At 41.9% G+C, this 108,268-nt stretch overlaps 1 protein-coding gene across 1 annotated transcript; it reads left to right on the top strand.

Moving 5' to 3' along the window:
* Positions 1–12,229: 12,229 nt before the first annotated feature.
* LOC149311105 (syntaxin-7-like) lies at positions 12,230–75,081 on the top strand. Its single transcript, XM_089530353.1, has 10 exons — positions 12,230–12,470; positions 21,994–22,133; positions 52,313–52,379; positions 55,774–55,864; positions 56,639–56,776; positions 57,905–57,957; positions 61,479–61,569; positions 62,637–62,709; positions 67,538–67,620; positions 73,078–75,081. Exons 2-10 carry the CDS (start codon positions 22,049–22,051, stop codon positions 73,174–73,176), a joined length of 780 nt encoding a protein of 259 aa, XP_089386479.1. The 5' UTR covers positions 12,230–12,470; positions 21,994–22,048; the 3' UTR covers positions 73,177–75,081.
* Positions 75,082–108,268: the final 33,187 nt, after the last annotated feature.

Raw genomic sequence — 108,268 nt, forward strand, 5'->3', positions numbered from 1 at the left:
TACCCCCCACAATAGCCAAGCAGTATATTAAAAACCCCAAAATCCAAAATCCACCCAACCCCAGTTGGTGCCAAAACTAATACACCCCCCAATTTCCACAGCCTATTCCCCCCCACAGAAACCAACCCCCCTTCTAAACTTGCTCACCAACGCTATCTCTTCTAGCCCCAGACATTTCCACCTACAGTACCAGACACTGACGCATCCCCTTCACACACATTCCATAACTATCGTTCTCAAAACTAACCTAGCCAGCTGCACTCGTCCCAGCCTCTCTATGCCAACTAAATACTTGCTATCCCCTATGCCACAACAACTATCAGTCTACTTATCAGCCCCAATAACAAGCAAGCACATAAGTTTATTATTTGAAGACCAACCCCATCTCCCTCCATCAATCACATATTCAGACCCCTGACAGAAACCATGCTTTCATAGTTCTGACAACCTATCACAGGGTTTTCTTGGCAAGCTTTGTTCAGAGGAGATTTGCCATTACATTTCCCTGAGGCTAAGAGAGTGTGACTCACTTAAGGTCACCCAGTGAGTTTCATGGCCAAGCTGGGAATTTAACTCAAGTCTCCAGAGTTGTAGTCCAACATTCAAACCACTGCACCACGGTGGCTCTCTGAAGGCACACTTGCCTGAGTTTAAAAAATTATTTGGTGTGTTAATACTATTCTAACATATGGAAAAAATAAAATTTTAAACTGAATTTCTTCTAACAGAGTTTTTTTTTCCCTTTAAGCCATATAAGCATCATTAAATTTTCTAGAAAGGGTTCATATGAAAGTTTGGGATGCATGGCAATATATTTAAAAACAGTTTATCAACTATCTTTCATCCAGTTGAAAAGTTCTTGAAACAGGCAAAAGACTTTTCTATGTGGTTTAAACAATGTGTGCATACAAGATGTTTTTTTTCCCTATAGTAAAAAAAAAATTAGACATCACTAGATGTCTAATGTGACTGTTGATATCTATGACTTTATCTACAGCCTAATTATTGCAAGTTGTTTCTTAAGAATTATTGTTCATTTTATTTCATCATTCTCCTGCATGCAAATGTGAATGTCACTGGAAATAGATAATATTCTCCCTCTCTTGCCTGAAAAAAAATGTAAATAATAGGAATCTGTTAATGTTATAATTACATGAGCAGGAAAAGCTGAATCTTTCTTCTTCCATTTATTTGTTTGTTCAAAGTACAGTTTGTTAATTCACATCTACTCAGGGCCGGCTCGTCCATATAGGCGAACTAGGCAGCTGCCTAGGGCGCCAACCTCTAGGGGGCGCCAGAGAGAGAGAAAGAAAGAGTGGCTTTAACCTGAGGATCATAGAATCAGCCAAACAGAGCAGCCAGCAGCACTGCCAGCCTCCAAGTAGCAGCAAGAGAGAGCTGCTTGCTGAGGCTGAAAGGAGGGAAGAAATTTGTTGTGCTCTGCAACTCCTGGGCTGCATCCACATTGGAGAATTAACCCGGTTTGGCACTGCTTTAACTCTTTCTGGCTCAAGGCTATGGAATTCTGGGAGCTGGAGTTTGTTGTGGAGTGCAGAGTGCATCCCTTCTCCTTCCTTCCTTCCTTCCTTCCTTCCTTCCTTCCTTCCTTCCCTCTATCTTCTTTCCTTCCCCTTCTTTCCTTCCTTCTCTCCTTTTCCTTCCTTCCTTCCTTCCCTCCCTCCCCCTTCCTTCTTGCCTTCTTTCCATCCATCCTTCCTTCCTTCCTTCCTTCCCTCCCTCCCTCTTTCTTTCCTCCTGTCCCTCCCTCTCTCCCCTTCCTTCCTTCTTTCCTTCCTTCTTTCCTACCTTCCCCCTTTTTCCCCTTCCTTCCTTCCTTCCTTCCTTCCTTCCTTCCTTCCTTCTTTCCCTCCCTCCTTCTTCTCTTTCTTCCTTCCTCTCTCCCTCTCTCTCTTGCCAAGAGAGAGACTTGTTCAGTAAAGGCTTGCCATGGCCTTCCTCTGAGGCTGAGAGAGTGTGACTCCCCCAAAGCCACCTAGTGGGTTTCCATTGCCCCATTTCTTCCCCCCCCCCCCCCGCCAATAACTCCTTCTCCTTCCCAGACTTTGACCCTATTCCTGGACAGAAGGTTGGAATGGAGGACATGTCCTGGAAGAGGAGGAGGTCTGCCCTGCCCTGAGCCAAACCTATCATGGGGTTTTCTTGGTAATATGAGTTCAGAGAAGCTTATGTTCCTTATGGGCATGGGAACATTTCCTTCCTTTCTTGTCAAGTGCGAAATCCCTTCCACCATAATTTGCAAATAAATTCTTTCCAAATCAAGACAAAGTGATTGTCTGGATTTGTTTTCTCATTTTGTCTCTCATAGTTGAGGTCTACCTATGATGTCAATTACAGGCCCCTCTCATCTTTTTAAGTGGGAGAACTTGCACAATTGGTGGCTGACTAAATACTTTTTTGCCCCACTGTATATCAAGGGTTCATACTTTCTTTCACCAAAGTGGAAAGTGTAAGCAAGTGAATTTGTGAGTATTTAGCCTATTGATTTAAAAAAAAAAAAAAACAAATAAAAATAAAATACCAATTATAATAGGAAACCTGCAGTAATCTGATATGCTATAAAATTGCAAATGTTTAGAATTTAAGAGATCCTTGTCTTGCATGCCCCAGAGAGCATTATATTGCTTTTAAATTCATGATATTTGGCTCCCACGTGTGGCTGACTCAGATTCTGCATACAGTCTCTGCTTTATCACCTATTACTTAATTACACCATGCTTTCTAAGAGCTGCTTTAGTTCTCACCATTACAGGTATACCACATTTAAGCGGATATGTTCCCAGGCGTTATTTTTTAACAGAAATTTGGTGCCTGAGGCAGAAATAGCACACACAGAATAGGGATAAGTTCCTACACCACCAAAAAAAGTCCAGTTTTAAAGGAATTTGTAAAATGGAGCTTCACTGTCATAGGAATTATTAATCAAGTTGTCCCTGTATTAGTTTGCCAGCTGTTTTTCATTATATTCATGTGCAAGAAAATATCCTTGTATACCCCATGCAGAATTATGACATGTTGGCATTCCGTCTTTTTCATGAATGCACTTTAACACACATAAAACACTTTACCACCTGATAAATGGGCTAGATCCAGAATCAGGCTGGAATCCTGTTGACTTTTGCTGGAGTTAAACTAGTGGATCTACTTTTTACAAAGCATAAGGAAACATGAAAGAAGTTTGTTTAGCAAAGCATCCAGACTCTGCCATCACTGTTTGGCTATGGCAGGTGCAGCAGGAAACCTTCCTCATATCATTGCTGGACCGGCTATCTCCATCCTCCCTCCTCAGCAGCTCAGACTTCACACAAGTATGTTGGAAGAACTTTATAATCTGCCATATCTATATAGGATCTCAGCCTTATACTTAAGAGAAGACACAATGAAACAAGAGGTCTCTTTCAAACTGAACAACACTTTAGCTGCCATGGCTCCATCCTACAGAGTCTTGGATTAGTACTGATAAACATTTAAAATTTTCCGCCAGAGAACTTTAATGCCTCACCAAACTGTAAATCCCAGGATTCTGCAGGATTCAGTAATGGCAGTCAAAGTAGCATTAAAGTGTTATAGTTGTGTAATGTAAAAGAGACCTTAGTCATGACCTAAACTAGTTGATCTAGCCTAAATTTAACTAGGTCTGGATCCCACACTATATACCTACAACATAATTCATGTTAAACAATTCTGTTTTGTGCTTGCCTTTAGGCGAAAATGGCCCCTAGGGTAGTGTTATTATATAACTGAAAATTATTATAAGGAGGAAAGGTTTATGCCTCTCTCCCAGCATAAAATACTCCTAATATGGATTGGATTCTCACACAGCTGCTTCATCATGGTCAGTATCTGTCAGGAAAAGAAAAGTGTTGGGGAGTTTAACATAATGTAATATGGCACTCATGAGTAGTAGACAGATTCCACAGTCATAGGCAGGGGCTTCATTACAGGGTGCGGAGGGTTCTGACTGCACTAGGTGACATCTCTGAAGGTGGAGAACACTCAGCGGGGTGGCCATTTACTGTCCGTCCCAAGATTTCCTTCCCCAGCTTCCCCCTCGGCCAACCAGGAAACCTGGTACTGCTGCCAGCCAGCAACACCTTCAGGCAGGGCTGCTGGCTAGGCTTTAAAATGGGGGGGGGGGGGGGGCTGGGTGGCAGCAGTGGTGGCCACTGACTCCTCTCCTCCCTGTGTTTTAACATATTTTTTTTTAAAAAAATGATACTGTATAGACTCGACTGCAAGTCGACCTCATGTATAAGTCAAGTGCAAGTTTCAAATATCAAGACAGAAAGTTCCCCATCCCGGGTTAAGTGTCAGAACTGAAAAAGTTCCCCCTCAGACCATCACAACTATATTCCCATCCTCCAGCCCCCCCTTTCCAACCCCTATTGTTCCCCTTTGATCCAGATCAAAGAGCCCTTCATGTTTACCTCCTTCCCATCCTGTGTTATTATTTCATCTCTCTTCAGGAAGAAGATTATCCCTGTTTCACAGCTCAGATCCATGGCAGAAAGATTGGGGTCATAAAACTACAACTCCTTTCTGCTGCTGGCCATCTGTTCCCCCCTCCCCCCCAAATTTGCTTCCCAGACTTGGGTTTAACATAACTGATATCCCCTTCTCAATAGCCAACATACTATACAGTCAGCCCTTCTTATACACGGATTTTTTATACACGGATTTAAGCATACACGGTTTGAAAATGTTCCAAAAAAGTATAAATTTACCTTGATGTTCCATTTTTTATTAGGGACACCATTTTGCTATGTCATTATACTTAATGGGACTTGAGCATACACGGATTTTGTTATACACGGGGGATCTTGGAACCAAACCCCAGCGTATAACAAGGATCCACTGTACAACGTAAAATCACCATATCACCATGCCTTCATACCTGCACCCCCTAATATCATCATATGATCATGTCAACATGACAGAACCATGCATATGAATTCTGACATTATTCACATTCTTCAAAGCCTGATTTCTCTTGGAACTCTTTTGAGGGGAAGCACCAAAGAGCTTCCACTGCTGCTATTTTCCTGCCCAGACATTCAAAAAGACCACAGCAAAGGGGTTGGCAGTCTGGGATGTTAGTGCTTCTTTTGTTTTAACTTTATTGTCTCAACAAGTTTGTGTTCCTAAATATATGTTGTCTATGTGTATGTGTGCATGTGCCTTCAACTCACCTGTCAATTTAGGAGACCTCATAGATTTCATAGGGTTTTCTTAGGCAAGGAATACTCAAAGGTGGTTTTGCCAGTTCCTTCCTCTGAAATACAGCCTATAGCCCCTGGCATTCATATATTCTTTAGAAGTATGCTTTCCTGTGTATTACAGTGGACCCTTGTTATATGCTGGAGTTTGGTTCCAGGATTCCCCGTGGATAACAAAATCTGTAGGTGCTTAAATCCCATTAAATATAATGACATAGCAAAATGGTGTCCCTTATAAAAAATGGAAAATCAAGGTTTTATATTTGAAATTTAAACTTTTTTTGAACTTTTTCAAACCATGGATGCTTGAATCCATGTATTAAAAATTGGTGTATAAGAAGGGCTGACTGTACCTGTATGGTCTGAAAAAAGTATGCTTTTCTAAAAACCCATTCTCTACAAGTAAAAACTGCATGTCTAAATTACAAATATTTATATCTTTTTTAAACTTGAGAACTACATAAAAATGTAGGAATCTGAAGGAAAACCATTTCCTTATCCACTAAAAGATGTAGACACATCATTTTGTATCAGAATTTGCAAGGAACTGATTACTCTATGATCTCTAGTCATAACTTCATTATGCTCTGCATTCTGCTCCATCTAAAATACAGTTTAATTCCAATTTCTAAACTGATGAAAAGATAGAAACTTAGGCTCGTTCCGGATGGGCGTATAGTACGTCCCCAGGACGTACTAGGGTTAGGAAGGGGCGTCACTTCCTGACGCCCCTAACCCTACTACGTACTGGGTCCATACAAAATGGCGGCGCCCGTTCTACATGGGCGCCACCATTTTGACGTCACAGACGCATAGTGTCCGGACGTCGTGTGGCAGAAGTGATGGCATGAGTGCGCGACTAGCGCCTTGTGGCGCCACTTCCAAGGCGCAAAAATAAGCGCCATTTTGGCGCTTCTTTTTTGCTGCGCCCAGGAACCAATCGGTTTGGCCGCTGCGCTTCCTGGACACAGCAACTGGCGGCGGCGGCAGACCACCGCTTTTAGGTGGTTTGTAACTCGCCTTAGCTTCTTTTGTAAAAAAAGATTGGGAATGTCTTTTCCCCCTCATAAAAGCAAATGCAGTTAGTTTTTTTTGTCTTTGTAAAATTTCCACTTTAAAAACCTCTGTGAACTGGAATGTGTATAGAATAGCTAAAGGTGGTACAATTTGTGTTAATATATATTCCCTGACACACTTTATGCCTCACTCACAAAGTATTTTCCTTTTCCTATATCCTTCTGCTATCAGAGTAAAACATGCAAAGACCACTCTATCAGCTTTCCACATTAAGGTAAATTCTCAGAGGTAGAGGTTAAGTCCTTACCTAGAAATATTTAACTGAATATCCTGAGAACTGCTTAAAGGCATGTTCAATGTAATGCTTGACAGTTTATCACCTGGTTTGCACCAGAGGTTAGTGAGGTCTTCCATTCGAAACAAGGAACGCTGGCAAAAAATTTAATTCTGGAAGTCCAGTCCATGGTATGATTTACTGCAGAAGTAGGAATTGTGTGGCTCTCCAGAGGTTGTTAGACTGCAACTTCCAGCAGCCTAGCCAACATAGCCAATGATGAGGAATGCTGGAAGTTGCAGTTCAGCAACATATTGGACAGTCACACAATTCCCACAATGCCTGTCTTGGCCCTGCTTCATGCTAGATGCTACCAAACTGCCAGACAAGCATGAACCAGAGGCTTGTTACAGACTGCCAAAATAAAGCTGCTTCGGGTCTCTTTGGAGGTATGCTATTTAAATGATGCATGGGTCCTAAGAGTCCAGAGGTCGCACCAAAGCCACACTACATTCCTAAGCACTGGAGTGCAGCTTTGGTGCAGCTTCCGGATTCTTAGGATGCATGCATCATTTAAACAGCATACCTCCAAAGAGACCCGAAGCAGCTTTATTTTGGCAGTCTGTAACAGGCCAGAGCAAGCACTGTATCCTGGGACCCACCTGCAGGTCAGTTATAGGCTCAACAGGTTGTGTGTTTCCCAGGAGGTCCTCAGAGATGACTTCTGCTCTGTCCAAGGAAGCTGTTATTCACAAGGATCCCTCTCTTGCAGGTTAGGTCTTTACTGAGTCACCTCAGAACCAGTGTGTTATAGTGGTTTGACCATTGGACTACAACACTGGCCATTCTGCTTGGCCATGAAAACATACTGGCTGAATTTGGGCAAGTCACACACTCTCGGTGTCAGAAAATCCCATGATAGTTTTACCTTAGGATCATCATCAGCTGGAAACTACTTGAAGGCACACAACAACAACAACAACAACAACAACCTCCTACCCTCCCCATCTCCTCTATCTTCACTCATGCTGTCAACTGTGGATAGCTCTCTTGAGTTGGAACAAAGCCTTGCCTCATCATCATGTCTCAGGAACTGGACTCCCTGTTTCTCCAGTAGTGAAACTTGACACTTTCTCCCCTGAGGGTCCAAGATCTCTAGTGATTGTCTGATACTTGGTACCACCTTATTACCCCTGAAGTTCTGAAGAGGATCCCTCCATAAAAAAAATCAGATCACAGGTGGCCCGACTTAAGAAACATGCAAAGTTTCAGGAGGAAAAGTGTAGGTGCTAGATAATTATGATGCATGAGAACAGTCAAGGTATTTCTTGTACTTTGCTCAGCTTCTCAAAGTCACAGAAAGTGCAAAAAGACTAATGATGGGTGCAGGCACCCAGTGGCAGAGGCAGAACATCCAGCATTTTTCAGGCAAGCAGCCAGTACTGTACTCACTCAGGTTCTGCAGCCTCCACCAAAACATTTTTATTCTTGGGACAGAGAACTAGCCAAAAACATCCAGTATTGGATGATTCCTGTGGCATATTATTTCAACATCCCTCCTGAAAAGCATACCAAAGGTTGGACAACCCAGGTGATCAGTGCATCAAAAATAATGTTATTGATGTGCCATCTGCTGGCTGATCTCAGTATTTTGAATTTTTCTTTACATATGTATGTATGAGCCTTCAAATTGCCTGTTGTCTTACAGCAACCCCAGGCTTTCTTAGGCAAGGAATACTCAGAGGTGGTTTAGCCAGTTCCTTCCTCTGAAATATAGCCTACACTACTTGGCATTTGTTGACAGTCTCCCATCCAAGTACTAAGCAGGGCTGAACCTGCTTAACTTCCAAGATTAGGTGGGCTCTGGTGCCTTAGGGTATTTAGGGTCCTGTCCAGATGGGCCACAAAGCACGTACTGAGTACGTGCTAGGGTTGCCTGGGAGCATTCTTTTCAGACGCTCCCTAACCCTAGTACATACTCAGTACGTCAAAATGGCGGCGCCTTGTCTACACGGGCACCGCCATTTTGACATTTGCGCACTCAGGCGACGCAAGCACGACACAAAAAGAACCTGCTTTTTGAAGGTTCTTTTTCCGCCGCCGGGAAGCCTCGCCGTTTGGCAGGTGAGGCTTCCCGCCGACGGAAATGGAGGAGGCGGCAGACCGCCCTTTTTGGGTGGTCTGTATCCCGCCTAGATTCTTTACCCCCTCATTAAAGTGCTTACTTGCTTAGTAAAGATATATTTTTTTAAAAAGATATGCTTTTATTTATTTATTTTTCAAAACATTTATTTGCTCAAGCACTCTCCAGCTGTAACAATCCCTCCATTTTAATTGAGATTGAAAGAAACAAGATAACAAGAAAGCAGTCAAATGAAAGATAATACATAGCTGAAATAACTAGAACAGAATTTGCCAATAGTATAAAAGCCTGCATTTTTTTAAAAAAAATCTGAAATGACAGAAAAACCAGCGTAATTTCACAACCACTGCACTGCCATGTGAAAAGCTCCTCTTCCAACTGCCTTTCATTCAAAGGAGGACTTCAAAGGACAACCTTAACAGACAGGTTTATGTGGGAATAGAGTAGGTAGTTCCTTAGAGATAACCGGAGAAGCTGTAAAGTTTTAAACCCATCATTTTGAAAAGACTGGCAGTCAAGGAAGTTAAAAAAGACTGGCAAGATCCATCCTGTTCTCTATAGTTGGATGATCTAAAGGCTCCAGCTGAAATTCCTGCCCAAAACCCAGCCTCATATGCAAACATATTGCAAAAATCCAAACTGAATTTTATAGGACACAGCAATGGCCCAGCCATCTTTTGCCAGGAGGGGTTGTTTGGTCATCCATTACTAAGGTTGGGTCTTTTTGAAAGAAAGAAAGAAAGAAAGAAAGAAAGAAAGAAAGAAAGAAAATTTATTAATTTTTCTATTCTCACTCAAAGAAATAATTAAAGCCACCCCTCAAAAACAAACAAACAAAGAATAATCCCAAACCGTGGCTTTACAAGCACTGCATTTCTCCTACTTTTCATTTAATTGTGCTAAATGATTACTTTCATTATACTCAGACCACACTCTATTCAAAATTTCAACTATAGACTTAAAAGTTATCTATTTTTTGTATAGTTGATATAAAAGGCTCAATACTCACTGTCAAGAAATAAATGTGTGTGTACTCAGGGGAAGTGTCATCCATTGAAGCCAGCCTATCTCTGGGAAGGGAGACCAGAGGGTCATTGGGTATGGCTGGGTTTCCATGTCCCCCGACCCCATGGCTACAGGTCTGATAAATCAAAAAGACTAGAAAATATAATTCATATATAGTAAAACTGAGGATGCCATTAAGACAAGTCGTCACAGAATTAACATTCAAACAGAATGCATAGAGTAACCAAGCATCTCCAAATAGATTTTTCTAGACCTCTGCACCAGTGGGACCCACCAATGTGCCAAAGCTCTCACATCATATATACTCTGTGTGTGTGTGTGTGTGTGTGTGTCACTCACTCTCACACACACAAAGGTGAGATTTTTGACCCAGTCAGGTGGGAAAAGTATACCAGCCAAAATACCTGAGAATTCTGAGAACTATGTTCCAAAAACCATTTTTTTCCTGACTTTGGATTTGTAAGCATCTACTTGGGCATGTAAATCCTTGGCCCCATACAGACAGGCCAAAATAAAGCTGCTTCAGGTCACTTTGGAGGTATGCTATTTAAATGATGCATGCATCCTAAGAGTCCAGAAGCCACACCAAAGCCACAATCCAGTCCTAAGGAATGGAGCACAGCTTTGGCACAGCTTCCAGCCTCTTAGGACACATGCATAATTTAAACAGCATACCTCCAAAGTGACCCGAAGCAGCTTTATTTTGGCCTGTCTGTATGGGGCCCTTGTCTTTCTGCTATAATCGACAGAGCATTTTACTGCAAGGTGGAACTACAGTACATTTTTAGATTCCGCACAGAAATCTCTAAGGGTACAGTAGTCTCATTTGTGGCTGAAGGAGCAGTCAGGGGATGATGGGATAGGTCGCCGGGGGTCATTGGGCCAGGATCGGGCTGAAGAAGCAGGCCTGGGGTAGGTCGCAGGGGGTGAAGGAGGAGGAGGGGGATGAAGGAGCCTGCCCCAAACCGGGAAAGTCCCGCCCCCTGGCGGGATATGGCAAGCCTAGTGATACAGTGTGTTAATCTGCTTACTTTGTTTTATTGTACAGTGGTCCCCCGGGTTACGAAATTAATTCGTTCCGCGGTTAATTTCGTAACCCGAAAAACCTTCGTAAGCCGAATTCCCATAGGCGGTAATGGAAAAAAAGCCGCGGCTCCGCCGCGGCTCCATTTAAAACAGCGCCGGGGTTTTTTCGTAACCCGAAAAAACCTTCGTAACCCGAAACAATAAATCCCTATGGGATTTATTCGTATCCCGAAAAATTCGTACCCCGGGTAATTCGTATCCCGGGGTACCACTGTATTCCAGTTAGTATTATTGTAGAGATATTTTAATCATGTTATGTTGTTTTCGATTGTACGCCGCGTGGCAGTACAATCTTTATTCTTATTTGACCATTACTATGTAAAGTGCTGTGCAAACTTTACAGCGCTCTATAAATAAATGTTAACAATAATAATAATAATAATAATACTGTCTGAAGGAACTAGAAAAATCCCTCTGAAGTCCCTACACCACATCTTCAAGGCAGGCGGGATGACCAGATATCCTCACCGCAAAGGAGGACAAGTCACCGCAAGATGTAGGACCCTCAAGGAAAATGGAGGACACCCCCCCCCAAATAGCTATGAACACTCATAAAAAATATAAATTCATGCTTCTCAGTCACTCAAAATGGAGGCCATTTTGAAATGCCTCCTGGACACTAGGTCATGAGATGGAGGCTGTGCCCTGGAAAAGGAGGGCCTCTGGTCACTCTGTTTAATCCACATTAACTGTTAAGGCTGCCTCCTGTGGAATTCTGGGAGTTGTAGTTCAGGGAGGCCTAAGCACTCTCTAGCTGAGGATTGCAAAAGCAAGTCCCTGAACTGCAAATCCCAGGATTCCACAGGAGGCAATTACAGCAGTACAAGTGGACCTGAGGCCCTTTTTCCCCAGGACATGGCCTACATCCCAACCTTCAAGAGAAATATCAAAATGTCCTCTATCTGGAGCCTTAGTGAGGAGGAGGAAAAGGAGGAATTTACATGAGTGTTTTGAGCTTTGGTTGGGCCCTGTCCTCCATTCTTTCTTGAAGGCTCCTCCATTTTTTCAGCGCCTTGTCCTCTTTTGCGGGTGACGAACACATTGATCCACACTGGAGACATAACCCGGTTTAACACTTTGTCTGGCTGAATGCTATGGAATCCTGAGACTCTTTGGCTGAATGCTATGGAATTCTGTTGTGGGCCCAGGGCCCAGAGAACAAACTCCAACCCCCAGAATCCCATAGCATTCAGCCAGACAAAAAGTTAAAGCGGTATAAAACTGGGTTATGTCTCCAGTGTGGATGCAGCCCGGTAATCACCCTGGATGACGAGGCATTCGTGTTGTTCATAGGGCTATCATTCCACTTTAACGGCTGCGGAATTCTGGGAATCGTAGTTTAGGAAGGCCCATACCTCCTCTGGCCGAGGGCTGTAAAGGCCCCGCCCTGAACTACAAATCCCAGGGTTCCCCAGGAGGAGGAGGAGGAGGAGGAGGAGGAGGCCTTAACCGTCCTTACAGTGGAACAAGAGCCCTGCTATATAGAATGTAGGGCGATATTACTGTCTGAAAGGACCACAAGATCCCTAACAGTGTCGCCCCGCCTCCGCCGGGCCTGGCTCATCCAGGAAGCCGGCCCTCGCTCCCTCCCTCCCTCCCCTTCTTCCTGGGCGGAGAGGAGGAGTGGCAGAGCAGCAGCTGAGCGGAGGCGGCGGCGCCGGCGGTGGCAGGGAAGAGAGACCCGAGAGGGGTAAGGAACCGGCCCCAGAGCCCCTGCCCTTCTTCCCACCAACCCCCCACCCAGCCCCACCGCCCCTGGGCCTCCGCCTTGGCACGGCAGCCCTCTCCCCGGGAGGAAGCTGGAGGAAGGCCGAGAACGCTCCGGGAAGCGCCTCTCCCACCCCACCCCCCTCCCCACTTATTAGTATTATTATTATTTCTTGATTCACTGTGTATTTCTCTCGGGTCCCTCTCCTCCCCCCCCCTGTCATGGCGCACATGCCTGGCTGTCGAGGAGTGGGAGAGGGGAGAGGACCCAGCCCTCCTCCCTCTCCTTCCCTTCCCTCCTTCCTTCATTCCTCCTTCCCTTCCTTCTTCCCTTCTCCCTTCCTCCCGTTTACTTCCTTCTATTCTTCTTCCTTTCCCTTCCTCCTTCCCTTCCTCTCTCCTCCTCTCCCTTCCTTTTCCCCCTTCCCTTTTCCCATTACTTTCCCTTCCTTCCTTCCTTCCCTTCTTCCTTCCCTCCCTCCCTCCCCTTTACTTCCTTCCACCCCTCTTCCTTTCCCTTCTTCCCTTCCACCCTTCCTTTGCTTCCTCTTCCCTCCCTCCCTCCCTCCTTCCTTCCTTCCCTTCCCATCCTTCCTCCCTTTCCCTTCCTCCTTCTCTTCCTTCCTCCCCCTTCCTTTGCTTCCCCTTCCCTTCTTCCTTCCTTCCTTCCTTCCTTCCTTCCTTCCTTCCTTCCTTCCCTTCCCTTCCCTTCTTTCCTTTTCCTTCCTCCCCCTCCCTCTCCCCAGTGCTGAGATGTTTTCCCCAGCAGGCCCAGCTGGTTGTGTGCGAATGGTGGAGCCTGTCCTTGTGGGCCAGAGAGACGTGAGGGTGGCACATGATGCCAGCCTGGGATGGAAAACAAGCCTTCCTTTCTGGCTGCTCAGGCATGTCCTTCCTTCCTTCCTTCCTTCCCTCCTTCTTTTGGGTGGAGCAATCATGTGATAGTGATAAGGACTCACAGGTTCTCCACACACAGGCACTTCACAATCTAAACAACACAAGGGTCTGCAGCTGATTAAGGAAAAAGGCATTAGGCTGAAATGAATGTGTGTGCATGTGTGTCTGCATGCATGACCCATGTAAGCCCGCATCAGAGCAAAGCAGCCAGGATGTGGGAGGAGTGGTGTCTTGGCAGCCGCTGCCTCCTCAATGCATTCCTTGTGGTGGAAGTCTAAGGAGGATGTTTTCAGCTCCTCCTCCTTTTCTGTGTCTTGTGATTCTCACTCTTTGTAGCTGCTATATCCCAATGACAGATGCAGTATGGATTAGGAAGACTGACGTCTCTTCTATATTTTTATTATTACTGGTAAATCATACAATCATGGAATCATAGAATCGTAGAGTTGGAAGAGACCGCAAGGGCCATCCAGTCCAACCCCCTGCCATGCAGGAAATCCAAATCAAAGCATCCCTGACAGATGGCCATCCAGCCTCTTTTTAAAGACCTCCAAGGAAGGAGACTCTATCACCTTCTGAGGGAGTGCATTTCACTGTCAAATAGCCCTTACTGTCAGGAAGTTCTTCCTAATGTTCAGGTGGAATCTCTTTTCCTGTAGCTTGCATCCATTGTTCCGGGTCCTGTTCTCTGGAGCAGCAGAAAACAAGCTTGCTCCCTCTTCAACATGACATCCTTTCAAATATTTAAACAGGGCTATCATATCACCTCTTAACCTTCTTTTCTCCAGGCTAAACATCCCCAGCTCCCTAAGTCGTTCCTCATAGGACATGGTTTCCAGACCCTTCACCATTTTTGTCGCCCTCCTTTGGATACGCTCCAGTTTCTCAATGTCCTTTCTGAATTGTGGCGCCCAGAACTGGACACAATATTCTAGGTGGGGCCTGACCAAAGCAGAATACAGTGGCACTATTACTTCTCTTGATCTAGACACTATACTTTTATTGATGCAGCCTAAAATTGCATTGGCATTTTTAGCTGCCGCATCACACTGTTCACTCATGTTCAACTTGTGGTCTACTTGGACTCCTAGATCCCTTTCATTCAGCCAGGTGTCCCCAATCCTATATTTGTGCATTTTATTTTTCTGCCCTAAGTGCAGTGCCTTACATTTCTCCGTGTTGAATTTCATTTTGTTAGCTTTGGCCCAGCTTTCTAGTCTATTCAGGTCATTTTGAACCTTGATCCTGTTCTCTGGGGTATTAGCTATTCCCCCTAATTTGGTGTCATCTGCAAATTTGATAAGTATGCTCCCAAATATTGACAGAAAGTCTGTATTTTCCCCATTCTTACGACAAGAGAAAAGGTTGAGGCATGATTACTGAAGACAGATGATGAGTGAAGTACTTCTTCACACAGGACAAAGTTCAACTATGGAATTTGCTACTTCAGGGTGTAGTGATGGCAGCTTCTAGAAGGCCATTGGACAAAGGGAAGATAGATAAGCTGGCAGTGGGTAGGATATATGTTCCGTCAGTACTGTGATGGGGAGCTGTGGGAACACAGTATAATTAGTAGGGTGCTATTGTACTCGGGACTATCCTGAGGGCCTCCCATAGGCAATTGGTTGTCTGTGTTGTTGTCTGTGTTGTTGTCTGTGTTGTTGTGTGCCTTCAAGATGTTTCTGACTTATGCCAACCCTAAGGTGAACTTATCATAGGGGTTTCTTGGCAAGATTTTTCAGAGGAGGTTTGCCATTGCCATCCTTTGAGGCTGAGAGCATGTGACTTGCCCCAGGTCACCCAGTGGGTTTCATGGCTGAGCTGGGAATCAAACCCTGGTCTCCAGAGTTGTAGTCCTGCACTTAAACCACTATGCCATGCTGACTCTGTCCGTTTTGTATATAGGCTGTATCTTTTTAAGTTTGAGAGAAGAGAAAACAAAAGTAATCACCTCTTTCCTCTGCAGTTACCCTTTCAAACTGGTAATCTCCTGCGGCTTTGTTTGGTTTTCAAAAACAAACTTAAAGATGTCTCCCCTGGTAAAGAGGAGCTACATGTGTCGTTTCAACTTCCTATTTTATGAAAATGTGTGAAGTTTTTGAAGATGCAGTAGACCCTTGTTATATGCTGGGGTTTGGTTCCAAGATCCCCCGTGTATAACAAAATCCGTGTATGCTCAATTCCCATTAAATATAATGACATAGCAAAATGGTGTCCCTTATAAAAAATGGAAAATCAAGGTTTGATATTTGAAATTTATACTTTTTGAGAACATTTTCAAACCGTGGATGCTTGAATCCTTGTATTAAAAATCGGTGTATAAGAAGGGCCGACTGTATGTGCAGGTGCTTGCAGGAAGGGGAGTATAGGCCATCATTAGCACCAACCTGTTGTCTGAACAAAATGACATCAGATTGGTTGAAAACTGGTATCGTTCAAAACATAGTTGTCACGATTACTTTAATTTTGGTTGTTAAAATATTTATATCCTGCCCTTTATTGTGGGGGTTTAAGGGTGACATACAAGGTAAAATAAAGAGTTCCAGATTAAACCAATAAAATTGCTTAAACGGGATGAAAGCATGCTAACCATTTAATGTTAAAACAGTTTAAATTGCTACAACAATTAAAAATTACATATAAATTTAAAGTAAATTAAGTCCACAAACACTTCAGTCAAAAGCTATGTCTTGACTTGGTGCTTGAAGGTAACCAATATTAGCATCAACTGGGTCACCAAAGTGGAGTCATTCTATGTTCTCTCCCATCCTATTAATTAATGCAGTCTCTCTCCATTACATATCAAGTTAATATTAATTACATGGTTTCTGTACTGAAACCAGATCTAATTTGGGAGCCATTTCTCAGGAAGACTTGATACTTAAAAGAATTTATGCATATGTTCGCTGACTTTGAAGCAATAGTTTTAGAGTTTGCCGCAAAGGAGTCTGAAACAATTGGTGGGAATTGCACTGCTGCTGAAGAAAGGGTTGGCTATTTTCAATTATTATTCCTCCTTTCCATTATAGGCCCACAAAGAGCTGCCATAGAGGGTTGGGGCATCTTCTGGCATGGCATGGCAAGTTGCATGTGGGATGCAGAAGTGATTGACCAACATTGTGAGATCCCAATTCCTTCTATGAATGAAAGGAATCTTTCCTGGAACCAACCCAGTATAGTTTTTTGTGGGTTTTTAGGGCTATGTGGCCATGTTCTATAAGAGTTTATTCCTGATGTTTCGCCAGCATCTGTGGCTGGCATCTTCAGATGAAGATATCAGCCACAGATGCTGGCAAAACGTCAGGAATAAACTCTTATAGAACATGGCCACATACCCTGAAACACCCACAAAAAACTATGGATGCCGGCCATGAAAGTCTGTGGCTTCACAACCCAGTATATTTGACCATTCAGTTATGGGTGCTTCCTGCCCTCCCCCAAATTAAAAAAATGCTGGTATTTTTCTCTGTGTTAAAAGATTCTTCTAAAGCTCTCAATGTGAATAGTCTTTAACTTAGATCACTGCATTATTTTGATTCAGGCATAAGAGGGAGGCAATGGCATAGTACCTATGAGTATTCCTTCTCTAAGAAAACCCTATGAAATTCATGGGGTAACCATAAGTTGGCATGTGACTTGAAGGCACAAACGTACCATCAAGAAAAGATCATGGGGTCTGCCTAGTGAAATGTCCTCTTGCCTGCCAAAATACAGTCAAGTCTTGATGATAATCTTGGGATAATTTACTGTAAACTAAGGGCTGAGTGGGCTGAATGTGAGCAATCTCTGGATGTTTTCCGGAATGTATATTTCCTGCTTGCTGATGCTGATGGGAGATGAAATCAAATACATCTGGAGAGTTACAGGTGCTTATCCCTTGGGTAAGCCAACCTACGGAAATTTTGCAACGATAGAGTTTATCCCTTTTTCAACTAATGCTTCAGTGACAATATGGGGCTAAGAATTCTGAAAACTTGTGCTGCACCAACAACTGTTACTAACATGAGCTTGTGAAGACTAGTTCAGATTTGCTTCTTTTATGTTGCCCTTATTATCATGCTGAAAAGGTTGCTAATAAGTTTTTTTTATAGCGAACTTCAAATTGGGAAGTTTTTTAGAGGGAAAACATACCTGCATATAAGAACTCTAGCAGGCTTTCTTCTGAGGACTGTACATTGTACTGCTCCACAGTATCAATGATCTACTGAAAGTAAGATAGTGTGGTGCTGCAGGTGCTTAAAAATATTAGCCCTGCAAAACTTATCATAGATTGAAACTAGGGGAAAGAGGAAGCACCACCCAATGTAAAAGTTGACTTTACAGTTACAGGAATTGAAAGAAGGTTTTAAAATAGCACTAAAATGTGTAGCTTGAAAAATGAAAACAGCTCTACTGAAGGTGACCAGGTTTGTTGCCTCACTGTGGCTATATGTGAGGGCTCCTACTCTCATTTCTATTGGATTTATTGACACTCTATATCTGAGTGGATAATTACATAAGATATTTGTTCAAGTTGTTTGTTTAGGCCAGTATAGCCAATAAGCATTCAGCCAGGTTGCATATGTTTTTGGCAGTCTTGGATTTCCAGAAGTAGATATTTTTCTCTAGAAAAGAAGAATATGCTTCCATGCCTTGTGTCCCCTTCTAGAAAATTTGCTTTACTAGCTTTCATGTAGTTTGTACTGGGACCATGCTGTTTACCCCACCCTCAACATGCAGTTGTCCACATTGTCTGTGAATTTCTGCCTGGCTAGGGAGAGCCTACACACAGAGAAAGAGACCGTTATAGGAGCTTGAACCCTAGACTCCAGTTCTCTGGGCTCCAGTTCTGCCAAAGTCTGAGATCATAGAGTTCTCTAGACATGTTTCCCTTCTGTAGACTTTCATGCTGAATGCACAGACATCATCAGAAAGCTCTGTGGCTTCCAGAACAATGTCCTGAAGAAGGGCCCACCCCCCATTGCATCTGCCATCGCAATGGCCTCAGAGGGAGAGAAGAACTGCTGGACTGGATCCTCTTCACCACTGCCATCCTCTTTTCCTTTTGTGTCATGTCTTTTTAGATTGTAAACCTGAGGGCAGGGAACTATCTAATTAAGACACTTAATTACTAACTCAGAACATTTCTAAAGAGCAGGGCATAAATACAATTATTGTTAATAATAATAATTCCTCTTTATCATCTAGAGCCCCTTTGCATATTTAACATGTGAAAGGAGTAACAAGCTGGGCCTGTCTTGCCTCAGTGATAGGCAGAAACCATTCACTCTTGAAGCTCCCATCCACCTTCATTCTACTCTCCCAGACCAAACTGGAGAGTAAAAACAGTAGTCAGCTGTCTGGGCTAGTTTCTGTGGTGCTTTTCTTTCCACAACCATCTGGCCTGATGCCCATAATATTTTTGAGTTTGATCCAGGAGCTGAATGACAGTCAACCGACTCCATATTACAATATTACACTCTTGATTTGGAAGCTACGATGAAGGCTGCTACACACTTTGGATCTAATTCCCCCTGAATGTGATGGGACTTCCTCCCAAACACATGGTGGTTGGTTTGGGCTACCATTAAATTGCACTTGAAGCTTTGATGTATCCTGTATACCAATCTTGCAGAGGCTTTGAACTAAAAACCCTGGAGTTCTTCAACATACAGTAGTTGCTGAGGCTGCTAGGACTTGAAGCCTAAAACGTGGAGAGCACCTGCTTAGGGAAGGCTGTTGTACTCTATGAAAATGTAGATCCTATTTGGCATGGAAATTACAAGTGAAGCAGATAGCTTGGGGATGGAGTACTAGACCCTGGTGCCTTTTCACACTACACAGTTATAGCACTGTGATTCCACTTTAAATGCCATGATTGTGTCCTGTGCAATCCTGGGATTTGCTGTGGACAGGGGATAGCTTGAATTCTAGTTCCTCAGCAAACTAAGATTCAGGATTTGATAGAATGCAGCCATGGCAATAATTGCACTGTCAAAGGACCCTAGTATGCTGACTCTTTCACATCTGTTACATCTTCTTTTCCCCATCCATTCCCCAATTGGAGGGAGGAGCTGCTATAATGTAGAGCCTCCCAAACATGTGTGAATTAGAACCTTGATAATTCCAAACCAGGACATTGTATGAGTACCACAGGCTCATTGCTACAAAAGTTGCCCACATATTGCAAGGAAGACTGTAGACCTGACTACTGTAGTGTGAAGAATAGACTGGCCTAAGAAGCGCATGCCTAATCTATGTATGTTGTTGTTGTTATCTGTCCTCAAGTAGATTTCGACTCATGGTGACCCTTGTGGACAAGATACCTCCAAGAACTCCTATCTTCCATGTCTCTACTTACCTGTAGTACCTGCAAGCCCATCCCCATTTCCCTCCTGATTGAGTCCATCCATCTGGCATATGGTCTTCCTCTCCTCCTTCTACCCTCTACGTTTCCTAGCATCATTTCCCATTCCAGTGATCTTTTCCTTCTCATTATATGGCCAAAGTACATCGGCCTCAATTGCATCATTAAAGTGGGCTCCAAGCTCCACTCAGCCTTCCATCCTTTTGTAGGTCGGTAAAATGAGTATGCAGCTTGTTGGGGGCAATTAGCTTACAGATTGTAAACTGCTTAGGGAGTGCTGAGTGAACAGATAAGTGGTATAGAAATATACATGCTATTGCTATTGCTATCATCTTGGCTTCTAAGACTTGATCTGCTCCAAGACCCATCTGTTTGTCCTTTTGGCTGTCTGTGGTATCCTAAGCACTCTTTTCCAACACCACATCTCAAATGAGTTGATTTTTCCTCTCTCTTCATCCTTTACTGTGCAGCTCTTGCTGATTCATGGTGATGGGGAATATGATGCCTTGGACGAATCTCTGCATACTTCTCTACTTCAGCATTGTATTGAGGCTGCCCTCTATCTTTTTTGTGGCTCCCAAGCAAATCTAACGCAGCGCTGGAAAGTTCCATCATTTAAAACTAGGAGAATCGTGCTCTTGGAAGCCTTCAGAAGCAGCAGTGCATGGTCCTGCTTTAGTGGGTGCCTTTTTAGAACTTAAGTTTTAAAAAATACTTTGGTCTTTTTTCAATTTTTTTAACATTAAAACCTCACACTTTTTGGCAGGGACTATGGAAGGTTCCTGGGAGCCAAATTGACTTTTGAACCTGCTGAAATGCTATGCATGTTTATTGAAAAGTAAGCTCCATAGAGCTCAATGAAACTTGCTAGTGGATATGCATGTATCAGTTTGCAGCCTTAACAGTGAAGGTGGTGAACAAGGCAGTGTCATCACCTTACTTTCTGTTTCCAATGGCTCTTGCTGTAACCTCCAAATCTACTCATAACTCCCAAATTTATACAGTGGGCCCTTGTTATATGCTGGGGTTTGGTTCCAGAATCCCCCGTGGATAACAAAATCTGTGTGTGCTCATGTCCCATTAAATATAATGACATAGCAAAATGGTGTCCCTTATAAAAAATGGAAAATAAAGGTTTGATATTTGAAATTTATACTTTTTTTTAAACATTTTCAAACCGTGTATGCTTGAATTCATGTATAAAAAAATCTGAGTATAAGAAGGGCCGACTGTATTACTTATTACCTAAACTACATTTCTTAAAGGAGCTCACCTATCTTACTTCATATTATCCTTGCCAAATCTCTGAAAATGATTAGGCACAGAGATAATGACAGGTCCTTAATCTGTTCAACACATTAGTCATTCTGCTACTGGAGAAGTAACATCTGCTTCACTTGTAGGAAATGTTTGCTTGTTCGTGTATGCCTGTATGTGGCAAAAATTCTGTGTGTAAACATCCAGTGTTGCCTCCCCCACTCACTTCCCTTATTTATCATCATTACTAATTCAGTTATAGAAAGAACCCAGCATAAGTTTTTAATTGCTTTCATAACTACCTTTTGCCAAAGTGTTTCTTTTGCGACCCAATATAGTTAAATTTTTTCTAAAGTTGGAAAGAACTATAATTTGGTGCATTCTTTTTTTAAAAAAAATCAAGAGGCTAAGGCTAGTGAAGAAAGTAAAATCTACATAGAGTGTACCCGCACCATGCATGGACACAGTTTACACGGCTTCCAGCTTACGCGGAAGCCTCTTGGGGAGGGAAATAATGGTGCGCACACACCTGCCACATACACACGCCCCATTATTTCCTGCGGGGCTTGAGCATAAGCAGATTTTCCATTACGCGGGGGGATCCGGAACAGATCCCCCATGTAAGGAGGGGGCCAACTATAATGCCATTTTTAAAAAATGTTTTTATAGGCAGTATGATGAAAGCCTTAACTTACCGACATTTTTTTTATTATGAAATCCTAACTCTCCCAAAATCCAGACTGATACAGTACAGCCTCCCCAAAACTGATTTTTTCTTTATATTTTGGACTACAGCCCACATCAGTCTTGATGATTGACCAAGCTGGCTGAGGATGGTGTGTATTAAAGGTTAAAGCATCTGAAGTTGCCACATAGGGAAAGTGTAAAGGTGCCACACTATCAGGAGAAATAGTTGGTTTATTACTGACTTTTCATATTTGTGACTTTGGAGTGCAGTTCTCCATGATGTAAATGTTCTTAATTATTTGTCATCCTCTGTTTTCAGGTGGTGTTACTTGTGATCCTTCTGCTTATGACCTTGGTGGGCATTATAATCAGCAATGGCGTACAATGCAGGAACCGCTGTGGATCCTAACCAGTTAGCACAGCGCATAACAGCTAATATCCAGAAAATCACACAATGCAGTAAGTTACTTAAACTGTTCACATTAACAGTGTGTTTCTACCTTTTACTTTTGTTGAGACAGGTTTAGTAGGCGTGTTCAAAAGAGACAATGGTCCAAAACACACTGCAGAAATAATCTAGTTTGAGACAGCTTTAATTGCCCTGGCTCAGTGCTAGGAAATTCTGGGAACTATAGCCTTCCCTGACAGAGAGCTCTGGTGTCACAATAAACTACAATTCCCAGGATTCCCTAGCACTGAGCCAGGGTAGTTAAGTTGGTCTCAAACAGGATTATTTCTGCAGTGTGTTTTGGATCAGTATTTCAAGGGAATGTGCAAACAGCAATTTGATGTCAGTTTGGCCATTCTTGCCTCTGGTAGCAAAATATCAACGTTATGTTTCAATGTTAGACTATTCTGGTGAGGTTTGGGCAGTTAGCCACAAATTATGTTGCTTGACAATCTTATCTGAAATATGTGTTCTGGGAGATGAAGGCCCAAGTTAAGAATGCTGCCCTTACCTTGTGAAGTTCTTTTGTATTAGAAACTAATTGTCTCTGATTGTCAGTTGTGGAAAGATAAGCCCCCAAAACTAAGAAGATTGCTTTGTGGGCCACCTACCTTGTACACATGGTTTTCAGATGTCATTTGCAAATTCTGCCTGCTGTGGGGGTACTTTGAAAAATGGTTTATACACATGTGATTGTAAGGAACTCATTCAAGAGTTGGTCGTATTTTAGGAGAAAAGAACCCAGTTCTGTAGCACCTCTGAAAAGTGTAATGGGTGCACATCCTCCCCCCCCCCCCCCAATATGGTAGGAAATCTATTACTCTAAGATCTGTACCCACCCATACTAGAAATAATTAGCAATGCACCATTTGCACGTGCATATTGTAACTCAGTTTTATCTGTTAAATATGTTTGTGGTTAGGATGTCCTTATCAATGCAAACCAATTTATTCTTTATTCTTCAAGGACAAACAAGCATTTCTGGATTCAACTGTGGATACTGGGATTCATAGGTACTTGGGTTGGTGGGCTTGAGAAACTTAACTGTTTTGACATTTATATTGCATTTCTTTTCTTTTGGGGCTTCTTCAGATGTAATATTTTTTCTGAGTTTAAATTCTGTTTACTATTAAGTGATCATATTTGGCCTAAGTGCTGTTCTGTCATTAAATTTGTGAGCCACAAAATCTGGGCAGTGTGTCTGAATGGAAGCAAACAAAAACAGTTTCAGTTCAGAATCTGGTGATTGCTAATTATATAGCTTCAGATGAGGAAAGAGGAACAAAAATTGATGTCTTTCAACTGACTTCAATTTTTCAGTGTTCATGTATCAAGTTAGACATCGGTATGCAGCTTGTAATTAAAACATACCCATTTATATGTAATTTTTAATTTCAAAACTTGGATATCAGGAACCTCTGGCTTGTAACCTTGTATCTGAAATCCTAATATAATAATAATAATAATAATAATAATAATAATAATAATAAATTTTTATTTATATACCGCCCTGTGGCAAACCAATCCGGGCGGTTTACAACATTAAAATAACATACAGCATAAAAACAATATATTTCCCTCCCCCCTTAAAAAGTTATTAAACTACATATCTAATTTAAAATGACAATAACTAGTTAAAATAACAATAAATTAAACAAAATAATACCAACCAACAAACCACTGCAACCAGTTCTAAAGAAAAGAAAAGGGGCTTTGGAGACATTACTGAGGAGGGGGGAGATCCTGAAATCCTGAGGCCGGGATATTTCAGTCTGGGAAGGCCTGCCTGAAGAGATCCGTCTTGACAGCCTTTTTGAAGTTGTCCAAAGATGTTAATTGACGGATCTCGTCTGGCAGGTCGTTCCAGGGCCTGGGGGCGACAACAGAAAAAGCCCTCCGGGAGGTCGCCGCAAGCCTCGATTTTTGAGGCTGCAACAAGTTCCTCCCAGAGGACCGGAGAGCGCAGGGAGGATTGTATGGGAAGAGGCGGTCTCTGAGATAGCTTGGACCCAAGCCATTTAGGGCTTTAAAGGTAATAACCAACACCTTGTACTGGGCCCGGAAACCAATAGGCAGCCAGTGGAGGGACCTCAGAACCGGGGTGATATGGTCCCTTCTAGATGTTCCTGACACAAGCCTGGCTGCCATGTTTTGAACCAGCTGTAGTTTCCGAACCAGGCACAAGGGTAGCCCCATGTAGAGCGCATTACAGAAGTCAAGGCATGAGGTTACCAGCGCGTGCACAACAGTCTCGAGATCTCTTACTTCCAGAAAAGGGCGCAGCTGGCGTATCAGCCGAAGCTGATAACAGGCGCTCCTGACAGTCGCATTCACCTGATTTGTCATCAGGAGCGACGAGTCAAGGAGCACCCCCAGACTGTGAACACAGTCACTGGAGGAGAGTGTGATACCATCCAGGACTGGTGGTTGCAACCCAATTCTTGGTTTCAGGGCCACTACCATGAGCACCTCCGTCTTGTTCAGATTCAGCTTCAATCTGTTTTTCTTCATCCAGCCCATTACCGCCCGAAGACATTCATTGTGAGAAGAGATGCCATTAGAATTCGAGGCTGACGAACGAGACATGGAGAAACAGATTTGGGTGTCATCAGCGTACTGATAGCACCCAGCACCATAACTCCGTATAATCTCACCCAGCGGCTTCATATAGACGTTAAACAACATTGGGGACAAAATATATCCCTGAGGGACCCCACAAAGGAGCTCCCTCTTTCTTGAGCTACTGTCCCCGAGCAGCACCCTCTGGGACCTGCCCAAGAGGAAGGACCGGAACCACTGCAATGCAGTGCCTCCGATACCTAATCCCCCCAAGCAGTCCAGGAGGATCCTGAATACTAATTATAAATTCATCATACAAGTGTAGATCCTTATGTAGTGGAATACTCTGTACCAGGATCGTGATTGTGGGCTTCTTTCTCAAGGGAAAACAGTGGCTAGTTAAAACTGTAATTGTTCTATGTGATCTTTGGCCTTTAAAATGGTATTATTTTTTAAAAAAACATTTTAATTTAATAAAATGTAAATTATTTAAATTTATTTTTTATTATTACATTTAAATTTAATATAAATCTCTTTTTAAATATTGCTCATATATATTTTGTTATGCATCACTTTGTGGACTTGGTGGATGAAAAATGATAAATTCTTTTAATAAAATTTAATAAATGCATGCACTGTCCATGGTCAAGGGAATAGTATTAAGAGACGTACAAGCAGTTAGTGGAGGAAGGGAATCTGAAGAGTAGAAAAGCTTTGGTGACCATGGAAATTGCTTTATTAAAAAAAAATGGGGGAGGGGGGAGAGAACAAGGTCAATAGATGTTGTTTATCAGTGTCTGGAATAATTACCTCCATGATATTGTGCAACCATTTTTCCCTGTCTGTTGTATTTTATAATATTCTCTTTTTTCTTCAAGTTAATTTCCTTTTTTCAAAATATATGATTGCTAGTTATTTCCTTCTGTTTTATAAAATAATAATTTAAAGAGTCTTAATTATTAATCCTCTCACTATCCACAGTAGGCAACCTGATCAGTTAATGGGCTAATATAATAATTGGGAATTGCTGGTTTAGAACACAGTTTATATAAGTTCTTCTTTGGACTGCAGCTGGCTGAAAGATCTTGGGAACTGTACTTCAAAAAAAGCAACTTTTCCAGACTCTAGAGTGTGTATCTGGGGGTGTCTTTCTCCTAATACTGCTTGATTTGTGTTTTGTATCTGATGTCTTGAAACAGGGTCCATTTGGAGTTTCCTTATTCTTGCAGTCTATTGTTTCTATCCCTAACTGACAATGTTACACTGTTTAGTACCACCTTGATTGATTTCTGTTACCACCACCTCTAGTAAGGGCCTTGATGTTCCTTTGCTGCCTTATCACAAATTGTTCTTTTATCTCCATTTCCAATTTTTGTGTATGATTGTCAAAGCTGGATAGTGGAGAAAGCTGACAGGAAGAAAATCAACTAATTTGAAATATGATGGAGAAGTGTTCTTGGATATCATGCACTGCTAAAAACAAATAAATGGATATTAGACCAAATCAAGTCTGAACTCACCCTAGAAGTCAGGATGGCTAAACTGAGACTCTCATACTTTGGACTTATCATGAGAAGACCTGACTTACTAAAGAGCCGCCTTGAGTCCCTGTACCAGGAGGCAGGCAGGATATATCATAGAATCACAGAATCATAGAGTTGGAAGAGACCGCACGGGCCATCCAGTCCAAACCCCTGCCATGCAGGAAATCCAATCAAAGCATCCCCAATAGATGGCCATCTAGCCTCTGCTTAAAGACCTCCAAAGAAGGAGACTCCACTACACTCCGAGGGAGTTTGTTCAACTGTCGAACAGCCCTTACTGTTAGGAAGTTCTTTCTAATGTTGAGGTGGAATCTCTTTTCCTGTAGCTTGCATCCATTGTTCCGGGTCCTGTTCTCTGGAGCAGCAGAAAACAAGCTTGCTCCCTCCTCAATATGACATCCCTTCAAATATTTAAACAGGGCTATCATATCACCTCTTAACCTTTTCTTCTCCAGGGTAAACATCCCCAGCTCCCTGAGTCATTCCTCATAGGGCAAGGTTTCCAGACCCTTCACCCTTTTAGTCGCCCTCCTTTGGACACGCTCCAGTTTCTCAGTGTCCTTTTTGAATTGTGGTGCCCAGAATTGGACACAGTATTCCAGGTGGGGCCTGACCGGAGCAGAATACAGTGGCACTATTACTTCTCTTGATCTAGACACTATACTTTTATTGATGCAGCCTAAACTTGCATTGGCCTTTTTAGCTGCCGCATCGCACTGTTGACTCATGTTCAACTTGTGGTCTACTTGGACTCCCAGATCCCTTTCACATGTAGTTTCATTCAGCCAGGTGTCCCCCATTCTATATCTGTGCATTTCATTTTTCTGTCCTAAGTGCATTACCTTACATTTCTCTGTGTTGAATTTCATTTTGTTAGCTTTGGCCCAGCTTTCTAGTCTATTCAGATCATTTTGAATTTTGATCCTGTCCTCTGGGGTATTAGCTATTCCTCCTAATTTGGTGTCATCTGCAAATTTGATAAGTATGCTCCCAATTCTGTCATCCAGGTCATTGATAAAGATATTGAACAACACTGGGCCCAGGACAGAGCCTTGTGGGACCCCACTGGTCACTTCTCTCCGGGCTGAAAAAGAGCCATTGTTGAACACCCTTTGGGTTCGGCCGGTCAACCAATTACAAATCCATGTAACAGTTACTTTGTCTAGCCCACATTTTACAAACTTGTTTGCAAGAATGTCATGGGAAACCTTGTCAAAGGCCTTACTGAAATCAAGATATACTATATCCACAGCATTCCCTTCATCTACCAAGCTCGTAATTTTATCAAAGAAAGAGATCAGATTTGTCTGGCATGACCTGTTTCTCTGAAACCCATGTTGACTTTTTGTGATTATGGCATTGCCTTCTAGATGTTCACAAACATCTAAAACAACAGTAAATAAAATACAATAATGCATGGGAAGGTAGAAGGCAGCGTAAATGCCCTAAAGGCACCAGATCCCATCTGTTTTTGAAGGCTAAGAAGGGTCAGCTCTGGATGGGAGACCACCAACAAATACCAGATGTAGATAGGCTCTCAGAGAAAAAACTAGCAAACCCACCTCTGAGCATTCCTTCCCTAAGAAAACCCTATAAAATTCTTGAGTTCCGCATAAGTTGACAGGTGACTTGAAGGCACATACACAACATGGTAGAAGGCAATAGATGAAGGAAGAGACTGCACTAGACTGCAGGAGATGGATGGACTCAGTGAAAGAAGCAACACTCCTGAATCTGCAAGACCTGAGCAAGGCTGTTGATAACAGAGTGACTTGGGGGTCTCTCATTCATACAGTTGGTACAACTGACTTGACAGCAGTTAATAACAGCTCTAAGCCTTGCAGAATTAGCTCTAACTATCCACAGCAGATTTCCTAGCAAACCTGCTGTAGAGAGGATTCTTTAGGTCTGGAAGGCAAAATAATACAGCTGGCCCTCCATATTCGCACCTTTGACACTCGCAGTTTGGATTATTCATGAGGTCAAGCCCGCTAGCACAGGCATTTCTCCTCCCTTTCCCTCCTGGGCTTTTCCTCTCAGGAGAAAAAGCCCAGGAGCCAACTCCATATTTTCCCCGGCCGGCCAGACAGTGATCCGGCCTGTAAAAGGAGGAGGAGCCTCCATTCCCCCAAGTCCCTTTGCTTGCCCTATTGCTGCCTGGGCTGTCCAGGGGGTGATGGAGCTGGCAAAGGGAGGAGAAGCCTCTATCCCCGCAAGTTCCTTTGCTTGCCCTATTGCTGCCTGGGCTGTCCAGGGGGCGATGGGGCTGGCAAAGGGAGGAGTAGCCTCCCTCCCCCCAAGTCCATTTGCCTGCCCCATTGCTCCCTGGCTGTCCAGGGGATGATGGAGCAGCCAAAGGGAGGAGGAGCCTCCTTTCTCCAGGACCCTTTGCCCTCCCCATCGCTCCCTAGGCTGTCCGGAAGGTGAAGGGGCCTGGCAAAGGGAGGAGGAGCCTCCTCCCCCAGGACCCTTTGCCTGCCCCATCATTCCCTGGGCTGTCCAGGGGGCAATGGGGCTGGCAAATGGAGGTGAATCCTCCATCCCGCCCCCCCCCCCCCCATCAAGGACTCCTGCCCAGCCAGATTGCTGTGTGAGCAGCAGCCCAGGTAGCAATCCGACTGGGAAAGGGAATGGGGGGGGGGATGGAGGCTCCTCTTCCCTTTCCCTGTCCAATCACCCCCTGGGAAAGGAAGTGATTGGGCTAGGAAAGAGGCAGGGAGCCAATTAAAGGGATGGGAGGGAGGGAGAAATGGAGCATGGGCCCCTGCTTCTCTACCCTCACCCATCCCTCCCTTTAACTGGCTTTTGAGTTGGGAGTGGAGTTATTCACGATTTTTCCATATTCATATGGGCCTTGTTCCCCTGACCACAAATAGGGAGGAACTACTATATTACTTTAGGTGTGGAAGGGAAACTAAGGGCACTTCTATAGTTGCTGGGCTGCTATTTCGTAGGTATAAGAACCTGCCTTGAATATTCAGTTTCTGCTGTATTTATTATAGACTTTCTTGTATGTGTGTTTGGGGAGGTATATTCCAGTGTAACACTCTATGATGCTCTTAATCTTTTTCTTTCTTTTTTTAGTAGACTAGAAATGGAGACTGGCCCCAAAGCTTGGCATCCACTTCTCTTATTAACAGATTAATGGAACATGCAAATTTTTCCAGGGATGTGTTTGCAGGATTGGAACATGGAACCTTTTGATTAGCTGAGGGTATTGGTGCCATCGGGTTTTGCAGTTGACTCTGAGCTTAGCCCCAATCCGTACATTAGGTTCAGATGAAGTGAATTGTCCAGACAACAATATATTGTAGTAAATCATCTCTGTTATTTTGCAGTGTATTTCAATATGGGTTATTGGGGTCCACTAGCTTTATGACATGCATGATCCTGATGGAGCAAAAAATGACTAATACTGGTTGTTGGTACGAATTAACAGAACAGCCTGTCTTTCTGGACAGTCTGTTTCTTCAGGAGAATGGCTGTAAGCAATGTCATGATGATCACCTTCCCTTCAGAATTTATCTCTGTACTGCTAAATACTGTATTCTCTGGCGTATAAAACTATTTTTTACTCCAGAAAATCTTCTCAAAAGTTGGGGGTTGTCTTATATGCCGGGTGTCGTCTTATAGGGTGGGTGCTGAAACTTCCAGCTGAACTGGAGAATCTGTGTTTGCCAAAAATGGTGGGGGGAGCTCAAAAACGGTTGCGGCCGCATCCCTGCCATATGTGGGGACCGTATGAAAGCAGCAAGGGCAGCGCTATACAAGTATGGTTGAAGAAAATCCATTCACCAGGATTTGTGGGGAAAAGTGATAATGCGTTCCCAATGACGAGGTGAGGGAGCGCCTCACCGGGAAGGTGTAAGTCAAGGCAGAACAAGCTGCAGGTGTCCAGGGCGCCCAGGGTATGGAAAAAAGAGCTGTGTTTGCACTACCACTCTGATAGTCTTGGAGATAGGGAGGGCTGGGCAGGCAGGGAGAGCTGACCAATCCAAGCAGGCTTCGTATACAAGTTTCCTGCTAAGTACCTGCATGTCATAAGCATTTGAATTAAAATCACCATATTGAAATCAAATCTGATTTTTTTAAAAAATTTTATTTGGTGTGCAGTGGAAGAGAGGTAGTCTTATACGGCGAGTATATCCCAAACCCTATATTTTAACTGGAAAAGTTGGGGGTCGTCTTATATGCCCAGTTGTCTTCTATGCTGGAAAATACGGGTGTGTCTGCAGCTGAGTGGGCATGCTTCCCTCCATGTGTTTCTTTCAGTTCAGTTGTTCATGTGTGTTAGAGACTGAAAATGGCCAAGCATCTTCTCTTGGTGTTTTCCTCAGCTGTTTTTCACCTCTCACCACTTGAATCCTGCCCCTTCCATCTGCAGAACTCTTGAAACTGGAAGAGTCCTTGGCTGAAGAGTCATGACTGGGTGACTGCTAGAAAGGTGGAGGCCTCTTAAACTCTATCAACGCTGTAATCTATCTGACCTTGGAAGCCTAATCAGCATCAGGGTGAAAGATTCCAGGTTGAACTAAATTCATACTGGCATTCTTTGTGGGAGTTTCCCTTGAGAAAATCAACCCACGTTGGTGATGCAATCACTGATGTAGTACCCATAGTACACCAGTAATGCGTTGTCTCATTAATATTTATGACCAAACAAGACAGACTTGTTTCCTTTTAATGGGACAATAGTTTTATGCATCTAATATATCAAGCCTTTGAGATGGGTAAAGGGATTCAGTACTGTATAAATCAAGACGTATTTTTAGAGAAGCAAATGCAAAGGTTATGCATTTTGGGATGTGCAAGGGATACAGTTGTACAGTACTACAAATGTCACAGTCCCTGTATGTTCCTATTCTTTATCTTACCTTTATCTTTAATCTTAAATACATTGGTTTGGATGGAGAAAGAATGAATGGAACACCATGCTTGCATATTATTCCATCAATGCCATAAAGCTTGACCTGGGAAAGAATGGAATTCTACTGTACCTGGTTCTATGGAAGCTGTGTGTGCCTGCCTAGAACAAGACAAAATAAACAGTAGCTGCCTCCAGAGTCCCTTGCCGAGGATACGTGGACACAAAGCAGAGAGGAAGAGGGGGGAAACAGATTAGGCAGCAATACCTGCTTTTCTCAGCATGTAAAAATGGCATTTATAATTTGTTCACCATAGTGGAAATCATAAAAATGGTGGAGGCTGGGGGAAGAAAAAGTCATCCCTTGAAGGCTCTAGAGCAGTGGTTCCCAACCTTTGCCTCACCCACTGGCCCCCCTGATTGGCTGGGAGGCCAGGAAGGGAAGGGACTTCCGGCCGCTTCCAAGTCCTAGTGGCCTTTGTGGCTGGAAGTCCCGCCCCTTCCCATCCCCCTGATTGGTTGGGAGGCCAGGAAGGGGTGGGACTTCTGGCTGCCTACAAGTCCCCAAAGCCTTTATGGCTGGAAGTCCCGCCTCTTCCCAGCCTCCCAACCAATCAGGGAGGCCGCCGGCCAGAAGAAGAGGTGGGACTTCCAGTTGCAAAAGCCAGTGGAAGCTCCTCCTCCCCCTCCCCCTCCAGCACTGCCCAGGCCTCCTCTGGCCTGCCACTGCCGCAATAGCAGTGGTGCTGCTGGTGGCGGCAGCAGCAGCTGCCATGTGGGAGAGGAGGAGAAGGGGAGGAGGCGGTAGCGGCAGCCCCAGCCCTGTGTGATGGCAGTGGCAGCCGCAAGGAGGAGGAGGCGGTGGTGATGGTGGCAGGCCAGAGAGGCCTGGCCAGTTGGAGGAGAGGGGGAGGGGGAGGGGCGAGTCCCAACCTGGCGACCCCCAAGGAAGGGTGGATCCCCTGCTCTAGAGAGCCTTCAAGTGCTCTCTAGAAACTTCCTTTAGAGTGCAAGGCATGCCTCAGCTGGCCGTTTCATATTGTTAATTTTGAAATTTAAAATTGCAGAAATATGTTGAACTTTTCTTTTTTGTAACATAGAAACATATCCCTATTCTTTCCGTGTCAATTCTATCTCTATTGTCATATTTTCTGTTAAAGCAGTATTATCCAGGGGCACATCTACTTTTATTAAATGAGGTATACTAGTGCTGTTCATTATGGGACAGAAACCAACACACTCTTTATAACCTCCTAGGATTATCAAATAATTGGGACCATTGTCTTTTATAAGGAGGCTAACGTATCATGAGATGGAAGAATAATAGGTTTTCAGTTTAATTAGATAATTAAGAGTTGATGACACAGAAGTGCTTTAGCTGCTTGGTTGCAGTGGCTCCTCTTGTATGCAGCTCAAGGATAAAATGGTGATAAACCTTGATTCTGTGAGTTTGGTGACCCTGAATCTGAAAAACTTTGAAATATGTCTCCTTTCTGTTGAGGCTACACAGTTGAAAAGCAGTAGTGATCTTGCATTTTTAATGTGGCAATGGATACCAAGGCATGGCTTGAAAAGCAGTATGTACTTCTTATTAACACCAAGTGTGTGTGTGTGTATTATAACAGACATTGGGGCCACAGGAGTCTAGCCAAGGAAAGTTCCACCTGCTTGCCATTTCAGTTTAAAAAGTTGAAAAGCATTTTTGGGGGTAAGAGTTTTCACGTTGACTGTAACACAAAGTGTTGTTGAGACCAGTAAAATTGTCTAGAATATAGCTTCTTAGCACAAGGTTATATTTGGTACTGTTTTCTCTACTAACCAGGTATATTCTCTTTCTCTCTCTCTCTCTCTCTGTGTGTGTGTGTGTGTGTGTGTGTGTGTAAAATATCAAACAAGTAGTCTTGATACCCCAAAGACAGTAGATCCTGCCGTCTAAGCAGCATCAGGCCTCATTAGTACTTGGATGGGGGACTGCCAAGAAATACTGGGTGCTGAAGGCTATTTTTCAGAGGAAGAAATTGGCAAAACACCTCTGAGTTTTCCTTTCCTGAGAAAATCCTATGAAATTCATAAGATCACCATAAATTGACAAGCAACTTGAGGGTGCACATGTGCATGCGTGGACACATGTACACACTCATTAAAACAGGGTATTCTTAAGCAGGCAATACCAGAGCTCTGCTAAACCTGCTGAACTAGAAAAGGGCTGAGGGCAGTTCCCTTTACAAGCCAGATAATTGTCCTATACTTCCTGTAACATCTCTTTTCTTTTGGTTTGACTTACTATATATACTTATGTATAAGTCTAGAAATTTTAGTAAAAAAAATTGACCCCAAATATCTGAGTGGACTTATCCATGGGTCAATGTATGTATGGTACTTTAACTCATTAAAAAAGGAACCATTCCCTGGTGAAAGGGAAGAGCATAATCTGCCCCGGAAGCACTGACCTCGCTTCAACTCTTTCATCCATCCTTTAGTGCAGTGTTTCCCAACCTATGGGTCGGGACCCCTTTGGGGGTCGCCTAAGACCATTGGAAAACACCTATTTAATTACAGCTATGAAGTAGCAACGAAAATAATTTCATGGGTTTGGGTCACCACAACATGAGGAACTGTATTAAAGGATCACGGCATTAGGAAGGTTGGGAACCACTGCTTTAATGTGAGCACAAAAAGTTATGCCTGCTGGAATTTTATAAGTTCTTTGGCACCATTTTCTTTAGCTCCATCCTTTAGAGCCTGTGCTATAAGCCCCTATTTTACCCACAACGTACCCATGGGTCATATCAAAATCCATAATTTTTGACCCAAATCTTGCCTCAGCCTATATATGAGGGCGACATAGTCGAGTATATATGGTAATATGTCTTGGTCAGCTACTGGTCTGGTTAACACCTGATGTCTCTTCAGAAGGTACATTTCTGAGCTGTTTGATTAAAGCCTAGTAATTAAATTAGGAATTGCTCCTTATACTGTTGTATAATGCCAACATTTGAAGAATGTGGGCTGATTAGATAGTAAACAGTGCTTAAATAACTGTTCATCCTTGGTGAACAGGGGGAATGCTCCAAATAAGACAGTGTTTGTACATTGAAGGAGTAGTCCTGTCTCTTCACCCAAAATGACTAACACAAGCATGTGTAGATATAAGGCCAGCCTACAGTTGGGTAGAGCGAGCTGCCACCTCAGACAACATCTACACGTCTACCCTCATTCTGAGCTGCTGGTTTGTTGTTGTTAACTGCCTTCGAGTCAGGCCCATCTCATGACGACCCTGTGGATGAGACATCTCTAAGACTCCCTATTCCCCACTGATCTGCTTAGGTCCTGCAAATTCATACCCATGAATTTGTTCAGCTGTCTGATCTATTAAGCTCATTTTGAATGTTGCTCTTTTTCCGTATTTTCTGGCATATAAGACAACTGGGCGTATAAGACGACCCCCAGCTTTTCCAGTTAAAATATAGAGTTTGGGATATACTCAGGGTATAAGACTACCCCTCTTCCAATGCACACCAAATAAAAATAAAAAAAACCATCAGATTTGATTTCTTTTTTTTTTAATATATATATAAGCTTTATTGCACATTCAAACAAACATACACCTTTCACATATAAACATATAAACATACATACATCATTACAACATCATGGCATAAATGTTAACCGTAAATACATAGACATTTATTCCTTTAAAACAACCTTACACCCCCCTTTACCCTATCTTCTAACTTCTCATTTTATCTTCCCTTCCATACAATTCCTTCCTTTCCTTTCCCTTCTTCCTTCAAGTATTTCACTCATCCTAACCTGTTCTTCCTACATCTCTCCTTACTTCATCTCCTCTTCCATATCTCCACCTGCTTATTTCTACTCCACTAACCTTCCTACATACTCTAACCTTCTACAACATACTAAAGCCTTCTTTCTTCTATCCATTCATGCAACTTCCTCCTCCCCCTTCTTGCTAGTTGTTTTATCTTGTCTAAAATCTAGACTTTCATTTTATTTTCTCTTCGAGCCAGCACTTACTTCTTGAAGACTTAAAAGAAATTCAACTATTTTGTGGAAATTGTACAAATCAGATCCTGCTTGCTAAGACCTATTTAGTTTCCATTATTTCTCCCTCGCGATACCTAACTCCATTACAGTTCATATATTTATGGATATCTGTTTTATAGGTTTGTTATGTGTTCCCAACCTCTTTAAGGTAATCAAGTACTTTCCCCCATGTTTGGTCTACTTCGTTTAATGTCTCTCCTCTTAGAATTAAAGTCAACCTGTCCATTTCGACTGCATCGTACAAACTCTCTAACCATTCACTTCTTTCAGGAATTTTTTCAGTCTTCCACCATCTTGCCAGGGATATCCTTGCTAGAGTAGTTGCGTAAAAAAGAATTTTACCATATTTCTTCTCTAACTCATCATCCATTATATTCAACAGGTATAATTCTGGAAGTTTTTGTAATGTAATATTCAGCATTTCTGACAACGTTTTATTTACCATATCCCAAAACTTCCCTATTTTTTCACATGACCACCAGCAGTGGAAGAAGGTGCCCTGTTCTTTTTTACATTTCCAACAGATGGGAGAACTGTTCTTATATATTTTCAAAATTTTTTCAGGTGTTAGATACCAACGGAAATATACTTTATAATAATTTTCTCGCATCCTTTGTGAAGCCGAGTATTTGGGAACATTACACCATATTTTTACCCATTTTGCTAACTCCAAATTATGTCCTACATTTTTAGCCCATCTAACCATGACATCTTTAACCACCTCAGTTTCTAAATTCTCTTGTAATAACAAATTGTATAATTTTCCAATGGTACCCTTTGAATATGATGTAATAATTTTAAATACTTCAGGTTCATTGTTTTTATTTAGGTTCAGGTTTGATTTCAATATGGTACTTTTAATTCAAATGCTTATGACATGCAGGTACATAGCAGGAAAACTTGTATACAAAGGCTGCTTGGATTGGTCAGCTCTCCATACCTGCCCAGCCCTCCCTGTTTCCAAGACTATCAGAGCGGTAGCGCAAACATGGCTCTTTTTTCCATACCCCAGGCATCCCAGACGCCTGCAGCTTGCTCCGCCCTTCACTTACACCCCTCCTCACCTCATCATCGGGACCGCATTAAGTCACTTCTTTCCACGAATCCTGGTGATTGGATTTTCTTCTACCGTACTTGTACAGCGCCGCCCTTGCTGCTTTCATACGGTCGCCGCATATTGTGGGGATGTGGCCGTAGCCATTTTTGAGCTCCCCCCATCATATACGGTGACCGCAGATTCTCCAGTCCTGCTTGGAAGTTTCAGCACCTGCCCTATAAGATGACATCCGGTGTATAAGACGACCCCTGACTTTTGAGATGATTTTTCCTGGGTTAAAAAGTAGTCTTATACGCCAGAAAATATAGTAATATGTTGTCATTTGCAAATTTCATAAGTGTGCCCTCTATTCCATCATCCAAATCATTGATAAAGATGTTCAATAGCACTGGGCCCAGAACAGAGCTCTGTGGCACCCTGGTAGTCACCTCTTTCCAGGATGAAGAGGCAGCATTTTTGTGCACCCTTTCATTTTGCCAGTCAGCCAATCCCACCTAACAGTAGCATTGCAAGAATATCATGGCCTTGTCAAAGGCCTTATTGAAATCAAGATAAGTTACATCCACAGCAAAGAGAGGAAAGAAAAAAGGTGTACACAGATGTAAGGCGAACTCAACACATGCCACTAACAATGCCAGCCAGTGTGTCCTGGGACCCCTAGATTGCTGCTCTGGGAGTAGTTGAGGATACTGTCCCATTACTAGTGTTGAAGTAAGATTCAGCTGCCAGTTCATGTGGCTTCTGTAAATGATGTGGGGTAGGGGTGATACTTGGTCCTTTTCTGAGGTAGCAGAATGTCTTCAGACCACCGTTTGGGGTCAGAGCTTGTAATACCACATTTGCTTCTTTAGAGTAGGGGTACAGAAAGTGCAGGCCATGAGCTGCATATGGCCCCAGTGCCATTTAAGACCCAAGCAGCTTTCCAATCTTTTTGCAAAAATGAACCTGGGAAATTTGACCATGTTCTCCGGCTGCCCTTGCTGTTTTAGACCAGGGGGAGGCCCTTTTAACAACTAGAATTCAGTCAGAACTTAGCAATGGGAAGCCAACCTGGAGATCTCACTTGGACCAATAATAATAATAACAATAACAATAATAATTTATTTATAGCCCACCCAATCACTGGTTACAACAGTAGAAGAACACAAAATAATACAATACAAATCAAGCAAAATTCAGAAGAAAAAAAAGTACATTACAATTCAAATAATACTAATAATCCCTTCCCAACCCCTGACATGACTCAAAACAAAGCAATGTTAAATAAAATGATTTGATGGTCGCCAAAAACACGTGGCAAAGTGGGTGGACATTTTGAACCAAAATAATTTTTAAAAATTGAAGGGGTTGGGGGTAGGAATGAAGAGGTTGCCCATGGAGGGCCAATGTGTTCCCCTCCAATGCCTGGTAGTTGCCTACCCTGATTTAGAGGGAAGCCTGTGGAAGATGGTGTGGTTTAGCAATAGGGTGCTAACCGGAAAGGGATGTACAGTATTAAGGAAAAGATAAGAGAGCAGTTTGCTTGAAGGGAAAGGCATGTTGTGCAATATGAACAGGAGGAAGATTGTTGTACAATTGCATTTCCTAGCAAAGATCAACAAGGGCATAGCTGATCCCAGACTGGCTTCCACACATTACATGTTCTGAATCATACAGTTTTGATGTTTGGAAACACTGATATCCAGACTGCAGGCAGAGTTTTCAAACTGAAGGCTAAAAGATGTAGCTCAGCAGGCAGAAGAGGCTCAGAACTTGCATATTCTTTTTTTTTATTAAGGGATAAAGAATTAATTATACTTGTTTTATATTTTCCTTTATCTTGAGTGTATGAGAAAGAAAGGTGATATGTACAATTGTGCAGGCGTGTTCTTCTCACAGTACACTTTAGAAGAAAACATGGGCAGGGAAAATGTAACAGACTTGCAGTTGCACAGTGTAACCCTCAAATGGCATTGTTAACTAACCTTTCTATTTTATGGAGACATTGCAAACAAAACAAGACTATAAAGCTGGCATTTTTGTTGTGTTTTGTGGTCATTTGCCATCAGCATGGTGACCTTATGGAGAACTCTTAAGAGCCGTGGTCATCAGCTGCCCTGGTCAGGTATTACACACTCAGGGCTGTGACTTTCTTGATTGGGTCAATTCATCTCTGATGCAGTTTTTTTCTTTTTCTACAGCCTTCTGCTTTGCTGAACATTACACTCGGGCCCCTACATTTGCTGCTTTGACACTCGTGGTTTTGATTATTCACGAGGTCAAGGCCGCTGTGCCTCTCACTCTTCCTCCTTCCTCCTCCTGGGCTTTTCCCCTGGGAGGGAAGCCCAGGAGGGAGAAACCGGGAAGGGTGCACGCGCCAATCCTGCCCCTTTCCTGGCCGGATTGCTGCCTTGGCCAGGCACCCATCTGTCCAGGAAAAGGGCTGGAAGGGGGAAGGGATCCATCCCTCCCAGCCCCTTTTCCAGAAGAATAGCTGTTTGGCTTGGCCAGCCAGCCATCTGCTCAGGAAAGGGACTGGGAGGGATGGATCCCTCTCCCCTTCCAGCCCTTTTCCCAGTTAGATGGGTGCCCGGCTAAGGCAGACACCCATCCCCCCCCGAGAAAGTGGCTGGGAGGGATCTCTCCTTGCTCCCAGCCCTTTTTGTATGTGGACCGGTCCCTGGCCAACCCATCTGGGAAAGGGGCAGGGAGCAAGTTAAAGAGAAAAGAGGAAAGGAGGCGTTCATGCACCTGCTCCTCTTTTCCCACCCACCCCTCACTTTAAGTGGCTTCTGCGAGGGGTGGGAATTATTCATGATTTTCCCACATTCATGGGAAAATCTCAGGGAGAGCTCAGGCCTGATTTCCTTTAGGACAGTGATTTCCAAAGTGGGTGGTAGCGCCTCCCTGAAGGGGTTGAGAAGCTCCAGGGGGGGCGCCAAGAAAAAAAAGAGCAGCAGGGGGGCAGTGAGGAAAAAGTGGGGCAGCAGGGAATTGTGAGAGTGACGGTTGTATGAAACTTCTTTCTTGCACTATTCTGGGACAGGACATTCTTGGTCTGTCTGTCCAGGATACCAAGCAAGAGACCCAGCATGGCTCATCCAGCTTTGCTTCCCCCTAGAGCAGAGCAAATGGGCTGTGTCCTTCCCCTTGGTCCCTTCCCTCTCTGGGTATCACCCCCACCTTTTTGCAGAAACTGCTTGGTTTCCCCCTGCAAGGAGCCCAAGTAGGAACACCTCTTCAGGTAAGAAAGACACAGGCTGATTCTGAGGCAAAAGGAAGGAAGGGGGCAGACACACAAGCTCTCCTCCTTTCCCCCTTGCCTTGGTTAGCTAGCTCAGGCCAGCTAGCTAAGGCAAAGAGGAATGGCGGGGGGGGGGGGGGGGACCGGTGCACAAGTTCTACTCCATTTCCTCTGGCTTTGGTTAGCTAGCATATGGGGTGGAGGCGGCCGCTAGGGTTGTAACCCAGGATAAAAGGGGGTGTTAGCCTGAAAACGTTTAGGGACCACTGCTCTAGGACCATTTATGTATCTTTTCAGCTCTACACAGTATCCAAATAATTTTCTTCCAGCACCACATTTCAAATGTAGTGATTTTCTTCCTGTCTGTTAACTTCACTGTCCATCTTTCACACCAATACATAGAAATCTGAAAAACCATGACACAGATTAATCTTAGTATTTAATGATATATCTTTATCCTTGAGAATCTTATCTAGTTCCTTCATGTCTGCCTTTCCAAATCTTCTTCTGATTTCCTAACTATAGTTTCCATTTTGATTAATGTCTGAGACAGGAAATCTTTAACTGTTTCAGTATCTAAGAGGCTGTGCAGACTGCCCCTAAGGGGCAGCCGGCAGCTGCCTCCATCTGCACCAGATCAAGGACGCAGCAATCGCATGCTGCAGCCCCACTCTGGCCTTTCCAGGGCGCAAAAGGAGCAGCAAAAAGTGGCTTTTTGCACCTTGGTGAAATAGCTGCGGTGCTGCAGCTTTAAGGCTCTCCTTTGGTGCTGTGTCATGTAAACGCAGCACCAGAGGAGTGCCGTGATGCCATGTGGAGCAGCGCATGGCATCAAGCCGTCATGGAGGTGGAGGCAGGGTGTGCATCATATGGATGCCATGCCCCAACTCCTCCCCCAGGCAGGCCTTAATGGCTGGTCTGCACAGGCCCTTAGTTACCTTCCTTATATAAATCATCTGTTGTCTTTATTTTTATCTTCCTAATGTGTAGATATAACCCTGCTTTTGCACTTCAGTAGTTCTTCCAATTCTTTGTTACTTTCCTCAAGTAATATCACATCATCTGCATATTGTAAATTGGTGATATGCCTTCCCCCAATTTACTTGTCTGTTTTCTCAGAGTCCAATACTGCTTTACATAGGGTATGTTCAGCATACAAGTTAAACAGATTGGGTGATAAAATGCAGACTTATCTGATCCCCTTTTACAGCCGCTAGAACCACTAGGGAAGACTTTTTGGTGGTAGCTCCACCCACCCTATATATACCCCTAGCGTTCCCACTCTTTTCCCTCAGTTCCTTTTTGTCTACTGCGCTAGCAGCAGCGAAAGAAGTCATTATTAGAATTTCTCTATGGTTCAATTTAAAGCACTCTGATCTTAGTTTTGGCTTTGGATTTTGGCTTTTCTATCAGATTTTAGCATTGACATAAAGTTTTACTGGCTTTGACTTGGTTTGAGCTCAACTACTCTCTGTCTTGTGATTTCGACATTGTTTGATCTGCAACGGACTGACTTTGGATTGGTAATATGGCTTCACAGTCTATGTCACTTAAGCAGTGTGAGGAATATGGCGTGAAAATCCCATGGCAAGACAAACACACTCATTGTTTGCTGTGCCTGGGTGAGGGGTACCTCTCAGGCCAGAAAGAATTGGCTCTCCTGCCTGCAGTCGTTACATGAAAGGATCTTGAAGCCTCACGTGCCCCCAACTGCAACTTTCAGTTTCTCCACCTCATGGAATATGCCTGGCAGGCTGATGTTCCTCACTTGATTTCTCTGAGGTTGAGCCATGAGCCATCATCAGCAAAGTGACGACCCAAATCTGAACATTGACGCTCGACCAAGGCTGCTGAACCCGAGGATCCACCCACAAAAAAGCAGAAATCCTTGTCAACTGTGACCAAGTCTACCTCTAAGCCTTCTAAAAAGGCATCTGAGAAGGGAGAGAAAACGGATAAGAAGAAGAAGCATAAACATTCCTCATCCCACTCCTCTTCTAAGAGCCCTGGTGGCGCAGTGGTTAAATGCCATTACTGCAGCTAATCACTCACAAACCACAAGGTTGTGAGTTCAATTCCAGCCAGGGGCTCAGGGTCGAGTCAGCCTAGCACCCTTCTGAAGCCACTAAAATGAGCACCCAGCTCGTTGGGGGCAATTAACTTAAACATTGTAAAAGCCCTTCTCCAAGTCCCTTGAAAACTGCTTAGAGAGTGCCTAAGTGCACTGATAAGTGGTATAGAAATGTACTTGCTATTGCTATATTGCTATTGCTAAAATGACTAGATTGGATGAGCAGCCTGTGGAGAAGTCTGCACCCCTGGTACCATCTACCCAGTTGGTTGAGGCCCAGGTTGCTTCGGTATCTGAAGACTTTTTCACATAGGGAAAATTGGAAGGTTAAAGTGTTGCCAATGCAGGGTCATCCAGGGCATTAGGGACAAATTCACAGCACGCAATCAGTACAGACTCCAGACAGAAAGTGAGGTGAATCAAGAAATAAGTAAATTCGCAAAACTACTGTATTTGCATTTCCATTTTACTTGAAAATTTACTTTCACATAATGGCAGCCGTCTGAAAACCAAGCCTCCAGATGCCTCCTGTTCTCATATTTCCCAGGGTCCCTTGCTGTCCCCAGGAGAGGGAGAATGCTTTCTTCTTAAAGGGATACACACACACACCTTGTTCCCTCTTTCTGTCCTTTGTCCTGCAGCCTCTAATTTAGGGATCAGGTGGTGAGAGAAGACAGAGGGAGAGGACGTTTTGGAATTCCTCCTGAAGAGAAATGGAGGACATGTCCTGGAAAAGGAGGGCATCTGGGAATATCAGCCCTCACTGGAATCAGGCAGGTTTATGGAGCAGCCCCCTCATCTTTCTTTCTCTAGTGTGTGTGTGGTTTTAAGAGACTTTGTAAAGGGAAGCCTCAGCCTGCCTTCAACAGCTTCTGGGGCAAAGAATATTTTTTCTCCCGGTTTCCCCTCCCTGTGAAGCCACTGATCATTTCCTCCCCAACTAAGAGTTTGTGTTTTGTCTCCTGGGCAGGGAATCACAGACTTGTGTTTGTGTGCACTTGTGGAAATGACCGTTTGGAGCATTCCCAGAAAAGGTATTTCTAAGCTAGAAATGGGCATTTGTCCTCACCCGTTTGATAACCAAATTTGCATTGGACCCTAAGTAATGTGCTTTTAACCCCTTGTTGTGCTCTGTGTGTGATAACCACTAGCAAATTGGCTTGCTTTTCTGGGATGCCAGCATTTTAACCATTTTTGGAATGGAAGCACATAGGTCCCCGTGTGAAAAAATCCTGAGGGAAAATTAATCAATTCTCCAGTGCATCAGTCCCCTTCTCCAAGGCTCTTGTTGTCTCTCTTGGCCACTAGATCTCTCTCTTTCTCCCCAGGATCAAGTCCACGTTTGCCTTTTGGCTTCTTTGGTCTACCATCCCAAAGCAGATTTTTGCCTCGGTACTGACCGTCGATGTGAATTGAATCCCTGATCCTGTGCTGGTACTGACATTGACCAGCCACATGTACAGAGCCTTAAAAGTTTTCTACATGACTGTCTGTTTGACCATGAGACTGGACTTTATTAAATGCTGGTTGACCCAGAGTATCATCTCCAGCAATATGTCTACGATGTGCCTAAAGGTCCCCAGGGTTCTCCTACAGGTTCGGTGATCTTTCAGTTAGCCCCTTGTTCAAAGCTCCAACGATAGGGTTCTGCACAGACGGAACATCAAGCACTACCGTACTGTGAATCCTTGGTCGACAGACCTCTACCGGCACTTCCACACTCACCAAGTGCTGTCTCTCCTGCTTTGAATACCTCCTTGACTCGAATTGGTGCTCGATCACTTTCACATACTTTTGTGATACATGAGTCTGCCTCTCCAACTGATGATGTTTGTTCCTTTTTGGAACAAGTTATTAGAATGGCCAATACACTAGACTTGGAAGCAGTACACCACAATGCTGAACCTCTGGATTCCATCTACGAATGGATTCAATCCAAGTTTCCTACCCCTGTTTCCATCGGGCTTCTTCCATCAATGGCCCATATTGTCAAGTGTTCCTAGACTGCTCTGGCTACCATCCCTTGCACCTTGAAGAAGATCAACAACCTCTACAGGTTGACTCCTTCAGGCTCTTCTTGGCTTGTCGAGCATCTGAGGTCAAATTAATCTATTGTTAAAGTCTCCCAGTTGAAGCCAATCCTTTGTACATCCTGAATAGCTGTGGACGAGGAGGGCAGGAAATTGGATGTTATGGTTCGAAAGCTGTACTCGGCAGAGGCCTTGGGTCTCCATGTAGCCAACTACTCTGCTTGCCTGGACGCTTTACAGCACCATCTTTGGGAGAGAATGATTCTCCTCCTTGATAAGCTCCCAGACAAGGACTACCCCTTCACCCAGGCTCTACAGGCCGAAGCTCACTCTCCTGGGGCCCAATAAATCAACTCTGCCTGCCATTCAGCGGTTTGCATCTCGAAGGTCTTGTCGGGTTTAATAATAATAATAAATAAAAGCTTTATTTCTAGCCCGCCTTTCCAAAGATCAAGGCAGGTTACAGTGGTGGACTTTCCAGTCCAGCAACACACAAATTACAATAAAAACATTATCAAAAAATGACAATTACATTATATAAAACAATAACAGTAAAATAACAATTCCAGGCTAGCAACGATGTAATAACGGTTATAACAACTGTGAGGGGGAGAGGAATCACAACAGGGCTATTAGGAGTATGCCTGTTTGAAAAGATACATGTTCAGCCCTTTTTTAAATTGGGCTAGGGAGGGGGTCGAGCGGAGCTCGTCGGGGATCGAGTTCCAGAACTTAGGGGCCGAGGTGGAAAAGGCCCTTTGTGTATTAATAACTCGTCTAGCATCTGGAACTCTTAAAAGATGTTTATCACCCGATCTGAGAGTGCTGGGCGGATTATATGGAGAGAGGCGGTCCTCTAAGTACCCTGGGCCCAAGCCATTTAGGGCTTTATAGGTAATAACCAACACCTTGTATTGCGCCCGGAAGCGAATAGGCAGCCAATGCAGATCTTTAAGTACTGGTGTTATATGGCTGGCCCTGGAAGATCCAGTGACCAGCCTTGCTGCCATATTCTGAACCAGTTGAAGCTTCCGGGTTTGGTACAAGGGTTGCCCCATGTAAAGCGCATTACAGAAATCCAATCGAGAGGTTACCAGAGCATGTACCACTGTTTCAAGATCCCCCCCGGCCCAGGTAGGGTCGCAGCTGGCGTATCAACCGAAGCTGATAACAGGTACTCCTGACCGTCGCATCCACCTGAGATGTAAGGTGAAGCGACAAGTCCAGGAGCACCCCCAGACTGCAAACAGAGTCCTTCAGGGGAAGCGTTACCCCATCTAGGACAGGTGGACAAATCTCCAAACTCGGACCTGGGGAACCTATCACTAGTACTTCCGTTTTCTCTGGATTCAGTCTGAGTCTGTTTTCAGTCTGAGTCTGTTTTCCCTCATCCAAACCATTACCGAGTTTGATTGCCCTCCATCTCCATTTTTGGCTTCAAGCATCAGATCTCCCTCATCAGGCCTGGACTATGATAGAGGATATGTCCTTCAATGTCTCTGGCCTCTTTAACAAAGAGACGGATGAGAAGTTGGACCATGATTATACGACGAAGACTACTGCCAGGAAATATGGTATGTCTTCCTCCTCACCAGCTTTTGTTCTGCGTTGACGATGGGGTTGGCAATGACCATCCTACACCTAGTTGTGTCTTTACAGTTGTTTGGGATCGAGGAGGCAGAGGTTCCCATAGCAATCTTCATTCTCCAGCAGGCATAATACCAGCCAGCCTCTTTACTATCCATCTTTCAAGAAGGACAACCGAGGTAAAAAGCTCCTGTGACTTTTTCCTTGTGTGCGCTTCCTTCTCCGATTCACCTTTGGTCATAGACTTTCTGAGTATCTTCAGGTTTGGTCTTCAATAACAGATGATTTGTGGGTACTTACCATAATTGCTGAAGGCTATGCCCTCAGATTCAAAGAACTACCCTCTACGGTGGCCCTCCCCAGCCACGCCACTCGACGAAGTGTGCACTCTGCTCTCTAAAGGCACTATCGAACCCATGCCTATGTCTTGGGTTTGACACTGCTCTCCATCTACTGGGCAAGGAGAACAGACTGGCAGATCAACTCAGCCAATCCTTGAATTCATGCCACAAATGGATGCTTGATCCAGAGGTGACATAGAAACTGTTCTGTTGTTGGGGTACTCCCTGATTCAATCTCTTTTTGACCTACCTGAACCGTCAGTGCCCACAGTTTTGCTCAAGGTACAAAGCTTGAGGCTCGCGAGGAGATGCTTTCTATTCGAGTGGACAGGTTACCAACTGTATCCCTTCCCTTAGTTTCCATTCATCATCAGAGTTATGGTGAAGTTGAGGCAGGACAGATCACTTGCCATCCTGATCACCCCTTGGTGGACATGGCAACTGTGGTTTGTGCCTCTCCTACATCTGGCCCATGGGAATTACCTTTAACTGCCTTTGCATCCTGATTCCTCACCATGTATGACAGTCAGGTTCGACACCCGGACCTTAAGACACTTTGCCTCGTCGCTTGGCAGATTCAATATGACAGCATTGCCCGAATTTGAGCAGACTGTTATATAAGCAGCTCACAGGCCATTGACACAGAAGCCTTACAGTTTGAAATGTACTAAATTTCTGATATTTTTGACAGACAAAAATCTGTCCCCCTCTCAAGTTCTAGCTCCTCAAGTTTTGGAATTCCTAATGTTTTTAGTGGAAGCTGGACTCTCCATTTTTTCCCTTAAAGTGTTGCCTGGCTGCTGTCAGTGCTCAATGGACTCCCATCCTTCTTTCAAGATCCCATAATTTAAAAGTTCTTCAAAGAATTCATTAATCTCGATCCTCCATCGTCAGTACCGATACCAGCTTGGAGTCTCAAGTTGGTCCTTGTGCAAATTTCCAAGCACCCCTTTGAACCCATGGCTACAGCTGATCGCAGACTTCTCACTTGGAAGACTGTCTTTCTTGTTGCCATCACTTCAGCACACTGTGCACGTGAACTTTGAGCACTGGGAGTCGACCAGCCGCACCTTCATTTCCATAAGGACAAAGTTGTTCTCCATCCAGACATCATCTTCTTGCCCAAGGTGGTGTCTTCCTTTCATTAGAGCCAGGATATTGTTCTACCAACCTTGGCTCTGAATCTGACCTCTGGTACTGGATGCGTCCTACATTCACTTGATGTTCAAAGAGCACTCGCATTTTTTGTCCACCGTACTTTAGATTTGAGATGATCTGAGAGACTATTGGTCATCCCTAGTAATTCTAGAAGGTTCCGAATGTCTCTGCGTTGGTGCAGGAAGCCCATTTATTCAGAGATGACCATTTGAAGAACTACAGTTACAGGTAAGCAACCTGTCCTCCATATTGTGTACAGCGGAGCCTTGCCTTATGTAGGGATCCATTCTGGACCACCACCACCACCCCCTCATAAGGCAAATACTGCATAAGCTCAAGCCCATGGGGCTTGTGTTTGCGGCAGTGCAGTATGCTTGCGCCGCAGGTGCACGCGTCATTCAATGTACAGCAGCACAGCTGCCACGTAAACTGGAAGCCTCATATGGCGCACCCGCATATGGAGCAGGTGCATTGTACTAACAGTGATGTCTTGTCCAGAGCAGAGGTTATGCATCAGGAACTCCCATTACTTTTAAAGTGTTACATTACCCAATATATGTTTGTAATGTGATCCCTTTCTTTTTCCTGTCTCCAGTTTGGTAATCTGGCATTTCTCCTACATGGCAGGGGATTGTACTGGATGGTCTTGGTAGTCCCGTCCAACTTTATGATACTTTTATTCTTTCTTCATATATTGTAAAAGGCTTTCTTGTTTAATTTTGAGCATCATTTTGCTTGCATTGGAAATTAGTGCAATAGTCCAGTAGTTACTACAACTCCTGATGGTCCCTTTCTTGGAGACTGGCATATATACTGAATATTGTCAGTCTGCAGGGGGCATTGCTTTATTTTGCATATTTTTGGCAGCATTTTTGTTAGAATTTTGATGGATTCCATATCTACAATTTGAAATAGCACTATGGATAAGATATCTGTTTGTGGCGATTTATTCCTCCTGAGTGCTTTGAAGGCCTTTTCCGTTTCACTTTCTAAAACTGTGGGTTCATCTTCAAATGGTTCTTTCTTGAAGAAATCTGTAATCATTTCATCCACATTCGCTGGTGTTAGAGGCACAGGTCCTCTGTGAATGTGGAAAAACCACAAATAACAAAAACACTATGTTTTTACCTGAGAGAACACTTCTTAGGAATTTCTAGGTCCTACAGTGTGACTCTGTGGTCAACACCAGCCAGACATTGACCATAGACTTGTGCTAGAGGAGCAACTCTCTAGGGTCCTTCAGTGCGACTTTTGGTTAAAGTTGACCATAGAGTTGCTCTGGCAGACCTAAATATTCCTAGAGAGAATATATTAATAAAATTGATGAATAATCAAATCCGCAAAAGTCAAAGCCACAAATGTGGAAGGACAAGTGTTGGTAATGTAGGGTGTTCCCCTGCTGGTAGTATAGCATCACCATATTGCTGTAATTTTTCAAATCTTGTCGAAGAGGTCTCTTATTCTGTCTTTGTTATTGTCGCCTTCTATTTGTGTACATTAATACTTATAAGAGTTCTTTTTGTCCCAGCACACAGTTCACTGAACAGTTGCATTCAAGATTCTCAATATTTTTCTGTCCTTTTTTATTTCAGCTTTTTGTTTGCCCTTAACTGCCTGAAGAGTTTTGTCTGACATCCACTCAACCTCCTCCGCCTTTTTGGTTACAGATAGTGTCTTTCTGATTTCCTCCCTAACAATGGCTGCTTCTGCACCTCAGAAATAATCCAATTTGACACTTCTTTAACTGCCATGGCTCAATGGTATGGAATTCTGGGATTTGTAGTTCCGTGAGATATTTAGCCTACTCTGTCAGAGAGCTCTGGTGCCACAACAAACTACAATTCCCAGAATCCCATAGCATTGAGTCATGGCAGTTAAAGCTTACTTGCTAATTAGCTTACTTGCTGTTCACCGCTATGATCTTTGGAATAGCGGTATATAAATAAAACAAATTATTAAATTATTATTATTATTAAAGTGGTGTCAAACTGGATTGTTTCCGTAGAGTGAATGCAGCCAGTATTTCTGGCTGCAATCCAGAGTTCTTCACTACAGAAGAACTATACTAGAGAAACAAGCCGGTTTGACCCTTGACTTAATAGTGCAAATCTGTTAACTTGCTTTGCATTGAAAGATAATACAGTCGGCCCTTCTTATATACAGATTCAAGCATCCACGGTTTGAAAATGTTCAAAAAAGTATAAATTTCAAATATCAAACCTTGATTTTCCATTTTTTATAAGGGACACCATTTTGTTATGTCATTATATTTAATGGGACTTGAGCATACATGGATTTTGTTATCCACGGGAGATCTTGGAACCAAACGCCAGCGTATAACAAGGGTCCACTGTAGTCCCAAAATTAACTTCACTCATCTAGTCTTCCTTAACTAACCCAGTCTTTCCTCTGTTAATATTACACATATGGCCTAAATCTAATTGTTAGGTCCAATTGAAGTACATCCACTGAATGAATGAGAACTTGATATGTCAGATTTAACGTAAGTTGCATTCAACCACTGGGCCTACTTAAGTTGGAACTACAATTTCATGAAGACCTATAACTGTTAAATCAGTTTATAGCATGCACTAAGAGCTAACTGAACAATAAAGTATCTAAAGGGAATAAGTTTCACGTTACTTAAAATAACTTTTAAATGTATGTAGACTCTGGAGTGTTGCTGAATTCCCATTGTTGCCAGGATCGTATGTTGCAATGAGGGGAGGAAAGCGCACTATTTGGGTCATTCTATGTCCTCCAGCCCTTAGCATGTATTATAAAGAGAGCCACAAGGGGGAGATAGTTTTGTGGTTTGATGTATTTTTGCTGGTTTGCTTCTGTCAAGATGGCCAGTAGGTGGCATTCATGCAGAAGAAGTGCTAGTGATGTCCATACCTGTGTTTAATTTTAACACAGCCCTCACTGTGATTTTATTCTAAGTACTGTAAATAGTTCAGATCAGAAATACTTATTTATATATGGCCTCTCCATATTAAATAGATTGTAGATTGTAGATCTTGCCAACATTTCAAGACATCTTTTCCATCTGTTACATTTGAGTCTCTAAAAAATAAAACTCTGTGTAATTTTTCTTTTTAGAAATTATGCAGTCCCAGTAATTTGGTTTTGGGAATTCACTAATTACCCCCCCCCCCCCCCTTGCTTCAGGGTAAAAAAACCCATGCTGTTCGATAGATAAAAGTGGACAAAATGGAGTACTTAGAAAAGCCTAAATTTTGTGCAGCCTCTAAAATCTCCATTGAAAGTGAACTTTAACAACAGTAATGTAAACTCCAGAGAACAAAACTCCAGAGAACCAAGTCCTTGGATTTAGACTTGTTTTTTCTTGTATAAGAAATGGATCCTGAAAGTCAAGTATTTTATGCCTTAGCATCATTCTTTGAATCTTACTGTATTATTTCTTTGCACCAGAATGATACAGTGGTTTGAGGGTTGGGCTACAACTCTGGAGATTAGGGTTCAATTCCCTGCTCAACTATGGAAACTCACTGGGTAAATTTGGACAAGTCACACTCTCAGCCCCACAAAAAACCCTTAGGGTTGCCATAAGTCTGAAACAATTTGAAGGTACACAACAACAGCAAATAGTCCCTAAACTAACTCCTGAGTTCCTGTGCTGCCTTCCCTCATCCGGTTCCTTCTTGATATCTTGAAATACAAGCTTGTGTCATTCCTAATCATCATGGCCAATAGGGAAAGCTGTACTAATATAATAGTCAGAACATAAGAAACCTGTATTGAAATCTCACTCAGCTTTCTTGCTTAAACACCAATTGATGACTAGATAAACTGAAACAAAATCATATATTTTACAGGTATTTTGTAAGAGAAGGTGGCCAAATTGGAGGTTTAGAGAATTTTCTTTGTGTTCTTTACTTGTTTCCTGGAACCAGTTGTGAACCAGTGAATCGGGCAAGTGGATATATGCTAAAACTGAAGGAGGATATTCAGTCCCCCCTCCCCTCCCCCCCCCCCCCCCAGTAATCTGAATTGGGGAGGGAGAGCTTTGTAGTTGCTGGTCTTTGCTGGTCTTGTTATGCAAGTGTTTTGTGATTCTCAGTTCTCTGTTTAGTGCAAATCTTCCAAATGGATATTCATATATATTAAGTTAACATGGGCACTTTTTCACTAGTATTGTTATGGGTTGTGTCACTTGCCACCTAGTTTATTTTTGTCTCTTTCTCACTGAAAGTGCAAAGAAGTTCAAAATGTCTTTTAAATGCTTGTTTGTTGTGTGCTGAGGTTTTGGATAGCATTAATATACAGACATGCTTCAGTTAACAAAGCTTCTGAGACAGAAGTTTCATTTTCAAAATCTTTTAAGTTCTGCCCAGCCAACAATTTCCTCTTTGTCTTCTGTTTAGCAAGAATTTTTTTTAGCAGCATTAGTATTGTGAGGATGGTGAAGGAAGGCTGGGGGAAAACTTTATCGCTGGGTTGCAAAGGCATGTCTGTAGTAAACATCAAAATAAAGCTTGAACAGGGAAGGGCCAAGTTCTAGCCGGTCCAACTGTAGCTGTGTATGCCTCCTTAGAACAGGGACAACATTTTGAAATCCCTTACTGAGCATGCATGAACAACAAAACAGAGAAAAGGAGAGAGCAGATAATCCACATTAGCTACCCCCAGTGTGTTTTAAGAGCATAGATCTATACATCTGGGCAAGAGCCAGTGTGGTGTAATGGTTTGAATGTTGGACTATGACTGTGGAAACCAGGTTCAATTCCAGCTCGGCCATGAAACCCACTGGGTGACCTTGGGCAAGTCACATGCTCTCAACTTCAGGGGAAGACAATGACAAACCTTTGAGCAAATCTTGCCAAGAAAACCCCATGATAGATCAGCCTTAAGGTTGCCATAAGTGATAAAACAATTTGAAGGCACACAACAGGAACAACAAGAAGTTTGGCCACCAACATGGAAATTATTTTAAAATTGGAAGCTGGTGAAATTAAAAAAAAAACACCCTAGCTTGAAGTGGTCTCCAGGGTTTGCCTATACGATTAAAATACTCCTCATTCAGTTTGAATAGACTAAGATTCAGAGGATATTCAGGCTGGGGGGGGGGATTCATGAAATGAGCAGAAAAGAAGATTCCAAATGCTTTTGTTTACTTATGTGAGGCTTACCAGACCTGGTTATTTTATTTCACATGTGCATATCTTTTATGTATTCTTTAGCAGCATTGGTTATGGGAAGATGGTGACGGAAGGCTGGAGAAACACAAGCTTATAAAAAAAAAATGCTAAAACACACACACATTTGCTAAAAACATGTTCAAGCTTCTCTTCTTTTTTGTGGTGACAAAACAATCTCTATTCTAGCCAAGTTATTTCTGCCTCTGCTACCAAAGTTTCTGTTAAAGGAGTCATGCCTAGGAACACATCTACTTTGTTCAATGAGGTATACTTATATACCCTAAGCACATTGGCAGTTATTTGTGCAACATTTATATTACAATAAATGTTTTAAGATGTGATCTGAAAGGCCCCAGCTTTCAACAGTTCAGCTTGTACTGTGATTTACTTTGATAGTTGTGGTGAATTTGACCTACCACAGCTCTTGTCAACTGATATAGGTTTCTGAATTGTCAATTAGAAATGCATGAAATTGTGGAGGAAATGTATCATTTACAAAAGCTCTCTCTTCCTCTTTTTTTGTGAACAGCTGCAGAAATACAAAGAGTACTGAATCAACTGGGAACACAAGACACGCATGAATTGCGGCAACAGCTGTAAGTGCTTCATGAGATGACCTTTGATTTGACTACATTGAGGATATCTTCTCAATATGTGTTCCTGCGTTACCAAACTGCTCAGCAACTTTAAAACATTTGCCAACAAAAAGATAAAGTGTGTGGGACCAAGTTATGTTTATATGTTGATGTTAATTCGTCAAGTTATGTTATTGGCACTATTAAACACCCAGATGGTATTGGAAACAGCAACATACAAAGCTAACTAAAGCTACTGAAAGCTCAGCCCATTTTCATATTTGCTGCCTTTAGCATCTTGGAAATTGTTATCATCAGGTTTGTTTCATGGTACAGTCGGCTGATTTTGATGAGTGATATAAATGTGTAATATAGCATGGCATAAAAAGGAGGAGTGTACTCCAAAATATTACAGTGACTGCTGGGGATGGGGGCATTGCAGTAAAAATGTGTTACTTCTGCTTTGTGGTGTTTATAGCAATAGCAAGTGCATTTCTATACTGCTTCTTGATGTACTAAAACCTGGAATGACCTGCTGGAAGAGATTCATCAATTATCCTCACTCGAGGATTTTAAAAAGGCGACAAAAGCCTTTCTCTTCCGGCAGGCCTTCCCCGATTGATAATGTCCAGAACCATTTGAATCCCCCTCCTTTTATTATTTTCCTTTTATTATTTTTATTATTTGCGGTTTGTTTTTGTTTTTTGTTTTAATTTTGATGTATTGTTATGTGCTTTTTAACCACGTTTTACTGTTTAATTTTATAGTTAGAAGGGAGGGTTGGGCCGGGGTCTTGTGGGGCTTGTTATTTTTATTATTGTGTATTGTATGAACTTTGTTGTTACCCGCCTCGATCCTCAAAGCGGAAGAGGCGGGATATAAATAAATATTATATTATTATTATTATTATTATTATTATTATTATTTTACTATGCGGTTTACAAAGTGTAAGCTAATTGCTCCCAACAAGCTGCATACTCATTTTAGTGACCTACAGAAGGATACCAGACTGAGACAACCCAGAGCCCCAGGCTGGTATTGAACACACAAATAGGTATCAGTGGTGCATCTGGAGTCTAAGTAGATAATAAAATTTAAGATTCATTTCAGCAGAAACTTTAAAAATGTTGTTGCATATAACTATGCAGCCATAGTTTTCTGTTGATGGTTATCAATAGTACTCAATCCCTTTTTGTGTCCTGTTCATATAGCAGAGATAGTATAAACTGCATCATATATCAGAGATAGTATAAACTGTATCGTGAAAGAACAGACTTACCATAACTGTTTGTATCACTCTGCTGTGTCATATATTCCCTCCACCAACTTTGACCTGGGCCTGATTGCCAGGACCTGACCAGAGCGATTGGAAAATCAGCGCCTGGTATTTAAAGTAGAAAATTTGCATGATGGCATCATTCTCTAGGGAGACTTTTCTCTGTAATGCATAGGGGGGAAAAGATGGTAGATTAGGAGTGAACAGCCCTATATATCTAATAATTGGTAAATTTAATAGTTCTTTTAATGGAACCTTGTGGGCCACTTGAAAATAGTGCCTTGAATGGGTTGAAAATCATACATTTAGAATTAATAACATATAAGCACATAATTATCCCAGGTTGGTTTTTTTTACCAAATGCAGAAACTGAAGATGTGTTCATTTCTTTTCCTGGCTATTCCTTAGCTTAGCCATCTTTACAAAGCCAAATTTAGGAGTGGGAAAATTTTTTGGTTTTTTATTGTTGTTGTTAAACAACAAAGATAGTGTCCATACAAACCAAAATAAATGTTATTGTCCCACTCCCTCACTGATCTGTTTAGATGATGCACGGGGTCTAAACAGGTAAAACACGGGCCCAATGCACACCCCAGGATGATTCTCCAGAGTAAAACGAACCTATTTTGTCCAAATCGGGGTGGAAACTCTAGAGCAGTATTACCCAAACTTTGATCCTCCAGGTGTTGTGGACTTCGTTTGCCAGAAATCCTAAACACCTTGGTCCACAGTCAGGAATTCTGGAAGATGAAATGCAAAACCATCTGGAGTACCAAAGTTTGAGAACCACTGCTCTAGTGAATACCTTTAATGTGAAGACTGCATACTAATATGGGGATAGGGAGGGGGCAATGGCAGACAGGTGAGCTGTTTGCCTCTTCTTGCCCAGAACTCCAGCTCCCCACCATTGCTTTCACATTCAAGTTCACATAGTTCCTCTGGTACCATTACTTTTTCAGATGTGGAGATTGATTGCACAAGGGCACATTAGCCCAACAATACCATTAATATAGTGTACAGATAGAATGGCTATTGCCATTTCACAAGCCATGGGAAAAGAAGGAGAGGGGTCTCTTGGGGAGTGTGCTGACAGTGCTACTGGTATTGGTCTATTGTGTGTGCCAATTGTGTGGGCAGCTGTTCCTCCCCATGGATCTGAATGCCCCAATGGTAAGCCAGGTTTTCCTCTCAATGCAGATCTGGCTAAAGAATCTGAATCTCTTAGGGATTTAGTGGATTTCACCCAGTGATCTGCCAAGTGGATCCTGGTCTTCCTGTCCATGTAATAGTTCAAGGCAAGCTCACAGTTGTCAGCCACAATATGCTTTGATTCCACAATAGAACATGCTGTTCTCTTTAGAATTAATAGGTATTTTTATTCTTATTCTTCAAAAGCAGAATCTGTTATCCTCCTTAAATAGTGAATTTTTATATACAGTTGGAACATTTTGACCATTACATTACTTCTTCTTTCTTACCCCACTGATGAATATTTACATATAAAAATATTGACTATGCCTTTCATGACTTTTTTTAGCAATCTTCATTGAATAACTAATCACATTTGAAAACAAAATCTGATCCTTTACAATTCTTTGCCCTTGGTTTCCATAGAACTGTAGACAGTAGACATTTGACAAATGTCCAGTGTTCTAAATCCTAGCCTGAAGATTTCTTTCTGACAAGATTGGTCAACAGTACTGATAATATACCATATATACTTGACTATAAGTTGACCTCATATATAAGTCGAGGGCAGGTTTTGGGGCCAAAATTATGGATTTTGATTTGACTCTTGGATAAGTTGAGGATAAAACTTAGGGAAATACAACAAAAGATCTAAATGAAGAAGCAAAGGAAAACAATGCCAAAGAACCTACAAAATTCTGGCAGGCATAAAAGTCTTGGCTCAAACTAAGGGCTGGGTGGAAGAGAGGAGGTCAGTGCTTTTGGGACAGATGTACTCTTGCCTTTCACCAGGGGATGATTCCCTTTTTAATATGAATTAAAGTAGTATTTACATTGACCCGTAGATACATCGACCTAGGTTTTTGGGGTCAATTTTTTTCACTAAAACTTCTAGACTTATACATGAGTATATACAGTAATCCAGTACCTGACTGTAACTTTCTGTTTTAGGCAGCAGAAGCAGCAGTATACAAACCAACTTGCCAAAGAGACAGACAAATACATTAAAGAGTTTGGATCTCTGCCTTCAATAACTGAACAGGTATAAAATATGAAAACCACTTTTGTGTATTTTTTTCATTTACATTTTCTCCTGATGTATATCAAAACACAAAGCATTGACAGAACTTCATAGTATTTGATGTAATTAAAAGGCCAAGTGTTTCTGAACTACTAGGATTATAGGATTTATTCTGGTGCAGGCACTTAGATTATGATTATTTTAATCACATTGACTACAGTCTTGTGCACAACTAGGCTGCTTAAATCTTGTTGATATTAAGCAGCCTAAATACATGCAGCATTGTAACTTCTCTGTTTACACTGTGCATGTGCATTACACCCAAAATAGAACTAAGGTGCCTTTTCAGCAAACCCTCTTAGAGATGACTGCTCAATCTCCAGCTCTCTGTTTTTGTGTGTAAAAAGAAAATAATCAATTTATTATCAATAAATCCAGAGTGGGGTAACTTTGGCAGGCCGAAGGGCCAATTCTCTGATAAGTACCACCTGGAGGATGCATGGACCAAAACACAGGGAAGCAACCCTAGAAGTGGCTGGAGACTTGCAGGAGGAGCAATTCAACTTTCTTATTGCCAAAAAGAGGCCAATTATGGAGCACCAGGTAGGGGGAATTAAGGTCTGCTTAAATAGTTCTGGGAGCTACATCTGAAATCAAGGCCACACTTTACTCACACCTGGTGTAGATGTTTGTCAGGTTCTTGCTTTGAACCAAAAAAGGACAGTGCTCTACAGAGGTTCAACTGGTCGGCTGAAGAAATGCCTTGCTTTGTTAATTACCTTTCTCTTCTTTCAGCGTCAAAGAAAAATACAAAAGGACCGACTTGTGAATGAGTTCACTACAGCCCTTACAAACTTCCAACGAGTCCAAAGACAAGCTGCTGAGAAAGAGAGAGAACTTGTAGCAAGAGTGCGATCTAGCTCGAGGGTGTCGGTAAGTACATACAGTGGGCCCTTGGCACCCTCCCCTCCGGAGTATGGAAAAAAATGTGTATGCTTAAGTCCCATTCTGGCAGCTCACTCCCATGCATGGTGGGTCACATATGCCTGCGCCAGACACCATTTTGCCCTCTGGGGCTTGCCGTACATGTAAGCTCAAAGCCGCAACGTATGGTGCAGGCAGACTGTATTAACCTATGTATTAATAGTAATAGAAGAAAATACAATTTTTCCCGTTTGGTGGCCCACAGAAAGCCTTTATGGAAAGTTAGATGACCTTAGCAATGGGCTCAAGCAGATGGGACAGTAGGAGAGGCCTGCAGCTCCTGCCCTGGTTGCCCCAGGACTACCCTGGGACCATGGCAACCAGACACTGTGGTCCCAAGGGAACCTGCTGCCGCAGTCCTCAACAGGCCGTGAAAAAGAGCGGTAAGAAATCGTTCCTTTCATGGCCAGTTTTGGGCTGCATTTGGCAACCCAGGTACAGCCTGTGTGTGGCATTTGAGCAATTCAGGGGCATATGTCATGTGCATGCCCTGCCCTCAGATCAGCCTGACAATGGCCCTTTTGGGCCATCTGTTTGAAATGATACACAGGGTGGCTGATGAGGGGGAAGGTGGGTTCATGCCTAAAATTGTACCCCCCTGCATTCCATCCCACATTGTTTTGGGGACAGGATTTTTCATGCATAAAATACTGTACATTTAATCTGTGGATGTAAATTATTCAGTTATTTCATTTTTGAAAATGAAGATGAATAATTTCTGCAGTTTTCTTTCTGCTACAGACGTTCACACAGTCTGCACTTGGTATTAATTTATCCTGAAGTGTTTGGAGAAATTATAGTGCAAAAGCCACTGTTTCCAGATAACCACTTGTCCAAGATTTTTTTCACAAAACAAGTTTGTTGTTGTACACAGAACTACATCACTTTCTTTGTAAAACACTACATGAATTCTGTAAAATATTACCACCTCTGTGTTATTCTTCCTGACCAGATTTCCTTGGTCGGGAAAGCAATTTTTCAGTTGGTAAAAAAATAACAATGATTATACTTTCCATCTTGATTGAGTAATCCTGATTTAATTGTTTGATGCATTTTTTTCCTGTACAAACTTCACAGGGTGGAGCCACAGAGGAAAGCTACAGAGAAGGAACACTTGTCTCCTGGGACAGGTAAGAAGGGCTATAACACCTGATAAATATGTCATTTATTGAACATAAATGAAAACACAATTCCTTTGGGTTAGTAACCCATTAATCCTACCTACATTTTCTTTTTCTTTGCTTCCACTGTGTAAAATTTTTTCCATTTTTTGTCACTCTTCTTTTACTTCCACCTAAATACTTGCTCAGCCTGTAGCTAGGGTAGGAACCTGTTCTTTTTTTACTCTGCTGGACTATTGTTCCTCCTCTCCTCCCCCCCCCCCCCCATTTTTTCTTTTGTTGACCTTTCTCTTCCCTTACCACAGTACTTGTTCAGCCTTTATTTGTCCTAAATCAGTTCCCCATCCTTACTAGGCACCAGAGGTTGTCAGATTCAAGTTCCAGGTGTGTACATATTATGCAAATTACTTTTATTCAGATCATGTGCTGTGTTTCAAAAGGTCTGAGTAGGAGAACTAACAGATTGTATGGGTACATACTCAAAAATACTCCTTTCAAAAATGGTTTTAAAATAAAGGACAGAAGGGTGGCTATTCCTAGTTTGTTTGCATATAATGGAAGAACATTTGGTGAGGGATATTCCTTGCCATTCACTATGACAAGGTCAATTACCTATCCTATCCCCGTGTGGTTTGCTGCACATTCAGAACACTTTTTGGGAAAATGGATCTTTCTAGTGACCGGGGGAGAGGGTACAGTCAGCCCTCCATATCCATGGATTCTGCATCCATGGAATCAACCATCCACAGCTTGAAAATGTCCCCTCTCAAAAAAAACAAATCCAAAAAACAAATCTTGATTTTGTCAATTTATATAAGGGAGACCATTTTGCTAAGCCACTGTATATAATGGGACTTGAGCATCCATTGATTCTAGTATCCACAGTAGCTCTTGGAACCAAATTCCAGCAGATACCAAGGGCCCACTGACTTGTCATTGGCAACCAGATTTGTGTACCGTGATAGATCCTTTCTCTGCCACAGAGGTATCAGTGGCAGTCACAAACAAAGCCAAAAAGTTGAAACCTCATTGATAATCATTTAAAAAACAACAACAATATTGCTATTCCAGCATTCTAATTTATAAATCTCTTATGTTGTGAAAAAGGTAACCATGGGGCAGGAGAGGGTTAATTATTGGACACCAAAAGTGGCGTGGCAACTAGAACACTTTTGCACTTTGACTCATTTGTTCAAATTTGCATATATGCAGCTGACATGATGGCTGAGTTCTGTATGATTTTTATATCCTATTCATGCTGTATAGTGTTTACACATTTGTTGTTCATGTGTGCCTTCAAGCCATTTCCAGTTTATGGTGCCCCTAAGGTGAACCTATATGGGATTTTCTTGGCAAGATTTGTTCAGAAGGGGTTTGCCTTTGCCTTCTTCTGAGACTGTGAGAGTGTGACTTGCTCAAGGTCCATGGCCGGGCGGAGATTTGAAGTCTGATCTCCAGAGTTGCAGTCCAAAGCTCAAACCACTACACCACATTGACTATTTTTAGGCAATTACATATTATTTATTCATTGTATGTTTTTTATTTTCCCTACCAAAGTTAAAGTAGGTTACATTTCAATCAATATCTAGTAAACAAACAACGGTCTCAAATATTAAGAACTGTGTGTGAAACAAATTAAATCCAACATCAGCTAAAAGTCCAGAGGGCATACAAATGAAAGCTGGTTAGGATGTTATTTTAGATTGCTTGTCAAACAATGGTATAGAGGCACCACTGGAAGATGGACAGTGCTAAGCAGGAAAATCCTATAGCTGAGCTACAGTGACAGATCTTAGCAATTACCTTTTGCTTATGTGATGGTTACTGCTGCTGCCTGTTGGAATTCCTGTTGGGAATGCATAATATTGGACAAAGCCAATATTACCCAAAATAATGTTTGAAATTAGGAATGGGTAACCTTTGGCCCTACAGATGTTGTCTAGCTGCACCTCCTTCTCATCCCTCCCCATTATCTATGCTGTTTAAGGCCAGTGGGGCTTGCAATTCTACAATGTGTGAAGGGTCACAGGCACCTATCACTGTTTAAAATATTGAAACTATCATTTTGACTTCTGCTACCAACCTTGATTCTTAGGTTCAGCTATAGTGGGATGAAATACTATATTGAAGGAATCTATTCACGATAAATTGAGCAATATGTGCAGTCTGTTGTGTGTATGTTTCACCTAGAAGTTTGGGGAGGTGGGAGAAAGAATTGTACAGTTGCTCTTCCTTCATGCTTTTTCATCATCACTGTAGCTGACAGTACAGTCTTGTGTGTGTGTTTTTACTCAGAAATAGGCCTCACTGGGATCAGTGGAGCATATTCCCAGATACATATGAATACGGTTGTAGCCTAGATATATGAAAGTGGACCAGGAGCCAGGCTGCCATATTTTGAAACTTCCCAGCTTACTTTAAATGAACCTTTCTATACACAAACATTCACTTTAAAAAAATATATTTACAAACAAAACATGACAAAGAGTATACTAAAACAACAACAAATGAAAATAATGTCAGAGATGATAAACCCTCAAATGTGGTTATTTCACTGAAAAAGCAGAAATTAAACCATAACCCAAAATAATGCCCTAGAAATTATAGACAAATGGTGCGTACAGAGATCCTGGAAGACTTCTTTCCATAAAAAAATTACATATTATTGGGGGATGTCTAGAAACCAAGTATCTCTGGATATATTCAGTAAATGGATGCCAAATCGTGTGGAAAGTCAATCCAAGGTGTAAGCCTCTTGCCCTGTTATTACTGTCTGCAATTTTCTCCATTAAACACAGGTCCCAAACTCTAGTCCAAATATTCACTTAAGTCTTCTCTCTCTCTTCTCTCTTCTCTCTCACAGCCTCCCAAGAGTTGGGAGGCCTCTCTAGTGGAGAAGTTCCCAAGGTGGCACACAAAATGAATCAATAAAACTCAGAAATGAAAATGTAAAAACAATTAAAATCATTACTTTAAAACAGGGTAAATTATTTTAAAGGCCTACAAAAGTGTTTGTTTGTGTATACATATTAGTGTGTGTGTGTGTGTGTGTGTGTGTGTGTGTGTGTGTGTGTGTGTGTGTGTTGTGTGCCTTCAAGCTTATGGAGACCCTGAGGTGAACCTACCATGGGGTTTCTTGCAAGTTTCTTCAGAATAGGTTTTCCATTGCCATCTTCTGAGGCTGGGAGATTGTGACCTGCCCAAGGTCACCCAGTGAGTTTCGACGGCTGAGCAGGGATTCAAACTCTGATCTGGCCAGATACATATCTTGAGATATTTATTTCTCAGACACCTCAACTAGAAGCCTTTCTGTGAATCATTACATATTAAAAGCCTGCTTAAACAAAAAAGTCTATGTTTGCCTTTTCTTTGTTGTCACCAAGCAAGCCTGTGACAGTCGTAGGACCAAGTGAAAGCTCTCCTCTGTGGATCTTAAGATTCTGGCAAGTTCACATAGGGAGATGTTCAGTTGGACACAGATTTAATTAATTTAAACACTTTGGGCATTCTCCATTTACTTTTATTTACAGCCAACCTCAGACTCAAGTACTAGATGAAGAAATCACAGAAGATGACCTTCGTCTTATTGAGGAGAGAGAGTCTGCCATCAGGCAGCTTGAGGTAAGCATTTTTGGGGAAAACTTTAAAGTACACCTTCAAGGTGTTTTGGACTATAGTCCCCATGATCCCTGACCAGTGGCCATGCCAGCTGGATCTTATGGGTGATATAGTCCAAAACATCCAAAGGGTACAAGAGTGCTCACTTCTGATTTAAGATCAAGAACAGCACATTTGTTGAGAGGTCCTTGTCATATGCAGACTGTTCAGTTATGGATTCTGACATGATTCATTTACCTGGTGGCGCAGTGGTTAAATGCCTGTACTGCAGCCACTCACTCACAAACCATAAGTTTGTGAATTCAATACCAGTAAAAGGGCTCAAGCTTGACTCAGGCTTGCATCCTTACGAGGTCACTAAAATGAATACCCAGGTTATTGGGGGCAATTAGCTTACACTTTGTAAACCGCTTAGGGAGTGCTTAAGTGCACTGATAAGCGGTATAGAAATGTACTTGCCATTGCTCTTTACCTGTAGATCACATTTGGGACAGCATATGGCATTGTCCTATTTTGCAAAACGTATGAATTGTTTCTTGAGTTATCTCTACTTTGTCTGGTGTTACTTCACTAACCCGCTCAGTCAAGACAGAGCTCAACTGTGATTCCTGGCCAAACCTGGCAAGATAATACCCCCTGTTCCCACCTTTTATCTTCTCTGTGTTGTATTGATGGATGAAAACTGGAGATTGACATTTCTGTAATTGTAAAAGAAACTAAAGCAGGAGCACAAAGACTAGATGTAAGCTAGTACTTTTGAACAATAGGATACTAAATATCTATACGTTGGAACTTAAGGACTCTGTTAGGCTTGTCCTTTAGCTCACTGAAATTAATAAATTTTATTATAAATAAAGGCATAAGGTCTTAGAAGGATAATTATTGGGGTTAGATGCAGAAGTAATATAATGAAATAGGCAGTGTGTTTTAAACATTATTTTCTATGATTTTGTAATCAAATCACTCTTTGCCATTTGTTCTCTCTCTTTTTTCTGCCCCAGCTGTTGAAGACATATGCCTGCAATTGTACTCATAACAGGTTGTATAAATGCAAATTTCTGTATTTATAGGCAGATATTATGGACATCAATGAAATATTTAAAGATCTGGGGATGATGATTCATGAACAAGGAGATGTAATAGGTAAGCAGACATCAAGGTTTTTAAATAACGTCTTGAAAATTTGTATTTTAATCATGTTTGGACACAATAGTTACAGTACTTTAGTTTGTGTTAATCCTGCAAATCTAGAATTAGTTGCTTTCCACTAATCTGACAAGTTGTAAAACAGGAGAAAATCTAGAGTTAGTTGCTTCCCACCAATCTGAAAAATTGAAATACTGTTAAACAATCATCAGAATATCATTATTCACATCCTAGAAAGTTTTGAAGTTATAGTTGTGTATTATAACTTGAGACTGTTCATGATTATGTTTTGGAGCTCTGTCCACCTAAGTGTTACATTGTAGTACAAGAGTTAATAAAGTTAAACTGTTTTTCTTTTTTAAAAAATTAAAATCTTCTGTGAAGTTCAAAAAGCTGATTTAAAATTAGAAACCATTTTTAAAGGACCATGCATGTTTATACATATTGGTAAACAGTGTAATATTTAGGGATTATCATAGCACTCTTATTGTTGTCCCCTTGTGTAGTTATAGCCCATTTTGACAGATGGTTACAGTCTTTTATTTCCACCTTTGCTGTCTGCATTTTTGGATGAAGGATACTAATTGTGAAGGAAAGTAATGCCTGAAATGCTACACGTGTTTATGAGAGATAATGTATAATTATTTTGTTGTTAACTGCCTTCAAGTCGATCTCGACTCTTGGCTACCCTATGGATGAAACATCCTCAAGATTCTCTGTCCTCCACTGCTCTGCTTAATTCCTGCAACCCCAGACTCGTGACCACCTTAATAGTCCATCCATCTAGCATGTGGCCTTCCTCTCTTCCTACTTCCCTCCACCTTTCCCAATATTATTGTATTTTCCAATGAGGCCTTCCTTCTCATGATGTGTCCAAAGTACAGCAGCCTCAGTTTGATCATCTTGGCTTCCAGGGAGGTTTCCGGATTGATCTGCTCTAGGATCCATTTGTTTGTTCTTTTGGTTGTCCATGGAATCCTCAGCACTCTTGTCCAGCACCACATCTCAAATGAATGGATTTTCTTCCTATCTTCTTTCTTAACTGTCCAGCTCTCACATCCATACATGGTAATAGGGAATACAATGGCTTGTATTGTTGATATTCCTTCCTCCTATTTTCACTCCTCTTTCTTCTGTGTCCAAGCCTGCTTTTCTTATAATATGTTCTGCATACAAGTTGAACAGATAGGGTAAAAGGATACAGCCTTGTCTGACACATTTGCCAATTGGGAACCATTCTGTTTCTCCATATTCTGTTCTGACAGCAGCCTTTTGTCCTGAGTACAGCTTCCTCATTAGGACTATCTGATGTGTTGGTGCTCCCATGCCTTTAAGGGCATTCCATAGCCTTTTATGATCTATGCAGTCAAAGGCTTTGCTATAGTCTATAAAGCACATGCTGATTTTCTTTTCGAATTCCCTGGTGTGCTCCATTAGCCATCGTATATTTTCATTATGGTCCCTAGAGTCTCTACCTTTCCTGAATCCCACTTGAGCCTCTGGGACAGGGGTAGGCAACCTTTTTGAGCCGGGGGCCGGGTTGCTGTCCCTCAGACAACTGGGGGGCCGAAGCCAAAAAATAAATAATTAATTTAATTTAAAAAAAAAATATATATATATATATATATATATATATATATATACACACACACACACACACACACACACACACACATACACACACATACACACCAGGACAAATGTAGGACAAAATTTTCAAATGGAAGACACTTTTTTTAAAAAAATGGAGGACACGCAAAAAAATTTGCTGATTTTTAAAAAAATGTTAATATAAATGCATGTTTCTGAGGCTTCTATAGACAATTGTCCCCCAAAGGCCCTGGCGGCAATCGGCAGCAGGACTGGGCTGGGGCCGGTCCCAAGGCCTCGCCAGGCTGCATCCGGCCCGCGGGCCGCAGGTTGCCTACCCCTGCTCTGGGATTTCTCTCTCCATGTATGATTGGAGTTGTATGTTGCAGAATTTTTATCATGATTTTGGTTGCAAGGGAGATCAGTGCTATTTTCTTATAATTGCTGCAGTCTCTTGTGTCTTCCTTTTAGTGGATGGGGATGTATATTGATCACTTCCAATCTGTTGGCCATCATTTTGTTTTCCATACTGTTGACATATATTGGTTAGCACTAGAGCTGACTCTGTCAGTGTGGACTGCAGCATTTCAGTTGGAATATCATCTGTTCCCAGTGATTTGTTTTTCTTTATTTGCTTGTAGTGTGTGTTTTTTTCTGTCATCTCTGGGTTTTTCTCTTGCTTTTTGTTTATTGAAAGCATCTGTCTGCATTCTTCTTTTATTGTGTCCCTGGCTTCAGACCATAATTCCTCTGGTTCTCAGTCTATTATATTTAGTAGTGTGAATCTGTTTCTTACATTGTCAGTAAATTCTGTTGAGATATTATTTAGATTATATTTGGATATAACCACTGCTTTTGTTTTCTTCTTGAGTCATGGCTTGGGTCCTGACTTCTTGTGGGAACGCCTTCTCCCATATCATCCTCCCGGCACTCTTCGTTCTGCTGGGAAGAACCTGCTACAACCAAAGAGGACTAGACTTTCAGCAGTGACCCAGCGTTCCTTTTCAGCAGTAGCAACTAGACTCTGGAACGACCTGCCGGATGAGATCCGTCAGATTTCCACCTTGGAAACCTTTAAGAAGGCTATTAAAACAGATCTTTTCTGGCAGGCCTTTCCAGACTAGGTCCACCTCTATTTTCCTGCCTCCCCCCCCCCTCCACTTCCCTCCCCTTTTCTCCATCCCTTTTTCCATCCTATCTGGTCCCCACTATACATTTCTTTTTTACAAATCTTCCATTGATTTTAACTGTGATTTTATACTACTGTTTTAATATCTGTCTGGTTTAATCTCTTTTTAGTATTACTATCTTTTTATACTGGGGGGAGGGATAGAGGCTTTAGAATTTTAACGGTATCGTCTTTTATTGTTGTAATCTGCTTGGATTCCAAGTGATTAAGCAGAACATAAATTATTATTATTATTATTATTATTATTATTATTATTATTATTACTCTTATTTTTGATATGAGTAATTTGTGATCTGTGCCACAGTCGGCACCCTGTCTAGTCTTGGCCACCAGTATAGAGTTCTGCCATCTTTTACTTCCAATTATATAATCTATTTAATTTTGTATTGACTGTCTGGTGATGTCCATGTACAGTATATAGCCGCCTTTCTAGTTGTATGAAAAATGTGTTTGCAATGAATAAGTTGTTGGCTTCACAAAAATCTATCAAATGTTCACTTGCTTCATTTCTTTTGCCTAATCCAAATCTTCCTACTGTTTTTTATTCTTCTTTGCATCCAACTTTTGCATTCCAATCTCCAATGATCAGCTTGACATCCAGTGTTGGTGTGCTATCAATTTCTTCCTGTGCTCCTTCATAGAATCTATCAATTTCTTGTGGTTGGTGCATATACTTGAATTGTGGTGATATTCATAAGTTTACCCTGGAGCCTTATTGAAATGATTCAGTCTGATTTTGTATTGTATTCTATGACTGCTTTTGCCACATCTTTTCTTTGTATGAAAGCCACCCCGTTTCTTCTTGTCTTTTCATTCCCTGAACACTGTGTGCCTGCCTGATTCAAAGTGTCCCATTCCTGTTCATTGAAACACACTAACCCTGAGTACTGCAATGTTCACATGTTCCATTTCCATTTTTACTATGTCCAGCTTCAATTTGCTCCTGCTTCTCACATTCAGCATCCCTATTTTATGTGTAATGCTGCTTTGGATGCCATGTGCCTTCCTAAGGGTGTCTGCTATTTGTCTTGGCATCTTTCTTGTGCCCTTGGCTAATTTTGAAAATGTAATATCCCTTTATCTCTCTCTCCTTCCTTTTCTGTTAATGCTCTGTTCTTGCTTGTGTCTCACTTGAGGTGTCTCGTCATAGAATTTACTAGATGATAGGGTTACACAAGGAGGGCCACCTACACCTCTCTGTGCACAGTGCCAACCAAGCTGCGGGGTGGAGACTCAGTTGGTATTTACATTTTTAAAAATCCCAGAAGGGCTGCCACTGAAAATGACAATCCTACATGATGATGATGATTTCTTACCCACTGCTCTCCATGTGTTGAGTCAGGGAACAACAGAATGAAATATAGCACAGATCAGTTAAAACATATAAACATCAGTTAGAGCACATAAAGTTATGGAGCCTTCCCATTTTTGCCAGTCCAGCATCTAATTCAACTTTAGCTTGTGTCCTGATGTCAGCATGCGATTAGAAAAATGATTTTTTTTGGACTATAGTGTCACTCAAGCAGCCAAACCATAGCCATGCTGACTGTAAAATTTTGGGAAATTGTAGCTCCAAAAAGTAACTTTTTAAAGTTTTGACCTCTTATTAACTGTGACTGGATTGAACAGACAATGGTCTTTATAATAGCATCAGAGCGGCCAACAAAGAGTGTCATTGTTAAGGTAATGTAACATGACTCCCACTTCAAATGCTTTAGGCTACACCTGGCATCATCCCTAACCATGCTGGCTGAAGATGCTGGGAATTGTAATCTAGAATTTTTGAACAAAAACTGTTTGAACAAGAGCAAATTAAACATTTTTCAGTAGTAGCCCCATGTTATTTGAAACCTGTAATTGGCTGTATGTTGGATTGTTTTTAATTTTGAACTCTTCAGATGTGTTAGAAATGTGTTTGAAAGTTTCCCTATGTCATGGTAACAGAACAGATCTAAATACATGAGGGTCCAGAACCATAGGTGTGCTGCTAAGGATTACACTCTGGTTTCAAATGAATATTTTAATTTTTATTCTTTCATCCCAAAGACAGCATAGAAGCGAATGTAGAAACAGCTGAGGTCCATGTTCAGCAAGCAAATCAGCAGTTGTCTAGAGCAGCGGATTACCAGGTAAATAATATCACAAATAAAAATGTGCTGTTGGAAATCTTTATTTATTTATTTATTTATTTATTTATTTATTTGAATAGAATGTAAACTTGCATTCGATCAGCAACTAGAAAAGTGAGTTTACAGGGCTTTAGGCCATGTGTTTGATTATTGTTTTTATTTTAATAACTTCTACAATCATAGTCATATTTAAAAACAATAAACCAAGCATTCCAGTAAGAGAAATAGCACCCGGGGGGGGGGGGGGGAAGCAGAGAAGAACTAAAGCACAACTGGAGAAATCATGCAGTTTGACAACACTTTAAAAGCTGTAGCTCCTGTGAAATCATAGCATTTGTAATTTTACAAGGTCTTTAGCCTTCTCTGCCAAAGAGAAACTGAAAATCCAGGATTCTGAAAGCTGGAGCTGTGACAGTTAAAAGTGGCGTCAAACTGCATTATTTCCACAATGTTGATGCACCCTAGATAGCATCTAAAACCTTACTCAAATGGGAAGATTTTAGGGGTCGTTCCCACTTACCTATAAAGCGAGTCATGATCCGAATTTAGGGTGCATCGTTCCCACAGAAGCCCGAATTAAATCTCCCTTACCCCTCATTCGTTCCCACTGCGTTTCGAATCAGAATCAAATTAAAATGTTTAAACCAGATTATCAGCCTATAATTCGGTTTAAAAAAATAGTAGGTTCTAACGTGGGTTATTTTTGAAAGCGGGGTACAATTCGCTGTATCCGAATGGGAACGAAAGGGTGTCTAATTCGGGAACCTGGAGATGGGAGGAGCAGCGCTCAAGGAGCTGGCCTGGGGGTGTCACCCTCTGGTCTCTTTCTGCATCGCCAGCGCCATTTTCTTCAATTCGCATAGACTTTCCCCCAGTGAATTGCAACCTCCCCTCTGCTCCTCATTCATAGACCGATGTGTGAGGAGAGCCATTGAACACCATTTTAAACTATTTTTTTCTTTTTTCACCTCTGCCTGAGCAGCAGATGGGCTTTGCAGTACATGCCTGTTTGATCGCCCCACAGACAGCCCAGTGAGCAATGGGGGACGCAAACCAATTTGGGAAAAGGAGGCTCCTTCCTTTCATTGGCTGCCCCCCCCGCCCAAAAAAGCCCCCAAGACTTGTGACGTCTGAAGCCTACGCGCTTGATTGACAGCTTGTGGACACAAATGAGAACGGGGAGCAAGATAATCCGCTTTAAAATAAAGCGATTTAAAATAAATGGGAATGAAAACAGGGTCTAAATGAATCGAGGTAATTTGCCCCTTTTGGTAATGGAAATGAAAGAAAAAATTCAAATTATTCCCGGAACATAATCCAAATCAGAATCGCGCCAATATAATCCGTTTGATCTGCCAAGTGGGAACGCCCCCTTAGTGTAACAATAAAGCCAAGTACTCAAAGTAACAAGCACACCTCTTGTGCAGCTTGAGAGGAGTTTAGCTGCCTGCCCTCAGAAAGTGGTATGGGTATAGGGAGCACCAATACGGATATTAAGTGAATAGGTAGGTTCTCATATGTCAGAACATGGTCATTCAGATACTCTGGAGCCAGATCATTTAGGGAATGAACATATGAGAATAGTTATGAACATATGAGAAGTCAACAGACATTTTGCAGAATCATTCACTGCAAGAAAAAATAATTAATTGCATTCAGTTCTGCTGCTAACGTTCTTCTGCCTTATTCTGTTCTAGCTGAAGTTACTCCTTTAGAGTCATTGTTGTGCACAGTGAATTTCAGTATGCTAATTTTATCATGACTGAAAAATTGATAAATGTAGTGAAAATGTTGACATTCCAGCTGGACGTTTTCTTGGCTAATCAAATTATTAAAATGTGCCGAGATCTATATATAGATGTCACTTGGGTCTCCAAAGAAAAGCCAAAATATCAGATCTTAAAAGGTTTCCCAGTCTTTGAACCTGTAAGATAGCAACTAAACCAAAAGAAAATGACAGCCGTCCCCTATAGAGTTTAACACCTCTAAATAATTGCACCTCTGTTTTGCCAAGTTGGATTTTCAGTTTATAAGCCTTGTTACCTATGCAGACACAGTGTGGCTGCTGCTGTTTCTGATCCTGAAGGAGAAGTAGATGTAGATATTGTTCACATATTGCTGACACTTCAACCAAATCTCCAAGTTAAAGAAAAGAAAAGTAGAACGGGAGATAAAGTAGAACTCGGTCAAGACGTAGACCTAAATGTGAAAAGATATTCCAGAAGATATTGAGCAAATAAGAGCATAGAATTGGCTTTCTTTTAGTAATGCTACTTCACTAAATGTTTTCATTATTTAAGATAACATTACTTGCTCTCCACCCAGTTTGTATTTTTATTGTCAATAATTAGTTTAATCTAAAAAGACTCTCTTGGTATGTTGAGGTTTTGACATATTTTGAAACTCTAAGTTGACATTGTTTGCTTGCTTGCCATGATAATTTCATAATAGGCTATCTCTGTCTTTCTTGTGAAAGAAAAAATGGTGCTGTAGTTGATAAATGAATAATGCCTTTACACCAGTTAAACAAACAAACAGCTTTATTTATATACCGCTTCCTACTGAACTAACATTGTCTAAGCAGTTTTTAACTGTAAGCTAATTGTCTCCAACAACCTGGGTACTCATTTTAGCAACCTCAGAAGGATGCCAGCCTGAGTTGAGCTTGAGCCCTTTTGCTGGTATTGAACTCATAACCTTATGGTTTTGAGTGAGTGGCTGCAGTACAGGCATTTAACCCCTGCACCACCAGGGCTCCTACTTAACTGATGAAAACTGCTGCATCTCAGGCACAAAACATATTGCTGAAAAGAAGCCATCACTGGCCTGATAATAATAGTAGCTCTAAAGATTGTAGACATTCTGTTTCACTCTGAGTGTCAGTTTCCTTACAGAGTAGTTGCAATCCCTTTAGAAAGGTGAAATATAAAAACTGCCGTAGGCCCTGTACAGACAGGCCAAAATAAAGCTGCTTCGAGTCACTTTGGAGGTATGCTGTTTAAATGATGTATGCGTACTAAGAGTCTGGAGGTTGCACCAAAGCTGCACTCCAGTCCTTAGGACAGGTTTGTGGCTTTGGTGCGGCTTCTGTCCTCTTAGGACACATACATCATTTAAACAGCATACTTCCAAAGTGACCCGAAGCAGCTTTATTTTGGCCTGTCTGTATGGGGCCTAAGCCAACTAATGCAGTTACTGAAGGCACTAGGAGCATTGGATTGGGACTTATCTAGAAGCTCCCTTTGACTTTTTTGGAACTTTACTGTGTTGGAACAATGGATTTGAAAAGAGGCTAACTGAGACAAGGTACTATAAAAGGCTTTATATAAACACTTAAAAAGGGTAACAAAGAACATATATAACAAAATCATACAAAACCCATATATACAAAGGATACAAAATAAACCATAGTAGTAATGGCAAACATAGTAATAACAAGTAGCAAATAATAATACAAACTATATAATACAATCAAATAATACAAGTATAATGCAACAGAAAAGAAGGCTGAAAATGGAGTGAGCAAAAGAGGGAGCAAGAAAGCTCACTACAAAGCTAACCTTGGCCCGTTACAGACGGGCCTTTGCTCCGCCCCCAGTACGTGCTAGGTGTTGACCGAGGACGCAGCGTCCAATCAGGCCTCACCCCTAGTACATACTGGTGGCGTAAAAATGGTGGCGCCCTATACACATGGGCGCCGCCATTTTGATGTGATGGACATTTAGCGTCCGCGCAGCGCAGTTGTGGTGCCGCAAGTGCGCCATTGGCGCCTTGCGACGTCACAACTGCGCCGCAAGAAGAACCTGCTTTTTGCGTGTTCTTTTTGCTGTGCGGGGGAGTTGCGTGATTTGTCCACTGTGGCTCCCTCGCGCAGCAAACACGGGCGCCGAAAGAGCGCCCTTTTTGGGCGCTCTGTAAAGCACCCTTATTAAGGCTCAAAAGTTGATTAGCGCTATGCATATACAGCTGTAGGTCATCTGTGGTCCCAGTAGCTCTCCATTAACCCTGTAATGGTTATTGGCCCTATAATGGCTCAAGTGTAGAGCTTGTTACTATTCCAACATACTGTAGGTGTGATTGGGAGCCAGATGCATTCTGGGGACAGTAAAAATACTTAGCATTTGGAGTGTGCAAAAACAGAGAATCATGGATTTGGAAGGAACTAGAAGGACCATCTAGGGTAACCCCCTGCCATGCAGGAATGCACAGCTAAAGCTCTCTCGAATGATGGTCTATCCAACCTGTTTAAAGATGCAGCAGCCTATTCCACATGCACCACAGTCATGGCCATGAACCTGTTTAATCCATGGGATTGGAAGGAAAGGAAATTGTTTTTAAGAGGCAATCTCTTAGGTTAGTAGATAAACAGTTTCACCACATATATCATGTCACTAATAGTGATATGGTCTTAATTTTGTCTGTTCTATTCTCTTTTGTAACTTAAGCATTAAAAAGCCATGGCGAACTTTTAAAAGTCCCCATTAGTAGCAATATTACAGGTCTTCAAGGGAAGTTTTCAGTTTCCCTGTCAATCTGATTTGAGCTGAGCTGATTTGTGAAGACAAGGCTTTCTTGATGTGGAGGCCAGTATTTTTGTGCATGTTGAGTAGTGCTGTGGCCTGTTAATGTTTTACACCTATTCCTTCTTCAACTTCTTCAGTTGCAGACACTCTGTACTATCTCTTGTCTTGTCAAATTGGTAATAGTGAACTTCCAGGCCATCAGTTGTAGGGACTGCGTTCAGTGCATGCATCTCCTTGCATAGACACTTATCTTCAGCAGTTATCACTGCTATAGACTTGAAGCCCCTGAGACTCAGTCAAATGACAGCGAATCAGTATATACCATTTTGTTTGGAACAATAGAAATACAGTGCAGAAATGGTGGCAGTAGTAGCATCAGGTCATTTGTTAAACACGCTGTATTTGAAAGAATGTTAGTAAGGTGATATCTATGGTGGTGGTTCTTATGTCATTGTTGCACACTTAATGAGATAGACCTGGTTCTTACAAATGACAGATGGCTAGGCTAAGGAATTATAATGTGGGAATTACGTTTAAGTGCGACTCCCACCATTCCTCACCATTTAGGTTAAGGTTGCTGGAATTTAAAGTCCAGCAGTGCCTAGGAGGTTGCAAGGTTCCTTCCCCTAGCCTAGGCTGTATCATGCCAGTGTGGGCTCACATAACTGAAGATTTTTTTCATGCACCCCATCTCTATTCATGGAAAACCAGCATGTTCTTCAGTAGAACCTCTTCTCCTAGCAGCATCCAACTGTCTTAAGTGGAAGGAATCTGTGCCATGTTGAAGAAGGATAGGAGCAACTTAATCTGATGTTTGCCAGCACAGGTTTATTATGCCCAGTCTGAAAATGAGGCAGTCTTATTCAGTGCATAAATGTTTCCAGCTTTGGAATTTGCATAGTAACCATCTCCTCTTTCTGTGCTTCTTTTGCAGCGCAAGTCTCGTAAGAAAATGTGTATCCTCATTGTTGTGCTGGTTCTGGGAGCAACCATCCTTGGCTTAATCATATGGGGAGTGTCAAAATCACACTGATGTGCTAAACGGTGCAGAAGGAATTCCAGTCATGTCTCATTGTGAAATCTGTTCAGTAAATGAAATATCAACTTTTGTCACTACTTCTTTGTCACAAAATGCATTTTTAATCCAAGAGAGGACTTTCCTCAGCTTGTGCAATAGAATTAATTTGATGTAACTTGCCAGGACTTAATCCAGGAGTAGACAACTTCTGCTTATGTGGTGCCTGTCTGTCTTCTCCTATCCTCTCCTCTCCCCCCCTCTCTTTTTTTCCTTTTTTTTAAAAAAAATATCCAGGTCAAGTTACATTGGCTCTTGGGCACAAGGCTGATTTGTGATATGGTGCAATAATTTCCTATTGATAGAGCGGGCCAAGCTTTTGCACGCGCACACACACAGTCTTGTAAGGTCATTCAGCTGCACCCCTTCAAGGCCCCACAGGGAGGGACTTGTGAGTGGGTTCCAGGCTTTTAAAATTCAATTCAATCTGTCAATCTGCAGCTTTATAGGTGCAGTTTAAGTTATTACAAGTCATGTATCACTTTCAGAGACTGTTCCTCTCTCAGAATCCCTGGTCAAAGTGAAATTTTACATAACTTCTTTTCTTTAATAATCCATACACACTGTCTTGGTGGTTTCTTTTCATAAACCTATGGAAGTGTCTGTTCATTATTTGCATAGATCAAATTTAATAGTTTGGTTACTGGAGGTTGAAGTCTTACTCTGTCATAATCTTTCCAAAACATTTGGGTTAATTTTGCTGTTTCTTGTTTGCTTAAGAATCCCCCCTCGGGCAAATATTTTGAAATATAAACATGATACTGGGTATCAGCAAACTTGGCAAATCCTCATCTAACACAAAGAGTTTGATCATGTAAACTGTAGGTGTTTATGTAGTAGTTTTAATAAGACTTTGGGGCACACTTAAAATTAGCCACAATTTGCACAATTTATGCACTTGCCAGGTATTTGAATTTTAAAGTGTATAGATAGTGTTAATGTTGGTATAGTTGCTTAACTGCAAACCTGGCTCTGAAGACCTCTTTGATCTGAATTCCCAATGATATACATATACCTTACTGTAAAGCTGTTCCTGGTACTGTTGTGGGGTATAGTGTGATGAGACAGTAGGGAGATCCATGATTAGGTTGGGTCATTGATCTTAATAACTGTTGGTTCCTGTGTGTGTTCCCTGCATGGTCCCAAAGCTGCTCAGGATGGGAAAGTCATCGAGACTGGGAATATGGCACAAGGGAAATAATGTACTTGCCCCCATTTCTTGGCCATATTCTGCAGAGGGAAGAGCACCTAATCATTTATCCTTGAGTGTGTGTGCAAAATTAGATGATCCAGTTGTGGATCCCCTACTGTCCTGTCTCATTTGGCTCCTAGAATTTTTGAATATGGTGGTGATCACTAAAAATTCTGAATTTAGTTCTCTTAAATTTCAGTGCACCCTGAACAATATGAAAAGCAAGTGCGGCAACTAATTTTTAACAAAAGAATTAATAGTCTTTTCCTCAGTGTGTAAATACTTAGCGTCCTGAACAGGGTTTTTTGAAAGTATTGCGTTGCAAATAATTAAATTCAATTACTTTACTTTACTCAAAATTAAAGATTTTTTTAATAGTTTTTTTGGTGCCATTTTGAGGTAACACTGAGTTAAAAAGTAAATTAATGTTACTTGCCTGCTAATCAATTTTGCTTTTAAAAAAAAATGAAAGAAAGAAGGTTCATTATTGAATTTGTAAAATGTACTGAATGAATATTATCTTTGTCTTATACATGTTTTGTACAGTGGTTTGACAGAGAAGTAGCATTTACATGATGAGCTCTTGAGACTTGTGATGGGGGAGAACTAAAAGTATTTAAATGCCAAACTTTGATTGTACCATCTTAAATAAAGGTAGTTTTGAAAGTGAATGTGTTATGGGTTGTCTGTTGCCATTTAACTTCCATTGCTGTATCTTACTGATAAATTAAAAGCTAAGCTTTTTTTTAAAGGGCTAATCCTAGGCTCTCTTTAATCTTAGTTTGAAGCATAATCCCCTAGAAGGAAAACACAGACTGCAAACCTGTACCCTGTGAACTTACTGGGAAGGTTCAGGTTCTGTTTCTGATGCATCTTCTAGACCACTTTCCCCTAAGTATAAAGCCATGGAAGGTGGCAGAAAGGCTGTATATAGCCCTGATTTATCTTTTTTATCAATCTGTGGCCAAAAGGCCTGTCCCCCCCCCCCCCCCCCCAATTCTGGCACCATCCTGTTCACTCAAACCCCGGTTTTGATGTGGGTAGTCTTGATGAGCATGTCCCTCACCAGAATTGGGGCATAACAAAATTAAACCACACTTGTAAAATTTACCTGTTGATCTGGATCTTCTGAGAAGATTCTGAACTTTCTGTTTCCACACTGCAACACCTATGTGCACAGACGTCCTGCTGGGTTGCCATTGTGACAGGTCCCTCATTCTGAGAGGCGTCCAGCACGTGACCCTTGTTGGCTGTCTTGTTCTGATCTCAGAAACTAGTGACGGATGCCCATGCAGACAGCTATGGCAGCGTAATGGGGGCAGAACACTGTAGACAAGACCAGTGCTTCCGGTTGTTTATACTGTGAACTGTCCCCCCACACCAGTAACTTCTTTTTTCAAGATGTTGTTGGAAATCCATTGGCAGAATAATAGAACTCATCAGAACCAGGGGGCAATTCACCACCACCACCACATCATATGCCCCAAAAAAGCAATTTCTAGAGGACTGGGATATCCCTCAGTGCTTTTTTTTGAGGGGAGGGGAAAGAAATTTAGTTGTAACCCCCCTCATTAGATGTTTGTTGAAATATTCTTTTGTCTTCTGTAGGGATGATGACTGCTGTAATTACTGGTAGCCATAACTGAGACTTTACATCAAAAATTATTCTTAAATTGAACAGGGATTTCATGCAGTATTTCTTCCTATTATTGCTGAAGAAACAGAATGCTTTACCTTAAGCTTATTATAAATGAGCCAAATTTAGGAATGGCCAGTTTTGAGTTACTTGTTCCTATATGCCAGCTTTTAGCTGAAATGGCTGAACGAAACATGTTGACATTAATTCCTCTACTATTTCTCTGACCTGAGAGCATATCAAGTAATAGACAATGTTCTGTTGCTGGGATTTTTTTAAAAATCCATTTGATAAAGGTTAACTGAGTAGCTGCAGACCTGCTCTTTTGCTGACCTGCTTAATGTGTGGGTTTGTTATTACAGTGTCCTACTCATTGCAATCAATATTCCTTTCTCCACATATGGAAAAGTGGCCTGTGCAGAAAAAAAGAAGCATGCCTTTCACGCAGTTCTTGCAGTGACCTGTGCAGTTCAAGGAGGACTGTTGTCAGTATGATGCATCGTAATATATACTAAAGGCTTGTGAAGACCTGGTATTGTGATTATTGCTCCTTCCCTTTGGTAAATGTTGTTTACGCACCTTTCATTCATTTCAGAAAGTAATATTCTTTGTATCTCTGTGTGTTGGGTGTATGTAGACCTTTTCCTGTCATATGACAAGTAAACAGGAATGAAAATTTCATAAGGGGCTATGGCTTTTCATACTTGTACCTTTTATTTTCAGGAAGCTTTCTCTCTAAGCAGAAGACTGAACCTCAATATGCTTAGTCTAAATCCAGCACTAACCAGTTCATCATATTAAATGTGTTTTTAAAAATGTATCATGCAAAGTATACCTTCCAAGGATCTGTGATTTTTACTTCTAAATCATTTCTGAACGTGTTGTTATCTTCCCTTTGCATGTATATGACGAGGATATCAACTGCCTGATTGTTTTATCTTCTGTTTCAAAGCCAGAATTTGCTTGACTAGTTTGTCTTATGCATATTTGGAGTTCAAAGGATTTTTGTGAAAAGATCTGTTTAATTCAAGCAGAGTAAAAGTAAACTTGACACATTTCAACTAATTTATTTCCCACAGTTCTATACATGTTTGTTGTTAACTGATGTCAAGTCAACTTTGACTTACAGTGACCCTGTGAATGAGAAACACCCAAGTCACTCTATCATCAACAGCCCTGCTCAGGTCTTACAGAATCAGGGCCATGGCTTTCTCGATTGAGTCCATTCATCTGGAATGCAATCATCCTCTTTTTCCTATTACCTTCTACCTTACCCAAAGCACAACATTCTCAGTTTAGTCATCTTGCTTTCTAGGGAGAGTTCACACTTGATTTGCTCTAAGACCCATTTATTTGTCTTTTTAGCAACCCATAGTATTCTCACAGGCCTGGAACAACTAATAAGGAAGATCAAGGAAGAAACTACAAGGCAGGCTTACTGTTGAACATAAAACAGAAAGAATAACCATGGAGAATATACATAAATTCAACCTAGATAATGAAGAAATGGAAATAGTAAACGTGTTCTCATACCTTGGTTCAAACATTGATAAGAATGGGGACTGAAGCCAGGAAATCAGAAAGTTAAGAACGGGGAGGGTGGCTATGAAAGAACTAGAAAAGATCCTAAAATGCAAAGATATACAACTGAGCACAAAAGTTAGGATCATACAAGCCATTGTATTCCCTATTATCATGTATGGATGTCAGAGTTGGACAGTTAAGGAAGGAGATCGGAAGAAAATAAATTCATTTGAGATGTGGTGCTGGAGAAGAGTGCTGAGGATTTTGGGGACAGCCAAAAAGACAAATAAATGGATCCTACAGCAGATCAAGCCAGAAATCTCTCTGGAAGGCAAGATGTCAAAACAGGCTGTCGTACTTCAGACATATAAGACGGGAGGACTTATTGGAAAAAAACAATAATGTGATTGTATGTATGTTCGTAGTGGGGTTTTTCCCCCCTTTTTTCTTGATGTATTTTTTAAACTTAATAAAATATTTAATACAAAAAAAAAGAAAGAAAATGTAAAAAGAAAAAAGAAGATAAAATAGATAAATAATATTATTTTATTATATAATCATAGAATCATAGAGTTGGAAGAGACCACAAGGGCCATCCAGTCCCACCCCTGCCATGCAGGAACTCTCAATCAAAGCATCCGCAACAGATGACCCCCAAAGAAAGAGACTCCACTCCACTCTGAGGGAGTTTGTTCCACTGTTGAACAGCCTTTATTGTCAGGAAGTTCCTCCTAATGTTGAGGTGGAATCTCTTTTCCTGTAGTTTTGCATCCATTGTTCTGGGTCCTGTTCTCTGGAGCAGCAGAAAACAAGCTTGCTCCCTCCTCAATATAACATCCCTTCAAATATTTAAATTTTTGACTAAAATTTCTAGACTTATACACGAGTATATACAGTAATCCATTTATTTGTTGTCAGTGCTTCTATATGGGTCTAGATTTGAGCAAACAATGTTCTTGCAACTGTTGCCAGATATCGGAGTAATAGTTCATATTTACTATTCAGTTCTTTATCCATAATATCCAACAGAAACATGTCTGACATTGTAAAATCTACCTTTAGAAGTTTTTAAATTAAGATGTAAATCTTAGACCAGTAACTTTTTGCTTTTTTACAAGTCTACCACATATGGAAAAAAGATCCCTCCTTCTCTTGACAACCCCAACATTGATTTGAAACATTGTTACACATTTTCAGCAATTTATTTGAAGTTAAATACTATCTGCACATCATTCTATACATATTTTGTTTTCAATTACCACACAAAATAAATGTTGTATCCTTAGTCTACAATTTCATTCATAAATCCATCTGAACCTTATGCCCAAAATTTTGGCCCATCTTATATAATCTTTTGTCAGTTCATCTTCTGTGTTTGATTTCAAAAGGTATTTATACACTTTTAAAATTACATCACCATCATCCACAATTCTAAGTAAACAACATTTTCTCTATCATATCTGGGTAGGTCTCTCTTACCTTGATTAAATTTCTCTTTAAGTTGATAAAAAAAACCAACTGAACACTTTACCTTCTTAAAAAGCAACTTTTTTAAATTTAAGATCCCAGTTATCCTGTTCAAAATACAAATAATCATCAGCTAACCATCTTGCAACCTGCTTTGCACTTTCTTCCTTGACTTTCTTCAATAATCCTTCCAGGATAATCTTTCTTATTTTCTGCGAATAGTAAGGTGTCATCTGCATATTCTAAATTGTTGACGTTCCTTCCTTCAATTTTGTCATTCCCCAAGAGTCTAATACTGCTTTATGTATAATACATTCAGCATACAAATTGGAAACCATTCTGTTTCTCTGTATTCTGTCCTGACAGTAGCCTCTTGTCCTGAGTACATCAAGACAAATGTTGTGGAACATATATTTCTTTAAGAGTGATCCATGGGTTTTCATGATCTATACAGTCAAAGACTTTAATCTATAAGCACAGGCTGACTTTCTTCTGAAATTCTTTTTCGCTCCATATCCAACGTATGTTTGTATATGATCCCTAGTGCCTCTTCATCTCCTTAACCCATATGGCATTTCGCATTAGGCCATATTAGACATATAGCATTTCTCACTCCATACATGGTAAAAAGTGTTTGTAGAATTTTGAGCATCATTTTGCTTGCATTGGAAATTAATACAATGGCCTTGTAGTTACTGCAATCCCTGGTGTCCCCTTTCTTGCGGATTGGAATGTATACTGAGCATTTCTAAACTGTGTGCTGTTCTTTTGTTTTCCATATTTGTTGTTCAAATATAGAACCGATTAGATTCCCTCTCTGTAACCTGAAACAACTTTATTGGTATGTCACCTGTTCCTTTGCTTTTTCAGATTTTGTGGAAAATACAAAATTCAGCAATTAAAATAGACACATCAAAAACTTGCTCTAGACTAGTTAGATGGAGTGGGGCCATTAAGGATAGAGATGGCTATCTTTCTCCAGGAGGTCATTTGGGGGAGGCCCGCAGGAAGAGATCCCTCTTGACAGTTTTCTTGAATGCATCTAGAGCGGTAATAATGTTTTAGATTTCATATTTTTTCAGAATTTGGAATATTTCTGTATACATAATGAGATATCTTGGAAATGGGATCCAGATCTAAAAATTAAATTCATTTATGTTTTGTATACATCTTATATACATAGCCTGAAGGTAATTTCATACATAGTATTTTTAATAATGTTGTGCATGAAACATAGTTTGAACCATCAAAAAGCAAAGAGGTCAATAACTCAGGTGCGATACATACCGGCAAAATGTAATGTGGCGGCAGCGGCAGTAGGGTTAGGGAGCGCACACCATTCAGACGCTCCCTAAGCCTAGTACTACTAAGGTTAGCCTAGTACATACTGGCGGCAGCAAAATGGCGGGGCCCTGTCTACATGGGTGTCACCATTGTGACGTGATGGACGCATAGCGTCCTGCACGTCACATCACGCTTGTGACATCACGAGTGCGCCATTTGTGCACTCGGGCATCGCAAGCGCAACAAAAAAGAACCCGCTTTTTGCAGGTTCTTTTTGCTCCGTGGGGAAGCCCCATGGTCTGGAGTCTGCAGCTTCCCCGCGGGGCAAACCAGGGCGGCGGGAGACCACCCTTTTTGGGTGGTCTGTATCCCGCCTCAGCCATCCATGTGGACAATTTTTGATTTTGGAGTATTTTGGAATTCCAGATAAAGAATGTTCTGTCTGTATCAGTCTGCTAAATCCAATATAGGGCCCTCGGCCTCTAACATCAGAATGTGGGAGCAGGTCTATTGGTTAGTATCACGCATTTATTTTGTACGAAATAAAAGATGGAGGTTTTTTTTTCTATTTTAGACTGCTCCCCCTAAAAGAGAGAGCAAAAAGTCTCCAGTGATCTGTAGCCTTAAAACTCCTCCTTTAGTACATGCTTTCATGCTTGCTTGGAGATACTTTGAGTTTTAGATGAAACGATGATGTTAATGGTATTGACTGGCTTTAAGAGAAGTCAGAACATCTAATGCACTGGGTGCACTAATGACACAGGCTGCTATCGGTGTGTGCAGGGAAAGAACCACACATTGGCTGATGTGTTCTTTGGACTGCAAAGCAAGTCATTTTGCAGTTGGACATGATGTGTGTTTCCTCTCTTGCAGTAGTAATTTGCTGAAGCAAAAACATCTTAATGAAAGCTGCATGTGCCAGCCTCACCTCACCTGTGCATACACAAAGCTTCCTTGTCTGATGGCTGGGGTGGAGTTAAGAGAAAATTTCTAAAACAAGCCTGGACTGCTCTTTTTTTTTTAATGTAACACATTGCTAGTCAAATCCCAAAAAGCTACTCACGTCAAGGTGAAGATAAGAAGGAAATGCCGACTCTTCACATTCGTCATCACAATATGTGGATGGCCCAGCCCCCACCTGAAATCAGGGCACAACTGTTTGAAGCAGAGTTTAGGGTTGTGACTGGAACACATCAACAATGAAATAAGCTGCCTCCCAACATTACAGCTGCTGCTTCCCTGGAAGTTTTCAAGGTGCACAGTCAAAAGTCTAGCTGTAGGGATATAATTATGGCAAATAACTGGCCTAGATAACCCAGCTGTCCAAATCCGCTAAAATTGCAATTCTGACTTTTTCCAGATCTACAGATAGTGTCCTAGTTTCATGCCCTGCTTCTCACCTGGGACCAGGGCCAACCAAAGACATTTTGCTGCCTGAGGCAGAATAGGAAATGGGAAAAACCACCCAAGTCAGAGATGGGGTGGAGTACTCTAAGCCAGCCAAGGTATTTTGGCAAAGTTGGCAGATAATCGCTCGAGCATTGTTCTCTCCATCTCTAGCAGTAAAAATTCAACAATAACAAATTACTTAACAATTTATGCCCTTTCATAATACCCAAACCTGAGGCAACTGATTCATTTAGACACAGGGGTGGCAATTGTGCAGTCCCCCAAGTGTTGTTAAGCTTTAAACCCATCAGCTTTTAACCCATCACCAGTGCCCATGCTGTCAAAGGCTTCTGGGAGCTGATGTTAAACTCTGGAGGGCCACATGATTTCCACCACTGCTCTAATGTTGGCAGTGGCCCTTCCTGGGTTGTGGGATCTTTCTCCTTAACTTGAGCCCTGCACAATTATAGCTATTACAATTCTACTTTTAACTGCTATGGCTGCATCCTGTAGAATGCTGGGATGAGCATGCCATATTCATGCCTTCTTTGAGCCGCTGTGTTGTATCTGTTTTCTAATCAAAACTGCATCACCATTTATGTACTCAGTATTAAGTAGCAGATTTATATCAACCCCTCTCCTATTTTAAAATGAAAAGCAACAATGGGATGCTCCAACTACACTGGCAGCTGGTGGATTCCATATCAGAAGTGTGGTGAATTTTCTACAGATTTTAGTCAGAACTCTAAGGGGGCCATCTACAGTGCTGAACCATACCCCCAAGAGCAGTTTGATACCTTGGATACCTCCTTTAAAATTAGAACTAAAACTGAGAATAGATTTAAGGCCCCACTGGCATTGCATTGCGTCCAAATGGGAACAGAGGAATGGTGCAGAGGATGCAATGCCATCTGACTGGATTTTTTAAATACATAAGTCTGATTCCTTGCTATAACAGCTTATCGCAGTCTTATCAAAAACATAATAACAGTCTTGGAGACTCTTCCACGCCTCTGTCATTTAATTACTTCAACCCTGAAAACATTCAAGTCTGCAATTTCCTCATGTGGCAGAATTTCCAAAGAGCTCACTTAACCTGAAGAGACTATAACAAGCACCACCTTAGGGCAGAAAGTAACATGTACATCAAATAAAACACTACTGTTAATAAGTATGATGCATTACTTTTTAGAAAGAGGAGGCCCTCCTTCCCTTTAGGCTGTGTATGACATCATTGTTTTTCTACACTCATCAACCAGAAGAATCAGAACTACACAGAGCTTGGTGTTAACGTTTTACAAGCAACTAGTTAATGAAGATGAAAAGCAACTAGTTAATGAAGTTGAGTGAACTTGAACTCATTACATTATTACTGTAATTCATCTAAGGTATGCACTGAATGGGTCCAATGCCATCTGGACTGTTCACACCAAACTCAGGGATTGGCCCATGCCAAGAGGATAAGGGGAGACCATTTCATTTGGGCCGTGCAGACAGGTAAAGTGCAGCCTTCTAGATAATGTTGGACTGCAGTTGACACAAGTCCTAGCCAGCATAGCCAATGGTGGGGAATTCTGGGAGCTGCAGTACAACAATCAAAGGTGCATGCACATGGAGGTTTTATATCTCCTATCCCTGCGAGGGATCAAGAGTGTACCACCAGAAATGACATCCTCAACGAAGTGATAATATGAAAATAGTCCCCTCCAGAGGAACTGAAAGGAGGTTCTGTGAGTTAGGAAGCCACGGATTCCACAAGATGTCCTCCCATCCAGTGCTGTATGCAGCCCCAATCCAAATAATTTCCCTAAGCAGAGTAGAGTGCTTGTATCAGTGAGATTTCCATGTGCTAACTTTCAATTTAGCAGAAACTAGCAGTAGCTAGTTGTAAGTAGCTATTGAATTTAGGCCAATATGTTTTATATCACAAACCAAGTGGCTTATATCATTTAGATGTTTAAAGTAACTATTTTAATAACTAAAAGTATTAGTAATTAGTATTAAAATTCATGTGGAGGTGAGGTGTGGTTGTTGGGGGACAAAGCAGGTGGAAGGATGTTGCCTAAAGCCAAGGTGAGTTGATAACCATATGAATGCTTATTGGAATGTAGTGTGAGAACAGAAAGGAGATGTGGTAAACTGGTTAAGAGCGAATGCTATAATATGTGTATTGTGCAGGAAACCATTATCTCTGTTCATCCCACTGTTGATGGACTGTAGTTTGTGGATATGTTCCAATACTGCTATTCTCTTTCCAATTTTCCTGTGTAGTTTTTGTTGTTCTTCTTGTTGTTGTTCAAGGACTGTTGTGCACAGAACTGGAATAAAACTGAATTGGTCAAACTGAACTTGTCACTTCATCTCCACACCCACAAAGTTTTGCAGTTCTAAGGACATTTTTACACATAGTCTGGTTATATAGATCTGTCTCTGGACTTTCCATTCTAACCCGTGCATCTGAAGAAATAGACTCAGGTCTACCAAAGCTCATGCTACCAACCACTCTCTTTCAGTTAGTCTCAAGGTGCTACAAGATCCCTTTGCATAATGATTTTCCAGACTAACACTAGTATGCCTTTGAATATATTCTCTACTTTAGTGGCAAAAGCAGTTTTTCTCCCTCATATTAGTAAAACTCCAGGATCATCCAATAAGGCTGAATTTGGAAGGAGGATTCAGGACAGACAAAATTAAGTACTTCTTCACAGAGCACACTACAGAATTAGCTACTACAAGATGTAGTTGTGGCCACCAGCATGGATGGCTTTAACAAGAGATTAAACAAATTTATGATGGATAAGGCTATCAGTGACTATCCCCATGATGGCTACATATTATATCCAGGATTGAAAGCAATGTGCCTCTCTGGATATCACTTTCTGGGACACAATTACGGGGGTGAACTATTGCCCTCATGTTCTGCTTGTGACTTTCCAGGATATCTGGTGGACTACAGTGTGAACAGAATGCTTGACTAGATAGAGCTTTGCCCTCAGCTAGCACAGCTGCTCTTAAATTCGTATGGGAAATGTTTTACTTGAAAATGACTCCCTCTTTGAAGCAGAGTGCTGTTTTCAGATGAAAAGGTTCCAGGAGTTGGAAATGTGTAGTGAACTCCAGCTTGGAAATAAGGAGGGTCTTTCCCAGCACTTGAAAGAATTTTGGTATAAGGGAATCTGTGTGCTTGTTTTACTGTAAGGACACACACACACACACAGAGAGAGAGAGAGAGAGAGAGAGAGAGAGAGAGATTTATAGGAGCAGTTATGATCACAACAAACTGCATAATTGGTTACCTCTCTCTGACCTTTCATCTCTTCCCATAGTTCAAAGTTGGGGTGGAGGTAGAAATAATATTTCTGATGGCCTTAAACCTAATTGCCTCCTCCAAGGAAGATGGCATCTTGTCTCAGCCTTGCCGCTTGGGGCTCATTCATCTGTCTGCTCCCACGTTGACTCCAGTTTAGATGCTGCTTTTACCTGCAAAGGAATTATTTGTGGTTTTCAAAGGGGTTTTGCAGAGTTTGGCACCAATGCATATGTGGAATGGAGACAAGAATTCATCACTCGAGACAAAAGAATTATCCATCCTTCCCATTCTCATTCTTTGGATTGTATTGTGGTTCTGCAAGTAATGATTTGTTTTATTTCATTTAGAAAACAGTATATGCCTCTTTGTCTGTATTCATAAACACTACAACTAGAAATCTATCTCATGCCCCTCTTTTCTTCCCTCTTTCCTTTCTACTTACCTTTGGCAAATGTTCAGTATTTGTTTTTCATTCTTTACTTTAGTAAGAGTCAGTGTGGTATAGTGGTTTGAGTGTTGGTCTATGACCTTGGAGACCAGGGTTCGATTTCCTTCTCAGCCATAGAAACCCACTGGGTGACCTTGGAGAGGTAACACCCTCACAGCCTCAGGGAAAGGCAATGGCAAGCCCCTCTGAACAAATCTTGCCAAGAAAACCCAATGATAGGGTCACATTAGAGTGGCCATATGTCAGAAGCAACTTGAAGGCACACAACAACAACAACAACAATTTAATATCTCCTGTCTAGCTCCTTGGGTCATTATTTTAAATGTCTCCTTCTGCTGACTGCTCACTAATCCAGCACTGATTTAATATATTTATTTTATCAGCTTTGTAACATTTTTTTGACATGATAGGCCCTTAAGCAAACATCCACATGCAATCTGACTACATGCAACATTATAGGAGATTATTGCATTGCCTTTAAAGTGCCTTATCTCTGATGGGATAAAGTCAAATTTAATTTAAAAACTGGGTGTTATTGCACTCACTGGTGGTCAGGCAAATGCAACCCGTATGCAGCCCGGATCCCAGCCACACTTATTCAGTGGCTTTTCAAAAATGGTAAAACCTCATTTTTAAAAAGCCACTGATAAGAACAGCTGGGGTCTGGGCTACATATCTGTTGCATTCACCTGGTCCCCGGCAAGTGCGACAACACCCAGTTTTAATGTGTCTTTATCCCATTGGGCTTTGCAATAATCTCCATAGACCTAGAGCTTGAAAAACTTACCTTTAGAACTATAGTTCTTAGAATCTACCAGCTAACAGGGACTTACTTGTGATTGTTCCCATCTATCAAGTCTAGTGGCTCTCATAGTTCAGAAATTCAGACTTCAGTAGTAAAACCCAGAAAAACTTTATTCTGTATCTATAGATCTACATCAAAGTTATATATATATATTTTTTTTGGTTAAAACTAAACAACAAGCATGAGCAAAGCCTAATTAAACCACACACAATTTCCAAATAATTGACAGGCTGTTTTCTCATTAATTACATTTTCTCATTTGTTTCTCTTGGTTCCCCTATCACTATCACCCTTATTTCTTTTGCTTGCTTTCCCAGAGAACTGATATTGGATAATCTTGAGCCAGGTATAACTTCCTATTATTTCAGCACAAAGAAATGTGATCAACAACCACTCACAATAAACACCCCACTGCATATCACATCACATTTCTACAATATCCCATACCATGGGAGGTAGGAGGCAGGAGGCGTGATGGGGCTCCTGACACTATCCAAACCTTTCTGAAGAGGTTTATACAGTCCTGTTTTAATCCTGGTTCTTCAATGCCCATCCATGTTACTGTTACATTTTGGGAATCGCATGAAATCAAATGTTTGCATAGACTTGTGTAGGAAGGGAAAGACAAACAGGAAACAGGATGTGAGAATAGACATCACCTTACATACACAGGAATACAGAATTAAGTGGCTTGTCTTCTGTCTTGGGAAGCAGATGCCATCGCTTCAGTTACATTAGTTACCCTTGTTTCAGGTACAATTCAAGGTGCTGGCATAGCCAGTGGCATCACTACAGTGATCCAGAGGGGGATGTCACCTAGTGGGGCAGTACACTCAGAAGAACTGACGTGGCTACTGGGTGAGCAAGAAAGGGGACTTTCCCACTTACCCAGCAGTGGCATAGGACCCTAAATAGGACCTCCGGAGGCTGCAGTGCCACATCCTCGGCAGGAGTGGCTGCTGTGGGGGATAGTGCCTTCAGGGTCCTATGAAGCAGCAGCCATGCCAAACATTGAAGGCCTTTTGGCACAGGTGCTGCCTTCAGGGTCTGGCACAGCAGCAGCCATGTCAGACCTTGAAGGCCTCTTGAGAGGGGCCTGCAGCAATCTGGCCAGCAAGGGGGAGGTCAAAGCAGTTTGCCCACCACCACCTGGTGACACCAACCTGAGGGACACCACTGGCCATATCTTGTGATGTTTTTAGTCTCTACAGGATCAGCTTTCCCTATCTGACTTGACTAAAGTGCTGTTCCCCACTCCCATAGCCTTGTTTTTGGCGTATTGTACTATCAATAATTTAAACAAAGAGAACTAAACATTTACAGGCAATGTAAAAGAAGGCACAATACAGTTGGCCCTCCATATCCACGGATTCAACCATCCATGGCTTGAAAATTTTGAACTAGATAGATAGATAGATAGATAGATAGATAGATAGATAGATAGATGATAGATAGATAGATCCCCAGAAGCAAACCTTGATTTTGCCTTTTTATATAAGGGACCACACTTTACTACACCGTTGTATATAATGGGACTTGAGTATCCATGGATTTTGGTATCCATGGGGGGTCCTGGAACCAAACCCCAGCAGATACCAAGGACCCATGGTACATATATTCAAAAAACATTTCTGAGCAGTTAAATTTAAAAAACAAACGAACACTTAAATGAAGCTACTGAGAGACACTTGAATCCAGGCACTGTGAGATAACAAAAAGCTACAAGGTTTTACTGAAGTTCAAGAGGTCACTGCAAATCAGTGTAGCCCAGAAGGATTATTATAATCCATGAGGATTGTTGTGATTCATACAAGACTGCAACTGTAATCCACAAGGCAAAGGCTTCTGCATCAACAGAAATAGCCAAGGGCTATTTCTGGTCCCACTCGTTTCTCCCCAATTAACCCCATAACTGCTGTTTCTTAAATACTCACAGTCCCCTTGTCAATCATAAAGGATGGCCATAGAAAATATTATTAGAGAGCTGACACTTAGTTCAGCTTGTGCTCCAGCTGGGAAGAAGTCAGTTCTATTAGCTGTGCCACCTATTTGGCAAGTTTGGATAGCAGTGGCTAAGGACAGCACCTTTTCTGAAGTATTCCCCAAACTGCTGTATCTTTTCTCAGAAGGACCAAGTAATATTTCCACGTGTACTAATTTCAAAAAGAAAGTTCTGATCCTCTGTTGTTTCACTTTTTCAGCTGCTAATAATAATAATAATAATAATAATAATAATAATAATAATTTATTTATATCCCGCCCCTTTGAGATCAATCGGGGCGGCTAACGATAATAAAATACAATACAATATATATCAAAATCTACTTCCTTCCCCCCCTTAAAAAGTTATTAAATAAATTATAATTAAAACCAACAAATTAAAACAACATCAACACATACACACCATTACAAAACAAACAAAAACAAAACAGCAAACTGTGGCAGCATTCCACTCAAATTTCCAGGGAGGACCTTAGGGACTCTCATGAGAAGAGTGTTCCTGAGGCCGGGATTATCTATCCAGGAAAGGCCTGCCGGAAGAGATCCGTCTTGACAGGCTTTTTAAAGCTGTCTAAAGATGTCAATTGACGGATCTCGTCCGGCAGGTCGTTCCATAGTCTGGGGGCGACAACAGAAAACGCCCTCCGGGACGTAGCCGAAAGCCTAGATCTTTGAGGCTGCAGCAAATTCCTCCCAGAGGACCGGAATGTGTGGGGAGGATTATATGGGCGGAGGCGGTCCCTGAGATAGTTTGGACCCAAGCCATTTAGGGCTTTAAAGGTGATAACCAACACCTTGTACTGGGCCCAGAAACTAATAGGCAGCCAGTAGAGGGACTTTAATACCGGAGTAATATGGTCCCTCCTCGATGTTCCTGACACTACTCTGGCCGCCATATTCTGCATTAATTGCAGTTTCCAAATCAAGCACAAGGGTAGCCCCATGTAGAGCGCATTACAGAAATCTAGACGTGAGGTTACCAGCGCGTGTACAACAGTTTCAAGATCCCTTACTTCCAGAAAAGGGAGCAGTTGTATCAGCCGATGCTGATAACAGGTGCTCTTGACTGTTGCATTTACCTGATTTGTCATCAGGAACGACGAGTCAAGGAGCACCACTAGACTGCAAACACAGTCACTAGAGGAGAGTGTGACCCCATCCAGGACTGGGGGTTGCAGCCCAATTCTTGGATTCGGGGCTGCTACCGTGAGCACCTCCGTCTTGTCCGCATTCAGTTTCAATCTGTTTTTCCTCATCCAGCCCATTACCGCCCGAAGACATTCATTGAGAGAAGAGACGCCATCAGAATTCGAGGCCAACGAACGAGACATGGAGAAATAGATCTGTGTGTCATCAGCATACTGATAACACCCAGCTCCATAACTCCGAATAATCTCACCCAGCAGTTTCATATAGATGTTAAATAAAATGTCCCAGTTTCTCTCTCCTCCTCCCAGTTTGCCCTCAGCTTATTTCAATTGCTTGTTGTTGTTGCTGCTGTTGTTGTTGTTGTTGTGCCCCTTCAAATCACTTCTGACTTATGGTGATCATAAGGCAAACCTATCATGGGATTTTCTTGGAAAGTTTCTTCAACGATATGTCGCCATTACCATCCTCAGAGGCTAAGAGCGTGTGACTTGCCCAAGGTCACCCACCCAGTGGGTTTCCATAATTCAGCAGGGATTCAAACCCTGGTCTCCAGAGTCAGAGGACAACACTCAAACCACCATGCTGGCTAATTGCTGCAAAATGGATTAAAAGTGCAAAAGTAACTCAGTGGGAAGTTGGGAAGGAGAGGAAAAGAGAGGCTCAGGCAAGAGCAAATTGTTACAGCCTCTCTTAACTTGTCTGTTCTTTTTCATTCATACTTTTTTCCCATCTTGACCACACGCTGATGTTGTAAAGCTACATATGTCTTGGTTTTCATCTGTGAAATTTTGGAGGGTATGTTATTATCACAGAGATTGTAAAACTTCTCTCTTTTGTTAAGTGATTAAATTAATCTGCTGTTTTCTGAGGAGCTTTGGGGCTATACAGATGGGTAACCCTTTACTGGCTGGATCGGTGCTGCAGCAACTGCATGCCATGGCACTGATCTGGCCTCTGGAGAGTGCAAAAAGGAGCTGCAAAAAGCGGCTCCTTTTTGCACCCTCTGAAGAGTATCATAGTGGCATTGTGATGCCCTTTCGGCACTGCATCATCTAGATGCATTACCGGGGTCGTGCCATGATGCTGCACGCCATCTAGAAAGGTGTGTGGCATCATGACATGATGGGGGCAGAGTCATGGCATCCAGCATGCAGACGCTGTGCTGTTGCCACACTCACAGGCTGGCACAAAGTGCCGGTCTGTACACCACCTTTGTTTCTTTTATGATGAGGCCATGCTAAGGTGGGAATTATGTGGCCTCCCAAATGTTCTCGGACTGAAATACCCAATATTCCTCACCACTGACAATGCTGGTCAGAGTTGCTTGGAGTAGGCTACAGGGATACACAGTTCCCATCCTTGATAGTAGAGGTTTTAAATATTCATTGCAATTTTGTCAGTAGATGTTATATGTATACCATTTTCAGCTTTTGGAAAAGAGGTATAAAAGTAAAAAATACTGTGGATATTATTTTTCAAACTGTTGGTTAGACTAATAAAATGTTGTATGTCTGTGCCTTCAAGCAATCCTGTTAATTTCACCAAGTTTTCTTAGGCAAGGAATACTCAGAGGAGGTTTTGCCAGGTCCTTCCCATGAAATATAGCCTACGGCATCTAGTATTAATTAGCAGTCTCCCATCCAAGTACTAACCAGGGATGATCCTGCTGAGCTTCCAAGACCAGATGGGATCTCGTGCTTTTGGCGTATTTAGGCCAACAAAATGATATCACTATCACCCCCTCCCCCCAGGAATACATGACTATCTTTACTGTGTGCTTCTGTCTTATCTCCCTGGTTTGGTTGCTTGGGGTAGAACTCGAGTTCGTCAAATCCTTAGGATGGACCTTATCACACATGGGGGGGGGGGGGGGCTTGCAGCTCAGATCCGCAGTCACTCCTGTTCTAGCAATGCAAAGCGTGATGTTTTTCCACACCAGATCCAGAGTCACTCCTCTCTAGCAATGCAGATTGAGGTTAAAACGTGATGTTTTTCCACACCTGGTTGCCTTTCTGTTGTCCTTCCAAAGTGAGGGGCAAGCGAAGTCAGTTCGATTCCAAGCCAGTCACGTGATGTGGACTCAAGCAAAGGTTAGTGAGCGCACATTGTATTACCACACCAGAGCATACTTTGAGGGTTCAACGATTCGAATCGGCCCCCTTGCACATGCTCAGTAGGGCTCGACGCTGCCCTCCTTCCCTGCCTCCTCCTAAGCTGTCATCCTTCATCGGGGTCTAGGAGAAGGCAGGGGATGGTGTGATAGCTCGCTGGGGGTCCCTGGGGCCAGGATCAGGAGGCAGGAGCAGCAGGGATGATGGGTTAGGTGGCAGAGGGGGCGAGACGGGGATGCAGGAGCAGTCAGGGGATGATGGGTTAGGTGGAGAGGGGGCGAGATGGGGATGCAGGAGCAGTCAGGGGATGATGGGTTAGGTGGAGAGGGGGTGAGATGGGGATGCAAGAGCAGTCAGGGGATGATGGGTTAGGTGTTGGGGTGAAGGAGTGGAGCAGGTCAGGGTCTAGGAGGGCACAGGGGATGCAGAGGATGATGGGATTGGCTGGTTGGCAGAGAGGAGGAGATGGCATGAAGGAGGATGAGGAGAATGATGGAGCAGGATGCAGGCGCCAAGGGGGGTGGCATCGGAGTGCTTTTTCACACCAGAACAAATCACAGTGCAATCAAAGGCAGCCTGGAAGCGATTTCTGTGAAGTCACTTTTTCCCGTTTTTACCAAAATGAAGGGTGACTTCAGAAACACTGCTGAAGCAATTCGCAAGGGGCTCCCATAGAAATCAATGGTGTCTGATAAAACAGTCAGTTTATGACATGAAACTTCATCATTGGAAGTGCAATCACTTCGGAAGTGAGCTGGAACTGAGCCACAACACCACCAAAAAGCTCCGTGTGATATACACCAATGTCACTCTTTACTTTTTATCATGAGGATAAAGCAGTATTTGTTTACTTTGTTTTCAGCCTGCTTTCTAGACAATTGTTTCGCAAAGGAGCTCATCAGTTAAAAAAGCAGAGAAGAGTTCCTGCCACCAGTTATAAAAAAATTAAGACAAAAGACACAGAAGAGAAAGAGAGAACAAAGCATTTAAAAACAAAACAAAAAAAAAACAAAAAAAAAAAAAGGGAGGGGAGAGATAGATCTGTTCTTCAAGACCAGCACAAAATCATGTGCTATCATTTTTCTTTCTTGGCCTTCTTGCACTGAATACCATTTAGTGGCTAATGGAATTGCAGCTCACACTGGCTATGTTGGCTGAGGAATTCGGGGGAGCTGTAATTAGGTTTCTCAGGGCATGTTCACACTACTCACATTTAGTGTTCTGATTCCACTATAATTGCTAGTAGTTGTTGTTCTGTCCCTTCAAGTCATTTCTGACTTATGATGACCCTATCACAGATTTTTCTTGGCAAGATTTCTTCAGAGGAAGTTTGCCACTGCTTTCCTCTCAGGCTGAGATTGTGTGACTTGCCCAAGGTCTCACTTGGTTTCCCTGGCTGAGGTGGGATTTGAACTCTGGTCTCCCAGTGTCCTAGTTCAATGTTCAAACCACTGTGCTGGCCAAATGGCCGTAATAAAGTTATTAAATGTTCAAACCACTACTCTGCACAATTGTGAATAATACTTAATGCAACACACTTAATGACATAACCAGGGCTGGCCCTAGATCCCAGATGTTGGCCTTGAACTATCAAGGATTTGGGTTGCAAGATTTGCTCTGACTCTTCATTTTTCATGGGTCATCTCCAGTTAGGAGATGAGGAGGATTAAGATTCTCCTATTTGGGGTGGGGGTCAGTTCTAGGCAAAAGGAAAGGCCTGTGACCAAATTTCCAGCTCACCTAGGAGAGCTCCAGCTTGCTAAATATGCAATAATTATTTGCAACTTGCAAAGATTCTTGAGATGGGGCAAGGATTTATTTAATTACCTTCCTCCTTCCCTCCTGGTCATTGTAATGTCTAGGATTACCCTCTCTTCTGCACCCACCTTTTGGCTGGAAGCAAGGAGACTATATTAAATGTTTTTATCTGTTTTCCCATCTAAATGAGAAAGAATAATCCCCTCATTTCACCTTGATCTAGGAATAGCTCCTTTAACTAAGATGTCTGTCATAATTTTCATACAGGAAAATACAAATGTTCTCTCTCTCTCTCTCTCTCTCTGTGTGTGTGTGTGTGTGTGTTACTATACATATATATGTATATACATACATATTTGTATATATAAATACATATATGTTTGTATGCATACATATGTATATATATACATACATATATATAGGCAAATGCATATGCGTATACACAGATATATATATATATATATATACACATATACAGTCACAGGTATTGAACAGTGGAGGACTGAAATCATGACAGTCGTGTGCAAATATGTATTTCCATTGCTGTGGTTTTACAGTTTGTATGCCTGCTGTTTATTTTTATTACTTTATTTATTACTGTATTACTTTTCTGTCTCTCTGTGTGTATGCATGTATATACATGAGCATACAGGTGAAAAGAGAGAAAAAGATAGTTTTGAGATCGGACGAAACCTGCATGTTGGGAAATAGGAAATGTGAATGGATGAAATAACACAAAATTAACAATGATGCGAAACAATGGACAGGGAGGAAGCTTTGGGGTTCACCCGGAAGTGTACAGAGGTCAGGACACACCTCTATGCTCTCGGCACATCTGCAAGTTTGAAGTCTGAAAAGCGCGGGGTAGGAATTGATGTGATGCTTTCCTCTGAACTAGCGCTGGATTGACTTCACATTGGTCGCTGTGTAAGTCTTTGCGTGTGATAACGAACCACGTTATTTTGCAAAATTTCGAATTGAGCTCACTTTTTCCTTCATTCAGGATTGAGGGAGATTCTCCTGTATGAAAGAGTCCTGGGATGCAACATCCCAATAACCCTGAGTTCTCTAGATGATTGTAGAAGCCAGGGTTTTATCACCCAGTTCTAGAGAAAATGTCAGTTAGAATTGATCATTTTTCATGACAGGGTCATTCAGGTTTATAGCTGTTGGATTGGCACATCTGCTGGATGCATTTAAACAGATATTCTGAAACTGCAAAGAAATGGGTCACCTAAATTCAGCAGAACGAGCTATAAGTCTGCTGATCAGTCACCCATATTTCCTTCCTTCCTCCCATGCATTCAACCTACCACCAAAATGTTTTCTTTTAAAATTTTACTAGGTAAGGAAATATGCCATGGGCTGTCTTCCTGAAGCCTTATAGCAATGTGCCATTGTTTGCAACTGAAGCAGACTGATCAATCTAATGGTGAAATATTGTTGAAAATTTTTATGTGACAAAATAATTACATGTTTCTCTCCGTAGTCTGTCAGCAAGACAGCATCTGTCACTGATGTGTCTTAAGCTGTAGTATTTATGCAGCTGTCTTTTCAACATTACACATTTTATTAACATTCATAGCCATTTTTAAAAAATCTCATACATGTCATGAGATATATAACATTCCTTCATTGCAAGATGATTTGAGCATAGAGAATCTCGACAGTAAGGTACACTTCTTAACCTCTGAAAATTAATCTGTCTGCAAACTTTGAGGGCAAGACTTTTACAACTTCCTTTTCCAGGGGTGGTAAAATTAATGCCCCCCCTCTCTCTGTGAATGTGGATTCCCCCCCACAAATTTTGTTGAATAAAGAAAACAAAAGTTTACACTTAATAGAAACATAGATCCAGTGTTTCATATGCATTTGAAAAGGAAAGAAACAAGAAAAACTCTGTTGACTAAAAGAAGAAATCTCAAATGTCAGTGTGATTGTATAGCACAGTATCCTCCAAAATCCACAAGATAGTGTGATACCTTTATTGGACCAACCCAAATGCACATTATACATGTTGCAAGCTTTTGAAGCTCCACTAGCTTCTTCATCAGGCAAAGGTGTTAAATATGATACAGGAGGGGGAAAATTGACAATGTTAGTCATAGCCCTGCATTTGGTCAAGATGTTGAATTAAATTTGATTTAATCTTTAGCAGACCTGCAGCATTTTCCACTAGGAAATCTGAAATTGGTGTGTGTGTTCCATTTGTATGTGTGTTCTGGACACCCCCGTGAATCAGAAAACAACAAATATTGGAGCACTATTGTGCATGGGGACTTGTGTACATGCCATTTTGTCTCACCTGGCTTCCTGTCCGCAGAAATTCAAAACCGCTAATGGGAAGTCAGCAAATCCAGAGGGACGACTGTATGTGTACACACACACACACACACACACACACACGTGTGTGTGTGTATATATGGTGTGTGCATTCCTCTATAGTTTAAGAACTTACCACTTGCCAAAATCATGCACAAGGCAAACTATGTGATAACAGATACACCTCCATTAAAATAGGAGAAGAGGGTGAGGTGTCTATACATGTGTCTGCATATCTGTGCCTTGACTTGCCTTTTCTGCTTACTGTAGCTTTTTCTTATGGCATGATCTCTCTCTTTGTCTGTCTGTTTATTGCACAGAAGTCTAGTTGTTTGGGATCTAGAGATTTCAGGGCCTAAACCTGAGGCTTAGGAATGATTTCACCAGGTGCAGCCCCTGGTGATGCCATTAAGCATGATACCTTAAGCATCAACCACAGTTACAGTATGCCATTAAAAAAAAAAGGTGAAGTACAATAAATGAGGGAACACACACATACACTCCTGCTTTGAGGCAACAAAATTTGTCACCCTTGCCTTGATAATGAGAGAAGAGGGTCTGGGCTCTGAGATCTGGGAAACATATGCCAAGCCTATATCTGCTTATGAATTCCTGAGTTGTTTTGATATGTAAAAGAAATGTCCTTCTTGCCTACTTACTAACAAAATGTTTCTGTGTTGAGTTAGGATGGACATGTCAGAGAAAGCTGACTAGATGACAGGCTACCACAAAACTAAATCACTTGAGTTGACTATAAGCTCCAGTGTTTCACATTCTGTCACTACATGGTGAACTCTAAATTTCAACATCCAGTTTCTCTCATGCCAATTTGGGATTACTGTACTTGGAATATGGAGAATAATGTAATTTACAAAGGTAATGCAAACAAATGCAATGGGCAACCACTCATGTTACTTTTTTAAAAAATTGTATAAACAATGGCAACCGTTTTTGTATGTGTTATGTGCCTCAAAGTCATTTGTTAACTAAATATTTGGTTTTATCCTTTAAATAAAGGACAGTGTTTAATAGGCTTGGTAACTGTTTAAATTCTTTGAATGTTTAATTTAAACTGCTTACATTGTCTGCATTTTGTTTTTGTTTTTACTTGTGTACTGCCCTCAGAAAGTGGGATGTGGGTCATATATATTTTAATATATATGTTTTAATAAATATAAAGATTGCATTTATAAATGTAAATATTTTAATAAATGGCTAAATGATCTGTGGCAGAAAATATCCTTTTTCTGATATTGCTGTGAGTTCTGCCTTTCTGGGGCCAGTTTTCAAAAACCTGTTGCATCAGGGAGCAATTGGGAAGTAGATCAGATTGGATCAGGATCTCCTAGCTCCATTCTCTCTATGGTCTGGCTGCCCAGTTTACAGGCTAGCCTGCCATCTACATTTCCAGAGACTGAGACGCCCACTTCTTTCCTCTTTGGGAGACACAATCAGACTTTATAAAATACCACTATGTAGCCATTAGTCCAGAACAATAGGGAGAGAATAGCAAAGTATACCAAAGTACATGTACTAAAAACTAATGAAGATAGTAGAAAAACCTTTATGTAACAAACTGTATTAATATGTGTTAACATCAACATCTAATGATATTGAAATATTTAATCACCATACATATAGCTACCAATGAAATTGCTAATGAAAAATCCAATTTAGTCCAAATCTTCCAAAGTTCTGCTGTAAATGAAATATGGCAGCATCTAAATGTAGAAAATTCTGTGGAATCTTTGTCATCAAATATGATTATAAGATAAATTACTAATCAATGGAAGTCAATAAGAGGCAATATTTCAAATAAATGGCAAGAATTCAGGCTAGGAAGGAAGCAAGGTAGCACAGGTAGCAAGACTGCTACCTCCGGAGTTGTACAGCCATTTCGACATCAAGGTCTTCTTCAGTTGAGACAATAGACATCTCTGGATTTCAAAATTATAAAGTACAGTTTCCAGCTGGCTTTTTCCATTATTTTAAATACACAAAATTTGCAATATTAAATGCAGATTAACCTTATATAAAAACAGTTGTATTTATCCCTTACCGATATAACAAGCTTACCTCTCTCTTGAGACATGCCCTTTTACATACATCAAAATCGGTGAGTACTATCTATTGTATCTGTTGCTGATAATATACATTTACTTCCTAATGATATACAGGTGACTCTTTCGTGTTACAACAGTTCTTAAAGAGACAAACAGCTTTACTTACATCTAAACTAAATCTCCCAACACAGAAATCCTATATTTCATTGTCATCAATTAACAGCACGTGATTCATGAGTTGTACAATGCAATGGTTTAAGTATTCTCTACACTATGATAATAATACCATGAAACACATACTTTTATTATTGTCCAGAGTTCAAATTTAATCGCAAATGAGAATTTAGCAAATATCTAAACACTATTTATGAGTCTCAGACTGTCCCTTATTTACAAAAAACCCTGATTACTTACCTTAGCACTCAGACATCGTTCCAATTTAGTTAATTTTATACAACAGAGATTTTGCAGCTGCTGTGCATAAACTAAATTTGGCAGATTTTTAGCACGAAAGTGGAAAGCTTCCAGGAACATTTTCATTTAGATGTAATTGTTGATAGCAAGTTTGTAGAAATTAGGCTTCCCTAATTCTAACTGCTGGGTTTGCTAAAAGGCAGGGTTTGGCTTCTGCTGTTTTCGATTAGATGGAAGACTGGACCGGATGGAAAAAGCGATGACAATTAATGCAAAGAAGATTGCATTCTTGGGCTCCTGTCACCTAAGGGATATCCCTCAAGGCTACTGAAGGTTATTATGGTGTCAAGAATTGCAGACTTTTTAGACCACCTTGCAGTTCAGGCCAGAGATGTTTCACATCAGTTATGTGTAAGCCTTATTACATTTTTAAAAAAATAAATAAATAAAAAATACCAACTGGCCTAAGGATACTCCATGCCCACTGTTTCCCATCCTGCTGAATTCTCACTTCAAATTCTTCCACTGTGGTTTCATATTGAAAAAGGAAAAGCAGCTTGCATGTATGTGCACACATGTACTGTACAACTACATGTGCACGCATTGCAATTTTTAGTAGAAAAATGGCCAGGGAGGAGAAGGACTAAGGATTCCACCTGTCTGCTTATTTAGACATACAGATGCCCATGACTTGCTTTCATTTTTAAAAGTTCAATGAAAAGTGGGAAGGGGGACCATTAATATCTTTCTGGCATGAAGTATTATATCAGTATTGCATACTACCTAGCTTCTAAGCTTCTTTATGCCATTCTCTGACTTCCAGCTCTCACAAGCACCCATCTTTGTATTGCTCACAAAGATCAGCCATGTATCACAATAAATGGTCATACGAAGCAGTCGTGTGATCTAGTCATAACTCAATGGCTGGCATACATAAGGTTTTCTTAAGCAAGGAATAGCAATAGCAACAGCAGGTACATTTCTATACTGCTTCTCAGTGCATTTAAGCACTCCCTAAGCTGTTTACAATGTGTAAGCTAATCGCCCCCAACTCATTTTAGCGACCTACAGAAGGATACCAGGCTGAGTGGACCCAGGAGCCCTGCCTGGGATTGAACTCACAGCCTTGTGGCTGTGAGTGACTACAGTATTTGCATTTAACCACTCTGCCACTAGGGCTGATAGTAAGAAGTAGTTTTGGCAGTTCCTTTCTCTGAAATATAGCCTATTAATTGGTCATCTCCCATCCACATTCTAACCAGGGATGATCTTGCTTCGCTTATAAGATCAGCTTCTAGGCTTATCCACATAGAACAGTGATGGTGAACCTTTTACAGACCGAGTGCCCAAACTGCAACCCAGACCCCACTTATTTATTGCAAAGTGCCACATCCCACTGGCTTTCTAGCAAGAAACTCTGGCAAACTCTGTGCTAGGGCGACAACATGTGTGCCCACAGAGAGGGCTCTGAGTGCCACCTCTGGCACGCGTGCCATAGGTTCGCCATCATTGACATAGAATATTTTAAATTCCCATTTTAAATTGTCAAATAGAAATTTCTTGACTTGGCATCAAAAGGATTGTCAATGATAGTTTTTGAGAAGGGTACAGTTAAATAGCCTCCTCAAAAACTGCACTGACATCCTTGTTGATGCTAATCAAGACATTTCTTTTGGACAATTTAAAATAGTTGCATTGATTTTCCGGTCATGTAGTTTCATTATTTGCCCATCCTCCATTTTATTGGCCAATATCTTCTTCTTTTTTGAAATACAGTATTGTATTTGAAACTTTGAATGTTTATTGTATTGTACACTTCCCAGAATCCATATGGACAAAAAATGATTTTGAAATGTCAACTTTGTATAATGCTATATCATCCAAGGTGGTGTATATGGAACATGTAGTGAAGTACGGAGGCTTAGGAACTGAAAATTAATTTGATGACTAGAATTCAGTTCCCCAGTTTGCCATGGAATTACTGAGTGTTTTATTAAAACACTCTCACTTTTGGCATTCTTTCTCTTTGAGTAATGGGCATAATAATGACATGCCATTTTCAAAATATTAAGATGTATTCATGAACAGGGAGCTATGGAGAAGGATTATAGTGATATGCCATACATTCAATCTATGCCCATTCAGTAGATGTATACGCAAACAGATTCTGCAAAATGTGTGGTTGGAGAATCCTAGATTGATGATCTGGAAAACTATAATCTTGGATATATTAGAACACCAGTTATAGGAACTGTGATTACTGAGAATTAATGCACTCAGTAGATCCTTCCATAATCCAGGCTTAACTTTAAGACTCTTGGATATCCATTCAACATATCCTCTTATAGACTCAAGTCAGTTTCACTGTGAAACTCAGTGTAAACTGCCCTCTCAGAGCTATGAACTGCTGATACTAGCAGCAATCCAATTTGAGCAATGGAAGGGGGAATTTCCCCTTCTCTGTTAATTTGAAATCACCTTCTTACATTCAGAGCTCCTTTACCTCTTCTTTGGCTATAGTTCTGTCAAGCTTGCTAGCTTTCAAACAAATTAGCACGCAGGCCATTAATGGATATATGTGTTTTAAACTAGGGACATAAGTGTGCAAAAAAGCCCAATAGCTTGGAGGCAATGCTCTTTGAAGGCCCAAGGGACACTCAAGTTTACAAGACATTTTCAGAACATCTGCCCCACTGAACTATGAGCTGTGAAGGAAGGTGTTTGTAATGAAAATGTGAGGGCCTGGATTAGGAACCATCTCCTAGAAAATGACTGTATGGCACAGATAATCATAGAATCATATAGTTGGAAGAGACCACAAGGGCCATCCAGTCCAACCCTCTGCTGTGCAGGAAATCACAATCAAAGCATCCCTGACAGATGTCCATCCAGCCTCTGCTTAAAGACCTCTAAAGAAGGAGACTCCACTACACTCCAAGGAACAGTATTCCACAGTCGAACAGCCCTTACTGTCAGGACATTCCTCCTAATGTTGAGGTGGAATCTCTTTTCCTGGAGCTTGCATCCATTGTTCCAGGTCCTAGTCTCTGGAACTGAACAGACACCTAATTTTAGTTTTAATGGCTTGGAGGAAACTGTGACTTCCCTCTGTTCAGGTCTAATTCTGATCTTCCCTGCAGGGAAGGGATGATTTAATGGAGTTTAAAAGGCTAGGTAGGAGTATGTAACCTTATGCTTTATTTTTAGCAGCATGGTATATGTAGCTCTGTTTGTGGACTATGTTCCACACATATGATTGGGGGGGGGGGGGTGCCTATGGGTTCTAAAACCTGACTTCTTCCTTTCTTTACACTACCTTGCTTTGTAAATGTTTCCATGTCCTTAATTCTATGGTGACATCATTTGGTTTACAAAATCAAGTGTGGAAAGTTTATTTTGTGGTTGGAAGATGTCAGTTGTCCCATCTTTTTCATAAAGGATTATGTCCTTTTGCTGCCACCCTTCTTGACTAAATATATAAAAAGTCTAAATCTAAAAACAGAAATAAAGTATAAATATGCTTCATAATGATTCTTAATTCCAGAGGACATTGAAACAGGATGAACCAAAATGTGGTCTCTTTGGAATTTGCTTAGAATTTCTCTGCTTTCCCTCTGTGGTATGTGGTTTGCTGTTATAGTGAGTGGTCTCTTTGCTGTGTTCAGAAACTTACCATAGTTTCAGTCAGTTCACCACAACTAAGGTAGCATTAAAGTACCTTTGAAGGGGGGAAAGTATATTTTAAAAGAGGTGCCTATTAATGTATTGGAGGTGAGGACATTTATGATACAGTCATGCTTTCAGACTGTGCAAACTGTATTAATCCTACTAATATCTAGAAGGCTGTTATTTGTATGAAGAGCAGTCAGCACTGCATATTAAGGCCTTATATCTGCCATTCAAAAACATCTAAAATGATCTTACTCAGATGTATCACACTGCATGTACTTTCAGCAGAGAGAATCAATAATCTGTATGCATGTGATACTCTAGTAATTAAACAAAAATGAGTTTAGAAGAGATAATTTATAGGGTGGCAAGATTTAGTTCAGATGCCAGTTCAGACATTTCTGAAACAGTCCAGCCCCTTTAGATTAATCTAGAAACTGCCCACATCTATTTGGGATTGAATCCAAATTGAGATTGGGAAATTTGAGGCTTTATGCCTCTTACTGACTATCATGGGAAATCTATAGATAGGTATTACTTGTTTACTCATCAGCATAATTAGAAGCTTTAAATATTATTTGAATTCTAGGGTGTTTTTTTGTTAAGATCTGCACTAGTAACGTTTGATGGTTTTGGATAGAATTTTAGACAGCTTTTGCAGACAGAGTTCACCGTTGTTTGGTAATAAAAATCTGCCAAATTACACACAATAAGTAGAGGAGTTTTTGTGCAAGAGAAGTCTTTTCAGTTTGGGGATGGTAAAAGTTTGGTAATTCATCCTGGTTATGGCAGACAATTTCCATGAAAACAACAGATATGGTAATGGTGCTGTTTGGTAAGAGACCTGCCAAATTGTGGAATGACATGCTTTTTGGTGAGGTGCCATCAGTTTTTATTAAGAAGTTTAAAGGGAACTAGGGAGCCATTCAGACTACCTTTAACCCTGGATCAGAAACCGAATTAACCATGGGAAGTTCATATTTGCCCCGATGCTTCCACAATCGAATCCGAGGCTTGCACACCAGTTCAGGGGCAAATGCCCCTTGGCGTGGGTCTTTTGAAAGCAGACTTTAAGCTGTATCTTTTTTTTAAAAAAATGGGTCTGGCGAATATGAACTTTGCCCCTGTCATGATTGGGGCAAGTTCAGGGGAGGGATTTAGGTCAGAGGGAGGGCAGAGGGCAGAACATTCCCTCCTCTTCATTGGGGTGAAGGAGGAGGAGGAGTAGAAGGAAGGAGCCGGGGGAAAGAAAGGGGCCATGAAGGGCAATCGGGGTGACAGAGCAGGAGGAGGAGAAGGAAGGAGCAGGACGAAGGGTCAAGTTCGGGGGAGGGAATTAGGTCAGAGGGAGGGCACAGAACGGAACAAGCCTCCCTCTCACACCAGGCAGCTTTTGCTCTCTGTTTTGTTTTTGACAGACTATGTGCATGCTTTTTCTACAGAGTGATAGGGTCAACAGAGCAGGAGCAGCAGGAGAAGAAAGGAGCCTTGTAGGAAGGGTGCTAAGAGAATCAGGGTGACGGAGGAGGAGGAGGAGGAGGAGGAGGAGGAGGAGGAGGAGGGAGCTGGGGGAAAGAAGGGGGCCATGAAAGTGGGCACTTGCTTCCAGAGGGATTTGGGGGGGGGACCGAATCTGCCCAGTTTCATCCAGTGCAAATGGGCCAGAGGGAATGGGGCCTAGGGAGGACCTCTACCTATGTGTAGTTGCTGAAACTACAAACTCAGTTTTGCCCATTGCAGTAAAAGTTTTTAGCTGAGCATGTAGTTATTGTTTTCCCATGTGATTTTTTATTTAAATCTTTTGGGGAGAAGTTTACATTGTGTTGTGATCTGCCCTTTACCTCTCAAGACACAACAGCACAAAACAATCCACATAACTAAAGTTTCCAAGACTGGCTTCTGATTAAATGATGTTCTGTGGTTTGCCCAGACTGCAGTTCCCCTAACTTGGTGCTACAGTAGTGCTAAACTGCATTGGTGGTGGTGGTAGCCTTGAGGGGGGATGTGTTGACATATAATAAAAGAGATATTAGCTAGTACATGATTTTGTGCAATGCTCACTTACTGGACCATCACAGTCCGAAACCATGGCTCAGAGATTAGAACTGTTATTTTTTTCTACTACAGCTCACAGAATCCTCAGTGGATGTGCTGCTGGGGGATTATGGGTGTTGTAATCCAAATGTGATTTTTCCAGCCTCTATTATGACTCTGATGATTCTCTAACCTGGCCTCTACACCCATATCAGTTGAAATGTTGTTGTTGGTGGTGCTTAGGGTTGCTAAACTGAAAAATGGAGAAGGCTCCTATCTCTGGCCAGACTTAATCAAGGAGGCTTGAACAGAGCTGTTAATTATAAGGTGTCTTGGAAGTGTCTCATTCACAGAGTTCGAAGGCAGCTAACAACAACAACAGAAGAGGGAAGCAAAGATGACTAAAGTGAGGCTGTTCTACTTTGGACATATCCTGAGATGACATGCCTCATTAGAAAATACAGTGAGTGGTATAGTGTAAAGCAGGGGTCGGCAACCTCCGGCCCGCGGGCCGGATCCGGCTCCCAGAGGCCTTCGTTGCGCCCCCCGGGGGCGGTTGCTGCTGCTGCCGCCGCGCGAAAAAATAACGGTGCCCATAGCGGCAAAAAGCCGCGCTGGGCGCCGCCATTTTTCGCCCAAAATGGCGGCGCCCAGAGGCGAAGTCTCGCGCGACCTCAAACAAGGTCGCGTGAGACTTCGGCCTCCAGGAGGCCCGATGCGGCCAAGGGAGCCCTCGAATAGGGCTCCGACGGCCGCATCGGGCCTCTGAAGGCCCGCTGAAGCCGTCGGAGCCCTGTTCGAGGGCCCTGGCGACGGCATCAGGCCTCCTGGAGGCCTGATGCCGTCGCTGGCGCCCTCAAAGAGGGCTCTGACGGCCGCATCGGGCCTCTGGAAGGCCCGCTGAAGCCGTCGGAGCCCTGTTGGAGGGCCCTGGCGATGGCATCGGGCCTCCTGGAGGCCCAATGCCATCACTGGCGCCCTCCAACAGGGCTCCGGCGGCGGCAGCGGGCCCCTGGAAGGTCCAATTCCGCCGTCGCAGCCTTGTTCGAGGGCTCCGGCAGCGGCAGCGGGCCTCCTGGAGGCCCGATGACGTCGGTGCCGCCCTCCAACAGGGCTCCAGCGGCGGCAGCGGGCCTCCAGGAGGCCCGGTGCCGTCACTGGGGTCCCCCAAGAGGCTTTTTGCTGGCCTCTGACAGGGCCTGGGGCCCCGTCAGGGGCCTGCAAAGATGGGGAGGCCTGGCCCCCGGAGGGTGAAACTCCACCCCTGGCACGTGGCCCCGCCCCGGAGGGTGGAAGCTCCACCCCCGGCTTCGGCCCTCCAGTCGCCTGAGGGACAGCAACCCGGCCCCCGGCCCAAAAAGGTTGCCTACCCCTGGTGTAAAGTAAGTAAGAAGAGAGGGAGACTTGATGTCAAGGAAGCCACCCCGAGTTTGCAAGACCTGAGCAGGGCTGTTAATATCAGGGTGTCTTGAAGGTCTTTTATTCATACGATTGCCATAAGTCAAAATTGATTTGATGGCAAATACTGTAACAACATAGAAGAGGGAATTTTAGCAAGTGTTCCAATCATGCAACCAAGTACCACCTACTGAAATTTCCTCTCCTACACAACCATTGAAGTGTAAGAGCCCTCTCCAGTTTTCACTGGGCCAACTCTTGCTGGTGATGGAGAGCACCATGAGGACCAGCAATGTCATCTTGAGTCTTCGCAGTGCTGAATGCAATGAATCAACAACCACTTGATGCCAGTAGAAAGCAATGAGAAGGCTGCCTCAGGGCAGTGCATTTTGTGTGTCTTGAAATGGCAGCAATGGTAACTCTAGCTGCTTTTTCAAAAGGAGCTGCACTTCACCAAGCTTCATTTTTTATATACCGCTTCATACTGCCTAAGCAGTGTCTAAGCGGTTTACAACTGTAAGCTAATTTGCCCCCAACAGTCTGGGTACTCATTTTAGCAACTTCGGAAGGATGCAAGCCTGAGTCAAGCTTGAGCCCTTTTTCTGGTCTTGAACTCGCAACCTTGTGGTTTTGAGTGAGTGGCTGCAGTACAGGCATTTAACCACTGTGCCACCAGGGCTCCTTGAGACCCTGCCTTAAATCCCCAAACATTTTGGGCTGGCCTTGGCTACCAAGGCTATGTACCTTAACCAGGGGATGATGACAAGGGAGTTTATCACACACGAGGAATTTCTCTTAATTTCGAATGAAAAGAAAGTGGGGCCAGAACGCATTTAAGTGAATTCGCTAGTTCAGCGAATTTACATGAATGCGAATTGCGTTCAAACTTGCTTCCCATTGCCCAAAAATAGCATGTCATTGCCTGAATTTGCATGTGATCACCTCTCACGCAATAACGTGAAACCCCATGATTGCACTCGTACTGACTTCCCATTGCCTGAATTTGCATGTGGTAGTCTATCACACAATAACGTGATTGCGTTCGGATTGCCATTGGATTATACTTCCAATTTCCCTTGTCTGATAACATCCAGGGTGGTTGTGTAAGGCAGGCAGAAAGATTAAAATATCTATGTTTTAGGATGAAAAAAGTGAATTAACATAAAATAAGAGGTCTGTGTTTTAGGATTAAAACTGGGTGGCCAGTCATCCCCATTTTCTGGATCTGTGCTCCATTCCATCTTTCTGTCCAGGAGGAATTCCAAAATGTCCTCCATTTTGAGTATGATAAGGGCCAGTGTGGTGTAGTGGTTTGAGTCCAATGACTAGGACACTGGAGACCAGGGTTCAAATTCCGGCTTGACCATGGAAAGTCATTGGGGGTCAATCACATTTATGTTTTTGCACAGAAAGATTTGCATCTGTTAAATCGTTTCTGAATTGATTCACCATTCCCGTTATGTTTTAAGGCAGCAAATCTCTCTGTGGCAGTTAAATCCAATTCACCATTCCCATTTGCTACTGTTCCAGATCAAAATGGAGGCACCTCTGTTTCCTGAATGATGGCTGCACAATCTGAATTGATTCAGAATTGCACTCACACTTCTGCAGATGTGAATCACTCTGGTGCCCCCCAAAAGATGTTATTTACCCAGTGCTGAATGCACCGGGTAAAGGTATGTTTTCACCAGCCCCCTCACACAGGAAGCTGGGTGCATTTGAGGCACGGTGTGAACGACAAGAAATAACCCAGTTTCCACACCAGGTTATTCCATAGTGTGAATGACCCCAATGTGACCTTGCACAAGTCACAGTCTCTCAGCCTCAGAGGATGGCCATGGTAAACCCCTTCTGAACAATTCTTGCCAAGAAAACCCTGATAGATTCTCCATTTCTCTTGAAGGTCCTCTGTTTTGTGGTGCCTTTTCCTCCTTCGTGCTGCCAGTGCCCTTCCTCTCTTGTCCTTTGGTTTCTGCTTTCCCAGAGGTTCCTTTCCCACAAGAGGACAAGGCACTGTAAAATGTAGAACCTTCAAGAAAAAAAAAATGGAGGACATTTGGGAATTCCTCCTGGACAGAAACCAGAAATGTAGGGCAGGTCCTGGAAAGGAAGGACCTCTGGTGGCCCTGAGTGGGCTGAAATCCAGGAAAGTGCCTGCTACTAGTTTATTTCTTTCAGTTAGTTTCAAAGGGGCTTACAAAATCCCTTTTACATACTGATTTTCCAGACTTACATGGCTATAGCCATGAATTCTTTTGCACAGTTAATGCCACATTATAATGCTACAGTGCTATTATTCCCTGGGTGACCAGATGCTTTCACTGCAGAGGAGGACAAGGCACCACAAAATGGAGGACCTTCAAGAAATTTTTTTTTTAGGACAGGACCAAAGAAATGTCAATGTATGCTTCTTAGCCATGATCCAAATGGAGGACCTTTTGGAATTCCTCCTGGACAGAAGGCTGAAATGGAGGAAGTGTCCTAGAAAAAGAAGACCTCTAGTCACCCTGCGCTAAAAACACTCCATGCTTCTTAGCTCTGCTCAAAATGGAGGACATTTGGGAATTCGTCATGGACAGAAAATAAAAGCTAACAACATATCAATATACAGACATGCTTCTGAGTCCTGCTCCAAATGGAGGACAGTTTTGGAATTTCTCCTGGACAAAAGGTTCAAAGGGAGGGCAGGTCCTGGAAAAAGGAGGACCACCTCCGATCACCCTGAGATGAAAACACTCCTACAGAAATGTCGATCCATGCTGCTCAGTCAGTCCTGCTCCAAATGGCTATTTCTCTTTGGACAGAAGAAAGTTGAAATGGAGGGGCAGGTTCTGGAAAAGGAAGGCCACCTCTGGTCACCCTGAGGTGAAAACACCCTAAAATGTCATTACATGCTTCTTATTGATGCTCCTGGATTGAAGAAGGTGGAAATAGAAGGACAGGTCCTGGAACAGGAGGACCACCTCTGGTCACCCTGACCTGAAAGCACTCCTATAAATCTAAAGGCATGCTTCTGGGTGATGCTGCAAATGGAGGACCTTTTGGGATTCCTCCTGGACAGAAGAAGGTAAAATTA

The sequence above is a fragment of the Sceloporus occidentalis genome, unplaced genomic scaffold (genome assembly GCF_023333645.1).
Source record: "Sceloporus occidentalis isolate IW3139 unplaced genomic scaffold, rSceOcc1.0.p SCAF_6, whole genome shotgun sequence".
Classification (NCBI taxonomy): domain Eukaryota; kingdom Metazoa; phylum Chordata; class Lepidosauria; order Squamata; family Phrynosomatidae; genus Sceloporus; species Sceloporus occidentalis.

Coding starts and splice junctions, on each gene's coding strand:
- LOC149311105 (XM_089530353.1), top strand. CDS start 22,049: ATGGCGTACAATGCAGGAACCGCTGTGGATCCTAACCAGTTAGCACAG. Junction 57,958..61,478: donor ACACTTGTCTCCTGGGACAG/GTAAGAAGGGCT, acceptor TTTTATTTACAG/CCAACCTCAGACTCAAGTAC. Junction 62,710..67,537: donor TGAACAAGGAGATGTAATAG/GTAAGCAGACAT, acceptor TTCATCCCAAAG/ACAGCATAGAAGCGAATGTA.